General features: G+C 48.9%; 3 protein-coding genes across 6 annotated transcripts; 1 reads left to right on the top strand and 2 right to left on the bottom strand.

Moving 5' to 3' along the window:
* Window positions 1–29865: 29865 nt before the first annotated feature.
* RGS9BP (regulator of G protein signaling 9 binding protein) lies at window positions 29866–38610 on the bottom strand. Its single transcript, XM_073659747.1, has one exon. The coding sequence runs from the start codon at window positions 38240–38242 to the stop codon at window positions 37529–37531; it is 714 nt and encodes a 237-aa protein (XP_073515848.1). The 5' UTR covers window positions 38243–38610; the 3' UTR covers window positions 29866–37528.
* A 438-nt stretch (window positions 38611–39048) lies between these two features.
* On the top strand, window positions 39049–94953 carry ANKRD27 (ankyrin repeat domain 27). Of its 4 annotated transcripts, none has more exons than XM_073659745.1 (29): window positions 39049–39180; window positions 46683–46891; window positions 65657–65767; window positions 65893–66049; window positions 66141–66292; window positions 67882–67941; window positions 68042–68095; window positions 68175–68240; window positions 72779–72855; window positions 73028–73149; window positions 74325–74403; window positions 74488–74620; window positions 79388–79477; window positions 79656–79783; window positions 80046–80128; window positions 80371–80486; window positions 80863–80955; window positions 82444–82641; window positions 82828–82887; window positions 82976–83089; window positions 83306–83350; window positions 85110–85232; window positions 85353–85550; window positions 85628–85747; window positions 85825–85986; window positions 88296–88395; window positions 88550–88619; window positions 92038–92107; window positions 92445–94953. In XM_073659745.1, the coding sequence occupies exons 2-29, from the start codon at window positions 46790–46792 to the stop codon at window positions 92916–92918; spliced, it is 3357 nt and encodes a 1118-aa protein (XP_073515846.1). In that variant the 5' UTR covers window positions 39049–39180; window positions 46683–46789; the 3' UTR covers window positions 92919–94953. The 4 variants fall into 4 exon arrangements, with proteins under 4 accessions (XP_073515846.1, XP_073515844.1, XP_073515847.1 ...); XM_073659743.1 differs by having other exon boundaries at window positions 66138–66292; XM_073659744.1 differs by having other exon boundaries at window positions 39064–39217; window positions 66138–66292.
* An 8863-nt stretch (window positions 94954–103816) lies between these two features.
* On the bottom strand, window positions 103817–110131 carry PDCD5 (programmed cell death 5). Its single transcript, XM_073659742.1, has 6 exons — window positions 109979–110131; window positions 108055–108095; window positions 105668–105729; window positions 105335–105426; window positions 104930–105001; window positions 103817–104228 (listed from the first exon to the last, which is right to left on the bottom strand). The coding sequence occupies exons 1-6, from the start codon at window positions 110105–110107 to the stop codon at window positions 104178–104180; spliced, it is 447 nt and encodes a 148-aa protein (XP_073515843.1). The 5' UTR covers window positions 110108–110131; the 3' UTR covers window positions 103817–104177.
* Window positions 110132–144179: the final 34048 nt, after the last annotated feature.

Below are 144179 nucleotides of genomic sequence, written 5' to 3'. Positions count from 1 at the left end.
TATCTAATCCTGTCCTGTGTGATACTATCTGCTAAGCCGTGTATCTAATCCTGTCCTGTGTGATACTGTCTGCTGAGCTGTGTATCTAATCCTATCCCGTGTGATACTGTCTGCTGAGCTGTGTATCTAATCCTGCCCTGTGTGATACTGTCTGCTGAGCCATGTATCTAATCCTATCCTATGTGATACTGCCTGCCATGCCTCGGTATCTAAGCCTCTCATGTGTGATCCTGTCCTGTGTGATACTGTCTGCTGAGCTGTGTATCTAATCTTATCCTGTGTGATACTGTGTGCTGAGCTGTGTATCTAATCCTCTCCTGTGTGATACTGGCTGCTGAGCTGTGTATCTAATCCTATCCTGTGTGATACTGTCTGCTGAACTGTGTATCTAATCCTATCCTGTGTGATACTGTGCTGAGCCGTGTGTATCTAATCCTATCCTGTGTGATACTGGCTGCTGAGCTGTGTATCTAATTCTATCCTGTGTGATACTGGCTGCTGAGCTGTGTATCGAATCCTATCCTGTGTGATACTGTCTGCTGAGCCATGTATCTAATCCTATCCTGTGTGATACTGTCTGCTGAGCTGTGTATCTAATCCTATCCTGTGTGATACTGGCTGCTGAGCTGTGTATCTAATCCTATCCTGTGTGATACTGTCTGCTGATCTGGGTATCTAATCCTATCCTGTGTGATACTGTCTGCTGAGCCATGTATCTAATCCTATCCTGTGTGATACTGTCTGCTGAGCCATGTATCTAATCCTATCCTGTGTGATACTGTCTGCTGAGCTGTGTATCTAATCCTATCCTGTGTGATACTGTCTGCTGAGCCATGTATCTAATCCTATCCTGTGTGATACTGTCTGCTGAGCTGTGTATCTAATCCTATCCTGTGTGATACTGGCTGCTGAGCTGTGTATCTAATCCTATCCTGTGTGATACTGTCTGCTGATCTGGGTATCTAATCCTATCCTGTGTGATACTGTCTGCTGAGCCATGTATCTAATCCTATCCTATGTGATACTGTCTGCTGAGCTGTGTATCTAATCCTATCCTGTGTGATACTGTCTGCTGAGCCATGTATCTAATCTTATCCTATGTGATACTGCCTGCTGAGCCGTGTATCTAATCCTATCCTGTGTGATACTGTCTGCTGAGCTGTGTATCTAATCCTATCCTGTGTGATACTGTCTGCTGAGCTGTGTATCTAATCCTATCCTGTGTGATACTGTCTGCTGAGCTGTGTATCTAATCCTATCCTGTGTGATACTGTCTGCTGAGCTGTGTATCTAATCCTACCCTGTGTAATACTGTCTCCTGAGCTGGGTATCTAATCCTGCCCTGTGTGATACTGTCTGCTGAGCTGTGTATCTAATCCTATCCTGTGTGATACTGACTGCTGAGCCGTGTATCTAATCCTATCCTGTGTGATACTGACTGCTGAGCCGTGTATCTAATCCTATCCTGTGTGATACTGTCTGCTGAGCTGTGTATCTAATCCTATCCTGTGTGATACTGACTGCTGAGCCGTGTATCTAATCCTATCCTGTGTGATACTGACTGCTGAGCCGTGTATCTAATCCTCTCCTGTGTGATACTGGCTGCTGAGCTGTGTATCTAATTCTATCCTGTGTGATACTGTCTGCTGAGTTGTGTATCTAATCCTATCCTGTGTGATACTTAATGCTGAGCTGTGTATCTAATCCTATCCTGTGTGATACTGTCTGCTGAGCTGTGCATCTAATCCTACCCTGTGTAATACTGTCTCCTGAGCTGGGTATCTAATCCTGCCCTGTGTGATACTGTCTGCTGAGCTGTGTATCTAATCCTATCCTGTGTGATACTGACTGCTGAGCCGTGTATCTAATCCTATCCTGTGTGATACTGACTGCTGAGCCGTGTATCTAATCCTATCCTGTGTGATACTGTGTGCTGAGCTGTGTATCTAATCCTATCCTGTGTGATACTGGCTGCTGAGCTGTGTATCTAATCCTATCCTGTGTGATACTGGCTGCTGAGCTGTGTATCTAATCCTACCCTGTGTAATACTGTCTCCTGAGCTGGGTATCTAATCCTGCCCTGTGTGATACTGTCTGCTGAGTTGTGTATCTAATCCTATCCTGTGTGATACTGTCTGCTGATCCGTGTATCTAATCCTATCCTGTGTGATACTTAATGCTGAGCCGTGTATCTAATCCTACCCTGTGTGATACTGTCTGCTGAGCTGTGTATCTAATCCTATCCTGTGTGATTCTGGCTGCTGAGCTGTGTATCTAATCTTATCCTGTGTGATACTGGCTGCTGAGCTGTGTATCTAATCCTATCCTGTGTGATTCTGACTGCTGAGCTGTGTATCTAATGTTATCCTGTGTGATACTGGCTGCTGAGCTGTGTATCTAATCCTATCCTGTGTGATACTGTCTGCTGAGCCGTGTATCTAATCCTATCCTGTGTGATACTGGCTGCTGAGCTGTGTATCTAATCCTATCCTGTGTGATACTGTCTGCTGAGCTGTGTATCTAATCCTATCCTGTGTGATACTGTCTGGTGAGCCATGTATCTAATCCTATCCTATGTGATACTGCCTGCCATGCCTCGGTATCTAAGCCTCTCATGTGTGATCCTGTCCTGTGTGATACTGTCTGCTGAGCTGTGTATCTAATCCTCTCCTGTGTGATACTGTCTGCTGAGCCGTGTATCTAATCCTATCCTATGTGATACTGCCTGCTATGCCTCGGTATCTAAGCCTCTCATGTGTGATCCTATCCTGTGTGATACTGTCTGCTGAGCCGTGTATCTAATCCTATCCTGTGTGATACTGGCTGCTGAGCTGTGTATCTAATCCTATCCTGTGTGATACTGTCTGCTGAGCCGTGTATCTAATCCTATCCTGTATGATACTGGCTGCTGAGCCGTGTATCTAATCCTATCCTGTGTGATACTGTCTGCTGAGCCATGTATCTAATCCTATCCTATGTGATACTGCCTGCTATGCCTCGGTATCTAAGCCTCTCATGTGTGATCCTATCCTGTGTGATACTGTCTGCTGAGCCGTGTATCTAATCCTATCCTGTGTGATACTGGCTGCTGAGCTGTGTATCTAATCCTATCCTGTGTGATACTGTCTGCTGAGCCGTGTATCTAATCCTATCCTGTATGATACTGTCTGCTGAGCCGTGTATCTAATCCTATCCTGTGTGATACTGTCTGCTGAGCCGTGTATCTAATCCTATCCTATGTGATACTGTCTGCTGAGCCATGTATCTAATCTTATCCTATGTGATACTGCCTGCCATGCCTCGGTATCTAAGCCTCTCATGTGTGATCCTGTCCTGTGTGATACTGTGTGCTGAGCTGTGTATCTAATCCTATCCTGTGTGATACTGGCTGCTGAGCTGTGTATCTAATCCTATCCTGTGTGATACTGTCTGCTGAGCTGTGTATCTAATCTTATCCTGTGTGATACTGGCTGCTGAGCTGTGTATCTAATCTTATCCTGTGTGATACTGGCTGCTGAGCTGTGTATCTAATCCTATCCTGTGTGATACTGTCTCCTGAGCTGTGTATCTAATCCTATCCTGTGTGATACTGTCTGCTGAGCCGTGTATCTAATCCTATCCTGTGTGATACTGTCTGCTGAGCTGTGTATCTAATCCTATCCTGTGTGATACTGTCTGCTGAGCCGTGTATCTAATCCTATCCTGTGTGATACTGTCTGCTGAGCCGTGTATCTAATCCTATCCTGTGTGATACTGTCTGCTGAGCTGTGTATCTAATCTTATCCTGTGTGATACTGGCTGCTGAGCTGTGTATCTAATCCTATCCTGTGTGATACTGTCTCCTGAGCTGTGTATCTAATCCTGCCCTGTGTGATACTGTCTGCTGAGCTGTGTATCTAATCTTCTCCTGTGTGATACCGTCTGCTGAGCCGTGTATCTAATCCTCTCCTGTGTGATACTGTCTGCTGAGCCGTGTATCTAATCCTATCCTGTGTGATACTGTCTGCTGAGCCGTGTATCTAATCCTATCCTGTGTGATACTGTCTGCTGAGCTGTGTATCTAATCTTATCCTGTGTGATACTGGCTGCTGAGCTGTGTATCTAATCCTATCCTGTGTGATACTGTCTCCTGAGCTGTGTATCTAATCCTGCCCTGTGTGATACTGTCTGCTGAGCTGTGTATCTAATCTTCTCCTGTGTGATACCGTCTGCTGAGCCGTGTATCTAATCCTCTCCTGTGTGATACTGTCTGCTGAGCTGTGTATCTAATCCTATCCTGTGTGATACTGTCTGCTGAGCTGTGTATCTAATCCTATCCTGTGTGATACTGTCTGCTGAGCCGTGTATCTAATCCTATCCTGTGTGATACTGTCTGCTGAGCTGTGTATCTAATCCTATCCTGTGTGATACTGTTTACTGAGCTGTGTATCTAATCCTATCCTGTGTGATACTGTCTGCTGAGCCGTGTATCTAATCCTCTCCTGTGTGATACTGTCTGCTGAGCTGTGTATCTAATCCTATCCTGTGTGATACTGTCTGCTGAGCCATGTGTATCTAATCCTATCCTGTGTGATACTGTCTGCTGAGCCGTGTGTATCTAATCCTATCCTGTGTGATACTGGCTGCTGAGCTGTGTATCTAATTCTATCCTGTGTGATACTGGCTGCTGAGCTGTGTATCGAATCCTATCCTGTGTGATACTGGCTGCTGAGCTGTGTATCTAATTCTATCCTGTGTGATACTGGCTGCTGAGCTGTGTATCTAATTCTATCCTGTGTGATACTGGCTGCTGAGCTGTGTATCTAATCCTGTCCTGTGTGATACTGTCTGCTAAGCCGTGTATCTAATCCTGTCCTGTGTGATACTGTCTGCTAAGCCGTGTATCTAATCCTATCCCGTGTGATACTGTCTGCTGAGCTGTGTATCGAATCCTATCCTGTGTGATACTGTCTGCTGAGCCATGTATCTAATCCTATCCTATGTGATACTGCCTGCCATGCCTCGGTATCTAAGCCTCTCATGTGTGATCCTGTCCTGTGTGATACTGTCTGCTGAGCTGTGTATCTAATCTTATCCTGTGTGATACTGTGTGCTGAGCTGTGTATCTAATCCTCTCCTGTGTGATACTGGCTGCTGAGCTGTGTATCTAATCCTATCCTGTGTGATACTGTCTGCTGAACTGTGTATCTAATCCTATCCTGTGTGATACTGTGCTGAGCCGTGTGTATCTAATCCTATCCTGTGTGATACTGGCTGCTGAGCTGTGTATCTAATTCTATCCTGTGTGATACTGTCTGCTGAACTGTGTATCTAATCCTATCCTGTGTGATACTGTGCTGAGCCGTGTGTATCTAATCCTATCCTGTGTGATACTGGCTGCTGAGCTGTGTATCGAATCCTATCCTGTGTGATACTGTCTGCTGAGCCATGTATCTAATCCTATCCTGTGTGATACTGTCTGCTTAGCCATGTATCTAATCCTATCCTGTGTGATACTGTCTGCTGAGCCATGTATCTAATCCTATCCTGTGTGATACTGTCTGCTAAGCTGTGTATCTAATCCTATCCTGTGTGATACTGTCTGCTGAGCCTTGTATCTAATCCTATCCTGTGTGATACTGTCTGCTGAGCCATGTATCTAATCCTATCCTGTGTGATACTGTCTGCTGAGCTGTGTATCTAATCCTATCCTGTGTGATACTGGCTGCTGAGCTGTGTATCTAATCCTATCCTGTGTGATACTGTGTGCTGAGCCGTGTATCTAATCCTCTCCTGTGTGATACTATCTGCTGAGCTGTGTATCTAATCCTATCCTGTGTGATACTGTCTGCTGAGCCGTGTGTATCTAATCCTATCCTGTGTGATACTGGCTGCTGAGCTGTGTATCTAATTCTATCCTGTGTGATACTGGCTGCTGAGCTGTGTATCTAATCCTATCCCGTGTGATACGGTCTCCTGAGCTGTGTATCCAATTCTATCCTGTGTGATACTGGCTGCTGAGCTGTGTATCTAATCCTATCCTGTATGATACTGTCTGCTGAGCCGTGTATCTAATCCTATCCTGTGTGATACTGTCTGCTGAGCCGTGTATCTAATCCTATCCTATGTGATACTGTCTGCTGAGCCATGTATCTAATCTTATCCTATGTGATACTGTCTGCTGAGCCATGTATCTAATCTTATCCTATGTGATACTGCCTGCCATGCCTCGGTATCTAAGCCTCTCATGTGTGATCCTGTCCTGTGTGATACTGTGTGCTGAGCTGTGTATCTAATCCTATCCTGTGTGATACTGGCTGCTGAGCTGTGTATCTAATCCTATCCTGTGTGATACTGTCTGCTGAGCTGTGTATCTAATCCTATCCTGTGTGATACTGGCTGCTGAGCTGTGTATCTAATCTTATCCTGTGTGATACTGGCTGCTGAGCTGTGTATCTAATCCTATCCTGTGTGATACTGTCTCCTGAGCTGTGTATCTAATCCTGCCCTGTGTGATACTGTCTGCTGAGCTGTGTATCTAATCTTCTCCTGTGTGATACCGTCTGCTGAGCCGTGTATCTAATCCTCTCCTGTGTGATACTGTCTGCTGAGCTGTGTATCTAATCCTATCCTGTGTGATACTGTCTGCTGAGCTGTGTATCTAATCCTATCCTGTGTGATACTGTCTGCTGAGCCGTGTATCTAATCCTATCCTGTGTGATACTGTCTGCTGAGCTGTGTATCTAATCCTATCCTGTGTGATACTGTCTGCTGAGCCATGTGTATCTAATCCTATCCTGTGTGATACTGTCTGCTGAGCCATGTGTATCTAATCCTATCCTGTGTGATACTCTCTGCTGAGCTGTGTATCTAATCCTATCCTGTGTGATACTGGCTGCTGAGCTGTGTATCTAATTCTATCCTGTGTGATACTGGCTGCTGAGCCGTGTATCTAATCCTATCGTGTGTGATACTGTCTGCTGAGCTGTGTATCTAATCCTGTCCTGTGTGATACTATCTGCTAAGCCGTGTATCTAATCCTGTCCTGTGTGATACTGTCTGCTAAGCCGTGTATCTAATCCTATCCCGTGTGATACTGTCTGCTGAGCTGTGTATCTAATCCTGCCCTGTGTGATACTGTCTGCTGAGCCATGTATCTAATCCTATCCTATGTGATACTGCCTGCCATGCCTCGGTATCTAAGCCTCTCATGTGTGATCCTGTCCTGTGTGATACTGTCTGCTGAGCTGTGTATCTAATCTTATCCTGTGTGATACTGTGTGCTGAGCTGTGTATCTAATCCTATCCTGTGTGATACTGGCTGCTGAGCTGTGTATCTAATCCTATCCTGTGTGATACTGTCTGCTGAACTGTGTATCTAATCCTATCCTGTGTGATACTGTGCTGAGCCGTGTGTATCTAATCCTATCCTGTGTGATACTGGCTGCTGAGCTGTGTATCTAATTCTATCCTGTGTGATACTGGCTGCTGAGCTGTGTATCGAATCCTATCCTGTGTGATACTGTCTGCTGAGCCATGTATCTAATCCTATCCTGTGTGATACTGTCTGCTTAGCCATGTATCTAATCCTATCCTGTGTGATACTGTCTGCTGAGCCATGTATCTAATCCTATCCTGTGTGATACTGTCTGCTGAGCTGTGTATCTAATCCTATCCTGTGTGATACTGTCTGCTGAGCCATGTATCTAATCCTATCCTGTGTGATACTGTCTGCTGAGCTGTGTATCTAATCCTATCCTGTGTGATACTGGCTGCTGAGCTGTGTATCTAATCCTATCCTGTGTGATACTGTCTGCTGATCTGGGTATCTAATCCTATCCTGTGTGATACTGTCTGCTGAGCCATGTATCTAATCCTATCCTATGTGATACTGTCTGCTGAGCTGTGTATCTAATCCTATCCTGTGTGATACTGTCTGCTGAGCCATGTATCTAATCTTATCCTATGTGATACTGCCTGCTGAGCCGTGTATCTAATCCTATCCTGTGTGATACTGTCTGCTGAGCTGTGTATCTAATCCTATCCTGTGTGATACTGTCTGCTGAGCTGTGTATCTAATCCTATCCTGTGTGATACTGTCTGCTGAGCTGTGTATCTAATCCTATCCTGTGTGATACTGTCTGCTGAGCTGTGTATCTAATCCTACCCTGTGTAATACTGTCTCCTGAGCTGGGTATCTAATCCTGCCCTGTGTGATACTGTCTGCTGAGCTGTGTATCTAATCCTATCCTGTGTGATACTGACTGCTGAGCCGTGTATCTAATCCTATCCTGTGTGATACTGACTGCTGAGCCGTGTATCTAATCCTATCCTGTGTGATACTGTCTGCTGAGCTGTGTATCTAATCCTATCCTGTGTGATACTGACTGCTGAGCCGTGTATCTAATCCTATCCTGTGTGATACTGACTGCTGAGCCGTGTATCTAATCCTCTCCTGTGTGATACTGGCTGCTGAGCTGTGTATCTAATTCTATCCTGTGTGATACTGTCTGCTGAGTTGTGTATCTAATCCTATCCTGTGTGATACTTAATGCTGAGCTGTGTATCTAATCCTATCCTGTGTGATACTGTCTGCTGAGCTGTGCATCTAATCCTACCCTGTGTAATACTGTCTCCTGAGCTGGGTATCTAATCCTGCCCTGTGTGATACTGTCTGCTGAGCTGTGTATCTAATCCTATCCTGTGTGATAGTGACTGCTGAGCCGTGTATCTAATCCTATCCTGTGTGATACTGACTGCTGAGCCGTGTATCTAATCCTATCCTGTGTGATACTGTGTGCTGAGCTGTGTATCTAATCCTATCCTGTGTGATACTGGCTGCTGAGCTGTGTATCTAATTCTATCCTGTGTGATACTGTCTGCTGAGTTGTGTATCTAATCCTATCCTGTGTGATACTGTCTGCTGATCCGTGTATCTAATCCTATCCTGTGTGATACTTAATGCTGAGCCGTGTATCTAATCCTACCCTGTGTGATACTGTCTGCTGAGCTGTGTATCTAATCCTATCCTGTGTGATTCTGGCTGCTGAGCTGTGTATCTAATCTTATCCTGTGTGATACTGGCTGCAGAGCTGTGTATCTAATCCTATCCTGTGTGATTCTGACTGCTGAGCTGTGTATGTAATCTTATCCTGTGTGATACTGGCTGCTGAGCTGTGTATCTAATCCTATCCTGTGTGATACTGTCTGCTGAGCCGTGTATCTAATCCTATCCTGTGTGATACTGGCTGCTGAGCTGTGTATCTAATCCTATCCTGTGTGATACTGTCTGCTGAGCTGTGTATCTAATCCTATCCTGTGTGATACTGTCTGGTGAGCCATGTATCTAATCCTATCCTATGTGATACTGCCTGCCGTGCCTCGGTATCTAAGCCTCTCATGTGTGATCCTGTCCTGTGTGATACTGTCTGCTGAGCTGTGTATCTAATCCTCTCCTGTGTGATACTGTCTGCTGAGCCGTGTATCTAATCCTATCCTATGTGATACTGCCTGCTATGCCTCGGTATCTAAGCCTCTCATGTGTGATCCTATCCTGTGTGATACTGTCTGCTGAGCCGTGTATCTAATCCTATCCTGTGTGATACTGGCTGCTGAGCTGTGTATCTAATCCTATCCTGTGTGATACTGTCTGCTGAGCCGTGTATCTAATCCTATCCTGTATGATACTGGCTGCTGAGCCGTGTATCTAATCCTATCCTGTGTGATACTGTCTGCTGAGCCATGTATCTAATCCTATCCTATGTGATACTGCCTGCTATGCCTCGGTATCTAAGCCTCTCATGTGTGATCCTATCCTGTGTGATACTGTCTGCTGAGCCGTGTATCTAATCCTATCCTGTGTGATACTGGCTGCTGAGCTGTGTATCTAATCCTATCCTGTGTGATACTGTCTGCTGAGCCGTGTATCTAATCCTATCCTGTATGATACTGTCTGCTGAGCCGTGTATCTAATCCTATCCTGTGTGATACTGTCTGCTGAGCCGTGTATCTAATCCTATCCTATGTGATACTGTCTGCTGAGCCATGTATCTAATCTTATCCTATGTGATACTGCCTGCCATGCCTCGGTATCTAAGCCTCTCATGTGTTATCCTGTCCTGTGTGATACTGTGTGCTGAGCTGTGTATCTAATCCTATCCTGTGTGATACTGGCTGCTGAGCTGTGTATCTAATCCTATCCTGTGTGATACTGTCTGCTGAGCTGTGTATCTAATCTTATCCTGTGTGATACTGGCTGCTGAGCTGTGTATCTAATCTTATCCTGTGTGATACTGGCTGCTGAGCTGTGTATCTAATCCTATCCTGTGTGATACTGTCTCCTGAGCTGTGTATCTAATCCTATCCTGTGTGATACTGTCTGCTGAGCCGTGTATCTAATCCTATCCTGTGTGATACTGGCTGCTGAGCTGTGTATCTAATCTTATCCTGTGTGATACTGGCTGCTGAGCTGTGTATCTAATCCTATCCTGTGTGATACTGTCTCCTGAGCTGTGTATCTAATCCTGCCCTGTGTGATACTGTCTGCTGAGCTGTGTATCTAATCTTCTCCTGTGTGATACCGTCTGCTGAGCCGTGTATCTAATCCTCTCCTGTGTGATACTGTCTGCTGAGCTGTGTATCTAATCCTATCCTGTGTGATACTGTCTGCTGAGCTGTGTATCTAATCCTATCCTGTGTGATACTGTCTGCTGAGCCGTGTATCTAATCCTATCCTGTGTGATACTGTCTGCTGAGCTGTGTATCTAATCCTATCCTGTGTGATACTGTTTACTGAGCTGTGTATCTAATCCTATCCTGTGTGATACTGTCTGCTGAGCTGTGTATCTAATCCTATCCTGTGTGATACTGTTTACTGAGCTGTGTATCTAATCCTATCCTGTGTGATACTGTCTGCTGAGCCGTGTATCTAATCCTCTCCTGTGTGATACTGTCTGCTGAGCTGTGTATCTAATCCTATCCTGTGTGATACTGTCTGCTGAGCCATGTGTATCTAATCCTATCCTGTGTGATACTGTCTGCTGAGCCGTGTGTATCTAATCCTATCCTGTGTGATACTGGCTGCTGAGCTGTGTATCTAATTCTATCCTGTGTGATACTGGCTGCTGAGCTGTGTATCTAATCCTGTCCTGTGTGATACTGTCTGCTAAGCCGTGTATCTAATCCTGTCCTGTGTGATACTGTCTGCTAAGCCGTGTATCTAATCCTATCCCGTGTGATACTGTCTGCTGAGCTGTGTATCGAATCCTATCCTGTGTGATACTGTCTGCTGAGCCATGTATCTAATCCTATCCTATGTGATACTGCCTGCCATGCCTCGGTATCTAAGCCTCTCATGTGTGATCCTGTCCTGTGTGATACTGTCTGCTGAGCTGTGTATCTAATCTTATCCTGTGTGATACTGTGTGCTGAGCTGTGTATCTAATCCTCTCCTGTGTGATACTGGCTGCTGAGCTGTGTATCTAATCCTATCCTGTGTGATACTGTCTGCTGAACTGTGTATCTAATCCTATCCTGTGTGATACTGTGCTGAGCCGTGTGTATCTAATCCTATCCTGTGTGATACTGGCTGCTGAGCTGTGTATCTAATTCTATCCTGTGTGATACTGTCTGCTGAACTGTGTATCTAATCCTATCCTGTGTGATACTGTGCTGAGCCGTGTGTATCTAATCCTATCCTGTGTGATACTGGCTGCTGAGCTGTGTATCGAATCCTATCCTGTGTGATACTGTCTGCTGAGCCATGTATCTAATCCTATCCTGTGTGATACTGTCTGCTTAGCCATGTATCTAATCCTATCCTGTGTGATACTGTCTGCTGAGCCATGTATCTAATCCTATCCTGTGTGATACTGTCTGCTAAGCTGTGTATCTAATCCTATCCTGTGTGATACTGTCTGCTGAGCCTTGTATCTAATCCTATCCTGTGTGATACTGTCTGCTGAGCCATGTATCTAATCCTATCCTGTGTGATACTGTCTGCTGAGCTGTGTATCTAATCCTATCCTGTGTGATACTGGCTGCTGAGCTGTGTATCTAATCCTATCCTGTGTGATACTGTGTGCTGAGCCGTGTATCTAATCCTCTCCTGTGTGATACTATCTGCTGAGCTGTGTATCTAATCCTATCCTGTGTGATACTGTCTGCTGAGCCGTGTGTATCTAATCCTATCCTGTGTGATACTGGCTGCTGAGCTGTGTATCTAATTCTATCCTGTGTGATACTGGCTGCTGAGCTGTGTATCTAATCCTATCCCGTGTGATACGGTCTCCTGAGCTGTGTATCCAATTCTATCCTGTGTGATACTGGCTGCTGAGCTGTGTATCTAATCCTATCCTGTATGATACTGTCTGCTGAGCCGTGTATCTAATCCTATCCTGTGTGATACTGTCTGCTGAGCCGTGTATCTAATCCTATCTTATGTGATACTGTCTGCTGAGCCATGTATCTAATCTTATCCTATGTGATACTGCCTGCCATGCCTCGGTATCTAAGCCTCTCATGTGTGATCCTGTCCTGTGTGATACTGTGTGCTGAGCTGTGTATCTAATCCTATCCTGTGTGATACTGGCTGCTGAGCTGTGTATCTAATCCTATCCTGTGTGATACTGTCTGCTGAGCTGTGTATCTAATCCTATCCTGTGTGATACTGGCTGCTGAGCTGTGTATCTAATCTTATCCTGTGTGATACTGGCTGCTGAGCTGTGTATCTAATCCTATCCTGTGTGATACTGTCTCCTGAGCTGTGTATCTAATCCTGCCCTGTGTGATACTGTCTGCTGAGCTGTGTATCTAATCTTCTCCTGTGTGATACCGTCTGCTGAGCCGTGTATCTAATCCTCTCCTGTGTGATACTGTCTGCTGAGCTGTGTATCTAATCCTATCCTGTGTGATACTGTCTGCTGAGCTGTGTATCTAATCCTATCCTGTGTGATACTGTCTGCTGAGCCGTGTATCTAATCCTATCCTGTGTGATACTGTCTGCTGAGCTGTGTATCTAATCCTATCCTGTGTGATACTGTCTGCTGAGCCATGTGTATCTAATCCTATCCTGTGTGATACTGTCTGCTGAGCCATGTGTATCTAATCCTATCCTGTGTGATACTCTCTGCTGAGCTGTGTATCTAATCCTATCCTGTGTGATACTGGCTGCTGAGCTGTGTATCTAATTCTATCCTGTGTGATACTGGCTGCTGAGCCGTGTATCTAATCCTATCGTGTGTGATACTGTCTGCTGAGCTGTGTATCTAATCCTGTCCTGTGTGATACTATCTGCTAAGCCGTGTATCTAATCCTGTCCTGTGTGATACTGTCTGCTAAGCCGTGTATCTAATCCTATCCCGTGTGATACTGTCTGCTGAGCTGTGTATCTAATCCTGCCCTGTGTGATACTGTCTGCTGAGCCATGTATCTAATCCTATCCTATGTGATACTGCCTGCCATGCCTCGGTATCTAAGCCTCTCATGTGTGATCCTGTCCTGTGTGATACTGTCTGCTGAGCTGTGTATCTAATCTTATCCTGTGTGATACTGTGTGCTGAGCTGTGTATCTAATCCTCTCCTGTGTGATACTGGCTGCTGAGCTGTGTATCTAATCCTATCCTGTGTGATACTGTCTGCTGAACTGTGTATCTAATCCTATCCTGTGTGATACTGTGCTGAGCCGTGTGTATCTAATCCTATCCTGTGTGATACTGGCTGCTGAGCTGTGTATCTAATTCTATCCTGTGTGATACTGGCTGCTGAGCTGTGTATCGAATCCTATCCTGTGTGATACTGTCTGCTGAGCCATGTATCTAATCCTATCCTGTGTGATACTGTCTGCTTAGCCATGTATCTAATCCTATCCTGTGTGATACTGTCTGCTGAGCCATGTATCTAATCCTATCCTGTGTGATACTGTCTGCTGAGCTGTGTATCTAATCCTATCCTGTGTGATACTGTCTGCTGAGCCATGTATCTAATCCTATCCTGTGTGATACTGTCTGCTGAGCTGTGTATCTAATCCTATCCTGTGTGATACTGGCTGCTGAGCTGTGTATCTAATCCTATCCTGTGTGATACTGTCTGCTGATCTGGGTATCTAATCCTATCCTGTGTGATACTGTCTGCTGAGCCATGTATCTAATCCTATCCTATGTGATACTGTCTGCTGAGCTGTGTATCTAATCCTATCCTGTGTGATACTGTCTGCTGAGCCATGTATCTAATCTTATCCTATGTGATACTGCCTGCTGAGCCGTGTATCTAATCCTATCCTGTGTGATACTGTCTGCTGAGCTGTGTATCTAATCCTATCCTGTGTGATACTGTCTGCTGAGCTGTGTATCTAATCCTATCCTGTGTGATACTGTCTGCTGAGCTGTGTATCTAATCCTATCCTGTGTGATACTGTCTGCTGAGCTGTGTATCTAATCCTACCCTGTGTAATACTGTCTCCTGAGCTGGGTATCTAATCCTGCCCTGTGTGATACTGTCTGCTGAGCTGTGCATCTAATCCTATCCTGTGTGATACTGACTGCTGAGCCGTGTATCTAATCCTATCCTGTGTGATACTGACTGCTGAGCCGTGTATCTAATCCTATCCTGTGTGATACTGTCTGCTGAGCTGTGTATCTAATCCTATCCTGTGTGATACTGACTGCTGAGCCGTGTATCTAATCCTATCCTGTGTGATACTGACTGCTGAGCCGTGTATCTAATCCTCTCCTGTGTGATACTGGCTGCTGAGCTGTGTATCTAATTCTATCCTGTGTGATACTGTCTGCTGAGTTGTGTATCTAATCCTATCCTGTGTGATACTTAATGCTGAGCTGTGTATCTAATCCTATCCTGTGTGATACTGTCTGCTGAGCTGTGCATCTAATCCTACCCTGTGTAATACTGTCTCCTGAGCTGGGTATCTAATCCTGCCCTGTGTGATACTGTCTGCTGAGCTGTGTATCTAATCCTATCCTGTGTGATACTGACTGCTGAGCCGTGTATCTAATCCTATCCTGTGTGATACTGACTGCTGAGCCGTGTATCTAATCCTATCCTGTGTGATACTGTGTGCTGAGCTGTGTATCTAATCCTATCCTGTGTGATACTGGCTGCTGAGCTGTGTATCTAATTCTATCCTGTGTGATACTGTCTGCTGAGTTGTGTATCTAATCCTATCCTGTGTGATACTGTCTGCTGATCCGTGTATCTAATCCTATCCTGTGTGATACTTAATGCTGAGCCGTGTATCTAATCCTACCCTGTGTGATACTGTCTGCTGAGCTGTGTATCTAATCCTATCCTGTGTGATTCTGGCTGCTGAGCTGTGTATCTAATCTTATCCTGTGTGATACTGTCTGCTGAGCCGTGTATCTAATCCTATCCTGTGTGATACTGGCTGCTGAGCTGTGTATCTAATCCTATCCTGTGTGATACTGTCTGCTGAGCTGTGTATCTAATCCTATCCTGTGTGATACTGTCTGGTGAGCCATGTATCTAATCCTATCCTATGTGATACTGCCTGCCATGCCTCGGTATCTAAGCCTCTCATGTGTGATCCTGTCCTGTGTGATACTGTCTGCTGAGCTGTGTATCTAATCCTCTCCTGTGTGATACTGTCTGCTGAGCCGTGTATCTAATCCTATCCTATGTGATACTGCCTGCTATGCCTCGGTATCTAAGCCTCTCATGTGTGATCCTATCCTGTGTGATACTGTCTGCTGAGCCGTGTATCTAATCCTATCCTGTGTGATACTGGCTGCTGAGCTGTGTATCTAATCCTATCCTGTGTGATACTGTCTGCTGAGCCGTGTATCTAATCCTATCCTGTATGATACTGGCTGCTGAGCCGTGTATCTAATCCTATCCTGTGTGATACTGTCTGCTGAGCCATGTATCTAATCCTATCCTATGTGATACTGCCTGCTATGCCTCGGTATCTAAGCCTCTCATGTGTGATCCTATCCTGTGTGATACTGTCTGCTGAGCCGTGTATCTAATCCTATCCTGTGTGATACTGGCTGCTGAGCTGTGTATCTAATCCTATCCTGTGTGATACTGTCTGCTGAGCCGTGTATCTAATCCTATCCTGTATGATACTGTCTGCTGAGCCGTGTATCTAATCCTATCCTGTGTGATACTGTCTGCTGAGCCGTGTATCTAATCCTATCCTATGTGATACTGTCTGCTGAGCCATGTATCTAATCTTATCCTATGTGATACTGCCTGCCATGCCTCGGTATCTAAGCCTCTCATGTGTTATCCTGTCCTGTGTGATACTGTGTGCTGAGCTGTGTATCTAATCCTATCCTGTGTGATACTGGCTGCTGAGCTGTGTATCTAATCCTATCCTGTGTGATACTGTCTGCTGAGCTGTGTATCTAATCTTATCCTGTGTGATACTGGCTGCTGAGCTGTGTATCTAATCTTATCCTGTGTGATACTGGCTGCTGAGCTGTGTATCTAATCCTATCCTGTGTGATACTGTCTCCTGAGCTGTGTATCTAATCCTATCCTGTGTGATACTGTCTGCTGAGCCGTGTATCTAATCCTATCCTGTGTGATACTGGCTGCTGAGCTGTGTATCTAATCTTATCCTGTGTGATACTGGCTGCTGAGCTGTGTATCTAATCCTATCCTGTGTGATACTGTCTCCTGAGCTGTGTATCTAATCCTGCCCTGTGTGATACTGTCTGCTGAGCTGTGTATCTAATCTTCTCCTGTGTGATACCGTCTGCTGAGCCGTGTATCTAATCCTCTCCTGTGTGATACTGTCTGCTGAGCTGTGTATCTAATCCTATCCTGTGTGATACTGTCTGCTGAGCTGTGTATCTAATCCTATCCTGTGTGATACTGTCTGCTGAGCCGTGTATCTAATCCTATCCTGTGTGATACTGTCTGCTGAGCTGTGTATCTAATCCTATCCTGTGTGATACTGTCTGCTGAGCCGTGTATCTAATCCTATCCTGTGTGATACTGTCTGCTGAGCCGTGTGTATCTAATCCTATCCTGTGTGATACTGGCTGCTGAGCTGTGTATCTAATTCTATCCTGTGTGATACTGGCTGCTGAGCTGTGTATCGAATCCTATCCTGTGTGATACTGGCTGCTGAGCTGTGTATCTAATTCTATCCTGTGTGATACTGGCTGCTGAGCTGTGTATCTAATTCTATCCTGTGTGATACTGGCTGCTGAGCTGTGTATCTAATCCTGTCCTGTGTGATACTGTCTGCTAAGCCGTGTATCTAATCCTGTCCTGTGTGATACTGTCTGCTAAGCCGTGTATCTAATCCTATCCCGTGTGATACTGTCTGCTGAGCTGTGTATCGAATCCTATCCTGTGTGATACTGTCTGCTCAGCCATGTATCTAATCCTATCCTATGTGATACTGCCTGCCATGCCTCGGTATCTAAGCCTCTCATGTGTGATCCTGTCCTGTGTGATACTGTCTGCTGAGCTGTGTATCTAATCTTATCCTGTGTGATACTGTGTGCTGAGCTGTGTATCTAATCCTCTCCTGTGTGATACTGGCTGCTGAGCTGTGTATCTAATCCTATCCTGTGTGATACTGTCTGCTGAACTGTGTATATAATCCTATCCTGTGTGATACTGTGCTGAGCCGTGTGTATCTAATCCTATCCTGTGTGATACTGGCTGCTGAGCTGTGTATCTAATTCTATCCTGTGTGATACTGTCTGCTGAACTGTGTATCTAATCCTATCCTGTGTGATACTGTGCTGAGCCGTGTGTATCTAATCCTATCCTGTGTGATACTGGCTGCTGAGCTGTGTATCGAATCCTATCCTGTGTGATACTGTCTGCTGAGCCATGTATCTAATCCTATCCTGTGTGATACTGTCTGCTTAGCCATGTATCTAATCCTATCCTGTGTGATACTGTCTGCTGAGCCATGTATCTAATCCTATCCTGTGTGATACTGTCTGCTGAGCTGTGTATCTAATCCTATCCTGTGTGATACTGTCTGCTGAGCTGTGTATCTAATCCTATCCCTTGTGATACGGTCTCCTGAGCTGTGTATCCAATTCTATCCTGTGTGATACTGGCTGCTGAGCTGTGTATCTAATCCTATCCTGTATGATACTGTCTGCTGAGCCGTGTATCTAATCCTATCCTGTGTGATACTGTCTGCTGAGCCGTGTATCTAATCCTATCCTTTGTGATACTGTCTGCTGAGCCATGTATCTAATCTTATCCTATGTGATACTGCCTGCCATGCCTCGGTATCTAAGCCTCTCATGTGTGATCCTGTCCTGTGTGATACTGTGTGCTGAGCTGTGTATCTAATCCTATCCTGTGTGATACTGGCTGCTGAGCTGTGTATCTAATCCTATCCTGTGTGATACTGTCTGCTGAGCTGTGTATCTAATCCTATCCTGTGTGATACTGGCTGCTGAGCTGTGTATCTAATCCTATCCTGTGTGATACTGTCTCCTGCGCTGTGTATCTAATCCTGCCCTGTGTGATACTGTCTGCTGAGCTGTGTATCTAATCTTCTCCTGTGTGATACCGTCTGCTGAGCCGTGTATCTAATCCTCTCCTGTGTGATACTGTCTGCTGAGCTGTGTATCTAATCTTATCCTGTGTGATACTGTCTGCTGAGCCGTGTATCTAATCCTATCCTGTGTGATACTGTCTGCTGAGCTGTGTATCTAATCCTATCCTGTGTGATACTGTCTGCTGAGCCGTGTATCTAATCCTATCCTGTGTGATACTGTCTGCTGAGCTGTGTATCTAATCCTATCCTGTGTGATACTGTCTGCTGAGCCATGTGTATCTAATCCTATCCTGTGTGATACTGTCTGCTGAGCCATGTGTATCTAATCCTATCCTGTGTGATACTCTCTGCTGAGCTGTGTATCTAATCCTATCCTGTGTGATACTGGCTGCTGAGCTGTGTATCTAATTCTATCCTGTGTGATACTGTCTGCTGAGCTGTGTATCTAATCCTATCCTGTGTGATACTGGCTGCTGAGCCGTGTATCTAATCCTATCCTGTGTGATACTGGCTGCTGAGCTGTGTATCTAATTCTATCCTGTGTGATACTGGCTGCTGAGCTGTGTATCTAATTCTATCCTGTGTGATACTGGCTGCTGAGCTGTGTATCTAATTCTATCCTGTGTGATACTGGCTGCTGAGCTGTGTATCTAATCCTGTCCTGTGTGATACTGTCTGCTAAGCCGTGTATCTAATCCTGTCCTGTGTGATACTGTCTGCTAAGCCGTGTATCTAATCCTATCCCGTGTGATACTGTCTGCTGAGCTGTGTATCTAATCCTGCCCTGTGTGATACTGTCTGCTGAGCCATGTATCTAATCCTATCCTATGTGATACTGCCTGCCATGCCTCGGTATCTAAGCCTCTCATGTGTGATCCTGTCCTGTGTGATACTGTCTGCTGAGCTGTGTATCTAATCTTATCCTGTGTGATACTGTGTGCTGAGCTGTGTATCTAATCCTCTCCTGTGTGATACTGGCTGCTGAGCTGTGTATCTAATCCTATCCTGTGTGATACTGTCTGCTGAACTGTGTATCTAATCCTATCCTGTGTGATACTATGCTGAGCCGTGTGTATCTAATCCTATCCTGTGTGATACTGGCTGCTGAGCTGTGTATCTAATTCTATCCTGTGTGATACTGGCTGCTGAGCTGTGTATCGAATCCTATCCTGTGTGATACTGTCTGCTGAGCCATGTATCTAATCCTATCCTGTGTGATACTGTCTGCTTAGCCATGTATCTAATCCTATCCTGTGTGATACTGTCTGCTGAGCCATGTATCTAATCCTATCCTGTGTGATACTGTCTGCTGAGCTGTGTATCTAATCCTATCCTGTGTGATACTGTCTGCTGAGCTGTGTATCTAATCCTATCCTGTGTGATACTGGCTGCTGAGCTGTGTATCTAATCCTATCCTGTGTGATACTGTCTGCTGAGCTGTGTATCTAATCCTATCCTGTGTGATACTGGCTGCTGAGCTGTGTATCTAATCCTATCCTGTGTGATACTGTCTGCTGATCTGGGTATCTAATCCTATCCTGTGTGATACTGTCTGCTGAGCCATGTATCTAATCCTATCCTATGTGATACTGTCTGCTGAGCTGTGTATCTAATCCTATCCTGTGTGATACTGTCTGCTGAGCCATGTATCTAATCTTATCCTATGTGATACTGCCTGCTGAGCCGTGTATCGAATCCTATCCTGTGTGATACTGTCTGCTGAGCTGTGTATCTAATCCTATCCTGTGTGATACTGTCTGCTGAGCTGTGTATCTAATCCTATCCTGTGTGATACTGTCTGCTGAGCTGTGTATCTAATCCTATCCTGTGTGATACTGTCTGCTGAGCTGTGTATCTAATCCTACCCTGTGTAATACTGTCTCCTGAGCTGGGTATCTAATCCTGCCCTGTGTGATACTGTCTGCTGAGCTGTGTATCTAATCCTATCCTGTGTGATACTGACTGCTGAGCCGTGTATCTAATCCTATCCTGTGTGATACTGACTGCTGAGCCGTGTATCTAATCCTATCCTGTGTGATACTGTCTGCTGAGCTGTGTATCTAATCCTATCCTGTGTGATACTGACTGCTGAGCCGTGTATCTAATCCTCTCCTGTGTGATACTGGCTGCTGAGCTGTGTATCTAATTCTATCCTGTGTGATACTGTCTGCTGAGTTGTGTATCTAATCCTATCCTGTGTGATACTTAATGCTGAGCTGTGTATCTAATCCTATCCTGTGTGATACTGTCTGCTGAGCTGTGCATCTAATCCTACCCTGTGTAATACTGTCTCCTGAGCTGGGTATCTAATCCTGCCCTGTGTGATACTGTCTGCTGAGCTGTGTATCTAATCCTATCCTGTGTGATACTGACTGCTGAGCCGTGTATCTAATCCTATCCTGTGTGATACTGACTGCTGAGCCGTGTATCTAATCCTATCCTGTGTGATACTGACTGCTGAGCCGTGTATCTAATCCTATCCTGTGTGATACTGACTGCTGAGCCGTGTATCTAATCCTATCCTTTGTGATACTGGCTGCTGAGCTGTGTATCTAATTCTATCCTGTGTGATACTGTCTGCTGAGTTGTGTATCTAATCCTATCCTGTGTGATACTGTCTGCTGATCCGTGTATCTAATCCTATCCTGTGTGATACTTAATGCTGAGCCGTGTATCTAATCCTACCCTGTGTGATACTGTCTGCTGAGCTGTGTATCTAATCCTATCCTGTGTGATTCTGGCTGCTGAGCTGTGTATCTAATCTTATCCTGTGTGATACTGGCTGCTGAGCTGTGTATCTAATCCTATCCTGTGTGATTCTGACTGCTGAGCTGTGTATCTAATCTTATCCTGTGTGATACTGGCTGCTGAGCTGTGTATCTAATCCTATCCTGTGTGATACTGTCTGCTGAGCCGTGTATCTAATCCTATCCTGTGTGATACTGGCTGCTGAGCTGTGTATCTAATCCTATCCTGTGTGATACTGTCTGCTGAGCTGTGTATCTAATCCTATCCTGTGTGATACTGTCTGCTGAGCCATGTATCTAATCCTATCCTATGTGATACTGCCTGCCATGCCTCGGTATCTAAGCCTCTCATGTGTGATCCTGTCCTGTGTGATACTGTCTGCTGAGCTGTGTATCTAATCCTCTCCTGTGTGATACTGGCTGCTGAGCCGTGTATCTAATCCTATCCTGTGTGATACTGTCTGCTGAGCCATGTATCTAATCCTATCCTATGTGATACTGCCTGCTATGCCTCGGTATCTAAGCCTCTCATGTGTGATCCTATCCTGTGTGATACTGTCTGCTGAGCCGTGTATCTAATCCTATCCTGTGTGATACTGGCTGCTGAGCTGTGTATCTAATCCTATTCTGTGTGATACTGTCTGCTGAGCTGTGTATCTAATCCTATCCTGTGTGATACTGCCTGCCATGCCTCGGTATCTAAGCCTCTCATGTGTGATCCTGTCCTGTGTGATACTGTCTGCTGAGCTGTGTATCTAATCCTCTCCTGTGTGATACTGGCTGCTGAGCCGTGTATCTAATCCTATCCTGTGTGATACTGTCTGCTGAGCCATGTATCTAATCCTATCCTATGTGATACTGCCTGCTATGCCTCGGTATCTAAGCCTCTCATGTGTGATCCTATCCTGTGTGATACTGTCTGCTGAGCCGTGTATCTAATCCTATCCTGTGTGATACTGTCTGCTGAGCCGTGTATCTAATCCTATTCTGTGTGATACTGTCTGCTGAGCTGTGTATCTAATCCTATCCTGTGTGATACTGTCTGCTGAGCCATGTATCTAATCCTATCCTATGTGATACTGCCTGCCATGCCTCGGTATCTAAGCCTCTCATGTGTGATCCTGTCCTGTGTGATACTGTCTCCTGAGCTGTGTAACTAATCCTGCCCTGTGTGATACTGTCTGCTGAGCTGTGTATCTAATCTTCTCCTGTGTGATACCATCTGCTGAGCCGTGAATCTAATCCTATCCTGTGTGATACTGTCTGCTGAGCCATGTATCTAATCCTATCCTGTGTGATACTGTTTACTGAGCTGTGTATCTAATCCTATCCTGTGTGATACTGTCTGCTGAACTGTGTATCTAATCCTATCCTGTGTGATACTGTCTGCTGAGCCGTGTGTATCTAATCCTATCCTGTGTGATACTGTCTGCTGAGCCGTGTGTATCTAATCCTATCCTGTGTGATACTGGCTGCCGAGCTGTGTATCTAATCCTATCCTGTGTGATACTGTCTGCTGAGCTGTGTATCCAATCCTATCCTGTGTGATACTGGCTGCTGAGCTGTGTATCTAATTCTATCCTGTGTGATACTGTCTGCTGAGCTGTGTATCTAATCCTATCCTGTGTGATACTGTCTGCTGATCTGGGTATCTAATCCTATCCTGTGTGATACTGTCTGCTGAGCAGTGTATCTAATCCTATCCTGTGTGATACTGTCTGCTGAGCTGGGTATCTAATCCTATCCTGTGTGATACTGTCTGCTGAGCCATGTATCTAATCTTATCCTATGTGATACTGCCTGCCATGCCTCGGTATCTAAGCCTCTCATGTGTGATCCTGTCCTGTGTGATACTGTGTGCTGAGCTGTGTATCTAATCCTATCCTGTGTGATACCGTCTGCTGAGCCGTGTATCTAATCTTATCCTGTGTGATACTGTGTGCTGAGCTGTGTATCTAATCCTATCCTGTGTGATACTGTCTGCTGAGCTGTGTATCTAATCCTATCCTTTGTGATACTGGCTGCTGAGCTGTGTATCTAATTCTATCCTGTGTGATACTGTCTGCTGAGTTGTGTATCTAATCCTATCCTGTGTGATACTGTCTGCTGATCCGTGTATCTAATCCTATCCTGTGTGATACTTAATGCTGAGCCGTGTATCTAATCCTACCCTGTGTGATACTGTCTGCTGAGCTGTGTATCTAATCCTATCCTGTGTGATAATATCTGCTGAGCCGTGTATCTAATCCTATCCTGTGTGATTCTGGCTGCTGAGCTGTGTATCTAATCTTATCCTGTGTGATACTGGCTGCTGAGCTGTGTATCTAATCCTATCCTGTGTGATACTGTCTGCTGAGCCGTGTATCTAATCCTATCCTGTGTGATACTGGCTGCTGAGCTGTGTATCTAATCCTATCCTGTGTGATTCTGACTGCTGAGCTGTGTATCTAATCTTATCCTGTGTGATACTGGCTGCTGAGCTGTGTATCTAATCCTATCCTGTGTGATACTGTCTGCTGAGCCGTGTATCTAATCCTATCCTGTGTGATACTGGCTGCTGAGCTGTGTATCTAATCCTATCCTGTGTGATACTGTCTGCTGAGCTGTGTATCTAATCCTATCCTGTGTGATACTGTCTGCTGAGCCATGTATCTAATCCTATCCTATGTGATACTGCCTGCCATGCCTCGGTATCTAAGCCTCTCATGTGTGATCCTGTCCTGTGTGATACTGTCTGCTGAGCTGTGTATCTAATCTTATCCTGTGTGATACTGTCTGCTGAGCTGTGTATCTAATCCTATCCTGTGTGATACTGTCTCCTGAGCTGTGTATCTAATCTTCTCCTGTGTGATACCATCTGCTGAGCCGTGTATCTAATCCTATCCTGTGTGATACTGTCTGCTGAGCCATGTATCTAATCCTATCCTGTGTGATACTGTTTACTGAGCTGTGTATCTAATCCTATCCTGTGTGATACTGTCTGCTTAACTGTGTATCTAATCCTATCCTGTGTGATACTGTCTGCTGAGCCGTGTGTATCTAATCCTATCCTGTGTGATACTGTCTGCTGAGCCGTGTGTATCTAATACTATCCTGTGTGATACTGGCTGCCGAGCTGTGTATCTAATCCTATCCTGTGTGATACTGTCTGCTGAGCTGTGTATCCAATCCTATCCTGTGTGATACTGGCTGCTGAGCTGTGTATCTAATTCTATCCTGTGTGATACTGTCTGCTGAGCTGTGTATCTAATCCTATCCTGTGTGATACTGTCTGCTGATCTGGGTATCTAATCCTATCCTGTGTGATACTGTCTGCTGAGCAGTGTATCTAATCCTATCCTGTGTGATACTGTCTGCTGAGCTGGGTATCTAATCCTATCCTGTGTGATACTGTCTGCTGAGCCATGTATCTAATCTTATCCTATGTGATACTGCCTGCCATGCCTCGGTATCTAAGCCTCTCATGTGTGATCCTGTCCTGTGTGATACTGTCTGCTGAGCTGTGTATCTAATCCTATCCTGTGTGATACCGTCTGCTGAGCCGTGTATCTAATCTTATCCTGTGTGATACTGTGTGCTGAGCTGTGTATCTAATCCTATCCTGTGTGATACTGTCTGCTGAGCTGTGTATCTAATCCTATCCTGTGTGATACTGTCTGCTGAGCTGTGTATCTAATCCTATCCTGTGTGATACTGTCTGCTGAGCCATGTATCTAATCCTATCCTATGTAATACTGCCTGCCATGCCTCGGTATCTAAGCCTCTCATGTGTGATCCTATCCTGTGTGATAATGTCTCCTGAGCTGTGTATCTAATCCTATCCTGTGTGATACTGTCTCCTGAGCTGTGTATCTAATCCTGCCCTGTGTGTTACTGTCTGCTAAGCTGTGTATCTAATCCTGCCCTGTGTGTTACTGTCTGCTGAGCTGTGTATCTAATCCTATCCTGTGTGATACTGTCTGCTAAGCTGTGTATCTAATCCTGTCCTGTGTGATACTGTCTGCTAAGCCGTGTATCTAATCCTATCCCGTGTGATACTGTCTGCTGAGCCATGTATCTAATCCTATCCTATGTGAAACTGTCTGCCAAGCCTCTGTATCTAAGCCTCCTGAGTGTGATACTATCTGCCGAGTCTCGGTATCTAAACCTCTCATGTGTGATACTGCCTGCTGAGATGTGTATCTAATCCTATCCTGCGTGATACTGTCTGCTGAGCCCCCGTATCTAAGCCTCCTGAGTGTGATACAGCTCCGGCTGTGCTGGCGGATGACATGGAGGAATCTCACACAGCGCCGGGCATTAGGAGAGCAGTGTAATCGTATTAGGGCAGAATCATCTCAGGAGCTGTAATCCGCTGACGTTTTATGTAACCGCAATCTGTGAAGGTTACGGCGCAGACGAGGGCGAGATGTGAACGATCATCATAATGTGCAGCTTTCATCACCACCAGGGCGATCAGTGACCACAGGAGGCGCCGCTCCATTAACCCAAAATACTCAGTATTATTTTTTTTCCCCCTTTCACTGCGGATCCAGTTTTATCTCTTCGCTGACCACCGGTGGCGTTAAAAACTTTACCAAATAGCCTGTATTTAACATAAATACGCAAGTATTTAAAGGGGAAGTTCACCTTAAAGGGGTTGTCCAGTATTAGAAATACATTGCTGCATTCATTCAGAAACAGCGCCACCTCCTCTGACCGTGGCTTGTGTCTGGTATTGCAGCTTGTCTCCATTAAACTCAATGGAGCCAAGCTGCGATTTCATGTACAACCCTTCGAAAAAGAGAGCAGTCCTTTATTTCTAATCCTGGACAACCCCTTTAACAGTAACTTCTCATCTATCAGTTGTTACAAAGTAACAACCTCGGAACACAAATAGAATGTGTCAGATTCCGAAGAGTAAATAGATCTTAAAGGGAAAGTTATTCTTTTTGTTTAAAGTAAAAAAAAAGTTTTGCAACTTTCCCGCAAACTTTTGGAGCCAATTTTCTGTCTGCACAATAAAACGGCACCCGATAGTTGAGCCATAATCTGCATCTTTTTGCATTTTTTTCGCCACGCTCATTCACTTTTTGGAAAGGGGGCAAAGCGGTATGTGCCAAAAATTAAAATCTGAGGCATGAAAGAACACGCCGTCACTGCCAAGAGCGAGCTGGATATTAAAGGGGTTGTCCCAGACTGTGCTATTGATCATTAGTATAGATCAGTGGGGATCCGATATAAGGCACCCCCTACAGATCACTAAAATAGCGCCATGTAGTGGCCGTTTGCCGGTTCTGCAGCTCAGCTCCTATTGAAGTGAAAAGGAGTTGAGTTGCAGTACCTGAAATGGCCACTATGCAGTGTATCCTGACTATATACATCCAGCCGATGGAGTTGACCCCTACAGATCATATATTGATGACCTTTCCTAAAGAGAAATCCACAATATCACAGCCCCTTCAAGGCTGGTGTACGAAACCTTAATGTGGATGTCCCCCTTTAATTATTGGGCCATCTGATAGACTGGAACCGTTTTTTGCGCAGCCTTGGTGTGACCTCTCTATATATAGGGAGTATTGGGCAAGTGGCCACTTATCAGATAAATGTGAAAATCCATAATCTGGATGAATTTGGAAAGCAGCTGGAGGATGACCACAGATTGTCCTAGGGGTCACCCGGGCACCGGTGACATCAATCAGGCTCCCTGACATGCGGTCCTATAATCAGCGCAAAATCCCCTATACACAGCGGCAGTCAACAGATAGACGTGAGAAGATGACTCAGTTCTCCCGGACCACCCTATGCCCTATATATCGTGTCCAGACCCCTTTGGCATCACGCAGAGCTTCCTGATTTTGGAAATCTGACACCATATTCTGAGCATAGGACCCTTTATATCAATGACGTTTGGGATTTTCAGTAACAGAAATCTCTGCACAGTGTCAAAGGGGTGACGTCACTCTGTAGCCCCCTTTCATTCTTAGAATTAAAGACCACTCACCAATGTCACTTTCAATTAAATATCGGAAGGTAATTAGCATTGGATTTTTCCTTTAAATTTACGCTCCACCTAAAGGCGTTGTATGGGATTACAAGAACAAGTCAACGATATGGGTATAAAAGTAAATGAGCCGTAATTCCGCACATGACCTGCAGACTGGTGTGGCGCTGTTTATTGCAAAAAGCAGATGTTTTTTTCTAATCCTGTACAACCCCTTTAATAATGCTTTATAATTAGCAAATGTAAAATTCAGCACCTCCATGACTTTTCTTTGTTATTCTATTTTTTTTACTGTGCAAAAGTAAAAAAAAATACTCCTGCTATATGGCTTTTGTTAACTGATCAGTTATTTTTTAATGGTTTTCTGTCTTTACTGAGATTTGTAGAGTGAATCTGCTTCCAATTCCTCTTCAAAATCCAGTTCCAAAAATCTATTTTCCTCTATGGGAAATCCGCTTTGCTGTTCATATGTGCAGTTTTTTAGCCTTTTTCTTCCAAAAGAAATAAAAAATATATACAGTACAGACCAAAAGTTTGGATACACCGTCTCATTTAAAGATTTTTCTGTATTTTCATGACTATGAAAATTGTACATTCACACTGAAGGCATCAAAACTAGGTTTCTTCACAGTAGCCACCTTTTGCTTTGATGATTGCTTTGCACACTCTTGGCATTCTGTTGATGAGCTTCAAGAGGTAGTCACCGGAAATGGTCTTCCAACAATCTTGAAGGAGTTCCCAGAGATGCTTAGCACTTGTTGGCCCTTTTGCCTTCACTCTGCGGTCCAGCTCACCCCAAACCATCTCGATTGGGTTCAGGTCTGGTGACTGTGGAGGCCAGGTCATCTGGCGTAGCCCCCCATCATTCTCCTTCTTGGTCAAATAGCCCTTACACAGCCTGGAGGTGTGTTTGGGGTCATTGTCCTGTTGAAAAATAAATGATGGTCCAACTAAATGCAAACCGGATGGAATAGCATGCCGCTGCAAGATGCTGTGGTAGCCATGCTGGTTCAGTATGCCTTCAATTTTGAATAAATCCCCAACAGTGTCACCAGCAAAGCACCCCCACACCATCACACCTCCTCCTCCATGCTTCACGGTGGGAACCAGGCATGTAGAGTCCATCCGTTCACCTTTTCTACGTCGCACAAAGACACGGTGGTTGGAACCAAAGATCTCAAATTTGGACTCATCAGACCAAAGCACAGATTTCCACTGGTCTAATGTCCATTCCTTGTGCTCTTTAGCCCAAACAAGTCTCTTCTGCTTGTTGCCTGTCCTTAGCAGTGGTTTCCTAGCAGCTATTTTACCATGAAGGCCTGCTGCACAAAGTCTTCTCTTAACAGTTGTTGTAGAGATGTGTCTGCTGCAAGAACTCTGTGTGGCATTGACCTGGTCTCTAATCTGAGCTGCTGTTAACCTGCGATTTCTGAGGCTGGTGACTCGGATAAACTTATCCTCAGAAGCAGAGGTGACTCTTGGTCTTCCTTTCCTGGGGCGGTCCTCATGTGAGCCAGTTTCTTTGTAGCGCTTGATGGTTTTTGCAACTGCACTTGGGGACACTTTCAAAGTTTTCCCAATTTTTCGGACTGACTGACCTTCATTTCTTAAAGTAATGATGGCCACTCGTTTTTCTTTACTTAGCTGCTTTTTTTTTGCCATAATACAAATTCTAACAGTCTATTCAGTAGGACTATCAGCTGTGTATCCACCTGACTTCTGCACAACACAACTGCTGGTCCCAACCCCATTTATAAGGCAAGAAATCCCACTTATTAAACCTGACAGGGCACACCTGTGAAGTGAAGACCATTTCCGGTGACTACCTCTTGAAGCTCATCAAGAGAATGCCAAGAGTGTGCAAAGCAGTCATCAAAGCAAAAGGTGGCTACTTTGAAGAACCTAGAATATAAGACATATTTTCAGTTGTTTCACACTTTTTTGTTAAGTATATAATTCCACATGTGTTAATTCATAGTTTTGATGCCTTCAGTGTGAATGTACAATTTTCATAGTCATGAAAATACAGAAAAATCTTTAAATGAGAAGGTGTGTCCAAACTTTTGGTCTGTACTGTATATATCTGCTAGAAAAAAAAATCCGCACTTCACTTCTTGATGGAAGCTCTAAAAAGGCACTGTCCAATCAGAAAGCTGCAAAAAAAACTTTTCCAAAACTTTTCAGAAAAAAAGAAAAACTCTTTCAAAAAGTAGCGATTTCTGCTTGGAAAAACTCGGCGGATTTGATTGTAGCCTAAACGAATAGTCCAGATTTGGAAAATTGTCGCCAATCCATGAGAGTTTGCTGATCGCGGGGGGGGGTGGGTTCGACTGCTGGGACCCCCATCATTTTACAGAAAAAGGATCTAAAGTGCCCCTCTAGAATGGAGCATGCGCCAGCACATATACGCTACGGCTCTAATCATTGCCTACAGGACAGACTGCTCTCTCCGAAAATGGATGGAGCAGGTGTGCGGCAATTGCACCATTCTAAAAAGACACTGCAAAGCCCCCAATCTTGGGATCGGTTGGACCCCCAGCAATCAGTACTCCCCAGATTGGGACACCCCCTTAATGGCAACCAATGGGACTCCCATCAATTCTGCGAATCAAGGACGCGAAAAGAAATGAACACTCCGGTCGTGGTAGGAAAACTCGGTGTCAGTAACTTTATTATCACAGACAGGGCGGTTTTCATTAACCCACCCCCATAACCAAAACCGGGACCCCACACAGTGACTAGGTGTCAGGCACACATAATAGACATTAGTGAATTCCATGGAGACATATACAAATAATACATAAGGCAATGAAAGTGCCAGACGTGGTCACCCCTCAGATCGTACTGTCAGCTGTATACATATATACTCTGCAATCAATCCAGGGGCTATGTGATATTCATGGAAACCAGGCACGGATGTTGGGTTACCTTGGCCATGACACTTGCTGCTATGCTCTTCTGCAGTCACCTTCAAATTGGGGGTTGTGAACTGTTGCAGAACTACAACTCCCAGCATGCTGGGAGTTGTGGTTTTGCAAAGGCGACATAACCTCGACTTGGGGACCACTTATCTACTGTATAATTTAGGGTGAGCAGAGCAGCTCTGTGTCAGATCCAAGGTTAAAAACAAACTTTAATCTATTTTCTACAGAACTAATTCATTATTCAATTTCTCTAAACAGTAAAAAATATAAATTATATAATCAGTGAATAAATAAATTATATATAAAGAAAGTCGGGGGATCAATACTGAAATGTCAATTTTAGTTCTCAGCAGGAAAAAAAAAATATTAAGCAAGACAGGAGACGAAAATAAATAAAAATTTGATTTCTACTTGGGAGAAAAATTCTGAAATTGTTCAACCTAAAATAAGTATAATATGCAGTACCACAATATGACCTCTAGGTGGCAGACAATCAAATGTGAGATCATTACCATTGTGTCATCTAGCCCAATTAGTACAGACTGGATTGAGATGACAAGGTTGACTTTTGCTTGAAGGATATGAACACCTTAAGGGGGATTTTTTTTTCCGCTTAAATGTATGTATTTTGGGCTAAAAATAAAATAAAAATAATATTTGTAAATGGGTTTCATTTAAAATTTTGCACCATTTAGCTTTTACAGTCACTGTTTCCTGGCTGCAGAATGAGTTAACTGAGAATCCATCAGGGAGCTCATTCTCAATGAGAGTTTAACTCTTATCTGTCTCAGCTGTTTTATGATTGCATTGGAGTTCAGCTCAAACTTTGAAGTGGTCTGCGGGCATAAAATTAGAGGAGCTCTAAGAAAGACAGATAAAAGAGTTATAAACTCTCAGTCAGAACCAGCTCACTGATGGAATCTCAGTTAACTCACTTTGCAAATTGCAATAATGGAAACCCCAATTGCAATAATGATTTTTTTGTTTTATGACTGCATCAGAGTTCAGTACAACTTTGATGTGGTCTGTGGGCATAAAATCAGCACAAAGGAGTTCAAAGACAGATAAAAGAGGTATAAACTCTTAGAACCAGCTCACTGATGGAATCTCAGTTAACTCATTCTGCAAATTATAATAACGGAAACCCAATTGCAATAATGATTTTTTTTTGGCCAAAAAATGCATGCGATTCATGATGATGATGGGTTGGTCCTCCAAAGAGAAGAGACGCTTTGATGGTGGTCCCCCTTTTATTAACAGAAAATGACCTGACCAGGGTATTTTAAAATAGAATTTCAAACTCAAAAGACCCTTTACAACCCCCCACCATCATCACAAGCCCACCGTACATAAAATCCTAGCGTTGGGAATACACCTTTAAAGATCAAATAGATAATCCGGTTTCTAGACTTACAAATCTGTGGCAAAAAAAAAAGTTGGTGGAAATTGATTGGCCAACCATATTGGGCAATGTAAATTGGATGGATCAATTTGCTCATGTCACATTGCAATTACTCCATTATGTAGACGAGGAGTCTCCGTCATGGCAGGAAACCATGGGAGATGCATGAAGAATGGCGTTCCGGTCTCATCTACCACCGAGTATGATGAGAGGAGAAGAATGAGAGTTTTAATAATTAAGCAGGACGGTATAAATAATTCATCGCAAAACTTTTTTTTTTTTTATGCCGCAATCCATAAGACCCAACCTGCACAGGCGCTCGAATGCTTCCCTACCATTCTCGGCAGAACGATCACGTAATCGCATCATGCCTTTAAATTTGCGCATTTTTTTGTCTGGTTTTTGGTGTTGTCGTTTTTCGCCTTTTTTTATTTTCTTTTATTTTGTGCCTTTTTACATCTCTTTTATAGTTTTGCTTATTTTATTTTTTTGCTTCTGTTTTTCAGGTGCTTCTCCCTTATTCAACAATTGCGACTTTCTAAAAAGTCGCTAAAAAGTTTCTTCTATTTGTTTACACATATATATATATATATATATATATATATATATATAATTAGCTATCTTCTTCCTTATATTTTTGGCTGATTTATCAATTGAGACTTTAAAAAAAAAAGTTGCGAAACTTTGCACAAATATACTCCAGACGCCCAATTTATTTATGGCACATAAAATGTTACCTTGTATACCTATATTGCTATAAATATTTTTGAAACTATACGTATATTATATACAGCAACACATATGTAACAATCTGCATATGAATTTGCAAAATTTGTATTGACCTCGTTCACACGCACATTAAACATGCCTGCATTTTTTTTTTTTCCAGAAACAGCGCCAACCCTGTCCACAGGTTGTCTGTGGTATTGCAGCTCAATCCCATTTAATTCAATAAAGCCAAGCTGCAATGCCAGACAATATCCATGGAAAGATGTGGTGAAATTTTAGGATACATTAGTACCATATAAATGCGTAATCTATAGGGGTCTGACAGCAAAGATGCCATTAATCCTGAAAATGAGGATTTCGGGTGAAATACTGGCCAAGTGTGCATGCACTTTCCATTAAAGTCTATGGGAAACACATAGCTTGCGTGGAAAGAGGGCCAAGAGTGCATTTGGCACAGAAGAGGCATGTGAATGGAAGCAAGGGCCACTTTGCGGGATAAAGCAGAGTAACGTCCAATAGGAGTAATACGGGTATAAATATATGACAGTCCCTACCCAACAGAATACAGGTCATATACAGTATATGACATTGCCAGTAGTATGGTAATAGTGCAGTTTACACTTTTATCGTGCAGCGTGATCCGGTGCATTTGTGCTCAACCTTGTATCGTCTTGCTCTGTGCATGAAAATATTACGGTCACCTGACCTTAAAGGGAGTATGTTGGCATGTTCTTACTTATGGCAGTAGTGGTACGGCTGGGTAGGTGCTTGTTCCCCGATAAAAATGATACCTTTCTTGTAAAGTTCCGATGTGCCAGTCATGAGATATCGAGTGTAGAAGCCATATGCAAGTGCACTGGGGAGAGTCCTCGTGCATTGACACGCCCCCAGTGGACTTCCTTTAACATTTGCATATGGCTTCTACACTAGATTTCTCATGACTGGCACATCGTATCTCTATAAAAAAGGTGTCATTTTTATTTAGGAACAAGCACCTACACAGCCATATCAAAACTGCCATATGTAAAAATGTGCTGGCTGGTTCCTTTTAAGGGTTAAATATAAGTGCAATATATAGGTAACAGGACCTGCTCCAGTTCCAGACACCCCATTAGACTGTTGATTTAGCCAGACCTGGTGGACATTTTACACTTGTTTCTGTCTCATAGATGTAAGTTCAGTAGGGGAAGGGGACCTGCCTCCATGACATCTGTGTGCCCTTGTTGGATATAGGGACATGGATAGTTTAGATTCCCATCCCTTTAGGTGATTTTATGAAATTAATACTGAATAATTCAATACATATTTCTATTATTGCAGCTATTTCTATTCATTGATGAGGCCTTGCGCCGGTAGCAACCCAAGATGAGGCCTTGCTCCGGTAGCAACCAGAGATGAGGCCTTGCTCCGGTAGCAACCAGAGATGAGGCCTTGCTCCGGTAGCAACCAGAGATGAGGCCTTGCTCCGGTAGCAACCAGAGATGAGGCCTTGCTCCGGTAGCAACCAGAGATGAGGCCTTGCTCCGGTAGCAACCAGAGATGAGGCCTTGCTCCGGTAGCAACCAGAGATGAGGCCTTGCTCCGGTAGCAACCAGAGATGAGGCCTAGCTCCCGTAGCAACCAGAGATGAGGCCTAGCTCCCGTAGCAACCAGAGATGAGGCCTTGCTCCCGTAGCAACCAGAGATGAGGCCTTGCTCCCGTAGCAACCAGAGATGAGGCCTTGCTCCCGTAGCAACCAGAGATGAGGCCTTGCCCCCGTAGCAACCAGAGATGAGGCCTTGCTCCCGTAGCAACCAGAGATGAGGCCTTGCTCCCGTAGCACCCAGAGATGAGGCCTTGCTCCCGTAGCACCCAGAGATGAGGCCTTGCTCCCGTAGCACCCAGAGATGAGGCCATGCTCCCGTAGCACCCAGAGATGAGGCCTTGCTCCCGTAGCACCCAGAGATGAGGCCTTGCTCCCGTAGCAACCAGAGATGAGGCCTTGCTCCAGTAGCAACCAGAGATGAGGCCTTGCTCCAGTAGCAACCAGAGATGAGGCCTTGCTCCAGTAGCACCCAGAGATGAGGCCTTGCTCCAATAGCACCCAGAGATGAGGCCTTGCTCCCGTAGCAACCAGAGATGAGGCCTTGCTCCCGTAGCAACCAGAGATGAGGCCTTGCTCCCGTAGCAACCAGACATGAGGCCTTGCTCCCGTAGCAACCAGACATGAGGCCTTGCTCCATTAGCAACCAGACATGAGGCCTTGCTCCATTAGCAACCAGACATGAGGCCTTGCTCCATTAGCAACCAGACATGAGGCCTTGCTCCATTAGCAACCAGACATGAGGCCTTGCTCCATTAGCAACCAGACATGAGGCCTTGCTCCATTAGCAACCAGACATGAGGCCTTGCTCCAGTAGCACCCAGAGATGAGGCCTTGCTCCAGTAGCACCCAGAGATGAGGCCTTGCTCCCGTAGCAACCAGAGAGGAGGCCTTGCTCCCATAGCAACCAGAGATGAGGCCTTGCTCCCATAGCAACCAGAGATGAGGCCTTGCTCCCATAGCAACCAAAAGTTAGGCCTTGCACCCACGGCAACCAGAGATGTGGTCTTGTTCCCATAGCAACCAGTGATGAGCCTCCATATTTTTCCCTAGAATGAAGCAATTTGCCATTTCTAACAAGGCCATATTCTCTGAGATCGGTCACAAACAAAATGGCTACAGCCACTAGGATAAGATTATAAGGGCTTCTTAAGGATTTAGTAAATGTTGTTCAAATAACTGAGCAGACCTGTGAGACAGATAAAATGTTATCGGTAAATTTATCAACATGGTGCACGTGGAACGGTAAATTTGCTTCAAGCACTTTCTCACATCACCTCACGGCCAGTGTAATTCACATCAATATTTTGCAGCAAATAATGGCGCACAGCGATAGTATTTTTTGGCGCCTTTTGTGACTCCTTTTAGATACTCCTCTTACTGTGTATACAAAGACATGCCTGGGTGTGGGGGGAATGTCATTATTTATGGGAAATATAGTGCAGCATTATTTATAACGTCAAAATACCGCATCTCAATATAACCCAATAGTCCCCTTTGGGGTAAGCTAGGTGTCAATGGTGCCTATTGTGAAACCGATTTGGCATAACAAACGAAGGCTAGGTTCACATTTATACGGTGCATTCCACTGAAGGTTTACACCTGAACTGCAAAAAGTTTATCCAGACATATATGGCAGTGTATCCATTTACTAAGATAGGCAAGACACAGTAAAAAAAAATAAATAAAAATGTTCTTTTGACAAGGTTTTGTCAGGTTCCATAATATTGCATTGTTTGGGAACGTATAAAAAAGCGGCGTTGAATGCGCTCCGTGCCCCTGGAAAAAAAAAAGTATAGCAGACATATACTTTTTTTTCTTTCCATTATTCTCAAAGGGAGACATATTTAAACGTAAGGGCTCCTACAGTCATCCGTGAAACTCGGTCTGAGCACCGACCGCAATGTACCGACTATCCGTGGATCTCCCAACCCAAACTTAAAAGCAAACTGGCATACATGAAACTGTCGAGTCTAAGTCAGGAAACCCGCGGACAGTCCATGACAAAGTTTCATGGCTGTCTGTGGGAGCTCTAAAGAAGTAAGTTTCAATTTGTCTGACTTAAACGTTTTTAATAAATTTGAAAGGAAACAAAAGGTTTATTCACTTGGATACCCCCCCTGTACACCTCCCCAAAGAATTGGTGCCGAAACCCAGGAGGGGGAGGTCTATGTAAGCAATTGAAAACAGTTGTAAAAAAAAGGACACTTAATAAAGAAAGAAAAAGGTATATAGAGAGGGATGGATTACATATATTAAACGTACATGTTGAAATATAGGTGGATTGCATTTGCTTACGTTTTTAATGCATATGTCTGACACATACGCCATACGTCTGCAGATGAACGAATGTGAACCCAGCCTAAAAAGCAAGTGAGCCTCATGTTAACAGATAATAACTGCCCACAACCCTCTGAAATCATAGTTTTGGGGACCAAATTTTTAACACACAGTATATTAGAAAATGAAAAGACCAATTGTGCTCAGTTCATGAACCCCAGTTTCTAAATCTGAAGAACTTCCAACATTTACAATACAGCAGCGTACGGTAGATTTATTTACGGTCACAACAGACGACGAAACTTCTGTACATGGAAGCATCAGATATCAAATCACGTACTGAGAAATGTGTTCTACATAGTCACATCAGGCGGAGGTGGAAACGTCAACATTTAAAAGGTTATTCCACCCCCCCCCTATATAAATATATGTTGACATATGATAATAACCTTAGTGTTAAAAAAACAAATATAATTTTAGAAGAGGAATAGGAATACTTATTTTTTGTGGTTTGCTATATTATTACGGTATTTTCTATCTACTATTAAAGCACAGGTGTGGTGAGGATGCAGAAAACTCTGTTACTATCCATCAGGGCGGCAAATAATGGAATATTTTCCAAGTCGCTTAAAATGCCCTATGTAGAGTGGAGTATTGCAATTATTCAGCACTTGCACAATATCTCTGGGAAGCCATCTCATTCTTATATAACAAGCCCCGCAGGCTTCTCCTAGATCTGTGCCGTGCTTGTGTTAGATGGAAGACTGTTAGTTCCAAGGTTATTGTAAGGTCCCAATTCGTAAATCATGAGAATATAGTCATCTGCAGTAAATACCATGCACGGCTGGGAAGTAGATAATGCACAAACAACACGGCATGCATGCAGACGGGCTCAGACCCTTTAGCTGCCTGTTGGGGTCAGTATATGCCTTTGCAATGAAATGGTTAACACCGCGATTTTAAGGATTTTAGTGGTGCTAGTGCAAACGGAAAGATGGCATTTCATTTGGTAAGAAATCTACCGATCAAGCAATCTTCCAAACCTAAAATGTCATGCTAGAGCTAAACTTAAAAAAACAACAACAAAAAAATCATGTATGAAAGGGTTAACATTTGCCGAAAGAAGAAGAAATGGGAAAAGGAACTCGGATCCTCCCGTGGAGATGTGCAGTTGGCAGATGGGATGATAAATCTGGATTAAAAGGTCGGATCCATCAGCAGCAGGTTCCAGAATATGTCAATGTACAAAATGCAGTAATGTTACCCAATGACTGGTCCTTCTGCCAGGTGCCGGGGTCTGTGACCATTGTCAAGGTGAATCATAACATTTTTGGCTAAATGCAAAATAAATAAATAAATAAATAATCCATGGCGATATCATCTGGGCTCACGAAAGTTTGACCACACAGACGGCTAGTACGATGGCAAGAATTAGGACGGCACTAAAGACCACCCCAGCCAAAAGTTTACTCAAATCACAAATAGCCTTGTGCTCGTCTGCAGATATGGTGCCAGGAGACAATGCCCCGCCACTGGTTGCACACCTGAGTTCAGCTCCGGGGTTCTGCTTGGCTTCCACTGTCCACTGAGGAACCCCAACTTTCATTTCCATCTCGTGCATCATCTCATCCACCTGCAGGATCTCGTTCTCCAGGTCCTTGAGGTCCATCACGTCTATGTTGTGCTCCCCATCATATTTCATGTTCTGGACGCTAATAGCCCTGGCGGCCACCCCTGAGGTGCCACCACTCATTCCGGACTGAATGAGATGCTTTTTGGGGATGTTTAACGGGAACTCATGCCCGAGTTCCAGAGCTCTTCTCATGTCCGTCTCTAGGAGGTCCATGCATGTGGAGAAGATGACCCATAGTCTCTCAAACTCAGCCTTGTCCTCTTTGCTAAGACTGGTGTCTTTGAGGGTGCTGGTCAGACTGTTCCTATTGGCCACCGCCAACTCCTGGGCTTTCTGCCGAGTCTTCTTCAGCTCTTCACGTAGGTTCTGGGAGTCGGCGGTGCCACCGATGGTGAGGACCAGATGTCTGTAGCATGCCGTCACCTTATTCAGAGCATCCAGTAACGCCTTGCCCTCCTCTTTCAACATCTCAACCTTGCAATCCCAAGCGATACAGAATCTGGAGGAACCCTCAAACACGGCCGAGGGGATGGGACTCCGTCCGGAGGATATTTATGGAAACGTCCTGGAAGTTTTGCATCTTTTGGCAGTGGAAGGACGCAACGGTCTGTGTGCAAATCATGCAATATTCTTCTGCAAGTCAGTTCTATTTTTTGGTTCTAAAAAAATCTTCAAATGCAAACTTCCAAATCTCAATAATCTCCTTTTAAATAGAGTGTAAGTCTACGACTGCGTCCGGCATCCATCACACAGATCTTCATTCTTGCATCCTCCTGGAGCTGTCCATGCATCCTGCTCTCAGCTCTGCACAGCCTGGAATAGTCACCACCTGCAGGAGTCACGTGAGGACAACACTCACCAGGGAGGAGGGAGCTCTAACTCTGCAGCCGCCATCTTTGTTGTGGACAAAACGGTTCACTGTCAACTTTTCACTTGAATCATGATTACAAATACAGAACTTTTCTAACCCCCTGCCTTTTATTGATGAGTTAATCATTACTCTCCTGCTCTCATTTTGTGCACTTGACTACTTAAACAGTACACAGTTCGTATATTTGATTTTGAGCACTATATATACTCTTACCATTATAAATACAGGGGGAAATATTTCATTTTAATCTATTTTAATGCAAAATAAAAGATTTTCGTGTGCCAGGATCAAAGATGGCCGCCGGTACTTGCGTTTCAGTGACGTCACCGCATCAACGCCCTCAAGCGGCTCAGCATTTCATAGAACCGCCCCTGGCGCATTTGGATTGGTTAAGAGGAGTGTCAGTTAAGCTGAGACGGGTAGTGATTGGCTGTCGTCAGTGTTGTCCTCTCTGCTCTGTGCTGTGCTCCGGGGACCTGTGGTAGAGGAGAGCGGCTCCTACTGAGGAGCGGCCGGCGGGATGTGTCAGTGCTGAGTGAGTACAGGAACTGTCATTCTTCCTCTACACGAAGGTTGGTTTTTTTTTTGAGTCTGCTTGTGTCCCGGTTACTTTAAGGGTCATGTGACCAGGAGCAACAATTAAAGGGGCTCCCAAGGGTGAGGTCAAAAAATATGTGGCTTTTTAGCTGATGTGGCACTACAACTCTCAGCATGCATCGACATTTAGCTCTCTGCTCCTGCTGGGACTTGTAGTTGTGCAAGAGGCGGGTGGCCACTCCCACAGAAGTGAATGGAAAGAGCCGCACAAGTTTGGGTTGGAATACCCCTTTAATTTTTCTTAACCCCTTCACGGCAGCTAGCCCGGTTGCTTAACCCCTTGCATGCTGCTGAAAATGTGTGTGTGTGTGTATATATATATATATATATATATATATATATATATATATATATATATATATATATATATATATATATATATATATATATAATATAATATAATATATTTTCCGAATACATCACATGGTAAAACGAATGGTGTCGTTCAAAAGTACAACTCGTACGGAAAACAAAACAAAAAGTCCAGACGGGAAGGGGTTAAGGGTCCCTTAAATCAATTGATTGATCGAGAGCCCAAACCTTTACTAATCAACTGATCTAAAGGGGTCACAGCGCCCTCCATTGTATAGTGGTCATGAGTGGTACTGCAAGCTCTGTCCTATAGAAGTGAATGGGAGGGAGCCTGCAATACCCTCCTCATTACCCCGCGCTGTACAGTAGATGGCGCCGTACTGTGCCTCCTCATTACCCCGCGCTGTACAGTAGATGGCGCCGTACTGTGCCTCCTCATTACCCCGCGCTGTGCAGTAGATGGCGCCGTACTGTGCCTCCTCATTACCCCGCGCTGTGCAGTAGATGGCGCCGTACTGTGCCTCCTCATTACCCCGTGCTGTACAGTAGATGGCGCCGTACTGTGCCTCCTCATTACCCCGCGCTGTGCAGTAGATGGCGCCGTACTGTGCCTCCTCATTACGCCGCGCTGTGCAGTAGATGGCGCCGTACTGTGCCTCCTCATTACGCCGCGCTGTGCATTAGATGGCGCCGTACTGTGCCACCTCATTACCCCGCGCTGTGCATTAGATGGCGCCGTACTGTGCCTCCTCATTACCCCGCGCTGTGCAGTAGATGGCGCCGTACTGTGCCTCCTCATTACGCCGCGCTGTGCAGTAGATGGCGCCTTAGTGAGCCCTCCATTGTATAGTGGCCATGAGTGGTACTGCTAGATAATCTCTGGGGTCTAACTATATAAGGAGCCGCCATCGACTTCATCACTAATATATATATATATATATATATATATATATATATATATATATATATATATATATATATATATATATATATATATATATATATATATATATATATATATATATATATATATCACACATACACTGGTGCATCTCACTAAATTAGAATATCATCAAAAAATTAGTTTATTTCTGTTCTTCAATACAAAAAGTGAAACTCCTATATTATATAGAGACATTACACACAGAGTGATCTATTTCAAGTGTTTATTTCTGTTAATGTTGATGATTATGGCTTACAGCCAATGACAACACAAAAGTCATTATCTCAGTAAATTAGAATACTTTATAACAACAGCTTGAAAAATGTTTTTAAAATCCAAAATGTCCTACTGAAATGTATGTTCAGTAAATGCCCTCAATACTTGGTCGGGCTCCTTGTGCATCAATTACTGCATCAATGCAGCAATGTGGCATGGAGGCGATCAGCCTGTGGCCCTGCTGAGGGGTTATGGAAGCCCCGGTGGCTTTGATAGCAGCCTTCAGCTCGTCTGCATTGTTGGGTCTGGGGTCTCTCATCTTCCTCTTGACAATACCCCATAGATTCTCTATAATAGATTCTCTATGGGGTTAAGGTCAGGCGAGTTTGCTGCCAATCAAGCACAGTGATACTGTTGTGTGTAAACCAGGTATTGGTACTTTTGGCCGTGTGGGACAGGGGCCAAGTCCTGCTGGAGAATGACATTTCCATCTCCAAAAAGCTTGTCGGCAGAGGGAAGCATGAAGTGCTCTACAATGTCCGGGTAGACGGCTGCGCTGATTTTGGTCTTGATAAAACACAGTGGACCTCCACCAGCAGATGACATGGCCCCCAAACCATCACTGATTGTGGAGACTTCACACTAGACCTCCAGCAGCTTGGACTGTGGCCTCTCCACTCTTCCTCCAGACTCTGGGACCTTGTGGAGAGTGTCAATGACTGCCTTCTGGACATCTGTCAAGTCAGCAGTCTTTCCCATGATTATGGAGCCTACTGAAACAGACTAAGGGACCTTTTTAAATTCTTAGGAAGCCTTTTCAGGTGTTTTTTGTTAATTATTCTCATTTACTGAGATAATGATTATTGTGTTTTCATTGGCTGTAAGCCATAACCATCAACATTAACAGAAATAAACACTTGAAATAGATCCCTCTGTGTGTAATGACTCTAGATAATATAGGAGTTTCACTTTTTGTATTGAAGAAGTGAAATAAATTAACTTTTTGATGGTATACTAATTTAGTGCGATGCACCTGTATATATCTGTATACAAAGCAACTCCTTGTGTCTCATCGTCACTGTACAGTAGATGGCGCCGTACTGTGCCTCGTTATTATTGTGCAGTGTTATATACATAATGATGCAATGTAGCTCCCCTATATATGGTGCCTTGAAGTGCTTCATACGGTGCCTCATGGACGCTTCCAGTAATTTCCCATGTGTCGGTCTACACTGCAGTTCTGGAATTCTTTTCCTGAATTACGATGCTTGAGGGTAATATGAAATGTATTGGCAGCGGTCTGCGGCATACTGGCTCTTCCTCGTGACACGGTTTTGTCTTCTCCATATTTATTCTTTGCCCTCTTTTCACTGTTCTATTTTTGACCGGAGGCGTAAAATATTTAGGTACTTTGTGAAAGTCATTTTTTTTTTCTCTCTCGCTTTGTCAAATGGGTCAGTGCCGCCGAGGTGCAGGGGATTCTGGGAGTTTAGGGGAGTAAATAATTTATCCTTTATTCCTGCTGTGCCAAGGGAAGCGCTGCTGGAGTGCAGCCATGAATGGGCCACCGGTGCCCCCGTGGCTCCTGTCTGTGGTGCCCCCCGTGGCTCCTGTCTGTGGTGCCCCCCGTGGCTCCTGTCCGCGTCTCACATGTATCCTGACGCTGAGGCTTTTGTACATGTGGTCTCTGACTGCGGCCGGGGAGGGGGGGTCTGTGACTGCCTGTTGTCAAGTGTAATCCGCCACTAACAGCAAAGACCCCGAGACAGAGTACAGGAGGTGGGGGCCGGATTTCTCCCTATAGGAAGTTTTGAGTATGGCTTTGCTTCTACCAAAAGTTGGGGGTGGGGCCTTGGTCTGAACTATAAGGTTTGGGATATGAGGGGCTCTGTCTCTACCGGATATAGGTGTAGACTCAATCTCTACCGGAAGCTGGGGGGATCATGAGCTCTGTCTCTACTGGTATGAGGGGGAGCAGGGGCTCAGTTTCTATTGGAGGTTGAAGGGGGGGGGGGTCCAGTCTTTACCCGAAGTTGGCGGAGATGAGGGGCTCGGTCTCTACTGGAAGTTTGGAGGGCTCTGTCTCAACCGGAAGATTGGGGGGGGGGGGGGGAGGTGGGTTCTGGGGGTAGGTCTTTACCGGAAGGTGGGGGGGAATCAGGGGCTTGGTCTGTACTGGAATTTGGGGGGCTCGGTGTTTGTATTGGGGTGATGGGGGGCTCGATGCTTGTACCGGAGGATTGGAGGTGTGGGGGGAGTTCGGTGTCTCGGAAAGGGGTTTGGCGGATTGGTCTCTATCTACTGGAAGTTAAGGGGCCGGGGGCTCGGTCTTTCTGATCCTGCTTTCCAGTCTCTATACAGGCTGAACAGAGAGATGGGCTTTCATTTCAGGGCAGACATGCTATTGGACAATGGCCGAAGCAGCAATGCATGCTGGGAAGTGATAACAATTTTTAGAAAGTGATAAAAATTAAATGTAGCAAAAAGTTTTGCGTGACTCCCAAGGTGCAGAAAAAGTTTACAACTTTTAACACTTTTTTGTTTTGTGGCGGTCGGACACTTCTCACTGATTGTCGGCATTTGTTACATTTGTATTTAATTGACTCCGCACCAATACGTTGTAGCAAACTAGGAGGATCCTGGATACAGTGACAATCTGTGCATCTCCTGATGATACTACAACTCCCAGCATGTCTAGGTGATACAGAAAATGGATTTAACTCTAACTCGAAATTTTAATTTGAGAAGCAGAAAAAAAAAAAAAATCCTAATTGCCGTTCTCCTTCTTCTTAACCCTTTGATTTCTGGGATGGAATCAAGTCCCAGGTCATAGCAGCTAGAAATTGTCCCCGTTCTGTGCGACAGCTGCGCTCGTGCCGGCAGTAAGAGGCTTACAGCTAGTTATTTGCCATGTGTAATCTTCTATCCCCCCCCCAAAAAATACAAAAGGCCGATCAACCAAATAACCTACTTCCCTCCGGCCATCTGGACCGCGGCGGGCGTAAGGAAATGTTGTCACTCGGCATAATACATCATTATAAGAGATTTCCTTTGCAAATGTCATTCATGAGAATCGGATGCATTGGCTAAAGGTGACGTTTATCTTCTTGGCGCCCGTCCCTTTTAGACTAGACCCTTTAAGAGGGACCGGACTTTTGCACAAATTTTTGCTTGTCCTTCGCTTGGAGGGCTTGCAAAATGTTGGGAAATTCGAATCCTGCTGTGATCTTATAGCTCGTCCCATATTAAAGGGGTCGTCCTCTAAACAACGTTTTTCACCTGCACGCAGGATAAGTAGTAAATGTATGATCGGAGGAGGTCCAGCTGCCCAAAATGGGGGCCCCTTGTGTGCATGGAGGCATAATACGCATTGGCAACCACCACCGCTGCAGACAGTGACTAGAGCCGTGTCGCACACCTTCATCATCGCTCCATTCTTGGGACTTGTTCTCGTGATTTTTGGGGGCCCCAACAGTCACACATTCATCAACTAGGAATTTGTGAAATAGGATGTTTATTGACAAGCTACTTGTATGCTAAACTCTCTCTTCCTAAGCTTTCGCAGCAAGCACAGCTACAGTGTAAAGCATGGTGGAGGCTGCTTGAGCAAATAAAATATCCCCAAACTCTTGATCAACCTTAAATTCTAACTGCACAGACTGTTATTTTTAAATCGGACCAATCAGAATGCTTGAAATTGGCTTGTTCTAAATGACCCTCCCACTAGGAGCCAATTTAGCAGAATTCTACTTTTACCTGGGGTATCTAGATGGGGTTCAATTTTTTTTTTTTTTTTTTTGCACTTAAAGGCCACTTCTCGGGTGTAGTCGTGCCCAATAGAGAGCTTGCACAGATAAAGTTTCCTTTTAAGAGTGTAGCTCTGGGATATCACAATAGATCTTGTTGACCAAGAAGTTTAATGAATTTCTTTTACTCTTTGCAAACACGGCAAGAAAAAAAAAAAATCAATGTACAATCCAATACTTAAATCACTAACCATCGCTAAGTGCAAGAGAGGTCCCTGCAGTGCATGCTGGGAGGGATAGCAAACCAACTCTGGGCGGTGTTGGCAGCGAGCCGCTGTTTTGCAGAGTAAGCGCTCCATTAAAGAGTCATTATACAGCAGAAAAGACTGAATGGAGCAGAGGGACGGGCGCCACTTGTCTTAAAGGGAATCGGTCAGTAGGATAAACCCTCCTAAGCAGTCTATATGTCCACGCCGGTCATAGAAAGCCGAATAAAATTATACCTGGTTCTCGGCGATCCGATGTCTTATCTCACAGAAATTCACTTTTTTTCTTAATATGTAAATGAGCTGTTAAGATCTATGAGCTGGACATGGATCTCCCCGAGAATCTGCCTTCAGAGCTTATTGTAAATGAAAGATATGTAGCTCAGGAGAGCAGACTATCGGTCATTACATGTCTCACACTGGTGATAAGCTCTGGAGGCAGATTCTCAGGGAGATCTATGTCCTGCCCATAGATCTTAACAGCTCATTTACATATCAAAATATGTGGAATAAGAAATTGGATCGCATATCAAAGTCTTTTTATGAAACTTTTAGACTGCAATCAAAAAAACAAAACAAAAAAACAAACCCTTACCCAGACAGTCACATTAAATGGCAACATGTGGCATGGTTGTGTTAAGGAGTATGGGGGCAGTATGCAGCGTGATTGCACAGCTCGATACTCCCAATGCAGTCTTATTAAATGGTGTCGTGTGGCGCTGTATTCTTTAAGGGCTACATATAGCATGACTGCAGTGGGGGAGGAGGGCTTCCTGCGGCGCGGTTGCATTGGGGGAGGAGGGCTTCCTGCGGCGCGGTTGCATTGGGGGAGGAGGGCTGCCTGCGGCGCGGTTGCATTGGGGGGAGGGGGGCTGCCTGCGGCACGGTTGCATTGGGGGAGGGGGGCTGCCTGCGGCGCGGTTGCATTGGGGGAGGAGGGCTTCCTGCGGCGCGGTTGCATTGGGGGAGGAGGGCTGCCTGCGGCGCGGTTGCATTGGGGGGAGGGGGGCTGCCTGCGGCGCGGTTGCATTGGGGGGAGGGGGGCTGCCTGCGGCGCGGTTGCATTGGGGGAGGGGGGCTGCCTGCGGCGCGGTTGCATTGGGGGAGGAGGGCTTCCTGCGGCGCGGTTGCATTGGGGGAGGAGGGCTGCCTGCGGCGCGGTTGCATTGGGGGGAGGGGGGCTGCCTGCGGCGCGGTTGCATTGGGGGGAGGGGGGCTGCCTGCAGCGCGGTTGCATTGGGGGAGAGGGGCTGCCTGCGGCGCGGTTGCATTGATTTTTAAGGGTTTAACATAATGGCTCATTCATGCACGGTCCAGCATTCAATAAAATTTTAAAATTCTTTCCGCAATTTTAAAACTAATACCGTGCACATTTGAACCCCCTCATCAACGACCTTAGGAGCATAGTCCCCTCCAGCAAAGGGGCGCCAAGGAAGCGGAGGGGCTGTGCATCTTTAGGAGAGGGGCTGTGCATCTGAGCTCATTGAGATGTGCTCTGTGTTTCTTAAAAATTGTCTTTCCCTCCAATTTATAAGTTGTTGTGAATGCTGAACCGTGCGTGGATGAGCCACCATCTGTCTGATTACCGGGAGGTCGGCAGGTGTCCTCTGCGTTCTGGTGGATGGCTTGGAATCAATGTGGACTCCTCCTAGATGACTTCCACTAATTGCTCGGATGCAGAGTTCTTTGATTTTTTTTACCTTTTGTCTTGTTGCAGATGTTTCTAGAAAATGTGTAAAAAAATTTGGCAAAGTATCTAGGAGTAACGGTGACATCCGGGGATATTCTGGGCAGAGAGATCAATGGTTCTTGTTGTTTGCCTCCCGCTGATCACATCCACTCTCAGATTTGCTCGATTTGCTTGCGTCTCACGGCCGAGCGTCTCCTCCTTCTCTCGTATATTGGGGGCTGCTCTGCACTGACCATGCTCTTTATCTTTTTTTTCTTTTTCATGCAGATGACGTTCCCCCGAAGATTCACTTTCTGATCAAGAAGAAATGGGGGAGCAGACATGACTGAGATCAGATCCCTGCTACCTAGAAGCTGCAGGAACTGACAGCCCATATGGCTTTATATGATGAGGACATCCTGAACAACGCTTTCTACCTGGCGATCCAGAAGCAGAGGCCCGACCTGATCAATAAAGTGGCCGAAGTTCACGGCATTGTGAGTAATCCACGAGCGCCACGATATTAAGGCTACCGCGAAAATATATGTGCTGAAAACATCCTCAAAAGGAGTATCGTACTACTACGAGAGCAGTAGTATAGTAGTTATATTCTTGTACATAGGAGCAGTATTATAGTAGTTATATTCTTGTACATAGGAGCAGTATTATAGTAGTTATATTCTTGTACATAGGAGCAGTATTATAGTAGTTATATTCTTGTACATAGGAGCAGTATTATAGTAGTTATATTCTTGTACATAGGGGGCAGTATTATAGTAGTTATATTCTTGTACATAGGGGCAGTATTATAGTAGTTATATTCTTGTACATAGTGGCAGTATTATAGTAGTTATATTCTTGTGCATAGGGGGCAGTATTATAGTAGTTATATTCTTGTACATAGTGGCAGTATTATAGTAGTTATATTCTTGTGCATAGGGGGCAGTATTATAGTAGTTATATTCTTGTACATAGTGGCAGTATTATAGTAGTTATATTCTTGTGCATAGGGGGCAGTATTATAGTAGTTATATTCTTGTACATAGTGGCAGTATTATAGTAGTTATATTCTTGTGCATAGGGGGCAGTATTATAGTAGTTATATTCTTCTACATGGGGGGCAGTATTATAGTAGTTATATTCTTGTGCATAGGAGCAGTAGTATAGTAGTTATATTCTTGTACATAGGAGCAGTATTATAGTAGTTATATTCTTGTACATAGGGGGCAGTATTATAGTAGTTATATTCTTGTACATAGGGGCAGTATTATAGTAGTTATATTCTTGTACATAGGGGCAGTATTATAGTAGTTATATTCTTGTACATAGGAGCAGTATTATAGTAGTTATATTCTTGTACATAGGAGCAGTATTATAGTAGTTATATTCTTGTACATAGGGGCAGTAGTATAGTAGTTATATTCTTGTGCATAGGGGGCAGTATTATAGTAGTTATATTCTTGTACATAGTGGCAGTATTATAGTAGTTATATTCTTGTGCATAGGGGGCAGTATTATAGTAGTTATATTCTTGTACATAGTGGCAGTATTATAGTAGTTATATTCTTGTGCATAGGGGGCAGTATTATAGTAGTTATATTCTTGTACATAGTGGCAGTATTATAGTAGTTATATTCTTGTGCATAGGGGGCAGTATTATAGTAGTTATATTCTTCTACATAGGGGGCAGTATTATAGTAGTTATATTCTTGTGCATAGGAGCAGTAGTATAGTAGTTATATTCTTGTACATAGGGGCAGTATTATAGTAGTTATATTCTTGTACATAGGGGGCAGTATTATAGTAGTTATATTCTTGTACATAGTGGCAGTATTATAGTAGTTATATTCTTGTGCATAGGGGGCAGTATTATAGTAGTTATATTCTTCTACATAGGGGGCAGTATTATAGTAGTTATATTCTTGTGCATAGGAGCAGTATTATAGTAGTTATATTCTTGTACATAGGGGGCAGTATTATAGTAGTTATATTCTTGTACATAGGAGCAGTATTATAATTGTTATATTCTTGTACATAGGAGCAGTATTATAGTTGTTATATTCTTGTACATAGGGGCAGTATTATAGTAGTTATATTCTTGTACATAGTGGCAGTATTATAGTAGTTATATTCTTGTACATAGGAGCAGTATTATAGTAGTTATATTCTTGTACATAGGAGCAGTAGTATAGTAGTTATATTCTTGTACATAGGAGCAGTATTATAGTAGTTATATTCTTGTACATAGTGGCAGTATTATAGTAGTTATATTCTTGTGCATAGGGGGCAGTATTATAGTAGTTATATTCTTGTGCATAGGGGGCAGTATTATAGTAGTTATATTCTTGTGCATAGGGGGCAGTATTATAGTAGTTATATTCTTGTGCATAGGGGGCAGTATTATAGTAGTTATATTCTTGTGCATAGGGGGCAGTATTATAGTTGTTATATTCTTGTACATAGGGGCAGTATTATAGTAGTTATATTCTTGTACATAGGAGCAGTATTATAGTAGTTATATTCTTGTACATAGGGGGCAGTATTATAGTAGTTATATTCTTGTACATAGGGGGCAGTATTATAGTAGTTATATTCTTATACATAGGGGGCAGTATTATAGTAGTTATATTCTTGTACATAGGAGCAGTATTATAGTAGTTATATTCTTGTATATAGGAGCAGTATTATAGTAGTTATATTCTTGTACATAGGGAGCAGTATTATAGTAGTTATATTCTTGTACATAGGGGGCAGCATTATAGTAGTTATATTCTTGTATATAGGGTGCAGTATTATAGTAGTTATATTCTTGTACATAGGAGCAGTATTATAGTAGCTATGTTTGTTAGTATTTCCACCTTACCGTCATATTCCCTATTAGATTGATACTTGAGTTCAAAATGTAGCATAGATTTGCCATTGTCTGTGCGCCGCCTTCAATTTTTAAATAACACGTGGAAGTGAAATTCGTGCTCGAGTAGGTTTCCCCTCCGTCTTCCTCCAGCTGTGGCTGCAGTTTCGCCTCCTGCAGACTTGTCACCGCACCATTTACATACACATTATGATTTACGTACAGCATTGGGTGCAGTGAGTCGATGACTGACCTTTATAATTAGTTTTGGCTCTTTCGCCTGCTGCCCCTTTTTACCACCTATAATATTAATACCTTGCAGTGTGCTTCTGTTACAAGTGCCTTCCCCACACACACACACACACACACACACACACACACACACCTCATTTTGCCGCATAGCAAAATGAGCTGTAGGACACCGAGCAATTACATCCTGGTTGTAAAATAAATGAATATTTCTTCACTTAGAGCAAGAAATTTTAATGAAATAATTAGTCAGGAGTCTTCAAGGCTAGTGAAGATTTCTAAGATGAGGACAGTGACTGCACCAGCAGAATAGTGAGTGCAGCTCTGGAGTAAAATACAGGATGTAACCTAGGATCAGTAATGTAATGTATGTACACAGTGACTTCACCAGCAGAATAGTGAGTGCAGCTCTGGAGTATAATACAGGATGTAACTCAGGATCAGTAATGTAATGTATGTACACAGTGACTGCACCAGCAGAATAGTGAGTGCAGCTCTGGGGTATAATACAGGAGGTAACTCAGGATCAGTAATGTAATGTATGTACATAGTGACTGCACCAGCAGAATAGTGAGTGCAGCACTGGAGTATAATACAGGAGGTAATTCAGGATGATTAATGTAATGTATTGTAAGGCAGCGCTAGTCATCATGCTGGGGGACACTCGCCTCACCGGGTCAATTAAAGCACACCATCCACGTTTTTCCAGTATTTCACAAACCAGCAGTTTATTACACTTCACTACTGCTTATCACGAGTCCAACTCAGTGGCTCGCCGGCATATTACATATAATGTCCAGGAGCCTTTCAAGTGGCAGACAGGCCTACTTGGCTCCAGTTCCAGCCTCCAGCAAAGTCACTTATATCAACGTCCATATAATGCAGTGTTTTACGTTTGCCGGGTTTTAGCTGCTTCAGTCAGATTTGTTCTGCCACCACTGTGGCTTTTCGGCTTCCCAGATGGGGGTCTCCAGCACTCGTTCCTTCAAAGGCTACTGGTGTGTTGTCTCACCTAACATCCAGCCTCTGCCTTTCAGGACTCTTGCCTTCCAAGGCTACTGGGATCGCTTACACCTAAGGATCCAGACTCTGCCTTTCAGGCTTCACCAGGCCTCTCTAGGCTAACTGTGTCCCACACAGGAACAGGCCTGACTCCTTACACACCTGCCTCAAATCTACCAGGGTTTATATATCCTCTAGTGCACACACAGGACCTGTGCGATGTCATAGTCATGTGACCATTCACCTGGGGAGGTACATAGTCGGCCAAAACACAACCTGGACCATTACAGTAATGCCGCAAGCCGCTGCATTACATATCCCCCCCCCCCCCCCATCTGTTCAAACGTGTGGGGTTGAACACATACTATCACCTTATAACCCACAGTTCACACCGAGACCATGTACTTGACAATTGCGCTGCTCAGCCCCTGGAACATTAGTCATCAACATTAGCCCATTCCTTAGGGACCTACCATCCGTCATTATCACTGACTTCGTCAAGTCACATTTCCGGGTCGTAACCTTGTCAGACCTCCCCCACTCCCAGCGGTCTATACAGCAGTGTGACTTACATGCCCTGCTATCTAAGGTCCGGTTTGACTCCGTACGGTCCTTTACTCTATTGGGTTGCTTGTATGGGCCTCTCAAACCTGAGTTACTGGAGGTCTCACTACCTCTAAACCCACGCCCACTACTCTCAGGACATCCTGAAAGGTCTCTAACTTCAGCTGTAGCTGTTCTGTTATTTAGGGGGCCCTTTCTCTGTCTGGTCTCACAATTTCTAGATGGCTGCCATCTTCTGCTGCTCAGGCGATGCTGTCTTTCCATTTGCAGTCTGGTGAGATTCAACTGTTCTACCTCTCGCAGGTAGGTCACTCGGTACTCCATCAGCATGCTTATATATGCAAGATTCTCTTCCTTTCCTACAGCGGAGAATGACACCATGCCGTCTTCATCTGGTATCCAGTCCTGTCGATCACGTGGACTGCTTACTTTCACCACCCCAGACTTCTTTACCATCATCTGCATGGCTCGGCCATTTCTCCCAATGAGCTTTCTCACCAGAGCATGAGGCACCCGGATGACTTCTTCCCGCAGACTGTGAGCCTTCCTCATCAGCTCCAGTTGTCTAACGGCTTGTTCCGTCTTCAACCGGACAAACCGCTTCGTGCGAATACATCGCCAGTGCATGTCACTTAGGATCACCACCCTCTTCACCGTGACTTCGGTTGTGGACAGGACCAGCAGCTGTTTAGCTTCTGAGGTCGAGTACACCTTACAGGCTCCCACGGCCTTCTTAAACTCTTCATGCACGGACTCACTGGTGCATTCTTCCCTCAAATCCTCGGGTACATCTATGAGGCACTTGTACTGAGAGGTTTCTATCTCACCAGTGGTTTCCAAACGATCATCTAGCTCAGGTTTCAGGGGCAACTGACTTTCAGCTTCTTCACCCTGTATGCTTCCCCTGAGCTGACTCACAGCTATGAATTCAAGAATTTTTGTCTTGACCACTTCCATCTCATACTTATCTTCTGTTAACACTCTCTTAGCTCTCCTCAGGTCCACCTTATCATGGTATAAGGGAGTGAGTGCAACTTGTTTGCCCTTTTCCTTCTCCAAGGAGGCCTCGTTCACTGAGTGATACTTTGCTAGGAGACCTTTGAGCTCGAAAACTTCTTCCTCTAGCTCAGCTACTCGCCTCTCAGCAGCCCATCTCTGAAGCTCTTCCTGCTTCAGCTGCTCCTTTAACAGTAGAGTTCTCTCAGACCTCTCTGTCTCCAATGCTCCCACTCTGCTCTCAACAGCCAGTCTCTCAAGCTTCTCTTGCTTCAAATGGGCTTGTAGCAACTCCTTGAGCTCCTTGATCTCTGCTCCTACATCCACCAAATCATCCGAGCTTGCATTATTCGAGTAGGTATTTGTTTTATACCTCCCATCTCCAGTGGCCAACTCCTGGTCCTGGTCTGCGGCTTCTCCGATAGACTCCTCCATCTTTTTCCGCTCAGCTTCCATCTTGCTGATTCTTTCCTTAAGGCACGACTCTGCCCTCTGGAGATTATCACAGAACGTCTGCAGCTCCTTTACCTGCGCTTCCAGACCTAGGGTCTTTCTGCGGAGATCACCATTTTCATCACGGGTGTCCTGCAGAGTGGTCTCAACCACTTGGCGCATGTGCTCTGCATCCACCTTATCATCCTCTAGTATTTGTTTAACCCTTAGGAGATCCTCATAGTCTCTCTTAATTTGTTGCAGTTCCCCACTGCGCTCACCATATTCCTTCTTGGATTCACACCGCTCCCGGTTGAACTGTTTGCGCAGTCGTTCTAGGTTTTGTTCACGCCCAGAAACTTCATCCTGCAGCGCCTCCTTCTCAAGCTTCAACTGCAAAACCTCCTCCTTGGTTTTGCGGCGGTCCTCCTTAATTTCCTGGAGCATTTCCTTCCATTGGATAATTTCCTCGTTGCTTCCCTCCAGGTCTCGCTGTAAGTTCCTCACAACCTGGTATATTTCTGCCGTTCAGACTCCAGGCTCCGCTGGTCTGAGGACACGTTCTCCAGGTTTTCCCATAATTTCTGCACGTCACTCTGACACTGCTGCCTGATAGGCTCCAGCTCTTGGTCATTACTGGCCACCTCCTCTTTCAGGGCTGTCAGATCCTGATCCTTCTGTCTCAGTACTGTACCGGAGGTTGCTACTGGCAACGTCATCTCCTCTTCTGCCTCTAAAGGAGGATCCACACTTGAAACAAAGGCACACAGTACTACATTTTATTTATTTTCACTTGCAGCAAAGACTACAGGAGCAACCTTTTTGTGGCCCTTGTGCCGTCGAGGACGAGAGGGGGACTCTCTCCCCTCGTATAGCTCCTCCTGACTGACCTCTCTTTCTACTTTCGTAGTGTCACCGTCAGTTGTGGGGTCTGTGTCACTCCCCATGGTGTTGTGGACTAACAGGTCACCTCCCACTTTGACGTCAACCCCTTCTACTGGAGCTACCCCGTTATCAACGGTCAAATCGTCATTTTTAGGCAGTACCAACCCACAACCAGTAACAAATTTTGGTTTTCTATACTCCACGCTCTTGTGAAAATCCGCCCCCTTCTGAGACTCCGCCCCCTTTTGGACACCCACACTTGTAGGGGGATTTTTACAAAAAAAATCAGCAATAGTCTTAGGACTCAGTTCACAACATCTCTTACCACCTCCCCGGGCACTCTGGGACAATACTGGCGCCCCCGGAGAGTTCACAGAATGGTCCACTGCCGCCATTCTATACGGTGCCCACAGCTCCTGCCGTTCCTGCACCATGTCCTGTAGATGTTTCTCAAATACCTGCTGCGGTTTTAACCGGCACTTTAATCGCTCAATAGCTTCATTTTCTTTTGCTGCTCCGTTCACAGCCGTCGTGGTATACAAGTCACACTAGACACTTCACCGCTTTCCCCGGAAAAATTTTTCGTGGCCCCGCCGAGCCACAGCAAACCAGGTTTGAGTGCGAGGACAATTTTCGTAACCCCGCCAAGTTACAGCCAGATGCCTGTATCCACACTCGTCGTCCTGTGCAGTTGCCCCTAGCAACCGGGCTGCAGTTGCCCGCATTCTCCCCCACATGTAAGGCAGCGCTAGTCATCATGCTGAGGGACACTCGCTGCAGCGGGTCAATTAAAGCACACCAGCCACGTTTTCCAGTATTTCACAAACCAGCAGTTTATTATACTTCACTACTGCTTATCACGAGTCCAACTCAGTGGCTCGCCGACATACACATATAATGTCCAGGAGCCTCTCAAGTGGCAGACAGGCCCACTTGGCTCCAGTTACAGCCTCCAGCAAAGTCACTTATATCAACGTCCATATAATGCAGTGTTTTACGTTTGCCGGGTTTTAGCTGCTTCAGTCAGATTTGTTCTGCCACCATTGTGGCTTTACGGCTTCCCAGATGGGGGTCTCCAGCCCTCGTTCCTTCAAAGGCTACTGGTATGTTGTCTCACCTCACATCCAGCCTCTGCCTTTCTGGACTCTTGCCTTCCAAGCCTCTGGCCCTCCAAGGCTACTGGCATCTCTTACACATACGGATCCAGCCTCTGCCTTTCAGGCTTCACCAGGCCTCTCTAGGCTAACGGTGTCCCACACAGGAACAGGCCTGACGCCTTACACACCTGCCTCAAATCTACCAGGGTTTATATATCCTCTAGTGCACACACAGGACCTGTGCGATGTCATAGTCATGTGACCTGGGGAGGTACATGGTCGGCCAAAACACACCCTGGACCATTACAGTAATGCCGCAAGCCGCTGCATTACAGTATGTACACAGTGACTGCACCAGCAGAATAGTGAGTGCAGCTCTGGAGTATAATACAGGATGTAACTCAGGATCAGTAATGTAATGTATATACACAGTGACTGCACCAGCAGCATACTGGGTGCAGCTCTGATCAGCTGCTAGTCAGTGTGGTGATTGCGGGTGTGGTGGCTGCAGATCCTGCTGTGAGCTCCTGATCTCTGAGAAACCAACACCTCTCCACCTGGGGACCTGCTTTCTCTCTTTCCCAGGGAGGGAGCGGGTTTCTGGGATGAGTGATGGAGCCAAGTCCCAGGCTTCTGCTTCCCGAACCAGGCCGGCGGGGGGCAGAAGAAACCAGCAACCGGCCTGCACATCAGAGGACTCGGGGGTGAGACGCTGCACCAGGAGTCACAGCAATGTGGCTCCTACTCCCCCCGGGATTGTGGAGACCCCCAGAAGCCGCAAGGCTTCCAGCATGGAGGAAAAGCCTGACAGCGGCGTGCAAGATGGCGCTCCTTCCGAAGGAAAGCTGAGTGCTCACGGAGGTGAGGCCGACCTCCCTGAGAGGGAATGGGCGCTGCAGGGACCCCGGGAGTCTGTGTCCACCTATGCCTCCCGGGTCATGATCCGCCTCCGTGAGTATGAAGATGCCAGTAAGCTCATCAGGAGGCTCCGGGAGGAGCTGCGCTGCACAAGCGCCAAAGCTGCGGGGGCCTCCAAACCAAGGAAGGCAAAACTCCAAGCCGAGGTAAAAAGACTGAACAGTGAAATTCAACGCCTGGAACTTAGGAAAGCCACCATCAGGGAGCAGAGTGGTCCTTTCAAAGAAAAACTTATAAATGAAGACCGCTTTAGAGAAATGGCTGATACCAGAGAGCAAAGGCAGATAGGGCTGCAGCCTGAGAGCCAGGTGGATGATGATGAGAGTGATGATGACCAGCAGCAAGCCCCACCTGGCAGCCTGCAAAGTCACCCGCAGGCCACGTGCAGCGAGCTCCCTGCAGGACAGGCGACAGTGACATCCGGTCGCAGTTCTGCCGGCTCTGGGGAGGACAGTGACAGCAGCGGCCAGGGAGGGGCGCTAATGGCGGAGATTAAGCTCCTGGAGTCCCCAGTGTGCCTCCAAAACTTCCATCTTGGTGACGATCTACCAGAAGAGGCACCTGGGGGCCACAAAAAGGCAAAGAAGACCAAGCCAAAGCTGCAGGAAGCGGTAAGCTATGTATGTACCCCCTGAGTCGCGGGCAGGCTCAGCTCGCTGTATAAGCCCCTTTGCCCAGCCCAGCCCGGGTTCTGCTGTGGATTCGGTGCAAAGGCGCGGGGAGATTACAGAGCGCGGTAGTGAGGCGCAGAGCTCCGTCTCTGCTTGTAGTAGTGGGGACGCAGCAGGAGGTGCATCAGCCGAGAGGCTGGACAGTGAGGGAGGCCACGATGCTGTGGTGCGCTCCTCAGTGGGAGGGGGGAGCAGCCCGGTGTCGGGGGCAGCTCCGGTAGCCTCGGCGCCTCTGAATGCTGTTGCCGCTGATCACTTAGTTGAGAAGCGGCGGCAGTGTGAGGGGGCAGTTGGGGCTGAGCGTTCCGGTCCTCCCACGAAAGTGCTATTTTGTGTTGGCGTCGCTGGTCCGGAAGATCCTGATGGTAAAGATCAGCGGCGCCTAACTGCAGCTAGAGATCAGCGGCACATTATACCAAATGCCAAACAGCGGAAATTACCGACCGATGATGTGGAGGGCACACATAAGACCGGGGGTGAGGTCGCCTCCAGTTCTATGGAGGTGACTGAGCCCCTTGTGCCTGATGCGGAGGTCAAAAGGTCATCCACCATTGTTACTGGTCAAGCAGGAATGAATGTGGTGGTGGAGGTGAATGAGGATAATTCATTGTCTAGTGGTGTGGTTGCTGGTTTGGTGGAGGGTGAGATGGAGGTGGGTAATGGTGATACTGTTGGGGCTGATGTGGTCACTGGTCCGGTTGCCCCCCCGGGGGTGGCAACACCTGTCCAGAGTTATGCCAGTGTCACCTCCGGGGCAAATAGGGCATCCTCCTCGTCTCCGGGCTTTGGGGACCGCATGTTGCAACGGCGCCTTCTGGATGCTCTAAAGAAGGGGGAGAGATCACTAATGGTAGAGGGTCGAGAGGTTGATCTATCCTTCTGGATAGAGAGGCATGGCCTCGGGGCCTTCCGAGAGCAAAAAGGGGGGGATACAGTGTGGTCCCTCCCAACAGCCGGGCCAGGCAGTGTGCGTAGGAATGTGGTCCGTCTTCGGTGGAGGGGCAGTGATGCATGTCCTCCAAGGTCTAAAGTTGTGGAGCTCCTGCTGAGGATGGGCTTCAAGTCGATTGACATCTACGCCTTGATACATCCCTATTCCACGCCTGAGTTTGATATCAGCTTGGTTCGGCAGGAGGGGCTTGAGCTCTTCTGGGCGAATTATGAGCTGGCAAAAAATGAGCCCAGCTGGCGAGACTTTGCCGTTCAGGCAGTGTCTCGCCAAAACTAAATCAAGAAAGTGACCGTGATGACTCGTAACGAGTCGCTTTCTTGCTATGACATCATGACGTGGCTTGGTCGGTATGGAGAGGTGGTGGAGATGCCAAAGAAAAACCGCAACGAGTTTGGTATCTGGTCAGGGGCCTGGACGTTTATGGTAAAACTTAAGCGTTCAGGTGGTACGGTTGCCCACATTCCATCGTCTGCCTTCCTGGGTAGGGATCGTATCCTGGTCTTCTACCAGGGGCAACCGAAGCTCTGTCACAGGTGCGGCGACCCCACACACTTCAGTGCAAACTGCACCGTGCAGAAATGCGCGTTGTGTGGGGGTGTCGGCCATCTTGCCGCCTCTTGTGTGGAGATTAGGTGCCACCTGTGTGGTGAGTTAGGCCACCCATTCAGCCGTTGTCCTCGCTCCTTTGCTAATGCAGTCGAGACCCCGGTGGGAGTAAGCCGTGAGGCCGATTCTGCTGGAGAGGGGACTAGCAGGGGTGGGGGAGCTGAGGGGCCAGGGAAGAAAAGCAATAAAAAGATGTCTGCCCAGCTGAGGCGTCTAGACAAGCGCAGACAGGAGAGGGAGCGGGGCGAGCCCCAGACTACCGGGGCAGCCCCTGTCCTGGATGCCAGTGTTGCTGCTGAGGCCCCGAGGGATGATGAGTTGGATGAGGAGGTCAGGAGGATCCACAGGGAGGAAACTGCCTCTGCTTCAGAATCCTCCCATTATGAAAGTATGGATGAGGATAATAAGCGGTGGCTAGAGCACAAGCTTAAGCTCGGCACCAAAAAGAAGAGAAAGAAGGGCGATAAAACATCTTCTCCCGCTCTGACCAAGGTACCTAAGGAAGGTAAAACCGACTCCCCTCTAGTTGGTCTTTCTAACCGGTTCCAAGCCCTTGATAACATCTCTTCCTCTGAGGAGGAGGCGGAGGGTGAGGTTCCGGCTTCAGCGGAGCTTACAGGGGGCGCCGAGTCTCCTTCTCCTGGGGATGCAAGGTCCTTGGGGGGAGGGACTGGCCCAGAGTCCGGAGACGAGGACGAAAAAAGAAGGAAAAATGTGGGAATGGACACCTCTGTGTCATTAAAGAGGGGGAAGGATTCCTCCTCTGAGGCAGAGGATAAGAGGAGTGGGAAGAAGAAAGCCATCTAACTCAATCACCAATGATGGCGGTACCCACTCCGTTGACGCTGGCGTCCATTAATGTCGCCAGCATTAAGTCAAACATGGCTAGATTTGCGGCCTTTGATTTTCTCAGCCGGGTTGAAGCTGACATTTTCTTTTTGCAAGAGACCAGGCTGCCAAATATGGCAGAGGTGTTTATAGCTAAGAGGGAGTGGAGACTCGGGCCCTCCTATTGGTCTCTTGCGGCCGAGCTTTATAGCGGAGTGACGGTCCTTTTTACCGCACCGGTAGAATGCCGACGGGTTATTGAGTTAGAAATGGGGAGGTGCCTGATATTAGATGTCCTCATGAAGGGACAAGAGCTTCGGCTCATTAACATCTATGGTCCCCAATCTAAATGGGACCGGAAGTGTCTCTTTATGAGGATCAAGCCCTCCCTTTTTACGAGTCGGCAGGTCGTCTTTGGAGGGGACTTCAACACTGTCACGAGGCCCCGGGATAGAGGAGGTTCCAGAGACAAGCTGACTTATGATAGCGTCGCCCTTAATAGTATAGCTAGTGAGGCTCGCCTGGTGGATGTCCACATCCGGCACACCGCAGGCCACGAGGGGTTCACCTATCATAGAGGTAACTGTAGGTCCAGGATAGACAGGTTTTGTTTAAAGGAGGAAGCCGTCTCTTCAGCAGTATCTGTTGTTGAGGTGGCGTTCTCCGATCACTGTTTGATTTTGTTTTCCCTGAATGTTACAGAGCCCCCCCCCCCCACGGATGGGAAGAGGCTTTTGGAGGCTCAATTCGTCTCTCTTGGAAGAAGCGGAGATAAGACAGTCCTTTGAGGATTTTCTTCAGAGCCAGGTACCCTTACTGGATCTTTGTAGTAGTAAGTCAGAGTGGTGGGAGATGTTCAAGAAAAGGGTGGCGAGATTCTTCCGCCAGCTCTCGAGCCTCAGGAGCCTGGACAGGTACCGCCTGTATCAGGGCCTGAGGAGGAAGCTCAAGCATCTTGTCTCAACTGGAGGTAGCCGCGAGGAGATCTCCAGAGTGAAATCTTTGCTAATGAGGTGTCAGTATGATAGACACGCATCTTTGGTTTTTGAGAGGGATTACGGGAAGTACCGCTCGCCCGACCCTTATAGAAACTGCAAGATGTCAGGGAATAGTAAAGTTGTTACAGGACTGGTTGACACTGCGGGGTCCCTGAAAAGATCCAGATCGGGGATCCTGGAGGTCGTCAGATCCTTCTACTCGCACCTCTTGGGGAAGAGGGATCTGGATTGGGATGAGATGTCGGCTTTTCTGGCTGAAGCCGTCCCCGAACCAGGGGTAGACCCCTCTCTTGGTGTTTTGACAGAGATGATCAGGGAAGAGGAAGTTAAGTTGGCGATTGAAGGGCTTGCCCTGAAGAAATCTCCCGGTCCGGATGGCTTAACATCTGAATTCTATAAGACCTTTTAAGGACGCCTTGGTTCCCCTCTTGACTGAGGTATTCAATGAGTGTCTTTCCTCGGGCACTCTGCCAAAGTCAATGAGGAGGTCTGCGCTGATCATCTTGTCAAAGGGTAAGGACCCATCTTGCATTGAGAATTGGCGTCCCATAGCGCTTCTCAATGCAGACAGGAAGGTTTTGGCAAAGGTGCTGTTTAATCGGCTGGTGAAATTTGCACCCCAGCTCCTTTCGGGGGCCCAGCATTGCTCTGTTCCGGGCCGCAGTACAATTAGTGCTGTACTCTGTGTCCGAGAGGCGGTGGAGCAGGGTAGGGCTGGCCACTGGAAGGGGTACATGCTGTCATTGGACCAGGCAAAAGCGTTTGATCGGGTTAATCATGAGTACCTCTGGTCTGTCCTTCTGAGGTATGGCCTGCCGGGGGGGTTTGTTGATTGGCTTAAGACCTTGTACTCTGGGGCAGAGAGTTTCCCGCTTGTGAACGGTTGGATTGGCAGCTCTTTTGAGGTTGGGTGTGGTGTTCGCCAGGGTTGTCCCTTGAGCCCGCTACTGTACGTGTTTGCGATTGACCCACTTCTTAGGAGGGTGGACTGTTGGCTGGGATCGGGATGGACCGGGCAGCACCGGAAGCCACTCTGAGAGTGGTGGCGTATGCCGATGACGTCACCGTTTTTGTTTCCTCTGATGGGGAGGCAGAATGGCTGATGTCAGAGGTAAATCGCTACTGGGAGGCATCCGGGTCTAAGATCAACCGGGATAAGTGTGAGAGTCTCTGGCTGGGAGGAGGAGATCCTGGTTTTAATCTCCCGGACACCCTTCCAGAACCCAAAGTCTCTGCAAAAGTTCTTGGCATCGAATTTGGCCAGGGGGATTACCCCAAACAAAATTGGGACAGCAGGCTAGAGATCGCCACTCAGAAGGTGAACCAATGGAAGGGTTGGTCTTTGACCCTAAGGGAAAGGGTAAACCTGATCAAAACTTACCTGCTCCCTTTGCTGATCTATCTGGGCAGTGTGTGCATCTTGCCAGAGCCTCTCTGGACTCGGGTCTACAGTTTGTTCTTTCAACTGTTATGGGGGAATAGACTGAACCTGGTCAAGAGGGAGGTTACTTACCGTACGAGGAGACTAGGAGGGTTGGGTATGGTCAACCCTGTGGTATTACTTGTGAATACCTTCATTAAGATCAATATTGCAAACCTCTGGAAAGAGAGGGCTCCTCCGTGGGTATTCTCCTGTAAGGGATGGTTTCAGCCTTTCTTCCAGGAATGGGAGACAGGAGGGCAAGTGAAGGATCTCCGCACACCGCATGGACATCTCCCGGCTTACGCTACCGTGGTTCTGAAGGTAATTCGCCGGTGGGGTCTGGGAATGTGGGAGGTCAGGACTCTGCCAAGGAAGCTCCTTGACAAAAGGGTTCTGTTGACCCATTTTCAGAGGCCTCTGGCGCTCAGGGATTGCCCAAGTCGGGATCTTGGGGTGGGTCTGCATCTTTTGAATTCTATCAGGATCCCCTCGAAGGTTTGGGACTTGGCTTGGCGCTGCTTCCATGGGAAACTGTATGTGAGGGACAATCTGAAGTGTAGGAGCTCTGAGGACAGGAACTGTCCTCGGGAGCATTGTGGTACCATGCTTGAAAGCATGGACCACTTCCTGCTTCGTTGTCCCTTTAACACAGAGGTGTACAACAGGGTGGGTGCCTCCATTGGCTGGCCCCGGCTGGCCGGTCTCTCTTATGCGGAATGGGCCTATGGAGCATTCGGGGACCTGGGTGGTCGGGACCGCTGCACCTTATTTCTAGTTAGCGCAGTGGTTAGGTATCACACGTGGAACGCACGGTGCTTAGTATCGACGCAGCGGAAAATCCTCCCAGTGGACGATGTGTTTAGGACCATACTCGGTGACCTGGTGAAGGTGCGTTCTCTGGAGTATGAGAGACTGGGTACACGGAGGGCCGCTCTCCTCTGGAGGGGCTTTTCTTTTAGTGTGCCCTAGTCTGGTCATCTCCTCTCCTGGTGGTGGGCTGCTGCTGACACCATAGATTTTTGTTTTTGATCAGTAGACAGTGATGTAGGGCTGCAGGCGCCGAACTTGGGCTTTGTCAGTTGTGGTTATTGTATTGTTTGTTTCTGTATATATTGTATATATGGGTTTGGGTGTAGGTGTTAGGTTAGGTGGAGGGAAAAGGGGGGAGGTGGGTTCATCTTGTGGGACACTGGTTATTTGGGTGAAAAACTGGCACTGCCTGATCTGGCCTATGGACGTTGGACATGGACTGAGGCATGAGGTGCAGGACCAGCTCTCAGGTCAGTGCCGGGGAGGGACTGGTGGGCTCGAGTGTGGGGTGTTTTGTTTTGTCTTGTATATATTTGTATAGTTAGTATTTATTTTATTTATTTAAAAAAAAAAAAAAAAAAAAAAAAAATGTATATATTAGTTTGTATATAATTTGTCGGTTATTGTTTATTATATTGTTATTATTTGTTTGGTAACCGGACCAGATGTCATGGTGTAGGTAGTTATTATTGTGTATATATGTATAATATGTGTGTGAGGAGAGAGGGAGCGGCTGGACCAGTTTCATTACATTGTTTATTTTCTGGTTATTAATTTTGTTAGGTTTCTGTTATTATTATTATTATTATTATTGTTATGTTTTTCATTTTTATAATAAAAGATCTACAGGATGTAACTCAGGATCAGTAATGTAATGTATGTACACAGTGACTGCACCAGCAGAATAGTGAGTGCAGCTCTGGAGTATAATACAGGATGTAACTCAGGATCAGTAATGTAATGTATGTACACAGTGACTGCACCAGCAGAATAGTGAGTGCAGCTCTGGAGTATAATACAGGATGTAACTCAGGATCAGTAATGTAATGTATGTACACAGTGACTGCACCAGCAGAATAGTGAGTGCAGCTCTGGAGTATAATACAGGATGTAACTCAGGATCAGTAATGTAATGTATGTACACAGTGACTGCACCAGCAGAATAGAGAGTACAGCTCTGGAGTATAATGCAGGATGTAACTCGGGATCAGTAATGTATGTACACAGTGACTGTACCAGCAGAATAGTGAGTGCAGCTCTGGAGTATAATACAGGATGTAACTCAGGATCAGTAATATAATGTGTTACAGGGATTTTATGACTTTATTTGACTAGTGATTTGTGTATCATTGTTCTTGTGATATTTGTTCTCCTAGTGAATCCCCTTTTATACTGCTGTGACTTTCCCATAGCGGTCTTCTCCTTCCCTCTCTTGCCCCCGGCGGTGCGGTGATGGGTGGGCAGTGCTCGCCGGGTCTCGTGGTTCATCCTGTGACCATTGTAGGGTGCAGATGACGTCCCGGCACTGAGGCTTCCTCTGTTCTCCTTGCAGACAGTCATCGTGTCTTCTCTCCGGACTCTTCGCCCTCCTGATGACCGTGGAGAATTCCTAAATCCAGCGTCTAATTCTCCGTAGCGTCAGGTTTTACTGCTGTTTGTGTAGCAGCTCGAACCTTCGCCATCTCCATCTTGTGTATAATTCAGCCGGGAGGTCTTGTAACCGCCGTCTCCAGTCATTTACTACTGCGGAAGATTTCCGTGTTTCCATCTGCGTCTGATGAGCGTGAAATGATGGTGATACTGGTGGTATTATCCCGAGGGGGCGGCAGACGTGTGAGATCGGCTCCATTCTGGGATCAGTACAGGATGAGTGTCGCTTCCTCCTGCCTCCTGTGTACCTGGGTTATACCGGCGCACCTCGCCTCCTGTATATCTACAGTTGTGCTCAAAAGTTTACATACCCCGGCAGGATTTTTCCTTTCTTGGCCTTGTTTCAAAGAATATGAATGATAACAAAAAAACTTTTTCTCCACTCATGGTTATTGGTTGGGTGAAACCATTTATTGTCAAACTACTGTGTTTTCTACTTTTAAATCTTAATGACAACCAAAAACATCCAAATGACCCTGATCAAAAGTTCATATACCCCAGTTCTTAATACTGTGTATTGCCCCCTGTAACATCAATGACAGCTTGAAGTCTGTTGTCGTAGTTGTGGATGAGGTTCTGTATTTCCTCAGATGGTAAAGCTGCCCATTCTTGGCAAAAAGCCTCCAGTTCCTGTAAATTCCTGGGCTGTCTAGCATGAACTGCACGCTTGAGATCTCCCCATAGTGGCTCAATGATATTGAGGTCAGGAGACTGAGATAGCCACTCCAGAACCTTCACTTTGTTCTGTTGTCGCCAATGGCAGGTCGACTTGGCCTTGTGTTTTGGATCGTTGTCATGTTGGAACGTCCAAGTACGTCCCATGCGCAGCTTCCAGGCTGATGAGTGCCAATTTGCCTCCAGTATTTGCTGATAACGTGCTGCATTAATCTTTCCTTTAACTTTTACCAAGTTTCCTGTGCTTTTGTAGCTCACACATACCCAAATCGTCAGCGATCCACCTTCATGCTTTACTGTAGGAATGGTGTTCCTTTTGTCATAGGTCTTGTTGACCTCTCTCCAAATGTAACATTTATGGTTGTGGCCAAAAAGTTACATTTTGGTCTCATCACTCCAAATTACCTTGTACCAGAAGTTTTGAGTCTTGTCTCGGTGCTGTTTGGCGTATTGTAGGCGAGATACTTTGTGGCATTTGCGGAGTAATGGCTTTCTTCTGGCGACTTGACCATGCAGCCCATTTTTCTTCAAATGCCTCCTTATTGTGCATCTTGAATTAGCCACACCGCTAGTTTTCAGAGAGTCCTGAATTTCAGCTGATGTTATTTGTGGGTTTTTCTTTGCATCCCGAACAATTTTCCTGGCAGTTGTGGCCGAAATTTTTGTTGTTCTATCTGACCGTGGTTTGGTTTTTACAGAGCCCCTGATTTTCAATTTGTTAATCAGTTTGAACGCTGCTGACTGACATTATCAATTTCTTGGATATTTTTTTTGTATCCCTTTCCTGTGTTATACAGTTCAACTACATTTTCCCGTAGATCCGTTGACAATTCTTTTGCTTTCCCCATGACTCACAATCCAGAAACGTCAGTGGCTGGATGAAAGATGCAAGAGTCTGTCTGCATCCCAGAAACTCACTCAGCTTTCATGCACAAACACTGATTACAAGCAAACAGGTCACAGGTGAGGATGTTACTTTTAGTAGCTATTCAAACCCATTTGTGTCAAATTCTGTGCATGTTATCAAGCCAAAATCACCAGGGTATGTGAAATTTTGATCAGGGTCATTTGGATGTTTTTGTCTGTCATTAAGATTTATAAAGAGAAAACACAGTAGTTTGACAATAAATGGCTTCACCCAACCAATAACCATGAGTGGAGAAAAAGTTTTTTTGTTATCATTCATATTCTCTGAAACAAGGCCAAGAAAGGAAACATTCTGCCGGGGTATGTAAACTTTTGAGCACAACTGTATATTATACCGGCGCTCCTCTCCTCCGCTTCTTCCTTGTTGCTGATCACCTGGGGTCCCAGCATGACACCCTATGATTAGCGGTTGTTTCCAATCCGGACCGCCACTTTAAACCCAGAATGACCCTTTTGCGCAAGTCTTAAAGGGGTAATTACATTTTTGTAATGTGATGATCTATCACTAGGATATCTGTGAGGGTCCAACCTCTGAGACCCCCAGCAATCCAGAGATTGAGGAGCCCTCCATGCTTGTGTAAGACTGCAGCTTGTGCACTATTGCTCTCCTGCGCAGCGGCAGCGCCCCCTCCTGTGCAAGGTCCTGCAGTACGAGGGAGTATCGATTCCTGAACCTCTTCTTCTTCTTCTTCTTCTTCTTCTTCTTCTTTTAACTTGTTCTTTTAAAGGTTCTGGTCCCATGTAAAGGAAGTCTGACGAGCAGCTTGTTCTCCTCCTGTCCCCTGGAGTCCTATGTCCTCAAACCCAATGACGGGGGCTTTCTGACTGAAAATGGACGGGTGAGAATGTGTTACGTATAAAGCTAATCGTATAATGCCATTTATTGCACCTTGGCTGTGAAGAAGTAGAGCTGCAGTGTAAAGCATGATGGAAGGTAACACCTCTGCTTCTTTATCTGTTTCAGGAGGTTTTCATTCATGGAAATCTGGTTAAGCTCGGAGCCGGTTTCGGATATTCGCTCTCTGTGTCCGTTCTGTTCGAGGAGACGTTCTACAACGAGAAAGAAGAAAGTTTCAGCATCTTGTGCATCTCCCGACCTATCGAAAAGGATGAGAACCCAGGTACGAGGCTGGCACCCCCCCCCCCTTTCACACCCCACCCCCAATCCCTGCGTATCCCCCTCTATAATATCTCACTCGCGTCTTTTAGAAGAAGTTTCCGCCCCGTCCGCCACTTGCACTTTAAAGAACATTGACGACGTGAAGGAATTCCTGGGGAAGCACGTGGAGAAGTTCGACAAGAGCGTCGCCTCCTTCCGCAGCGCCTTCAAAGTGCACGAGAGGAAGAACCTGCGACATTACATAGTGAGTCTGCTCGCCCTCTACGTCTGCTCAAATCTCCCCATGATTCCGCTCGGAATCTTCAGCAAAAAGTTACAAAAACAAGAAACTTCTTAAAAGTCTCAAATCTAAAAAACGCACGAATTTCTGCTGATTTTTCTCAAGAACATATTGTGTTTTATTTTTCCCCACCTCCAAAAAATCTGTGTGTACCTACCCTGGGGTTATTTGAGGTTTTTTTTATGTGGCTTTTGGAACAGATTTTGCTTCAAATACTCTTGAATCTTTGTATCGGTGGGAAACACCTCTGCTGTTTTTTCCTCCATACAGAGTTTTCAGTAACTTGTTAATTTTTGAGAAGTTTCTGCTCGAAAATCTGTTCACAAATTTCACCACTTAAAACTTTTTGCTGAAGTGTGTGTGTGTGTGTGTGTGTGTTTTTTATTTTTTATTATTATTATTTTTTTTTAATAACATTCATTTTTCAGCCTGAGTTCTACTCCATGTGAACACATCCGAAGTTGTTTTTATAGTTTTGGATAAGTTACTTTTAGGCTTAAGTGCCCACGATGCGGAAATGCTCCGGCTTTTTCCTGAGCGTTTCTGCATCTCCCTGGCAGAAAAAAACGCATGCGGATTGTACATGCGGATTGTATATGCGGATTGTACATGCGGATGTGAAGCGTTTTTCCCGCCAGGTAGAAGCGTTTGTCAAGCGTTCTTCACATGTATTTCTGCATGCAGGTTATCAAGCGCTTTTCCAAGCGATTTTAGCATCACTTGGAAAGTGCTTGGAAACTTGGTCACACTATATAAATCCATGCAACCGGCATATATAGTGTGACCAAGTTAGTTTAAAAAAAAGAATAAAAATGGTAAAAAAAAACCAAACCTTATACTCACCTTCCGATGGCCCCCGGTCTCCTTATCCGATGTGTCCGGTCTTCCCGGTGTCTCGCGGTTGTGTAAAAGGACCTTCCATGACGTCATTTAGTCATGTGACAGGTCACGCGACTGCCGACGTCGGGTGACCTGTCACATGACTAAATGACTTCATGGAAGGTCCTTTTAGACCATCGCAAGCTGCCGAGAAGCCAGGACGCATCGTACAGGAGACCGAGGGACATCAGAAGGTGAGTATAAGGTTTTATTTTTTATTTTATTCTTTTTTTACAGGTACTGTGGTACCCAGGTCTGGATGAGAGTCTTCTCTTCTCCAGACCCGGGTACCATCCGCACATTGAATCGCTTAATATCCGCATGTGTAGATGCAGTGATGCGGATATTATGCGATTCAGTGCAAGTCAATGGCGCCACGATTACACAAAATAATTGGTAGTGCTACTTTTTTCTCCGCAATGATAATCCGCAGCGGAAATGTGCACAGCACATGCGGATTATCATTGGGGAACATGGCAGGCCTTCTACCAAGCGTTTTTTAAGCGATTCTGCAGCAGAATTGCCGCTGTGGGCACACAGCCTTAGCATAGAATGACTGACTGATCAAACCAAGCACAGGCTCATGTTGGTCTCTTAGGGCGAACCTTTCTGATACAGCTTCTTCCGCACATATATCTGTATATTACTTTTTTTTTCTCCCTTTCCTCCCGCAGGACTCGGTGAACACTCTATATACAAAATGTCTGCAGCATTTACTGCGAGATTCACATTTGGTAAGAATGTAGCGGATACACTGCGGCTTTTAATAATGCACTGGTCGATGTCGCCGCACGTCCTGTATACCGCACGTCATCACTGTCACTTGTGTTACAGAGAACCATCGCAAAGCAAGAAACGCAGATGAATCTGATGAAGCAAGCAGTGGAGGTAACAGGATTATTCCTCACCCCTGATCATCATAGATAACGTTCTCCTCCATCATCACCGACTTTCTCTTTCTGTACAGATGTACGTCCACCACGGCATTTACGATCTGATCTTCAAGCAAGTGGGGACCCTGGAAGCAAGTGAGGTGGGTGATGAGATACAAGGCCCTGTGAATCTGTGGTCTGTGCCCTTGTGTAATATCAGCTCCCCCTAGTGGTGACTGCAGACTGAATCTTATGTATCTCTGTATACAGGGAGCTCCCCCTAGTGGTGGCTGCAGACACATGATAAGATTCTATCGTGTCTGTAAGATTCTGTCTGCAGTCACCACTAGGGGGAGCTTCCTGTATACAGAGATGCATAAGATTCTATCTCTGTATATAGGGAGCTCCCCCTTGTGGTGGCTGCAGACAGGATGTTATCATGTATCTCTGTATACAGGGAGCTCCCCCTTGTGATGGCTGCAGACAGGATCTTATCATGTATCTCTGCATACAGGAAGCTCCCCCTAGTGGTGGCTGCAGACAGGATCTTATTATTTATTTATTATTATTATAGCGCCATTTATTCCATGGCACTTTACATGTGATAGGGATATACATGGCAAAAACATTTACATAATCTTAACAAAACAAGTCGGCGACTGGTACAGGAGGAGCGAGGACCCTGCCCGCGAGGGCTCACAATCTACAGGGGATGGGTGAGGATACAGTAGGTGAGGGTAGAGGAGGTCATGCAGTAATGTGGTGGAGCGGTGGTTACTTCAGGTTGTAGGCTTGTCGGAAGAGGTGGGTCTTCAGGTTTCTTTTGAAGGCTTCCATGGTAGGCGAGAGTCTGATGTGTTGGGCTAGAGAGTTCCAGAGTAGGGGGGATACATGGGAGAAATCTTGTATGCGATTGTGGGAAGAGGAGCTAAGAGGGGAGTAGAGCAGGAGATCTTGTGAGGAAGTACCGGGAGACTAGGTCACAGATGTATGGAGGAGACAGGTTGTGGATGGCTCTGTATGCCGTGTTTAGGGTTTTGAACTGGAGTTTCTGAGCAATGGGGAGCCAGTGAAGGGATTGACAGAGGGGGGAAGCTGGGGAATAGCGGGGGGACAGGTGGATTAGTCGGGCAGCAGAGTTTAGGATAGATTGGAGGGGTGCGAGAGTGTTGGAAGGGAGGCCACAGAGCAGGAGGTTGCAGTAGTCAAGGCGGGAGATGATGAGGGCATGCACTAGTGTTTTTGCAGAGTCTTTGCTGAGGAATGTGTGGATCCGGGAGATATTTTTGAGTCGGCAGGAAGTGGAAAGGGCTTGGATATGTGGTTTGAAGGAGAGATCAGAGTCCAGGGTTACCCCAAGGCAGCGAGCTTGTGGGCCTGGGGAGAGTGAACAGCCATTGACGTTGATGGATAGGTCAGATGGGGGATATGAATGAGAGGGTGGAAAGATGATGAACTCTGTTTTATCCATGTTGAATTTTAGAAATCTGGCAGAGAAGAAGGATGAGATGGCGGATAGACATTGTGGGATTCTGGTTAGTAGGGAGGAGATATCAGGTCCAGAGAGGTAGATCTGTGTGTCATCAGAGGTGATACTGAAAGCCGTGAGACTCTGAGCTGTCCCAGACCTAAGGTGTAGATGGAGAAGAGCAAGGGTCCTAGAACTGAGCCTTGGGGGACACAGACATATAGGGGGTGAGATGAGGAGGTGGTGTGTGAGTGGGAGACACTGAATGTCCGGTCTGTTAGGTATGAGGAGATCCAGGATAGGGCCAAGTCCGTGATGCCAAGAGATGAGAGAATTTGTAGTAAGAGGGAATGGTCCACTGTGTCGAAGGCAGATGACAGATCCAGAAGAAGGAGGACGGAGTAGTGTCGCTTGGATTTGGCGTTTAGTAGGTCGTTGGTGACTTTGGTCAGGGCAGTTTCAGTCAAGTGATGCAGTCGGAAGCCAGATTGCAGGCGGTCGAAGAGGGAACAGGAGGAGAGGTGGGAGGACAGGGCTTTTTGAGGATGGGTGTGATTGGGGCATGTTTGAAACATGAGGGGAAGACACCGCTTGTTAGTGACAGGTTGAAGAGGTGGGTTAGGGTTGGGATGAAGACTGTGGTAAGGTTAGGGATGAGGTGGGATGGGATTGGGTCAAGTTCGCAGGTGGTGAGGTGTGATTTGGAGAGTAAAGAGGAGACTTGACCTTCTCTAATGATGGAGAAGTGGGGTTTGGAGGAGGAAGGTTGAGTAGATATGAGGAGGGGTTGTGCGGTCTTTAGGCAAAAGCTTTGTCTGATGGTGTCAATCTTCTGCTTGAAGAATGAGGCAAAGTCTTCGGCTGAGATGAGAGGAGAGGGAGGAGGTGCTGGGGGACGAAGGAGAGAATTGAAAGTGTTAAATAGCTGTTTAGGGTTGTGAGACAGGGAGGATATGAGAGATGAGAAGTAGGTTTGTTTTGCTGTAGTGAGCGCAGACTTGAAAATAGTGAGGGATTGTTTGAATGCGATGAAGTGCTCGATGGAGTGAGACCTTTTCCATCTCCTCTCCGCAACCCTGGAGGCCCGTCGCAGTTCTTTAGTAAGTTTGGTGTGCCAGGGTTGCCTGTTGAATGTGCGAGATGTGGTGTGTGTGAGAGGGGCGATCGAGTCGAGAGCTGCAGCTATTGTGGTGGTATATGAAGCAGCAGCAACATCTGCATTGTGTAAGGAATTTATGTCTGTAAGAGGGAGAAGGGATTCAGAGAGTGAGTGTAGGTCAAGGTGTTTGAGGTTTCTGCGAGTGTGTGTGTAAGTTTATGGAGTGGGGATTGTGCGCTTGGAGAGGAGAGGGTAGAGAATGTGAGGAGGTTATGGTCAGAGAGAGGGAGGGGTGAGTTAGAGAGGTTAGATAGGGAACAGAGGCGGGTGAAGATGAGGTCCAGTGTGTGGCCATCTTTATGAGTAGCTGCCGAAGACCACTGAGCAAGGCCGAAGGAGGAAGTGAGGGATAGGAGCTTAGAGACAGACGAGTGGGAAGTGTCAATGGGGATGTTGAAGTCGCCCATTATGATAGTGGGGATGTCGGTGGAAAGGAAGTGAAGCAGCCAGGTGGTGAAGTGGTCTAAAAGTGGTGGCTAGCCCTGGGGGTCAGTAAATGACGGCCAGTTGGAGGTCAGAGGGGGAATAGATGCGCACACAGTGCACCTCAAAAGAGGGGAGTGTAACAGAGGGTGGCAGTGATATTTGGGTGAAAGCACAGGTATCTGACAGGAGAAATCCTACGCCTCCGCCATGTTTGCCGTTGGGGCGGGGTGTGTGGGAAAGGTAGAATCCGCCATATGAAAGTGCAGCTGGGGAGGCTGTGTCAGAGGGGGTGAGCCAGGTTTCGGTAATGGCGAGGAAGGAAAGTTTGTTAGTAATGAAAAGGTCGTGGATGTAGGAAAGTTTGTTGCAGACGGAGCGAGCGTTCCATTGAGCTCCTGCTAGAGCAACTAAGTAAGTGGGGATTAGTTGGATGGGTATGAGGTTAGAAGGGTAGGGACAGTTTGTGGAAGGTCGTGGATAGGAGGTAGAAGTAACTGGGGATATGGTGTGGAGGACCAGGATTTGGTGAGATCTCCAGCAGTGAGGAGGAGCAGAGAAAGTGTTAACAGGTGGGAGCAAGAGAGAGCATGAGGTGGCTGTCTGTGTTTGGAGATCCAGGATTGAATGTTGAGGAATAATTCGGAGGAGGAGGTGAGATGAATGGGGAGGATGGAGGGAGAGATGAAGAGTTTCTTACTAGGTGTAGGGATTTGAGGGGTTATTAGAAAGTGGAGGACTATAGAGGAAAAAGTGAGAGCTAACAGAAACATAGTTAATAGAGAGTAAGTGGTCAAAGTGTTGGTTACCTGACTCCTGCCCTGACTAACTGCCTCTGAAATATCTGCCACTTATCTCCGAAGCCACTTTGCACAAGAAGACGCGTGCACAACCCAGCATGCGTGCACCCCTTAAAGAGCTTCTAAATATATAGGGAACACTAAACCATCAGGTGAGGGGCATTGTGGGAGCTGCTTGTGGCTAAATTGGCAGCTAGTCATCTCACCAGGAGATGGCTGGGTGATCAAAGACAGGGCTAGGACTCTGCAGGCTCTGCAGTTTAGCACCTCGAAACATCAGATAAAGTCTACTGTGGGGAAAGGACAGACCTATGTGAGTATTGAGTGGAAAGGGACAGATAGAGCAGAGAATTCTACCAGTGAGTTGAATCAGGAGAGCAGAGCATTAGATGGCGGCATATACAGCAAGCAGAGGAATTAGGCAGGAGAAGAGCATGTACCTGTGTGAAAAGAAGAAGACGGATGTTAGTCCATGGCCTCTGAAATAACTGCCACTTATCTCCGAAGCCATCTTATCTTGTATCTCTGTATACAGGGAGCTCCCCCTAGTGGTGGCTACAGACAGGATCTTATCATGTATCTCTGTATACAGGGAGCTCCCCCTAGTGGTGGCTGCAGACGCAATCTTATCATGTATCTCTGTATACAGGGAGCTCCCCATAGTGGTCGCTACAGACAGAATCTTAACATGTGTCTCGGTATACAAAGCTTCGGCTCTGCTACATCTGTACTTGTAATACAGGCAGCGGTCTCCGTAATCTGTATTATGTGCGGTGCTTTTCCGTCTGACCTCTGTGAACGCCGCCCGCTTTATCTCTCGCTAATTGTTAGTCTGGATCTAATTGCCAGGATGCCGCTTTTAACAAGATTACGAGAAGTCTTCAGGACCTGCAACAGAAGGATATCGGCGTTAAGACCGAGTTCAGGTAAGGAAGAGCTGTCATGGGGCCATCCAAGGTGACCTGCCATGTGGATCAGATGAGATCAAGTGGTTGCAAAAGTGTGCACGCCCCATGCGTTAGAGATCTCATCTCTCCAGTGTTGGTGAATGGATCATTAGTGCCGTGGAGTCATGTTAATGTTCGGTGTCTCCTGCAGTATTAACATTCCTCGTGCTAAGAGGGTCCTCGGTCACCTGAACCGCTGCACGTCCCCCCAGCAAAAGCTGCTCTGCCTGAAGAAAGTGGTGCAGACCATCATGCATTCTCCTAGCCAGAGAGGTACGTGGGGTCCACGCCTATAGAGCTAGCGATCAGACAAATGCAGGGTCCGAAAGAACAAAGACAAGGTTTAAATCGCCCTCATAATGCAAAATAGGAGGCAAAAGAAAGTACATTTTGTATCGCTGCATCTGTGAAAGGGGGAAGAGGGAATGAATTGCTGTTTTATCATTCACTGCACCTACCCCAAAAAGATCAAGGAATCAAAATGTTATAAATACCCCCAAAAATAATAAAAATAAAAAAAATACCCCAAAATAATAATAATGAATAATAAAAATATCCTATAATAATAAAATGCTCAATAATAATAATACCCCCAAATAATAATAAAAAATACCCCAAAATAATACTGCTACTACTAATAAAAAATAATAATAAAATGCTCCAAAATAATTATAATATCTAAAAATAATACTGCTACTAATAAAAATATAAATACCCCAAAATAATAATAAAAATATCCCATAATAATAAAATGGCCAATAATAATACTAAAATACCCAATAATAAAAAAAATACCCCCAAAATAATACTGCTACTACTAATAAAAATACCCCAAAATAATATATAAAAATAATACTGCTACTAATAATAATAGTATTATTTGTGTTTTTTTTCTATTATTATTATTATTAGTAGCAGTATTATTTTTATATATTATAATTATTTTGGGGTATTTCTATTAATACTATTAATACTAATGATAATAGAAATACCCCCAAAATAATAAGTACATAATAATAAGTACATAATAATAATAATAATAATAATAGAAGTACTCCAAAAAAAAAATAAAAAAATTATAATAATAATAAATACCCCAAAATAATAGTAATATAAAAAAATAATACCCCAAAATGGTCACAAATAAAAATGACACCTCCACACACAACGAACAAGCACCCCACACGGGTCCGCCCAGGGGAAAATGAAATCTTACTGGGTCTAAGAAAATGGCAACTACAAACCAATTTTTTATAATGCATATATATTTGTATTGGTTTGTAGTTGCCATTTTCTTAGACCCAGTAAGATTTCATACGCTTGGAAAAAGGAAAGCAAAATACAAAAGCTTAAAAATGATTAAAAAAAAATAATAAATAAATGTTGGCTTAGTCCTGGAAAGCTTACACATTGGCGTTTTTATCTATTTATTTTTCTCTGTGTTTCAGTGAACATGGAGACGATGTGCGCCGACGACCTTCTGTCCGTGCTGCTCTACCTGCTTGTAAAAACAGAGATTCCAAACTGGTAGGTCGTCACGGGCTGGACTCGACAACCCCTTTAAATACCAAAAGAGCTAAATAGTTTTTTGTTTTTGTTTTGCTTTTTCAGGATGGCAAACCTGAGTTACATCAAGAATTTCCGATTCTGCAGCACGGCCAAAGATGAGCTGGGTTACTGCCTGACGTCCGTGGAGGCGGCCATTGAATATATCCGGCAGGGGAACCTGACCCAATCCGCTGCTGTGAGTACGATGGAGATTGGTCAGGTCTTTACTTTTTCCAGTTTTAAAGGGATTAAAGTAGGTAGTAGGACTCGCAACGATCACATTATGGGGGCGTTTGTGGGCCCCCAGTCCTGGTCTTCTCACTGTCAGAAGGTTCAACCATAAACATGTCCTGTGCATTTATGACCTTGGTGAACAGGAAAAAAGAAGGATACAGGTCACGTCATATACAGTGTTTTGCAAAATTATTCACCCCTTTAACATTTTACCTGTTTTGTTACATTACAACCTGTGTGTAAATATTTTTGTAATCCGGTTTGTGTGTGATACATCAGCACTAAATGGTCTAAGTTGGTAAAGTGAGAAAAACATAGGCATAAATTAAAATGATGGGAACAAATAACTAAAAATTGTCATGTGCATATGTATTTACCCCTTTTGCTATGAAGCCCCTAAAAATTTGTGGTGCATAAAATTCCCTTCATAAGTCCCATACATAGTGATAGGAAGTCCTCCTGTGTGCAATCTAATGTCACATGTCTGTCAGTATATACACTTCACCTTTTCTGAAAGGCCACAGAGGCGGCAACACCATTAACAAGAGGCACCACTAACCAAGCAACACCGTGAAGGTCAAGGAGATCCACAAGCAACACCGTGAAGGTCAAGGAGATCCCCAAGCAACACCGTGAAGGCCAAGGAGATCCCCAAGCAACACCGTGAAGGCCAAGGAGATCCCCAAGCAACACCGTGAAGGCCAAGGAGATCTCCAAACAAGTTGGGGACAAAGGGTCAGGGTTGGGTTATAAAAAATAAATAAATTAAAAAATCTCCCAATCTCTGATCCCCCAGAGCACCATCAAATCCATTATTAAATGGAAAGAACATGGTACCACAACAAACCTGTAAAGAGAGGGCGCCCACCAAAACTCTCAGCCCAGGCAAGGAGGACCTAAATCCGAGAGGCAGCACAGAGACCAAAGGTAACCCTGAAGGAGCTGCAGAGTTCCCAAGCATAGTCTGGAGTATCTGTCCATACAACCGCAATAAGCTGTACACTCCATAGAGGTGGCCTTTATGGAAGAGTGGGCAGAAGAAAGCCTTTACTTACACAAATTGTAAGGCTCTTTTTGAGTGTGCCAAAAGACATATGGGAGACTCCCCAAATGTATGGAGGAAGATGCTGTGTGGAGGAAAATTGTACTGTTTGGCCTTCAAGGTAAACACTATGTCTGCCACCAAACCAACACAGCTCGTCATCCCAAGAACACCATCCCCACAGTGAAACATGGTGGTGGTGGCAGCATCATGCTGTGGGGAGGTTTTTCGGCAGCAGGGACAGGGAAAATGGTCTGAGTAGAGGGGACGATAGTTTGTGCGAAATTCAGGGATATTCTTGAGCAAATCCTTTCAGTCTGTCAGTGAGTGATTTGAGACTGGGACGGAGATTCATCTTCCAACAAAACAATGACCCAAAGCATACTGTTAAACGAACACTCGAGTGATTTTTAGGGGAAACATGTAAAGGTTCTGGAGTGGCAGAGTCACAGCCCAGAATTTATTCCAATGGAGAATCTGTGGTCAGACCTGAAGAAACCATCTAACCTGGAGGAGCTGGAGCAGTTTTGCTTTGAGGAATGGGTAAAAATCCCAGTGGCAAAATGTGGAAAGCTCATAGACTTATCCAAAGTGACTTACAGCTGTAATTGCCGCAAAAGGAGGCTCTACAAAGTACTGACTTTGGGGGGGGGGGGGGTGAATAGTTATGCATACTGACGTTTTAAGTTATTTTGTCCCATTTGCTGTTTGCTTTACAATGAAAAGAAAATTAAATGTTCACAGTTGTCGGCATGTTCTACACATGAACTGATGATGCAAACCCTAAAAAAGAAAACCGTGAAATTCCAGGTCGTGAGACAGCAAAGCACGAAAAAAAGACAAGGGGTTGAATGAATACTTTCGCAAGCCATTGTGTAACTCTGGTGCTATTGAGCTTTTCAAAGGCGTTTAATGCTCCGATCTATGCGGACATTACCTCTTTAATTTCCATTGCACGACTCAACGGCGGAAATGATCGATGTGAGTTAAAAAGCCGCATCTAAGAAAAATGAATATTTAAACAGCGCAAAACCTCATCCGATTCACCGGTCCGTAAGATTTATTGATGCGCGGAGAATACAGAATGCATCGAGGGAGGTGCCAGTATTAATGGGAAACTGAGGAGGGGGTTAGTACATAATCTTGTATACCTGCCTGTATTCTGGTGGTTAGAGGGGGGGTCCCAATCCGACTGCAATGTCCTCCATCTACTCTATGGGTTTGTCCGGTCACTCTCTGGCGCTCTGACACAGCTGTAGTCACCGGGCTATACGGTGGAGGGGCCGGGTGTCTGACCGCCAACCAGCTCACTACATTAATAGGGATGTCCAGTCGCAACATATTGATGACCCAACCATAGGATAGGTCATCAGTACATTGCGACTGGACATCCCTATTAATGTAGTGTCAGTGCCTGGTATTATAACCACCATGACTTACTTAAAAGGGGTTTTCCAGAACTGATCAACTGTAGCCGAACTCCAGTATCATCAAAAACCAAAGCCCTGTAACGTTAATGGAGCTGAAGTTTACAGGCCATTGGTTACATCACGTCCCCGGGGGGGGGGGGGGGGGCAGATCCTCTAAACTTATGGGAGAAGCTAAAACTTTCGGGAGGTGTTAAGTTGGCGCCGAGAGGTGGGCGCTTAGGTCAGCTGGCGAGGGGGTGTGCGGCATGGTTCATCCGCAGGCAAAGATGCCAGTGCAGGAGCTATAGACTATGCCATAAAGCGCGCCAGCGATTCCCAAACAGCTGAAAAAGTTAATTAGGGGCTTCACTAATGCAATAAGTTAGAAAACTTTTAAGCATTTGCTTCTGCAAGCAGCTAGGCTCATTGTGCATCCCTTTTTTAAATTTTCATTATTCTTTTATTTTTATTTTTGTATTATTGTTTTAATATAATATATATATATTTTTTTGTACTATTATTCTTTATTTCGGAAAGTATTCAGACCTCTTTACATTTTTCACTCTTTGTTTCATTGCTGCCATTTGGTAAATTCTAAAAAGTTCATTTTTTTCTCATTAAAGTACACTCTGCACCCCATCTTAACTGAAAAAAAACAGAAATGTAGAAATTTTTGCAAATTTATTAAAAAAGAAAAACTGAAATATCACATGGTCATAAGTATTCAGACCCTTTGCTCAGTATTGAGTAGAAGCCCCCTTTTGAGCTAGTACAGCCATGAGTCTTCTTGGGAATGATGAACAAGTCTTTCACCCCTGGATTTGGGGATCCTCTGCCATTCTTCCTTGCAGATCCTCTCCAGTCCCGTCAGGTTGGATGGTGAACGTTGGTGGACAGCCATTTTCAGGTCTCTCCAGAGATGCTCAATTGGGTTTAGGTCAGGGCTCTGGCTGGGCCAGTGAAGAATGGTCACAGAGTTGTTCTGAAGCCACTCCTTTGTTATTTTAGCTGTGTGCTTAGGGTCATGGTCTTGTTGGAAGTTGAACCTTCGGCCAAGTCTGAGGTCCAGAGCACTCTGGAAGAGGTTTTCATCCAGGATATCTCTGTACTTGGCCGCATTCATGTTTCCTTCAATTGCAACCAGTCGTCCTGTCCCTGCAGCTGAAAAACACCCCCATAGCATGATGCTACCACCACCATGCTTCACTGTTGGGATTGTATTGGGCAGGTGATGAGCAGTGCCTGGTTTTCTCCACACACCGCTTAGAACTTTTTGGTGATAATTCTATCTTAGTCTCATCAGACCAGAGAATCTTATTTCTCATAGTCTGGGAGTCCTTCATGTGTTTTTGAGCAAACTCTATGCGGGCTTTCATATGTCTTGCACTGAGGAGAGGCTTCTGTCGGGTCACTCTGCCATAAAGGCCCAACTGGTGGAGGGCTGCAGTGATAGTTGACTTTGTGGAACTTTCTCCTATCTCCTTACTGCATCTCTGGAGCTCAGCCAAAGTGATCTTGGGGTTCTTCTTTACCTCTCTCACCAAGGCTCTTCTCCCGCGATTGCTCAGTCTGGCTGGACGGCCCGGTCTAGGAAGACTTCTGGTGGTCCCAAACTTCTTCCATTTAAGGATTATGGAGGCCACTGTGCTCTTAGGAACCTTGAGTAATGCAGAAATTCTTTTGTAACCTTGGCCAGATCTGTGCCTTGCCACAATTCTGTCTCTGAGCTCCTTGGGCAGTTCCTTTGAGCTCATGGTTCTCCTTTGGTCTGACATGCACTGTGAGCTGTGAGGTCTTATATAGACAGGTGTGTGCCTTTCCAAATCAAGTCCCATCAGTTTAATTAAACACAGCTGGACTCCAATGAAGGAGTAGAACCATCTCAAGAAGGATCACAAGGAGATGGACAGCATGTGACTTAAATATAAGTGTCTGAGCAAAGGGTCTGAATACTTATGACCATGTGATATTTTAGTTTTTCTTTTTTAATAAATTTTGCAAAAATTTTTACATTTCTTTTTTTTTTTTCAGTCAAGATGGGGTGCAGAGTGTACTTTAATGAGAAAAAAATGAACTTTTTAGAATTTACCAAATGACTGCAATGAAACAGAGTGAAAAATTGAAAGGGGTCTGAATACTTTCTGTACCCACTGTGTGTGTGTGTGTGTGTGTATATATTCTTTATTTTATATATATTTTTTTATTTTTATATTTATTATTCTTATGAAGTTGATTTAATTTTGACTTTTTTTTTTCCCGGATGAATTTCTCTAATTAGGATCCCGATGGCAGCGATAAATCCCCGTTGTGGCAGCGACTGAACCTGCTGTCCAGGACCTCCTCTGCCCCCATCGACTGTCTATTCCAGGTGAGTGGCATCGATTTTTAAGGAAAGCCGAGCGGCCTTAAAGGGGTTTACCAATACCTGCGCATATGAGAGCGCCCCCTTGCTTTACTCCTTGCTCGGCGCTGTCACCTGTGCAGTCCTGGCATTGCTGTGTCCTGTCGTACCTCTGCTTGCTATTACTTCACTTTCTACGATGCAGCACATCGCCTCCGGGAACAAAGAAGAAGTGGAGAAGATGCTGAACCAAGGAGACACTGATGAGGAAGTCGTGCAAAAGATGTGTCACCCCCTCTGCTCCTGCGACGGCTGTGACAAGTTGGCTTCTGGGTAAAGGGGAAGTTTCTGTCGATCAATATCCTATTTATGATCTAGTCCATGAATGGGACCGTTGCCCTTTACCTGCATCCGGTGCAGAGATCTCACATTTAGTGATAGCATGGCGCCACCTGGTGTTCACAGTGTAGATCAATGCGCTCGCCCACCTGATGGGCCGAGTAGTCGCACACGCTCAGTCACTCATCCCTCGATCTCTTGGGAGGCGAATGATTGAACTTTTACGGCTTTAATTCCTTTTTTCTTTCTTTCTTAGGAAGTTAAATGACACTTCAATCGTGACTCCGCTTTCTCGAGATGATCGAGGTTACACCCCCCTGCACATCGCAGCGATTTGCGGTAAGCCCCCTTGTCGCTTGCCCTATTCACATTGCTGTCCTCTCCGGTGGAAGCTGCGCCCGGCTCTTGGCCTCATTCTGACTGCGCATTAATTACTGCAGGCGTTTAGGCCTCTCGCTGCGGCAGGATGGCGGACAGAGATGTGTGACCCTGTACCCATCACGTACCCCCTGTATGCACCATACTGGGCGCAGAGAGGTAACACCGCTGTTCACACCTTCACGTCGTCCTTCTTTTTCCAGGCCAGTCTCAGTTTATCGATCTCCTGATCAGTAAAGGTGCAGCGGTGAACTCCACCGATTACCACGGCTCCACACCGCTTCACCTCGCCTGCCAGAAGGGCCACCAGAAGATGGCGGTAAGTCAGCGGGGGCCGTGCGCATGCACAGTGTGGAAGGGTACTGCTCCCCCTGATCCTGAAATACTCTGCGCTGCTAAAAGACCCCCGATTACTGAAACTGCCCCATTACATGCAGCCCCTATGTCACTGCCTATATAAAATCCGCACCCTCCTCTCCTGAAATCCTCTGTGCTGGTGGGGAGCCCTCCTTGTATTGTAAGCAGACACTACGGTTCACCCTTCTCGAACACCACCAGGTCATCGTCCATTGCAGCTTCAGACTTGGTGAATTGAGCGCAGTTTATCGTTATCTGTCTGGTCCTCCTGCAGCCGAGGATTTTTTATTTTTTTTTAATTTATTTTCTGTTTCTTTTTTTTTTTTTTTCATTTCCAGCTGCTCTTGTTACACTATAAGGCGAGCAAAGATATCCAGGATAATAATGGGAACAGCCCCCTGCACCTGGCTTGCACGCACGGACACGAAGATGTGAGTACGAGCAAAGATGGCGCACAGCTTCGGGGACTTGCTGGCGCCGGCTTTTGGCTCGCCAACGCCGTCTGGGTGCTGGGGGCGCGCCGTCTCAGGCTTGGGGCTTGCCGTTTTGGGGATGTGGCGCCTTTTCGGGGCTGGTGTCTCGCTTGCGCCGTCTCAGGGCTGGGGGCTCGCCGGTGTCATCTAGGGCTCGGGGCGGGAGGCTCGCCAGCTTGTTGTCTCGGGGCTCACTGTTTTGGGGCTGGGGGCTCGCCGGCGCCGTCTCGGGGCTGGGGTCTGGCCTGCGCCGTCTCGGGGCTGGGGTCTGGCCTGCGCCGTCTCGGGGCTGGGGTCTGGCCTGCGCCGTCTCGGGGCTGGGGTCTGGCCTGCGCCGTCTCGGGGCTGGGGTCTGGCCTGCGCCGTCTCGGGGCTGGAGCTGGGGTCTGGCCTGCGCCGTCTCGGGGCTGGAGCTGGGGTCTGGCCTGCGCCGTCTCGGGGCTGGAGCTGGGGTCTGGCCTGCGCCGTCTCGGGGCTGGAGCTGGGGTCTGGCCTGCGCCGTCTCGGGGCTGGAGCTGGGGTCTGGCCTGCGCCGTCTCGGGGCTGGAGCTGGGGTCTGGCCTGCGCCGTCTCGGGGCTGGAGCTGGGGTCTGGCCTGCGCCGTCTCGGGGCTGGAGCTGGGGTCTGGCCTGCGCCGTCTCGGGGCTGGAGCTGGGGTCTGGCCTGCGCCGTCTCGGGGCTGGAGCTGGGGTCTGGCCTGCGCCGTCTCGGGGCTGGAGCTGGGGTCTGGCCTGCGCCGTCTCGGGGCTGGAGCTGGGGTCTGGCCTGCGCCGTCTCGGGGCTGGAGCTGGGGTCTGGCCTGCGCCGTCTCGGGGCTGGGGCTGGGGTCTGGCCTGCGCCGTCTCGGGGCTGGAGCTGGGGGCTGGCCTGCGCCGTCCCGGGGCTGGGGCTGGGGGCTGGCCTGCGCCGTCTCGGGGCTGGGGCTGGGGGCTGGCCTGCGCCGTCTCGGAGCTGGGGGCTCGCCTGCGCCGGTGCCGTCTCGGGTCTGTCTGGCGCTTCCTCGTGGGCTGGCCTGGGCTGGGTGTTGCGGACAATATTAGAAATACATGGCTGCCTTCTTCCAAAGCACAGCGCCACATTGATCCATGGGTTGAGTCTAGTACTGCGGCAAGTATACAGGTCTGAGCTGCAGTACCACACACAACCTGTAGACAGGCGTGGTGCTGTTTGAAATAAAGTTGGCATGTTTTTCTAATCCTGGACCCCCTTATAATATGGCTGTTTGTCAGTTGTGCCCAATTGCGATGGCTCCGTCACTACAGCTAGCACTCAGCTTTCCGAGGATCCTGAATGGTCAGTATACAGAAAGGCTGCGTCCTAGAATCCCGGGGCAGATGGAGAGCGGTACTGGCGGCCATTGGGATATTGGGGGGGTGGGATGTCGGCTCTGCCGGTGCGGTTCTGGACGCGGTGCCAGCCCCCGTCACCTGTCCCCTCTTCTTCCAGTGTGTGAAGGCTTTAGTCTATTACGATGTAAACTCTTGTAGACTGGATGGAGGGAATGAGAAGGGCGACACCGCGCTGCACATCGCCGCCCGCTGGGGCTACCAGCCTATTATTGAGGTGCTGCTGCAGAACGGGGCCGACACCAAGAAAGCGAACAAGCGGAAGGAGACGCCGCTGCACTGCGCGCTCAACTCCAAGGTAACGTCCTGCCAAGAGCTGAGGGTTTGTCACAATTGCATCCCGGCAAATCCTCTATGGGCAGCCTGGGAAATATATATTCCCTGCACTGACACATTGTAGCGAACGATCGCTGCTGATCTGTATGGTGCACATGTGACCTGCTAATCAGAAGTACTGGTCTTGGGTTGATCCTTTTTCTCCTAGATTCTGTCCATCATGGAGTCAGCCCACGTGGAGGACACCAGGAGGCCGAGTAATTCAGAGGTAACACGTGGGGGCAGAGCCGTGGACTGGATGTGGTATCTGTCTGCGTATTCATGCCGCCCCCCTCTTGTCTCTCGTTTCGGTGCAGTCTCTCAGTCAGTCCCCTCCTCGGTCTGCGGACACCATCAGCCGAGACTCCTCCGACTCCAGCCTCTCCTCGCCGTCCACCAGGCCAGACGATGTCAGAAGCAAGTACAAGGAGGTGTGTAGGAGAAGGAGAGAGAAGCGGCCAAAAAAACGCCCCGGCGCCGCTCTTCCAATGATATAGGATGATAATCATCCAACCTGGGTCTTCCCCAATGGCAGCAGATGATGGGGGTTGTCTTCCTGCCCCATAGATTATGGGGTGGCCCATTATATCTGCAGTCCTTCCATTCATGATTAATATATATATTTCTTTTTTTTTTTTTTTTTTTAGGTGGAGAAACTATTACGAGCCGTCTCCGATGGGGATCTGGAAATGGTACGGCACTTTGGGAAAATGATGCAGGTGTATGGGGCGCTCTCCGGAGCTGCGTCATTCAGCCAGCAGCTGCTGTTTAACCACTGATATGCCGCTGTTAACGGGTGAAATAAGTATTGAACACGTCACCAATTTTCTAAGAATCTTATTTCTAAAGGTGCTATTGACATTAAATTCTCACCAGATGTCTGTAACAACCCATCCAATTAACACAGGCAAAGAAATCAAACCTTACATAATGCTCATAAATTATGTGTAATTATGAGAAATGACACAGGGAAAAAGTATTGAACATATGAGGACAGAAAGGTGCAAAAAGCCCATGAAAGTTATGACTCCGGCTTAAATCTATCAGTAATTAGAAAGTAATCCTGCCACTTAGTGAAAAATATCAGCTGGTTCAACTGATGGCTTATAAAAAGGTGTCTCATTACCAAGATGTCACACAAGAATCCTCTCATGATGGGTAAATCCAGTGAACTGTCTCAAGACCTTCACAACCTTATTGTTGCAAAACATACTGATGGCATTAGTTAGATTAAACTACTGAAGGTTCCTGTGAGAGCAGCTGGGGCCATAATCCACAAGTAGAAAGATAATGTCACCATAAACCGGCCATGACCAAGTGCTTCCCGCAACATTTCAGACTGAGGAGTCAAATGAATTATCAGAAGAGTTGTCCAAGAGCCAAGGACCACCTGTGGGGAGCTACAGAATGAGCTGGAATCAGCAAGTACAATTGTTTCAAATAAAATGCACGCAAGACTCCATGGCGTGTACGCACGCTCGCCACGCAAGACTCCATGGCGTGTACGCACGCTCGCCACGCAAGACTCCATTGCTGAACATAAAGCATATTCAAGTGCGTTTATAGTTGGCACAACATTTAGACAAACCTGTGAAACACTGGGAGAATATAGTCTGGTCAAATAAGGCCAAAATTGATGGATGTCTTTAATACACACCACTGCATATCAGCTCAAAAACACCATACCAACAGTGAAGTTTGGCGGTGGGAGCATCATAGTGTGGGGCTGTTTTTGTCAGCATATGACACTGGCAAACTTCATCTAATTCAAGAAAAGATGAATGGACAAATGTATCGAGACAGTCTTGATAAAAATCTGCTGCCATCTACCAGGATGATTAAGATGAAACAAGAGTGGATATTTCAGCAAGACAATGATCCCAAACACGCAGCCATGGAAACTCTTAACTGGTTTCAGATAAAGAGAAAATAAAGCAGCTAGAATGGCTGAGTCGATCACCGGACCTGAATCCAAGAGAAAATGTATGGAAGAAACTAAAGCTCAGAGTTCATAGAAGGACTTTCAGAATGTGAAGAAGAATGGGCCAAAATCATAGCTGAGCAATACCTGCGACTAGTTTCTCCATACAGAAGTCTTGAAGCTTCATCGCCAACAAAGGTTTTAGTATGAAAATTTCAGTAAGCGTGTTCAATACTTTTTCCCTGTGTCATTTCTCATTATTACACATAATTTCTGGACATCTATGTTGATTTCTTTGCCTGTGTGGATCGGATGGGTTGTAACCAATATCTGAGGAGAATTTGAACACGTCACCACTACTTGTCTCCTCTTGACAAGTGAGAGTGACATTATTTTAGAAAAACCTTGCTTTAGGTCTTTGCTATTATTCTGGACACCAGCTTCAGGGTCCACCACTCCTATCATTGCAGGGCTGCATACAATCGGTGTGTAGTACTATCCATCCCATAGTCTGTTTTCTATCTCCGCAGGTCCGTTACCTCCTGGAATGGGTGGATGATGACTACGATGATGAACCAGAGGACTGTTTGGTTGGGAACAAGGAGTTCTGTCACCCCCTGTGCCAGTGCTGCACGTGTGGCCCTGTTCAGAAGGTCAGTCCTTTTATGGGAGCCACCCCTTTAAATTTCGAGGGACTCTCTAATGGGGTACCCTACGATGCCCCAATCATTACTGTGGGGGCCGCGTTGGTCATGTGCCGCTTGGTTTTGCAGAAGCTGAGCAGGATTCCCAGCAGCGGTCTTGGGGTCAATGTGAGCAGCCGGGACGGGTTCACTCCTCTGCACATCGCAGCCCTGCACGGTCACGCCGTCCTCGTCAATCTGCTCCTGAAACACGGGGCTCACGTGGACGCCAAGAACGGGAACCGGGCGCTGCCCCTGCACTTGGCGTGCCACAAGGGGCATCTGGAGGTGAGCGATCCGCTGCGTCTGTGAGGGAAAAACAGAGGAAAAACAAAAATTGGGCGTAAGGTTCATGTATTTTCCAGGTGGTAAAGCTCCTGATGGAGATCAGCGCAGGAAAAAACAAAAAGGACGCGAACGGGAACACGCCGCTAATATACGCCTGTATGGCCGGCCACCTGGAGATGGCGACACGATTACTGGAGGTACAAAAAGTCACCGATCGCGGAGGAGCTCCGGTCTGTAATCCTCTACGAACAACTCCTTTGTTTCCCGTCTCCAGCACGGAGCCTCTGTAAATCTCGGCAATGTAAAAGGGAACACCGCTCTCCACGAGTCCGTCCGCAGGAATCACGAGGGTTTAGTCAAGCTGCTTTTATTGTACGGGGCCCCGGCAGACGTGAGGAACAAACGACAGTACTCCCCAGTGGACTTTGCAAAGGAGGTGTGTATGCAGGGGAGCCGAGAAGTGTTTGTAATATTTACTTCTCACCACTAGGGGGAGCTGGCTGAATATGAGCTAACCAGTGTACTCCATTATAAACCCCTTATACAGAGAGCTCCCTCTGGTGGCGGATACACAATTTGTATTATTAATATTTTATTATTATTTAACAAATTATTTATTTTTATTTCTTATTATTAATAATTGTATTAGTAACCAATAATAATAAAAAGTATTTTTGCTTTTATTGCTTCTTCTTTTTCTTCACAATTATAAAAATAAATATTTTTGTTATTTTTTTTTTATTTATTAATATTTACATAATATATAGAGAAATGGGTGAGAATTTTTTTTTATATATATATATATTACAGTACAGACCAAAAGTTTGGACACACCTACTCATGTAAAGATTTTTCTTTATTTTCATGACTATGAAAATTGTACATTCACACTGAAGGCATCAAAACTATGAATTAACACATGTGGAATTATATACTTAACAAAAAAGTGTGAAACAACTGAAAATATGTCTTATATTCTAGGTTCTTCAAAGTAGCCACCTTTTGCTTTGATGACTGCTTTGCACACTCTTGGCATTCTCTTGATGAGCTTCAAGAGGTAGTCACCGGAAATGGTCTTCCAACAATCCTGAAGGAGTTCCCAGAGATGCTTAGCACTTGTTGGCCCTTTTGCCTTCACTCTGCGGTCCAGCTCACCCCAAACCATCTCGATTGGGTTCAGGTCTGGTGACTGTGGAGGCCAGGTCATCTGGCGTAGCACCCCATCACTCTCCTTCTTGGTCAAATAGCCCTTACACAGCCTGGAGGTGTGTTTGGGGTCATTGTCCTGTTGAAAAATAAATGATGGTCCAACTAAACGCAAACCGGATGGAATAGCATGCCGCTGCAAGATGCTGTGGTAGCCATGCTGGTTCAGTATGCCTTCAATTTTGAATAAATCCCCAACAGTGTCACCAGCAAAGCCCCCCACACCATCACACCTCCTCCTCCATGCTTCACGGTGGGAACCAGGCATGTAGAGTCCATCCGTTCACCTTTTCTGCATCGCACAAAGACACGGTGGTTGGAACCAAAGATCTCATATTTGGACTCATCAGACCAAAGCACAGATTTCCACTGGTCTAATGTCCATTCCTTGTGTTCTTTAGCCCAAACAAGTCTCTTCTGCTTGTTGGCTGTCCTTAGCAGTGGTTTCCTAGCAGCTATTTTACCATGAAGGCCTGCTGCACAAAGTCTCCTCTTAACAGTTGTTGAAGAGATGTGTCTGCTGCTAGAACTCTGTGTGGCATTGACCTGGTCTCTAATCTGAGCTTCTGTTAACCTGCGATTTCTGAGGCTGGTGACTCGGATAAACTTATCCTCAGAAGCAGAGGTGACTCTTGGTCTTCCTTTCCTGGGGCGGTCCTCATGTGAGCCAGTTTCTTTGTAGCACTTGATGGTTTTTGCAACTGCACTTGGGGACACATTCAAAGTTTTCCCAAGTTTTCGGACTGACTGACCTTCATTTCTTAAAGTAATGATGGCCACTCGTTTTTCTTTACTTAGCTGCTTTTTTCTTGCCATAATACAAATTCTAACAGTCTATTCAGTAGGACTATCAGCTGTGTATCCACCAGACTTCTGCACAACATAACTGATGGTCCCAACCCCATTTATAAGGCAAGAAATCCCACTTATTAAACCTGACAGGGCACACCTGTGAAGTGAAAACCATTTCCGGTGACTACCTCTTGAAGCTCATCAAGAGAATGCCAAGAGTGTGCAAAGCAGTCATCAAAGCAAAAGGTGGCTACTTTGAAGAACCTAGAATATAAGACATATTTTCAGCTGTTTCACACTTTTTTGTTAAGTATATAATTCCACATGTGTTAATTCATAGTTTTGATGCCTTCAGTGTGAATGTACAATTTTCATAGTCATGAAAATACAGAAAAATCTTTAAATGAGAAGGTGTGTCCAAACTTTCGGTCTGTACTGTATAATTTTTATTTTTGAAGTCCATGCTGGAAATATGAAGCTCTTAAAAAAAAAAATAGCAATTTGATTGCTTGGGGGAAAGAAAATAACTAAATAGAAGAAGTGGGGAGCCGGCATTGTGTTCCCCGCTGTCCTGACACGCGGCTGTTCAGAACTAATATATATGTATTATACTAATGTGCACCTCCATCAATTTCTAAGGGGGCTTTGAACCCCTTCACACATAGTAAGAGATGAGAGCAGTAGAGCGAAATTCTGTTAGAGGCCAAAAACGTATAAACCTATGTTTTATTGATTGTGTGATTACAGAACGTCAGAATCCGGCACCTCCTGTCTGCGTCCAACCAAACGATGACGGACAGCGGGGCCGCCGAGACCGAGGAGCAGCCGGGCCGCATCCGGAAAAAGTGTGAGCAGAAGCTTCATACCATATAATCCTCTGCGCTATATTTCTGTATCGCTGTGACTGTAACGTTCTTCTAATGTCTGTTTCCCCATTATCTGCACTAATGTAATAATAAGAGTCAGCTAACGTGCTCTTACCTTAATCCTGTCCCTTTCAGCATCGACCTCTAATCCGACCGGCTCAGGAGCTGCTGTCACTACCGGAAAAGCAGATGTTACTCCATCCAAGTAAGTTGTTTATAAAATACTTAGGAGTTACCTCCAGTATTATGCTCCAGAGCTGCACTCACTATTCTGCTGGTGCAATCACTGTGTACATACATTACATTACTGATCCTGAGTTACATCCTGTATTATACTCCAGAGCTGCACTCACTATTCTGCTGGTGGAGTCACTGTGTACATACATTACATTACTGATCCTGAGTTACCTCCTGTATTATACTCCAGAGCTGCGCTCACTATTCTGCTGGTGCAGTCACTGTGTACATACATTACATTACTGATCCTGAATTACATCCTGTATTATACTCCAGAGCTGCACTCACTATTCTGCTGGTGCAGTCACTGTGTACATACATTACATTACTGATCCTGAATTACATCCTGTATTATACCCCAGAGCTGCACTCACTATTCTGCTGGTGCAGTCACTGTGTACATACATTACATTACTGATCCTGTACTGATGCTGAGTAGCCTCCTGTATTATACCCCAGAGCTGCACTCACTATTCTGCTTGTGCAGTCACTGTGTACATACATTACATTACTGATCCTGAGTTATATCCTGTATTATACTCCAGAGCTGCACTCACTATTCTGCTGGTGCAGTCACTGTGTACATACATTACATTACTGATCCTGAATTACATCCTGTATTATACCCCAGAGCTGCACTCACTATTCTGCTGGTGCAGTCACTGTGTACATACATTACATTACTGATCCTGTACTGATGCTGAGTAGCCTCCTGTATTATACCCCAGAGCTGCACTCACTATTCTGCTGGTGCAGTCACTGTGTACATACATTACATTACTGATCCTGAATTACATCCTGTGTTATACCCCAGAGCTGCACTCACTATTCTGCTGGTGCAGTCACTGTGTACATACATCACTGATCCTGAGTTACATCCTGTATTATACTCCAGAGCTGCACTCACTATTCTGCTGGTGCAGTCACTGTGTACATACATTACATTACTGATCCTGAATTACATCCTGTATTATACCCCAGAGCTGCACTCACTATTCTGCTAGTGCAGTCACTGTGTACATACATTACATTACTGATCCTGTACTGATGCTGAGTAGCCTCCTGTATTATACCCCAGAGCTGCACTCACTATTCTGCTGGTGCAGTCACTGTGTACATACATCACTGATCCTGAGTTACATCCTGTATTATACTCCAGAGCTGCACTCACTATTCTGCTGGTGCAGTCACTGTGTACATACATTACATTACTGATCCTGAATTACATCCTGTATTATACCCCAGAGCTGCACTCACTATTCTGCTGGTGCAGTCACTGTGTACATACATTACATTACTGATCCTGTACTGATGCTGAGTAGCCTCCTGTATTATACCCCAGAGCTGCACTCACTATTCTGCTGGTGCAGTCACTGTGTACATACATTACATTACTGATCCTGAATTACATCCTGTGTTATACCCCAGAGCTGCACTCACTATTCTGCTGGTGCAGTCACTGTGTACATACATCACTGATCCTGAGTTACATCCTGTATTATACTCCAGAGCTGCACTCACTATTCTGCTGGTGCAGTCACTGTGTACATACATTACATTACTGATCCTGTACTGATCCTGAGTTACATCCTGTATTATACTCCAGAGCTGCACTCACTATTCTGCTGGTGCAGTCACTGTGTACATACATTACATTACTGATCCTGAGTTACATCCTGTGTTATACTCCAGAGCTGCACTCACTATTCTGCTGGAGCAGTCACTGTGTACATACATTACATTACTGATCCTGAGTTACATCCTGTATTATACTCCAGAGCTGCCCTCACTATTCTGCTGGTGCAGTCACTGTGTACATACATTACAGTACTGATCCTGAATTACATCCTGTATTATACCCCAGAGCTGCACTCACTATTCTGCTGGTGCAGTCACTGTGTACATACATTACATTACTGATCCTGAATTACATCCTGTATTATACCCCAGAGCTGCACTCACTATTCTGCTGGTGCAGTCACTGTGTACATACATCACTGATCCTGAGTTACATCCTGTATTATACTCCAGAGCTGCACTCACTATTCTGCTGGTGCAGTCACTGTGTACACACATTACATTACTGATCCTGAGTTACATCCTGTATTATACTCCAGAGCTGCACTCACTATTCTGCTGGTGCAGCCCCTGTGTACATACATTACATTACTGATCCTGAGTTACATCCTGTATTATACTCCAGAGCTGCGCTCTCACTATTCTGCTGGTGCAGGCACTGTGTACACACATTACATTACTGATCCTGAGTTACATCCTGTATTATACTCCAGAGCTGCACTCACTATTCTGCTGGTGCAGTCACTGTGTACATACATTACAGTACTGATCCTGAATTACATCCTGTATTATACCCCAGAGCTGCACTCACTATTCTGCTGGTGCAGTCACTGTGTACATACATTACATTACTGATCCTGAATTACATCCTGTATTATACCCCAGAGCTGCACTCACTATTCTGCTGGTGCAGTCACTGTGTACATACATCACTGATCCTGAGTTACATCCTGTATTATACTCCAGAGCTGCACTCACTATTCTGCTGGTGCAGTCACTGTGTACACACATTACATTACTGATCCTGAGTTACATCCTGTATTATACTCCAGAGCTGCACTCACTATTCTGCTGGTGCAGCCCCTGTGTACATACATTACATTACTGATCCTGAGTTACATCCTGTATTATACTCCAGAGCTGCGCTCTCACTATTCTGCTGGTGCAGGCACTGTGTACACACATTACATTACTGATCCTGAGTTACATCCTGTATTATACTCCAGAGCTGCACTCACTATTCTGCTGGTGCAGGCACTGTGTACATACATTACATTACTGATCCTGAGTTACATCCTGTATTATACTCCAGAGCTGCACTCACTATTCTGCAGATTACTTCTTTCTCTTCTTCCTTTTCCCTCTTGGCCTTGGTCCCGGCTTTGTCCCCGTCCCCCCCTATCCTCGGTCCCCTCTTTGTCCTGATAGAAGTTCGCACACAGGAGATTTGCTGCAGTCTCAGGATTTGTGCATTATCCTTAATAATAGTAGTGGCTTCCCGCTCTGGCAGATGGCCGCCGCCGCCTCCGCGAGGAATAAAGCAGATTTGTGATTTCTTACTTTTTTTTTTGCATTTACTACAATTAAAGGGAAATCACCGGATTTAGTTGTTATACAAGAAGTAATAAGTGGATGGTGACGCTGCGGTCCGTGCGAGCCCCCCGGGCATCTTAAGAAGCTGTATACAGCCCCCTCCTCAGCGCAGGGGACCCTCCTCCACTAACTCAATAGACATAATTAGACAATTCCTTTAAAGTGGACCGTCCCTTTAAGCTTCTCCCATCTTTCATTTTTTTTTTTCCTTTCAGATCCACAAATGAGAAGAAAATGCAGAGAGATAAGAGCATGCCTAACTTCGATGACGATTTAATCCATCAGGTGTGTTTTTCCTTTAAGAAGCCTTAAAGAGGTTGTCCAACACTGGGGACAAAAAATAGAAAATGGAGGCAAACTTGCGTATTTTAGATGATGAAGTGCATTGTGGGCGTGTCGATGAACTCTGCATACTTTTACACGCCCCCAATGCACTTTTATTAGAAAGGTTTGTTCCTCTCCACCCCTTAGAAACAGCGCCACCCTTTGTCTATAGGCTGTGTCTGGTATTGCAGTTTGGTTCTAGTTATATTGATGAGATGTAATGACCGTTACAGCCCATGCAGTGGCGCTGTTTCTCACAGCAGCAGCAGTGTTAGACCAACTTTCTCTGCTCTCGCAGCTTTCCATCCATAGACTGGAGGACGGGAACCCGAATCCCGACGTCGCCCGGAGCTGCGCTGAATTCTTAGGAGGTGGAAAAGAAGAGACGGGCTCCGCTCTAAGGGCCGTCTACACCGCCAGAAGGCACAGCCTGCACGTAGCGTGCGGAACGGACACTGACGAGAGCGTGAGCGACATCAGCGAAACGCCCAACAGAACAGATATCGGCTCTCCACTCTCCGACCAGGAGCTGGAAAGAGAGGAGGAGCTGTCCGAAATCCGCTGCCGGACAGGTGCAGCCACAGCGGACCCCCAGAAGCTGGAGACCCTGGACTGCTCCGGGGGCCCCGATTGCTCTTGTGTAGCTTGCACATTGGCCCTGGAGTCCTCATGGTCTGTGATTGACTCCTGCAGCCCGGTCCGCTGTGACCCTTCTGGACAGGAGGACGCCATTGGTCCTAGCGGTGTCTGTACGGACCCAGGGCTGGGCTGATACCTGTACTGGTCAGGCTTAGCTGGTATCATTGCTGCTGTGCGTTGTGGGGTCCGAGGACCCCTCCGGTGTATGTAACGTCGTCCGTTTTACTTGTGGACTCGTCCAATGAATGTGTCACTATGCCAAACACTGTTCACTGAGTGGTCACTTTACACGCACCCCCCCAAAGAAAGCGAAAGATCAAAAATGTGAGAGCTACTGATTTCTCGCCACGTCACTTTGAAGGATGTTTTATTTTATTGTTTTTCCCCACTATCTCCAATCCCTCCAAAATAATCTATAAATTCATTATCCATCTCAGCATGTCTGTAAAGGACCTTGTGACACGTACGCTGAAACTCCAATTTTCCGACTCCATCATTACCCCGTCGATCACATCAGTTTTCTATCACTGATGTCTCTCGTAGGCGCAATCACACTTAGAATTAAGGAAGTTCCTTATTATAGGCCGGCCATAGTGATGGGATCCCTTTAACAGGTTACCAGGCATTTAATACAATTTCACTTCTTACCTTGAACCTTTAAAGACATTGGAGAGGCTGCTGTGTTCATCCATTGTGGTATCTTTACTAGAAAGAGCAGCAACTTTCTAATGTAGGAATTACTTCTTTTACTACTGATGCGTTGCTGGTTGTGCTCCAAACAGTGCACAGTCACGGTGGAGCCGTACCGTCGCTGTCCGTGCAATGCACAGTCACGGTGGAGCCGTACCGTCGCTGTCCGTGCAATGCACAGTCACGGTGGAGCCGTACCGTCGCTGTCCGTGCAATGCACAGTCACGGTGGAGCCGTACCGTCGCTGTCCGTGCAATGCACAGTCACGGTGGAGCCGTACCGTCGCTGTCCGTGCAATGCACAGTCACGGTGGAGCCGTACCGTCGCTGTCCGTGCAATGCACAGTCACGGTGGAGCCGTACCGTTGCTGGCCGTGCAATGGACAGCCACGGACAGTAATGGTGGAGCCGTACCGTCGCTGTCCGTGCCACACGTAATGGACAGTAATGGTGGAGCCGTACCGTCGTTGGTCGCGCTGCATGAAATAGACAGTGGAGCCGTACCGTCGTTGCCCGTGCCGCACGCAATGGACAGTAATGGTGGAGCCGTACCGTCGCTGGTCGTGCTGCATGAAATAGACAGTGGAGCCGTACCGTCGCAGGCCATGCTGCATTTCCTGGAAAGGGACTGTGGAGCCGTACTGTCGCCGGCTGTTCTGCACGCACTGTACAGTGACGCCGTTGCATCGCCAGCTATGCTGCATTCACAGGACAGGGAGGGTGTCCATCGTTGGCCATGGTGCATGCAATAGACAGTGGAGCCGTACCATCGCCGGCTATGTTGCACACAGTGGAGCCATATGACCGTTGACCATGCTGCTCGCACTTGACAAGGACACCTGTATCATCGCCGGACATGCAATGGACTGTGACGGTGGAGCTGTGCCATCGCCGGCCAAGCTGCACTTAGTATGGCTCCACCGTCATTGACCATTATCGCTGACTTGTACGTGCGTATTGTCAATAGATTTAGATCGATCACAACAGATGTTACGAATTGTACAGAAGTGATGGAAATACTTTTCTTGCAGATCACTCCCATCATTTCTGTGCTCTGTGCCAGCTACTACTTTACTCCATCGATTGGTGCAGATTTCGTCCTGCAGTGCTTCTCATCTCGTAATGTAAATTTCAGCCTTTTTCGTGGCCTATAAATAAGGGATTCTTAATAATTGCACTGGTGCAACTTGTCACATTAAAGTTGCCCATGATTTATAGTAATGCTGCCATCTTTACCGACTCTGAGCCGGTGAACTGTTGTATGACATGAAATGATTAACCACTTATCCCCCCTTCATTTCCTCTGGGCACAGGATCTGTGATTACCTCGGTTTCTGACTGTTCCTTATCTGGTCCCGATCACTAGTAGATGGCAAACGTCTATTTTTCTACATAATTTATGAATGCAGAGTTTTTCTGATGTGCCTTTCACCTGTGCCAAATACTAAAAAGTTCGATACAATAAAATACTCTACAATATACCGCTCTGCTGCATCATTACTGGGGATGGTGGGGGTTGTATTCCAAGAGTTAAAAGTTCTAGGGACTTGGGCCCCCCGGTGATGGCTGATTGGGTGCAGCAAGTTATTTTTTCTAGCCTCTAAATTTCTATTAGTCTCAAAAGATTTAAGAAGTGAGAGTGAAAAGTTGCTTTAAGTAAAAGTTTTATAGTTAGGTCTGTGTGAGAGAGCTGTATACACCAATGTGTCTCTATTGTTATTATAGTGCCATTTATTCCATGGCGCTTTACATGTGAAAAAGGGGGTATACGTACAATAATCTTAACAAAACGAGTCAGCGACTGGTACAGGAGGAGCGAGGACCCTGCCCGCGAGGGCTCACAATCTACGAGGGATGGGTGAGGATATAGTAGGTGAGGGTAGAGCTGGTCGTGCAGCGGTATGGTGGAGCGGTGGTTACTGCAGGTTGTAGGCTTGTCGGAAGAGGTGGGTCTTCATATTCCTTTTGAAGGTTTCCACAGTAGGAGAGAGCCTGATATGTTGGGGTAGAGAGTTCCAGAGTAGGGGGGATGCACTGGAGAAATCTTGTATGTGATTGTGGGAAAAGGAGATAAGAGGGGAGTAGAGCAGGAGATCTTGTGAGGAAGTACCGGGAGACTAGGTCACAGATGTATGGAGGAGACAGGTTGTGAATGGCTTTGTATGCCGTGGTTAGGGTCTTGAACTGGAGTCTCTGAGCAATGGGGAGCCAGTGACGGTATTGACAGAGAGGAGAGGCCGGGGAATAGCGGGGGGACAGGTGGATTAGTCGGGCAGCAGAGTTTAGGATAGATTGGAGGGGTGCGAGAGTGTTAGAGGGGAGGCCACAGAGCTGGAGGTTGCAGTAGTCAAGGCGGGAGATGATGAGGGCATGCACTAGTGTTTTTCCAGATTTTTGGTTGGGGAATGTGCGGATCCGGGAGATGTTTTTTGAGTTGGAGTTTGCAGGAAGTGGAAAGGGCTTGAATATGTGGTTTGAAGGAGAGATTAGTGTCCAGGGTTACCCCGAGGCAGCGAGATTGCAGGACTGGGGAGAGTGAGCTGCCATTGACTATAATGGATAGGTCAGATTGGTGGGGGTTGAGTGAGATGATGGAAAGATGATGAACTCTGTTTTATCCATGTTAAGTTTTAGGGATCCAACAGAAGAAGGATGAGATAGCGGACATTGTGGGATTTTGGTTAGTATGGAGGTAATATCAGGTCCAGAGAGGTAGATCTGTGTGTCATCAGCATAGAGGCAATACTGAAGCCATGAGACTGAGCTGTACCAGGCCTAAGGTGTAGATGGAGAAGAGCAAGCGTCCTAGAACTGAACCTTGGGGGACACCGACAGATAGGGGGTGAGATGAGGAGGTGGTGTGTGAGTGGGAGACGCTGAATGTCCGGTCTGTTAGATAGGAGATCCAAGATAGGGCCAAGTCTGTGATGCCGAGAGATGAGTCTGTAGTAAGAGAGAATAGTCCACTGTGTTGAAGGCAGATGACAGGTCCAGGAGGAGGAGGACAGAGTAGTGTTGCTTGGATTTGGTGGTCAGGTCGCTGGTGACTTTAGTCAGTGCAGTTTCAGTAGAATGGTGCTGTCAGAAGCCAGATTGGAGGAGGTCAAAGAGGGAGCAGGAGGAGAGGTGAAAGACTGCAAACGCCATGTAGTCTGATCCCATCCCTGTAATATTCCTTTGCTTAACAAAGCTATCAAGAAGGTGAGAAGCTCAGACTACACAGAGCTTGTTTGTCTGTTACCATAGTGATTAGTGTTGAGCGGGCACTAAAATGCTCGGGTGCTCGAAGCTCGGGCCGAGCTCACCGTGATACTTGGGTGCTCGACCCGAGCAACGAGCCCAATGTTAGTCTATGGGAGACCCGAGCATTTTTGCGGCGGCACCCCCGGCAGTCTGTAGAAAGCCTAAAAAGTGCCCAAAACGATAGGGACAGTGCTCAAATGACATGGGGACAGCATGGGGGATCGCCCCAGGAAGCATTTCTGACCCCCAGGTCACTGCGGTCCATAACGTGGTCAGAGGTATTAAGCCACTGTTAAGGGCTCACAATAAAACGTTCAAAAACGAAACAAAGTGTTTTCCTGTGAAATATGTTAAGGAAGTTCCTTTCCAGGGTAAAGACTAGTGTATAAGGTAAAATAAATAACCAAAAACAAAAATACTCCTCCACACCTTGGGCTATGTTCACAAGTAGCATTTTTTATGCGTTTTTGCACTTTTGTATTGCTTTCAACCGTGACAAATGCATTCACCGGGAAATGTCATTTTAACATTTTACAACCTTATCTGGCCATGTGCTGTGTGACACATGCATAAAGTGCTGAAAAGACATGTGAACAGCATGGGGAAGACCCCTGGAAGCATCTATGACACCCAGGTCACTGCCTAAAAGTGTGCCCATCAGAAGTGATCCTTGCCGCATCAGAAGATGCAGACTTGCAACTATCTCCGTGCAAGTCCTTGTCCCAGGGCAGTGTTCAATTGTACCTCCCCCATTCCTTGCAATGCAAACGCAAGTATGCAGCCTGCCACCCACCCACCCCCAGGCTGCAATACCATACTGCTAGCTTGCTTGCACTTGAAATTGGGCCTTTTAGGCATGTGGAGGCAGAATCTGGCCACCACGTCATGGCTGCGTCGGCGGCCTGGTATCCATACTCAGACCCAAGCCGCCTGGCGGCCGAGTGTCCACGCTTGGTCCCCAGCCGCCAGGGGGCGGCCGGGTGTCCATACTCGGTCCCCAGCCACCCCGCGGCCTGGTATCCACACACGGTCCCCAGCCGCCCCTATTTGTTCCGGTGCGCCTTATACATAAGCGCGCATACCAAAACATTACCTGTGCCCTCCCCAGTGCATTTAGTGTGAAGGACAGCCTATTCCGCTGTAGTGTGTGCACGCCAACCCCCTGTTCATGGCACATGCGAAGATGCCTCCCGCCCTGCACCTGTCATTGCAGACTTGCAACTATCCCAGTTCAAGTCCTTGTCCCAGGGCAGTGTTCATTTGTACCTCCCCGATTCCTTGCAATGTAAGCGCAAGTATGCAGCCGACAGGGGGTGGCCGGGTGTCCATACTTGGTCCCCAGCCGCCCCACGGCCGGGTGTCCACACACTGTCCCCAGCTGCCTGGGGGCGCCCGGGTGTCCATAAACGGTCCCCAGCCGCCCCTATTTCTCCTGTGACCTTCCCCCACACTTTTCTTAGCCTAGCCTGCTTTAGGGCAGCATTGGACGAGCCCACCAGAGAACCAGACTCCTCCGGTGGGCCCTGGCTTCTCCATCAGGGAAGTTGAGAGTGCCAAGGTGAGGAGCATGATGATGATGATAGAAGTTAACATCTGCTTTGTTTTCTTGGAATGCAAGCGCATGTATGTAGTAGGGGCTATGCCTGAGGTGGGCAGCGTTTTGGCGCATATCCTACCTCCTCTGAGGATTGCTGGATGTTTTCCTGCTACTATCCCAGTTCTATGACTCCCGTTAAAACAAAGCTTCAGGTGATGAATGATGGATGAGGTGGTGGCAAAGGAGAAAGAGCAGGAGGAACAGGGACCATTCACATCAATATCAGGCCAGTCCACCACATATGTCTTGTAGGATATGTTTCTGTAACAAAAGGAGCGGTTTGGCTACACAGTTATAGGGCATACAGTGAGTGCAATGCCTACCAAAAATTTCGAGGCACTCCAATGCCCCTTGGAATTGACCTGGAGGTCAGAGGGCCTTAACTAAACCAGTTTTTCCATTAATAGCAACTGGGTCTCCTGTGCACTGTTAGCCTAAGCAGGGAATGGAAGGCTTTCCAAAAATTATGAGGAACTGCAATGCCCCTTGAAACAGACGTGGATTACAGCATACTAAAAACCTTCTACCCATTATTGAGGAGTGGGTCTCCCTTAGTGTTTGCCTATGCATTGAAAAGCAAAAGCTGACTAAAATTAGGAGGAAATGCAATGCCCCTTGGAAGAGCTGTGGAGTTCAGAGTGGTTTAACAAGACGCTTTTAATGCCCCTTGGAAGAGACGTGGAGGTCACAGTAGCTTAACAAGATGGTTTTAATGACCCTTACAAGAGCCATACAGTACAGCATCTTAAAAACATTATTCCCATTATTGGAGAGTGGGTCTCCCATAGTCTTTGCTTATGCCTTCCAAGCAAAAGCTGCCAAAAATAAGGACGGAGGAACTTGCAATGCTGGCAACACGGACCACGGTCACTCTGGTGGTATAGTGGTGGTGGAGGCTGAGGATAAGGAGAAGAGCATAAAACAGCCGAAATGAGGAAGCGTATACCCATGTGTGGGTGTGAAGCGGTGCATGTGAATACACGTCCCGAATTTGACTTTGTTACTCTGCTGTCATTTGGTGGTGATGAGAAGTCTGGCCCAATCCAGCCCTTGTTCATTTTGATAAGGGTCCGCTTGTCCGCATTGTCAGTTGACAGGCGAGTGCACTTATCAGTCATAATTCCACCAGTGGCACTAAAAACACGCTCCGATAACACGCTAGCGGCAGGGCAGGCCAGGAACTCCAAGGCGTACAGAGCAAGTTCATTCCAAGTGTCCAGCTTGGATACCCAATAATTAAAAGGCACAGAGGAATCACAGAGGACGCTGGTACGGTCGGCAAGGTACTCCCTCACCATCTTTTGAAACTTTCCACTACTTGTGAGAGTACTCAGGGCCTGTCCGAAGGGAGGGTCTGAGAAAACTCTCCCAGAATGTTGACAGTGTTCCCCTGCCTCTGCTGGATTGGAGTTGCGTCTCTCTCGCCTGTACGCCTTGGTTGGGCAACGAACTGTGACCTCTGCCGCTAGTGTGTTCAAATGGGAATATTTTTAGCAGTTCTGCAGCAAGGGCCTTCTGGTACTGCCCCATTTTTGTAGACCTCTCCACCTCAGGAATAAGAGAGTGAAAGTTCTCCTTGTAGCAGGGATCCAAAAGTGTCACCAACCAGTAATGACTATCACCCAACATTTTGACAACGCGAGGGTCACGGTTAAGGCAGAGTAACATAAAGTCAGCCATGCGTGCCAGACTGGTAACGGGCAAGACTTCCGTGTCTTCACCAAGATGACGACTGACCATGCTCTCCTCCTCCTCCTCCCCCCTGTCCTCAGGCCACCCACGCTGAACCGACGGTATGACAGTTGTACAGGTACTACCGTCTACAGCGCATGATACCAGCTCCTGTTCTTCCTCCTCCTCCTCCTCTCCCTCATTGTCCCCCAATGCACGTGGGGATGTGATGAGGCTGGGCTGTGTGTAATTGCAGGCTATGGCTTCTTGATCCATCTCATCATACTCTGGCTGCAATGCCTCCTCTTTAATTCTCTGCAGAGAGCGCTGCAAAAGACAGACAAGTGGAATGCTGACGCTAATGATGGCGTCATCGCCACTCACCATCTTGGTGGACTCCTCAAAGTTTGTCAAGATGGTACATATGTCAGACATCCAGGTCCACTCCTGAGGTCTTATGTGTGGAGTCTGACCTGAATATCGACGGCCTTGTTGCAGCTGGTACTCCACAACTGCTCTCTTCTGCTCACAAATCCTTTGCAACATGTGGAGGGTAGAGTTCCAACGTGTGGGGACATCACACACCAGTCGGTGTGCCGGAAGCTGCAAACGCTGCTGCAACACAGCAAGGGCAGCGGAAGCTGTAGCCGACTTGCGAAAATGAGCTGATAGGCGGCGTACTTTGACGAGCAGATCTGGCAACTCAGGGTACGATTTAAGAAACCGCTGAACCACGAGGTTAAGCACATGAGCCAGGCATGGTACGTGTGTGATCTCGCCTCGCCTCAGAGCCGCCACCAGGTTACGGCCATTGTCACACACGACCATGCTTGGATGTAGCTTCAGCGGTGTCAGCCACAGATCTGCCTGCTCTTTCACAGCTGTCCACAACTCACAAGCAGTGTGAGGTTTATCACCTAAGCTTATGACTTTCAGCACAGCCGGTTGCCGCTTGGCAGAGGCAGTACTGCAGTGCTTCCAGCTTGTAACTGATGTGGTGATATCGGAGATGGAGGCTGAACAGGAGGAGGAGGATGATGCGCAGGAGCTGTACACTGTGGGGGCAACTCTGACTGACATAGGGCCCACAATCCTCGGTGTGGGGAGGATGTGTTCCGTCCCAAGGTCCGACTGGGTCCCGGCTTCCACTATGTTTATCCAGTGTGCCGTCAGGGAGATGTACCGTCCCTGGCCACAAGCACTTGTCCACGTGTCCGTTGTCAGGTGGACTCTCCCAGTAACTGCGTTGTTGAGGGCACGGCAGATGTTTTGGGACACATGCTTGTGTAGTGCGGGGATGGCACACCGGGCAAAATAGTGTCGGCTGGGGACCGAGTACCGAGGGATGGCCACCGCCATAAGGTTGCGGAAGGATTCCGTCTCCACCAGCCTAAAAGGCAGCATTTCCAATGCAAGCAGTCGTGAAATGTGCGAATTTAGGACTGTGGCCTGTGGGGCGTTAGCTGCGAATTTCCGCTTTCGTTCAAAGCTCTGGGATATGGACAATTGAACGCAGCGGTGGGAAGTGGACGTTGATGCTGTTTCTTGAGAAACTGCCATAACAAGTGAAGACTGAGAGGAGGGGGCATCTTTGCATGCAGTATGGACAGGGGATTGCCTTGCACACACAACAGGGGGTTCTATTGCACGCACAACAGCGGAAGAAGCAGTGGTGACATCCGCTGACACTGGTCGTGGACCCTGGGGTTCGCCCCACAAAGTCGGGTGCTTTGCTGCCATGTGCCTGATCATGCTGGTGGTCGTCAGGCTGGTAGTTTTGTCACCCCTGCTGATGCTGGCATGGCAGGTTGTACAAATGGCCTTTTTGGGGTTATCAGCAGAGTCTTTAAAAAAATTCCAGACTCTGGAAGACCTACAGGTTGTACTGGCAACGTCCCTCGTGTTGGTGTTACGGGGAACGGTTGCCCGCCTTCTGTGTGCAGCCACCACACTGCTTCTTCCTGCCTATTGGGGTACTCTGCCTCCCTCACCCTGTGTGCTGCTGGCCTCGCTCTGCATATCCTCCTGCCACGTTGGGTCAGTTATTAGATCATCCACCATCTCCTCCTCTTCCAGTTGCGCACCACGATCCTCCTCCTCACTTCCTGGCAATTGTGTCTCGTCATCATCCACCTCTTGTGACAGATTGCCAGCGTCGACTTCCTGTGGCCGTGGCTGTTCAAATATTTGGGCATCGCTACATGGGATCTCCACTTCCACCACTTCAAGCAGAGCAGGCGAGGGGCACAAATCTGGAAATGGACCAGTGAACAGCTCTTCAGAGTGTCCAAGTGTGGGATCAGTTGCTGTCTGACGACACTCGGCATGGTGGGAGGAAGGAGCATCAGAGTGAGGAGGAGTATGCGGTCGAGACTCACGGCTACTAAGATTTGATCGTGCGGAAGACAGACCGGAGGTGGTGGTGCCCAGGTAACTGGAAGCATTATCTGCTATCCAATTAATAACCTGTTCACACTGATCAGTTCGCAATACTGGTGTTGTTCTGTGCGTCCCTAGTAATTCGGTCAAGAAGTGGGAGCGAGAAGATGTGGCTGTTGGTTGTGGCACATTTTCACCTTGGCCACGGCCCCGTCCTCTGCACGCACCATCACCAGAACGTCCAGTTCCACGTCCCTTGCCACGCGCCTTGCCCATTGTAAATTAAGTAAAATAGCTTACACTCGCACTATCAATGGAAAAAGGGTAATAAAAAGGAGATTAGAACCGTGTAAGAGGAAAACCACAGTTCTATTTCTCTGGCCTACACCCGACTCTTTTAAACAATCTGAACAATCAGGGAGAAACTATTACTGTTTTTATTTACGGAAAAAATACCAAAAGCTGAATAATAAAGATTTTTTACCGTGGAACTGCAAAACCACAGTTATAATTTACTGGTGTATACCAGATAATTTTAAATAGATATATTTGCGGCTGAACAGTGAGCGACACACTCAAACTGTTTTTTTTTTTTTAAGGTAAAAATGGCCCAAAATGGATAATACAGAGATTTGACCCGTGGAACTGCAAAACCACAGTTCTATTTCTCTGGCCTACACCAGACTATTTTAAACAGATATATTTGTGTCTGAACTGTCACAGACACACTTTTTTTTTTTTTTTTGGGGGGGGGGGGGGGGGAGACACCGAAAGGTTAATAAGATGGGTATTTGTACAGCGTGAAGGAGGAGGGGGGAGGGGGGGGCAAAAAAAAAAAACTAAAGAGGATTTAGATGAAAAAAAAAAAAAAAAAAAAGGATTTTTCCTGGCCCCTGAGACCTGGTGCTAAGTCCAGCAATTTCAGCAGCAGGAGCACACAGGACTGTAATGCAGTGTTCGTTGGTATAACCACTGCGTCTCCTATACAGCCAGCCTGCCGGATATCTGGAATGGATATTAGTCCTGAGAAGGACTGTTTGTTTGATCTGGCAGCCTTTACAGACCCTACACTATTTTGCAGGATAAATCTCTCCCTAGCTCAGCAGCACTGACCCTACACTGGCTGATCCCGGGCGACTGTGTCCAAGATGGCAGCGCCCGGTTTTAAATACTCGAGGTGACGCTGTGCGGTCAGCCAATCACTGTAATGCCCACAAACAACATGGCTGCGGCATTACAGTGACTGGCTGGCAATCCCTGCATGTTCATTGGCTCTGTAAAGAGCGGCAAACATGCAGGGCGGAGACCCGAGCTCCCGCCCGAGTAACGAGCAGTGTCGAGCATGCTCGCTCAACACTAATAGTGATGCATTGTTCTGCAGATGAGCTGTACACACAAATTTTGAACTGAGGTTTTTAGTGAAATTATTAACGTAGCACTCCACCCGACACGTACAGCACAAGAGAATTTTAATTTGTGTTTCAGGAGAAAAACAATAACACGCTGGTTACATAGTGTTGTTAACACATCCATCCCCTACGGTACAAAAAGTTTAATTTTAGAGTCCAAATAATTTACAAATTTAAAAAGGGGAGGGGGTAATTGAGTAACGGCAGGGGTGTAACATCAGATACTGCCGTCATCAGAGCGTGATCCGTCCTTACAGCAACTGGGTATGAACACTGGATACGGCTGCTCAATTATTAGACCAAAAAAAAAGTAACCAAAAACACAGGACTGGAGACCCTCTGTGAGTATCGTTCAGTGCCTCAGTGTAAAGCAAGTGCTCCGGGTGCAGGGTCCATACCAAGCTTCAGTCATCATCATCATCCTCGTCCGAGTCCATCACTTTCCTCCTGTTAAACTGCAAGAAAAAAAAACTAAATTTCAGAAAAGGCGCCAACATTTCCACAACCCGATCACAGGACACGTTGGAAGGACAACTCGTGCCGATTGATCCATTGGCCGGTGGACAAGAGCTCCGAGAACCAACCTTCCAACCATCATCATTGTGACGCCAAACGAAGAGCCGCAGTTTCCAGGAGGTAAGAAATTGATACACCCCGGTCCAGCGAAGCCATTCGCACAAACTTGGGAGTTTGGGAGGTCATTTGCCTCTCCAAAAGTGCAAAATGTTCCTTATATCTCACCAAGAAATACTAATTGCTGTAGAGTAAAGAAATGGGGGGGGAGGGTCTTCACTTATCTTTAGGCAACTACTACTTTTTTGCAATGTGAACATGATGCAGCAGCGCCCCTTGTGGCCAAGTATAAGGCCGTTCTCACATCTGAAAAATTGACTACTTCCATGGGAAGACCATGTTTATGACCACCATGCTTTATACTGCATGTTAAATACTACTACTAACCTACGTCTAAGAGAAAAAAAAAAGTTTTCAGACTGACTGTTTCCCCTTAAATTTGGGAGGAAAATGGGGGGTGCGTCTTATAGTCCGAAAGTCGCTTACGGGGGGTTGGGAAAGCCGCTGTAGGAGTGGGATGATGCTCTAAGTTTGGGGTGCATCTTATAGACCAAAAAATAGGCAGAGCACGGACATCTCTCACCTTCACCGTCATCTTCTTTTCCGTCTGCTGACTGACTTTCTCCAAAATCTCTATTAGTCCTTGTTCAGAAAGCTGAGGAGGGGGAAGGAGAATGAGTTACCTGGCGGCTGTCACCTCGAATGTAAAACCCCCCCACAACTAAAGCAACTCGGCCACCTGGAAACCATCAACAAGCTGCTGATGACAGAAGGCATCTTATAGTGTGTGCTCTCTGCATTAAGCAGAGCCATTGGCATAATTCAATGGCAGCTAACGTGCTTGTTGATGGTTTCCGTATGATCAAAAACAGTAAAAGTGACGTGTTCTGGAGCTGCCGGACTGACTTGCACTTGCTGACTACAAACCCATGATGTAGCGGGGGGGGGGGGGGGGTTGCGGTACCGTATATTATCAGAAGACACTCGCCTTGCCACCTAGTTGCCCAAATCTTGCCATCTGTATAAGGTAATTTTCCACAGCTTTGGCTTTTTCGGGCTTCACTAGTGCCAAGTTATTCACTGTTAAAATCAAAAAAATATTTTAATTAATCTAATTATAATTAATTGTGCAAACAAAAACTTAAAGAGCTAGAAGGGAACATAGACACATAGGTCAGCATTAGAGCTGTGGACACAAAACGAGGCCACCTGCAAAGATGCATGGTTGCCACTTGGCCTTCAATGGGTTCTGATTTGCTGGGGGTCTGATTACTGGGACCACCACGGCCGCTATTCACCCATGATGTTGGGGGGTACTCACGTCTCGCCCGGGCAGCCTGACTCAGGACCTGGGATAAGATGCTATTCCTCATTTCATCCTCCCTGTAATGAGAGCAGCAAGTAAAAGGGACGTAGACTGTAAACACTCTCCCGGCACGGTGCAGCTCACTGATCGTCCTCCAGTCTGACCACTGCGACATCTAATGGATGGGGCCAGCACCGCCTGCTGCAGTCAGGGTGCAGGTACCTCTGGGACCCTTTACTAAATGCTTCAACAATGTTGCGTCCACTCCAGCCCCCGCGCCATCACTACCCTCACTGGCCGCTGTCAAGCTCATCTTTCAGGTGACTTATCCCAGAACATAGGACGGGGCCGGCTGCCATTGGACATGTTACACGGTCGGCAACATCGAAATCAATGAGCTCAATACGCGTTCATCCAACGTAAAAGGGAAAAGAACGTCACCGATCGTACCCGGCATCTGATGGGAGTTGTAGTACCCAGGGCTGTGGAGTCGGTATAAAATGGACCAACTCCGACTCCTAAAATATATAATAAATTGGGTACAGTAATTCAATGCAATATGGGGAATATTTTTTTTTTTTTTTTTCATAAGAATTTGGGAAAGTTATTAAATGTCCTATAAGGCTATGTGCCCATGATGCAGAAATGAAGCAGAAAATTTCTGCAGCATTTCTGCATCTCCCTGGCAGAAAAAAACGCATGCAGATTGTGCATGCGTTTTTCCTGCAGAATACATGCGGATTCACATGCGTTAACGCATGTGTTTCCGCATGCGGACTGACAAGCACTTTCCAGGCTATAGCATCACTTGGAAAGTGCTTGACAACTAGGTCACACTGTATAAATCCATGCAACCGGCATGGATTTATACAGTGTGACCGTAAAAATAAAAAAATAAAGCTATACTTATCTCCGATGCTGTCGCGTTCATCCTGGCTTCTTCCGGGTTGCCGGCACATCGCGAGACGGCCTGTGGTCACATGACCGCGACGTCATCTCAGGTCCTGGAAGGAGAAGCGCTGCAGGGGCCGCCGGACAGGTGAATATAAACTTTATTATTTTATTCTTTTTTTTTTTTTACAGGTACAATGGTACCCAGGTCTGGATGAGAGTCTTCTCTCCTCCAGACCTGGGTACCATCCGCACATTGAACCGCATATAATCCGCTTGTACAAATGTACAGACGCGGATTCTATGCGTCTCAAAGCAAGTAAATGGCAGCGCTTCCGCAAAATTAATGAACATGCTGCGGATTTATGAGCGCTGCAGAAACGCTGCGGAAAAATCCGCAGCATGTGCATTGACATTGCGGAATGCCACTGGGGACCATGGGGTGCGGATTACCAAGCGTTTTTGATGCGTTTCCGCTGTGGAAATTCCGCAGAGGAAACGCATGAAAAACGCATCGTGGGCACGCAGCCTAAATGTCTGTCCTATTCCTTATCTAAGGCTATGTGCCCACTTAGTAGATTTGATACAGAGCATTTTTGCCTCTCTGGCAGAAAAAAAAAAAAAAACGCATGCAGATTTACATGCGTTTTTTCTGCCAGAGAGAAGCGTTTTTTCATGAGTTTTTTTCAAGCAGTTTTCCAAGCGATTTTACCATCACTTGGAAAAGTGCTTGACAAGTTGGTCACACTATATAAATCCATGCAACCGGCATGGATTTATATAGTGTGACCGAGTAATAGTTTAAAGAATAAGAATGGTTAAAAAAAAACAGCTTATACTCACCTTCCGATGTCATCCCGGTGTTTTGTCCACGCATGACGTCACATGACTCTGACGACATGGCAGGTCCTTCACAACAGCGCGAGCAGTGCAAGAGACCGGACGGCGCGGACAAAACACCGGGACGACATCGGAAAGTGAGTATAAGCTTTAATTTTTATTTTAATTTTTTTTTTTTTTTTTTTTTTACAGATTCTATGGTACCCGGGTCTGGATGAGACTCTCCTCTCCTCTACACCCGGGTACCATCCGCACATTAGAACGCGCCAATTACGCAAGTACAGATGCAGTCTTGCGGAACTGGCGCCTTCTAATGCAAGTCAATGGCGGCGATTACGCTGCGTGTCCGCAAAATTAATGGACATGCTGCGGATTTTTGAGCGCAGCATAAACGCTGCGGAAAAATACGCAGCATGGGCGTGGAAAGTGCGCAATTGCACTGGAGACCATGGGGGAAGGTTTACCAAGCGTTTACGCTGCCGAAATTCCGCAGCATAAACGCTTGAAAAACGCATCGTGGGCACACAGCCTAAGAGTCTAGACTTTTAGCTGAGATGAATCTGCGCTACAGTAAATTTATCACTTAAAAATGAGCCGTGTATGAGGAGTCGGAGGTTTGACTTATCGACTCCACAGCCCTGGTAGCATCTCCAGGTCTCATGTGATATTACCTTTGTTTGGCCTCCTGCTGCGCCTGCTCACTCCCCCCATCCTGAGGAGAGAAACAGAAGGGTCAGCTACAGAGGAACTGGGGTGCGGACACCCTGGGGAGGAGGTGCGGACACACAGGGAGGGGAGGATTGCGCGTACGCCCCTGTAGAGGGAGGGGGGGGGGGATTTTGCGGACACCCCCGCAGACGTTGAGACAATTGTGTGGACAGCCCCGGAGGAGGACGGGGTGGAGAATTGTGCGGACACCCCCGGAGGAGGAGGGGGTGGAGAATTGTGGGTGGGAATTGTGCGGACACCCCCGGAGGAGAATTGTGCGGACACCCCCGGAGGAGGAGGGGGGGGGTGGGTGGAGAATTGTGCGGACACCCCCGGAGGAGGAGGGGGGGGGGGTGGGTGGAGAATTGTGCGGACACCCCCGGAGGAGGAGGGGGGGGGGGTGGGTGGAGAATTGTGCGGACACCCCCGGAGGAGGAGGGGGGGGGGGTGGGTGGAGAATTGTGCGGACACCCCCGGAGGAGGAGGGGGGGGGGTGGGTGGAGAATTGTGCGGACACCCCCGGAGGAGGAGGGGGGGGGGTGGGTGGAGAATTGTGCGGACACCCCCGGAGGAGGAGGGTGGGGGGGTGGGTGGAGAATTGTGCGGACACCCCCGGAGGAGGAGGGGGGGGGGGTGGAGAATTGTGCGGACACCCCCGGAGGAGGAGGGGGGGGGGGTGGAGAATTGTGCGGACACCCCCGGAGGAGGAGGGGGGGGGTGGAGAATTGTGCGGACACCCCCGGAGGAGGAGGGGGGGGGGTGGGTGGAGAATTGTGCGGACACCCCCGGAGGAGGAGGGGGGGGGTGGGTGGAGAATTGTGCGGACACCCCCGGAGGAGGAGGGGGGGGGGTGGGTGGAGAATTGTGCGGACACCCCCGGAGGAGGAGGGGGGGGGGTGGGTGGAGAATTGTGCGGACACCCCCGGAGGAGGAGGAGGGGGGTGGGGGGGGGGTGGAGAATTGTGCGGACACCCCCGGAGGAGGAGGGGGGGTGGGTGGAGAATTGTGCGGACACCCCCGGAGGAGGAGGGGGGGGGGTGGAGAATTGTGCGGACACCCCCGGAGGAGGAGGGGGGGGGGTGGAGAATTGTGCGGACACCCCCGGAGGAGGAGGGGGGGGGTGGGTGGAGAATTGTGCGGACACCCCCGGAGGAGGAGGGGGTGGAGAATTGTGCGGACACCCCCGGAGGAGGAGGGGGGGGGGTGGAGAATTGTGCGGACACCCCCGGAGGAGGAGGGGGGGGGTGGAGAATTGTGCGGACACCCCCGGAGGAGGAGGGGGGGGGGGGTGGGTGGAGAATTGTGCGGACACCCCCGGAGGAGGAGGGGGGGGGGTGGGTGGAGAATTGTGCGGACACCCCCGGAGGAGGAGGGGGGGGGGGTGGGTGGAGAATTGTGCGGACACCCCCGGAGGAGGAGGGGGGGGGGTGGGTGGAGAATTGTGCGGACACCCCCGGAGGAGGAGGGGGGTGGGGGTGGAGAATTGTGCGGACACCCCCGGAGGAGGAGGGGGGGGTGGGTGGAGAATTGTGCGGACACCCCCGGAGGAGGAGGGGGGGGGTGGAGAATTGTGCGGACACCCCCGGAGGAGGAGGGGGGGGGGTGGGTGGAGAATTGTGCGGACACCCCCGGAGGAGGAGGGGGGGGGGGGGTGGGTGGAGAATTGTGCGGACACCCCCGGAGGAGGAGGGGGGGGGGGGGGTGGAGAATTGTGCGGACACCCCAGAGGGGATGTTAGACACACATGGGAGTTGGAGGCCATGCACAGATTTGGGGACGCACAGTCACATTGGAGCTGCACACTGACGACCTCGCTGCTCCCCGCCCCTTCTATAACTGTACGCAGCCCCACATGCTGAGTGATGCCGGCCACCTCCGACTTCTCACCCCTTGCCGGCCCTGCAGCTCCGCCAGCCGCTGCTTCCTGATAGCCTCCAGCTCGGGGTCCGCCATAGTCGCCCCGTTACCGTCTGCGTGTGACGTCACCGCGCATGCGCTCATGTACCCCGCAGACATCACTAGCAGATCACGGAGGCTCCAGGGATCTAGCATCAGGGATCTATTCATGAGGCTGTTACCATAGAAGCCTGCGGCTGATAAAACAATGAGACGATCAGAATGTAATAAAGTCATCAATGCTCATGTTATACCAGCACGTGACGTCACAGAGGCCAATAATCACACAACACTGTTATGGGGGATCTGTGGATGATGCAGTGTTATGGGGGATCTGTGGATGACACTGTTATGGGGGATCTGTGGATGACGCACTGTTATGGAGGATCTGTGGCTGACGCGCTGTTATGGGGGATCTGTGGATGATGCTGTTATGGGGGATCTGTGGATGACGCGCTGTTATGGGGATCTGTGGATGACACGCTGTTATGGGGGATCTGTGGATGACACGCTGTTATGGGGGATCTGTGGATGACACGCTGTTATGGGGGATTTGTGGGGGATGCACTGTTATGGGGGATCTGTGGATGATGCTGTTATGGGGGATCTGTGGATGACGCGCTGTTATGGGGGATCTGTGGATGACGCGCTGTTATGGGGATCTGTGGATGACGCGCTGTTATGGGGGATCTGTGGATGACGCGCTGTTATGGGGGATTTGTGGGGGACGCACTGTTATGGGGGATCTGTGGATGACGCGCTGTTATGGGGGATCTGTGGATGACGCGCTGTTATGGGGATCTGTGGATGACGCACTGTTATGGGGGATCTGTGGAGGACACGCTGTTATGGGGATCTGTGGATGACGCATTGATATGGGGGATCTGTGGATGACGCACTGTTATGGGGGATCTGTGGGTGGCGCACTGTTATGGGGGATCTGTGGGTGGCGCACTGTTATGGGGGATCTGTGGATGACGCGCTGTTATGGGGGATCTGTGGATGACGCGCTGTTATGGGGGATCTGTGGATGACGCGCTGTTATGGGGGATCTGTGGATGACACGCTGTTATGGGGGATTTGTGGGGGACGCGCTGTTATGGGGATCTGTGGATGACGCACTGTTATGGGGGATTTGTGGGGGACGCGCTGTTATGGGGATCTGTGGATGACGCACTGTTATGGGGGATCTGTGGAGGACGCGCTGTTATGGGGATCTGTGGATGACGCATTGATATGGGGGATCTGTGGATGACGCACTGTTATGGGGGATCTGTGGATGACGCACTGTTATGGGGGATCTGTGGGTGGCGCACTTGGATTAAGAGTAGCAAGGGCCCCGGGCAGTTTAGAAGGCGCGGGTCCCCCCCCCCTGCCACACACACACACACACCTGATGTATCGCATGTAACATGATCCCATGTGATAGTTCACGCGAAATTAATTTGGCACAATATTAATATATTAATTGTAATAATTTTTTTTAGGCTGTGTGCCCACTATGCGTTTTTTAAGCGTTTCCGCAGTGGCAATTCCGCTGCAGAAACGCTTAAAAAACGCTTGGTAGAAGGTCTGCCATGTTTCCCAATGATAATCCGCATGTGCTGTGCACATGCTGCGGAAATTTTCGCTGCGGATTATTATTGCGGAAAAATCCGCAGCACTACCAATTATTTTGCGGAAGCTCGGCGTTTTCGCCCCCATTGACTTGCATTGCAACGCATGGAATCCGCATCCCTGCATCTGTACATGCGGATTCCATGCGTTTCAATGTGCGGATGGTACCCGGGTTTGGAGAAGAGGAGACTCTCCTCCGGACCCGGGTACCATAGAACCTGTAAAAAAAGAATAAAATAAAAAATAAATATATACTTACCTTCTGATGGCCCCCGGTGTCTTTATCCGATGAGTCCTGGCTTGCCGGCAGGCCATCAAAAGGTAAGTATATATTTATTTTTTATTTTTTACCATTCTTTTACAGTCACACTATATAAATCCATGCTGGTTGCATGGATTTATATAGTGTGACCAAGTTGACAAGCACTTTCCAAGTGATGCTAAATTGGCTTGGAAAGCGCTTGATAACCCACATGCGGAAATGCATGTGAAGAACGCTTCACATCCGCATGTCCCTGGCAGGAAAAACGCATGTATAATCCGCATGCGTTTTTTCTGCCAGGGAGAGCAGAAACGCTCAAAAAAAATCCGGAGCATTTCTGCATCGTGGGCACTTAGCCTTACATTAATTGTATGGCTTAATATTGAGCACACGTAGCCATCTATACACGACGGGAGGCCGCACGTAGCCATCTATACACGGCGGGAGGCCGCACGTAGCCATCTATACACGGCGGGAGGCCGAACGCAGCCATCTATACACGGCAGGAGGCCGCACGTAGCCATCTATACACAGCGGGAGGCTGCACGTAGCCATCTATACACAGCAGGAGGCCACACGTAGCAATCTATACACAGCAGGAGGCCGCACTGTGCCATCGATACACAGCAGGAGGCCGCACTGTGCCATCTATACACAGCAGAAGGCTGCACGTAGCCATCTATACACAGCGGGAGGCCGCACGTAGCCATCTATACACAACGGGAGGCCCCACGTAGCCATCTATACACAGCAGGAGGCCACACTGTGCCATCTATACACAGCAGGAGGCCGCACTGCGCCATCTATACACAGCAGAAGGCTGCACGTAGCCATCTATACACAGCGGGAGGCCGCACATAGCCATCTATACACAGCGGGAGGCCGCACGTAGCCATCTATACACAGTGGGAGGCCGCACGTAGCCATCTATACACAGCAGGGGGCAGCACTGCGCCATCTATACACAGCAGGAGGCCGCACTGCGCCATCTATACACAGCAGGAGGAAGCACTGCGCCATCTATACACAGCAGGAGGCCGCACTGCGCCATCTATACACAGCAGGAGGCCGCACTGCGCCATCTATACAGCAGGAAGCCGCATTGCGCCATCTATACACAGCAGAAGGCCGCACGTAGCCATTTATACACAACAGGGGGCCGCAGTGCGCCATCTATACACAGCAGGAGGCCGCACTGCGCCATCTATACACAGCAGGAGGCCGCACTGCGCCATCAATACACAGGAGGAGGCCGCACTGCGCCATCTATACACAGCGGGAGGCCGCACTGCACCATCTATACACGGCAGGGGGCCGCACTGCGCCATCTATACACAGCGGGAGGCCTCACGTAGCTATCTATACACAGCGGGAGGCCGCATGTAGCCATCTATACACAGCAGGAGGCAGCACGTAGCCATCTATACACAGCGGGAGGCCACACGGCGCCATCTATACACAACAGGAGGCCCCACGTAGCCATCTATACACAGCAGGAGGTCACACTGTGCCATCTATACACAGCAGGAGGCCACACTGCGCTATCTATACACAGCAGGAGGCCGCACGTAGCCATCTATACACAGCAGGAGGCTGCACATAGCCATCTATACACAGCAGGAGGCCGCACTGCGCCATCTATACACAGCAGGAGGCCGCAAGTAGCCATGTATACACAGCAGGAGGACGCACTGCGCCATCTATACACAGCAGGAGGCCACACTGCGCCATCTATACACAGCAGGAGGCCACACTGCGCCATCTATACACAGCAGGAGGCCGCACGTAGCCAACTATACACAGCAGGAGGTCGCACGGCGCCATCTATACACAGCAGTAGGCCGCACGTAGCCATCTATACACAGCAGGAGGCCACACTGCGCCATCTATACACAGCAGGAGGCCGCACGTAGCCATCTATACACAGCAGGAGGCCGCACGGCGCCATCTATACACAGCAGTAGGCCGCACGTAGCCATCTATACGCAGCAGGAGGCCGCACTGCACCATCTATACGCAGCGGGAGGCCGCACTGCGCCATCTGTACACAGCGGGAGGCCGCACTGCGCCATCTATACACAGCAGGAGGCCGCACGTAGCCATCTATACACAGCAGGAGGCGGTACGTAGCCATCTATACACAGCAGGAGGCCGCACGTAGCCATCAATACACAGCGGGAGGCCGCACTGCGCTATCTATACACAGCGGGAGGCCACACGTAGACATCTATACACAGCAGGAGGCTGCACGTAGCCATCTATACACAGCAGGAGGCTGAACGTAGCCATCTATACACAGCGGGAGACCGCACGTAGCAATCTATACACAGCAGGAGGCCGCACGTAGCAATCTATACACAGCAGGAGGCCGCACGTAGCCATCTATACACAGCAGAAGGCCGCACATAGCCATCTATACACAGCGGGAGGCCGAACGTAGCCATCTATACACAGCGGGATGCCGCACGTAGCCATCTATACACAGCGGGAGACCGCACTGCGCCATCTATACAAAGCGGGAGTCCGCACGTAGCCATCTATACGCAGCAGGAGGCCGCACTGCGCCATCTATAAACAGCGGGAGGCTGCACGTAGCCATCTATACACAGCAGGAGGCCGCACGTAGCCATCTATACACAGCAGGAGGCGGTACGTAGCCATCTATACACAGCAGGAGGCCGCAACGTAGCCATCAATACACAGCGGGAGGCCGCACTGCGCTATCTATACACAGCGGGAGGCCGCACGTAGCCATCTATACACAGCAGGAGGCTGCACATAGCCATCTATACACAGCAGGAGGCCGCACGTAGCCATCAATACACAGCGGGAGGCCGCACTGCGCTATCTATACACAGCGGGAGGCCACACGTAGACATCTATACACAGCAGGAGGCTGCACGTAGCCATCTATACACAGCAGGAGGCTGAACGTAGCCATCTATACACAGCGGGAGACCGCACGTAGCAATCTATACACAGCAGGAGGCCGCACGTAGCAATCTATACACAGCAGGAGGCCGCACGTAGCCATCTATACACAGCAGAAGGCCGCACATAGCCATCTATACACAGCGGGAGGCCGAACGTAGCCATCTATACACAGCGGGATGCCGCACGTAGCCATCTATACACAGCGGGAGACCGCACTGCGCCATCTATACAAAGCGGGAGTCCGCACGTAGCCATCTATACGCAGCAGGAGGCCGCACTGCGCCATCTATAAACAGCGGGAGGCTGCACGTAGCCATCTATACACAGCAGGAGGCCGCACGTAGCCATCTATACACAGCAGGAGGCGGTACGTAGCCATCTATACACAGCAGGAGGCCGCAACGTAGCCATCAATACACAGCGGGAGGCCGCACTGCGCTATCTATACACAGCGGGAGGCCGCACGTAGCCATCTATACACAGCAGGAGGCTGCACATAGCCATCTATACACAGCAGGAGGCCGCACGTAGCCATCTATACACAGCGGGAGACCGCACGTAGCAATCTATACACAGCAGGAGGCCGCATGTAGCCATCTATACACAGCAGAAGGCCGCACGTAGCCATCTATACACAGTGGGAGGCTGCACTGTGCCATCTATACACAGCGGGTGGCCGCACTGCACCATCTATACACAGTGGGAGGCCGCACGTAGCCATCTATACACAGCAGGAGGCCACACGTAGCCATCTATACACAGCAGGGGGCAGCACGGCGCCATCTATACACAGCAAGAGGCCGCACGTAGCTATCTATACACACCAAGAGGCCGCATGGCGCCATCTATACACAGCAGGGGGGCGCACGGTGCCATCTATACACAGCAGGGGGCCGCATGGCGCCATCTATACACAGCAGGAAGCCGCACGTGGCCATCTATACACAGCAGGAGGCCGCACGGCGCCATCTATACACTGCAGGAGGCCGCACGGCGCCATCTATACACAGGAGGAGGCCACACGGTGCCATGTGTACACAACAGGAGGCTGCACGGCGCCATCTATACACAGTAGGAGGCCGCACGTAGCCATCTATACACAGCAGGGGGCCGCACGGAGCCATCTATACACAGCAGGAGGCCGCACGTAGCCATCTATACACAGCAGGAGGCGGCACGGCGCCATCTGTACACAGTAGGAGGCCGCACGTTGCCATCTATACACAATAGGAGGCCGCACGTAACCATCAATACACAGCAGGAGGCCACACGTAGCCATCTGTACATAGCGGGTGGCCGCACGGCACCATCTATACACAGCAGGAGGCCGCACGGCGCCATCTATACACAGCAGGAGGCCACAAATAGCCATCTTTACACAGCAGGAGGCCTTACGGTGCCATCTATACACAGTAGGAGGCCGCACGTAGCCATCTATACCCAGCAGGAGGCCGCACGTAGCCATCTATACACAGCAGGAGGCCTCACGTAGCCATCTATACACAGCAGGAGGCCGCACATAGCCATCTATACACTGCGGGAGGCTGCACTTAGTCATCTTTACACAGCGGGAGGCCGCACGAACCCATCTATACACAGTGGGAGGCCACACGTAGCCATCTATACACAGTGGGAGGCCGGACGTAGCCATCTATACACAGCGGGAGGCCACACGGCACCATCTATACACAGCAGAAGGCCGCACGGTGCCATCTATACAAAGCAGGCCGCACGGCGCCATCTATACACAGCAGGAGGCCGCACGGCTCCATCTATAAACAGCAGGGGGCAGCACGTAGCCATCTTTACACAGCAGGGGGCCGCACGTAGCCATCTATACACAGATGGAGGCTGCACGTAGCCATGTATACACAGCAGGAGGCCGCACGGCGCCATCTATACACAGCAGGAGGCCGCACTGTGCCATCGATACACAGCAGGAGGCCGCACTGTGCCATCTATACACAGCAGAAGGCTGCACGTAGCCATCTATACACAGCGGGAGGCCGCACGTAGCCATCTATACACAACGGGAGGCCCCACGTAGCCATCTATACACAGCAGGAGGCCACACTGTGCCATCTATACACAGCAGGAGGCCGCACTGCGCCATCTATACACAGCAGAAGGCTGCACGTAGCCATCTATACACAGCGGGAGGCCGCACATAGCCATCTATACACAGCAGGAGGCCGCACGTAGCCATCTATACACAGCAGGAGGCCGCACGTAGCCATCTATACACAGCAGGGGGCAGCACTGCGCCATCTATACACAGCAGGAGGCCGCACTGCGCCATCTATACACAGCAGGAGGAAGCACTGCGCCATCTATACACAGCAGGAGGCTGCGCTGCGCCATCTATACACAGCAGGAGGCCGCACTGCACCATCTAAACACAGCAGGAGGCTGCACATAGCCATCTATACACAGCAGGAGGCCGCACTGCGCCATCTAAACACAGCAGGAGGCCGCACGGCGCCATCTATACACAGCAGAAGGCCGCACATAGCCATCTATACACAGCAGGAGGCCGCACTGCGCCATCTATACACAGCAGGAGGCCGCACTGCGCCATCTATACAGCAGGAAGCCGCATTGCGCCATCTATACACAGCAGAAGGCCGCACGTAGCCATTTATACACAACAGGGGGCCGCAGTGCGCCATCTATACACAGCAGGAGGCCGCACTGCGCCATCTATACACAGCAGGAGGCCGCACTGCGCCATCAATACACAGGAGGAGGCCGCACTACGCCATCTATACACAGCGGGAGGCCGCACTGCATCATCTATACACGGCAGGGGCCGCACTGCGCCATCTATACACAGCGGGAGGCCTCACGTAGCTATCTATACACAGCGGGAGGCCGCATGTAGCCATCTATACACAGCAGGAGGCAGCACGTAGCCATCTATACACAGCGGGAGGCCACACGGCGCCATCTATACACAACAGGAGGCCCCACGTAGCCATCTATACACAGCAGGAGGTCACACTGTGCCATCTATACACAGCAGGAGGCCACACTGCGCCATCTATACACAGCAGGAGGCCGCAGGTAGCCATCTATACACAGCAGGAGGCCGCACATAGCCATCTATACACAGCAGGAGGCCGCACTGCGCCATCTATACACAGCAGGAGGCCGCAAGTAGCCATGTATACAAAGCAGGAGGACGCACTGCGCCATCTATACACAGCAGGAGGCCACACTGCGCCATCTATACACAGCAGGAGGCCGCACGTAGCCAAGTATACACAGCAGGAGGCCGCACGGCGCCATCTATACACAGCAGTAGGCCGCACGTAGCCATCTATACACAGCAGGAGGCCACACTGCGCCATCTATACACAGCAGGAGGCCGCACGTAGCCATCTATACACAGCTGGAGGCCGCACGGCGCCATCTATACACAGCAGTAGGCCGCAAGTAGCCATGTATACAAAGCAGGAGGACGCACTGCGCCATCTATACACAGCAGGAGGCCACACTGCGCCATCTATACACAGCAGGAGGCCGCACGTAGCCAAGTATACACAGCAGGAGGCCGCACGGCGCCATCTATACACAGCAGTAGGCCGCACTGCGCCATCTGTACGCAGCGGGAGGCCGCACTGCGCCATCTATAAACAGCGGGAGGCCGCACTGCGCCATCTATACACAGCGGGAGGCCGCACGTAGCCATCTATACACAGCAGGAGGCGGTACGTAGCCATCTATACACAGCAGGAGGCCGCACGTAGCCATCTATACACAGCAGGAGGCCGCACGTAGCCATCTATACACAGCGGGAGACCGCACGTAGCAATCTATACACAGCAGGAGGCCGCACGTAGCCATCTATACACAGCGGGAGGCCGAACGTAGCCATCTATACACAGCGGGATGCCGCACGTAGCCATCCTTACACAGCAGGAGGCTGCACTGTGCCATCTATACACAGCGGGAGACCGCACTGCGCCATCTATACACAGCGGGAGTCCGCACGTAGCCATCTATACACAGCGGGAGGCTGCACTGCGCTATCTATAAACAGCGGGAGGCTGCACGTAGCCATCTATACACAGCAGGAGGCCGCACGTAGCCATCTATACACAGCAGGAGGCCGCACGTAGCCATCAATACACAGCGGGAGGCCGCACTGCGCTATCTATACACAGCGGGAGGCCGCACGTAGCCATCTATACACAGCGTGAGGCTGCACGTAGCCATCTATACACAGCAGGAGGCCGCACGTAGCCATCTATACACAGCGGGAGACCGCACGTAGCAATCTATACACAGCAGGAGGCCGCATGTAGCCATCTATACACAGCAGAAGGCCGCACGTAGCCATCTATACACAGCGGGAGGCTGCACTGTGCCATCTATACACAGCGGGTGGCCGCACTGCACCATCTATACACAGTGGGAGGCCGCACGTAGCCATCTATACACAGCAGGAGGCCACACGTAGTCATCTATACACAGCAGGGGGCAGCACGGCGCCATCTATACACAGCAAGAGGCCGCACGTAGCTATCTATACACACCAAGAGGCCGCATGGCGCCATCTATACACAGCAGGGGGGCGCACGGTGCCATCTATACACAGCAGGGGGCCGCATGGCGCCATCTATACACAGCAGGAGGCCGCACGTGGCCATCTATACACAGCAGGAGGCCGCACGGCGCCATCTATACACTGCAGGAGGCCGCACGGCGCCATCTATACACAGGAGGAGGCCACACGGTGCCATGTGTACATAACAGGAGGCTGCACGGCGCCATCTATACACAGTAGGAGGCCGCACGTAGCCATCTATACACAGCAGGGGGCCGCACGGAGCCATCTATACACAGCAGGAGGCCGCACGTAGCCATCTATACACAGCAGGAGGCGGCACGGCGCCATCTGTACACAGTAGGAGGCCGCACGTTGCCATCTATACACAATAGGAGGCCGCACGTAACCATCAATACACAGCAGGAGGCCACACGTAGCCATCTGTACATAGCGGGTGGCCGCACGGCACCATCTATACACAGCAGGAGGCCGCACGGCGCCATCTATACACAGCAGGAGGCCACAAATAGCCATCTTTACACAGCAGGAGGCCTTACGGTGCCATCTATACACAGTAGGAGGCCGCACGTAGCCATCTATACCCAGCAGGAGGCCGCACGTAGCCATCTATACACAGCAGGAGGCCGCACGTAGCCATCTATACACAGCAGGAGGCCGCACATAGCCATCTATACACTTCGGGAGGCTGCACTTAGTCATCTTTACACAGCGGGAGGCCGCACGAAGCCATCTATACACAGTGGGAGGCCACACGTAGCCATCTATACACAGTGGGAGGCCGGACGTAGCCATCTACACACAGCGGGAGGCCACACGGCACCATCTATACACAGCAGAAGGCTGCACGGTGCCATCTATACACAGCAGGCCACACGGCGCCATCTATACACAGCAGGAGGCCGCACGGCTCCATCTATACACAGCAGGGGGCCGCACGTAGCCATCTTTACACAGCAGGGGGCCGCACGTAGCCATCTATACACAGAAGGAGGCTGCACGTAGCCATGTATACACAGCAGGAGGCCGCACGGCGCCATCTGTACACAGCAGGAGGCCGCACGGTGCCATCTATACACAACAGGAGGCCGCACGTAACCATCAATACATAGCAGGAGGCCACACGTAGCCAACGATACACAGCAGGAGGCCGCACGGCGCCATCTATACGCAGCTGGAGGCCGCACGTAGCCATCTATACACAGCAGGGGGCCGCACGTAGCCATCTATACACAGCAGGAGGCCACACGGCGCCATCTATATACAGCAGGAGGCCACAAGGTGCCATCTGTACACAGCAGGAGGCCGCACGGCGCATCTATACACAGCAGGAGGCCGCACGGCGCCATCTATGCAGAGCAGGAGGCAGCACGAAGCCATCTATACACAGCAGGAGGCCGCACGGCGCCATCTATACACAGTAGGAGGCCGCACGTCGCCATGTATACACAGCAGGGGGCCACACGTAGCCATCTCTACACAGCATGGGGACGCACGGAGCCATCTATACACAGCAGGAGGCCGCACGTAGCCATCTATACACAGCAGGAGGCCGCACGGCGCCATCTGTACACAGCAGGAGGCTGCACGGCGCCATCTGTACACAGCATAAGGCCGCACGGTGCCATCTATACACAACAGGAGGCCGCACGGTGCCATATATACACAGCAGGAGGCCGCACGTAGCCATCTATACACAGCAGGAGGCCGCACTGCGCCATCTATACACAGCAGTAGGCCGCACGGCGCCATCAATACAGAGCAGGAGGCCACACGTAGCCATCTATACACAGCAGCAGGCCGCACGTAGCCATCTATACACAGCAGGAGGCCACACGGCGCCATCTATACACAGTGGGAGGCCGCACGCAGTCACGCACACACACAAACATATACAGACATATACATACACGCATAAACACATTTAAAACACAAAAATACATATAAACAGACATCACACAATGATATCTGCCTGCACACACACACACACACACACACACACACACACACACACACACACACACACACACACACACACACACACACACACACACTCACACACTCACTCAATCAAACACACACACACTCACTATCCCCCGGGTCGGCTCCAGTACTCCAGCTCCTCTCCGATGCAGCAGTGCAGGCCGGGCGCGCACTGCGTGACGTCACACTAGTAGACACGGCCCGCACCGGGAAGTTAACAGGTGCAGTGCTGGCCCGGCTGAAGAAGAAGCAGCGGCAATGCGCCGCTGCTGGGGGAGCGGTCCGGGGGCCTCCCCCGCCTCTGACTACCGGTATGTGCCGCGGCGCTGCACATATTATAATGAGGGCAATCTGGCCATGGAAAGCCGGGCCCCCTGGAGCCACGGGCGGTAGCCCAGATTGCCCTCATTATAATCCGCCTATCGACGCGCTGTTATGGGAATCTGTGGATAACACACTTATGGGGGATCTGTGGATGACGCACTGTTATGGGGGATCTGTGGATGACACACTTATGGGGGATCTGTGGATGACGCACTGTTATGGGGAATCTGTGGATGACGCACTGTTATGGGGGATCTGTGGATGACGCGCTGTTATGGGGGATCTGTGAATGACGCGCTGTTATGTGGGGATCTGTTGATGTTGAGCTGTTATGGGGGATCTGTGGATGATGCTGTTATGGGGATCTGTGGATGACGCACTGTTATGGGGGAATTGTGGATGACGCGCTCTTATGGAGGATTTGTGGGTGACGTATTGTTTTGGGGGATCTGAGGGTGACGCAATGTTATGGGGGATCTGTGCATGACACACTTATGGGGGATATGTGGATGACGCATTGTTATGGGGGATCTGTGGATGACACACTCATGGGGGATCTGTGGATGATGTACAGTTATGGGGGATCTGTGGAGGACGCGCTGTTATGGGGTATCTGTGGATGACGCACTGTTATGGGGGATCTGTGGATGATGCTGTTATGGGGGATCTGTGGATGACGCTGTTATGGGGATCTGTGGATGACGCACTGTTATGGGGGATCTGTGGATGACGCACTGTTATGGGCGATCTGTGGATGATGCTGTTATGGGGGAACTGTGGATGACGCTGTTATGGGGATCTGTGGATGACGCACTGTTATGGGGGATCTGTGGATGACGCACTGTTATGGGCGATCTGTGGATGAAGTGCTGTTATGGGGGATCTGTGGATGACGCGCTGTTATGGGGGATCTGTGGATGACGCTGTTATGGGGGATCTGTGGATGATGCTGTTATGGAGGATCTGTGGATGACGCTGTTATGGAGGATCTGTGGATGATGCCTTGTTATGGGGGATCTGTGGATGACGCGCTGTTATGGGGGATTTCTGGGTGACGCGCTGTTATGGGGGATCTGTGGGTGACGCAATGTTATGGAGGATATGTGCATGACACACTTATGGGGGATCTGTGGATGACGCACTGTTATGGGGGATCTGTGGATGACACACTTATGGGGATCTGTGGATGACGCGCTGTTATGGGGGATCTGTGGATGACGCGCTGTTATGGGGGATCTCTGGAGGACGCGCTGTTATGGGGGATCTGTGGAGTACGCGCTGTTATGGGGGATCTGTGGTTGACGCGCTATTATGGAGGATCTGTGGATGAGGCGCAGTTATGGAGGATCTGTGGATGAGGCTCTGTTATGGGGGATCTGTGGATGATGCACTGTTATGGGGGATCTATGGATAATGCGCTATTATGGGGGAACTGTGGATGACGCACTGTTATGGGGATCTGTGAATGACGCGCTGTTATGGGGGATCTGTGGATGATGCGCTGTTATGGGGGATCTGTGGGTGACGCGCTGTTATGGGGGATTTGTGGATGACGCACGGTTATGGGGAATCTGTGGATGACGCACTGTTATGGGGGATCTGTGGTGACGCGCTGTTATGGGGCTTCTGTGGGTGACGCGCTGTTATGGGGTATCTGTGGCTGACCCGCTGTTATGGGGGTTCTGTGGATGACGCTGTTATGGGGGATCTGTGGATGATGCCCTGTTATGGGGGATCTGTGGATGACGCTGTTATGGGGATCTGTGGATGAAGCACTGTTATGGGGGATCTGTAGATGACACACTGTTATGGGGGATCTGTGGATGACGCACTGTTATGGAGGATCTGTGGATGACGCGCTGTTATGGGGAATCTGTGGGTGATGCGCTGTTATGCAGGATCTGTGGATGACGCTGTCATGGGGGATCTGTAGATGATCCCTGTTATGGGGGATCTGTGGATGACGCTCTGTTATGGGGGATCTGTGGATGACGCACTGTTATGGGGGATCTGTGGAGGATGCGCTGCTATGTGGGGTCTGTGGAGGACGCGCTTTTATGGGGGATGTGTGGATAATGCGCTGTTATGGGGATCTGTGTATGATGTTATGATGTGCTGTTATGGGGGATCTGTGGATGATGCACTGTTATGGGGGATCTGTGGATGACGCTGTTATGGGGGGATCTGTGGATGACGCACTGTTATGGGGGATCTGTGGATGATGAGCTGTTATGGGGGTTCTGTGGATGATGCACTGTTATGGGGGATCTGTGGATGACGCACTGTTATGGGGGTCAGTGGATCGTGCACTCTTATGGGGGATCTGTGGATGATGTACTGTTATGCGGAACGGTGGATGATGTGCTGTTATGGGGGATTTGTGGGTGACGCGCTGTTATGCGGGATCTGTGGGTGACGCAATGTTATGGGGGATCTGTGCATGACACACTTATGGGGGATCTCTGGATGACGCACTGTTATGAGGGATCTGTGGATGACACACTTATGGGGGATCTGTGGATGATGTACAGTTATGGGGGATCTGTGGAGGACGCGCTGTTATGGAGGATCTGTGAATGAGGCGCTGTAATGGAGGATCTGTGGAGGACGCGCTGTTATGGGGTATCTGTGGATGACGCACTGTTGTGGTGGATCTGTGGATGATGCTGTTATGGGGGATCTGTGGATGACGCTGTTATGGGGATCTGTGGATGATGCACTGTTATGGGGGATCTGTGGATGACGCACTGTTATGGGGATCTGTGGATGACGCACTGTTATGGGGGATCTGTGGATGACGCACTGTTATGGGGGATCTGTGGATGACGCGCTGTTATGGGGGATCTGTGGATGATGTGCTGTTATGGGGGATCTGTGGATGACGCACTGCTATGCGGGATCTGTGGATGACGCAATGTTATGGAGGATATGTGCATGATACACTTATGGGGGATCTGTGGATGACGCACTGTTATGGGGGATCTGTGGATGACACACTTATGGGGATCCGTGGTTGACGGGCTGTTATGGGGGATCTGTGGAGGACGCGCTGTTATGGGGGATCTGTGGATGACGCGCTATTATGGAGGATCTGTGGATGAAGCGCTGTTATGGAGGATCTGTGGATGAGGCTCTGTTATGGGGGATCTGTGGATGATGCGCTGTTATGGGGGATCTGTGGATGACGCGCTATTATGGGGGATCTGTGAATGACACGCTGTTATGGGGATCTGTGGATGATGCGCTGTTATGGGGGATCTGTGGGTGACGTACTGTTATGGGGATCTGTGGATGACGCACTGTTATGGGGAATCTGTGGATTACGCGCTGTTATGGGAGATCTGTGGGTGACGCGCTGTTATGGGGTATCTGTGGATGACGCGCTGTTATGGGGGATCTGTGGATGATGCCGTTATGGGGGGTCTGTGGATGACTCTGTTATGGGGATCTGTGGATGACGCACTGTTATGGGGGATCTGTGGATGACGCACTGTTATGGGGGATCTGTGGATGACGCACTGTTATGGGGGATCTGCGGATGATGCGGTGTTATGGGGGATCTGTGGGTGACGCGCTGTTATGGAGGATCTGTGGATGAAGCGCTGTTGTGGAGGATCTGTGGATGAGGCTCTGTTATGGGGGATCTGTGGATGATGCGCTGTTATGGGGGATCTGTGGATGACGCGCTATTATGGGGGATCTGTGAATGACGCGCTGTTATGGGGGATCTGTGGATGATGCGCTGTTATGGGGGATCTGTGGGTGACGCACTGTTATGGGGAATCTGTGGATTACGCGCTGTTATGGGAGATCTGTGGGTGACGCGCTGTTATGGGGGATCTGTGGATGATGCCCTGTTATGGGGGATCTGTGGATGACTCTGTGATGGGGATCTGTGGATGACGCACTGTTATGGGGGATCTGTGGATGACGCACTGTTATGGGGGATCTGTGGGTGACGCACTGTTATGGGGAATCTGTGGATTACGCGCTGTTATGGGGATCTGTGGATGACGTGCTGTTATGGGGGATCTGTGGATGATGCCCTGTTATGGGGGATCTGTGGATGACTCTGTGATGGGGATCTGTGGATGACGCACTGTTATGGGGGATCTGTGGATGAAAAAACTGTTATGGGGGATCTGTGGATGACGCACTGTTATGGGGGATCTGCGGATGATGCGCTGTTATGGGGGATCTGTGGGTGACGCGCTGTTATGCGGGATCTGTGGATGACACACTGTTATGGGGGATCTGTGGAGGACGCGCTGTTATGGGGGATCTGTGGAGGACGCGCTGTTATGGGGGATCTGTGGAGGACGCGCTGTTATGGGGGATCTGTGGAGGACGTGCTGTTATGGGGGATTTGTGGATAATGCCGTTATGGGGGATCTGTGGATGACGCGCTGTTATGGAGGATCTGTGGATGACGAGCTGCTATCGAGGATCTGTGGATGACGCGCTGTTATGGGGGATCTGTGGATGACGTGCTGTTATGGCGGATCTGTGGATGACGTTGTTATGGGGGATCTGTGGATGATGTTGCTATGGGGGATCTGTGAAGTACGCGCTGTTATGGGGGATCTGTGGAGGATGCGCTGTTATGGGGGATCTGTGGAGGAAGCACTGTTATGGGGGATCTGTGGAGGAAGCACTGTTATTGGGGATCCGTGGATGATGTGCTGTTATGGGGGATCTGTGGATGATGCGCTGTTTTGGCGGGGATCTGTGGATGACGCTGTTATGGGGGGATTTGTGGATGAAACACTGTTAAGGGGGATCTGTGGAGGACACGCTGTTAGGGGGGATCTGTGGAGGACGCGCTGTTAGGGGGGATCTGTGGATGATGCGCTGTTATGGGTGATCTGTGGATGATGTGCTCTTATGGAGGATCTGTGGATGATGCGCTGTTATGGGGGATCTGTGGATGACGCAGTTATTGGTGATCTGTGGATGACGCGCTGTTATGGAAGATCTGCGGATGATGCGCTGTTATGGCGGATCTCTGCAGGACGCGCTGTTATGGGGGAACTGTGGAGGACATGCTGTTATGGGGGATCTGTGGATGACGTGCTGTTATGGCGGATCTCTGGAGGACGCGCTGTTATGGGGGAACTGTAGAGGACGCGCTGTTATGGGGGATCAGTGGAGGACGCGTTGTTATGGGGGGATCTGTGGAGGACGCGCTGTTATGGGGGATCTGTGGAGGACGCGCTGTTATGGGGGATCTGTGGATGAGGCGCTGTTATGGAGGATCTGCCGAAGATGCGCTGTTATGGGGGATCTGTGGATGACGTGCTCTTATGGCGGATCTGTGGATGACGCTGTTATGGGGGATCTGTGGATGATGCTGCTATGGGGGATCTGTGGAGTATGCGCTGTTATGGGGGATCTGTGGATGATGCACTGTTATGGGGGATCTGTGGATGACGCACAGTTATAGGGGATCTGTGGATGACGCGCTGTTATGGGGATCTGTGGAGGACGCGCTGTTATAGGGGATCTGTGGAGGACGCGCTGTTATAGGGGATCTGTGGAGGACGCGCTGTTATGGGGGATCTGTGGAGGACGCGCTGTTATGGGGGATCTGTGGATGACGCGCTGTTATGGAGGATCTGTGGATGAGGCACTGTTATTGAGGATCCGTGGATGAGGCGCTGTTATGGGGGTCTGTGGATGTTTCACTGTTATGGGGATCTGTGGATGACGCTGTTATGGGGGGATCTGTGGAAGACGCGCTGTTATGGGGGATCTGTGGATGACGCGCTGTTATGGGGGATCTGTGAATGACGCGCTGTTTTGTGGGGATCTGTGGATGATGCGCTGTTATGGGGGATCTATGGATGATGCGCTGTTATGGGGGATCTGTGGATGATGCGCTGTTATGGGGGATCTATGGATGATGCGCTGTTATGGGGGATCTGTGGATGACGTGCTGTTATGGGGGATCTGTGGATGATGTTGTTATGGAGGATCTGTGGATGACGCTGTTATGGGGGATCTGTGGATGATGAAGTTATGGGGGATCTGTGGAGGACGCGCTGTTATGGGGGATCTGTGGATGATACACTTATGGGGGATCTATGGATGACACACTGTTATGGGGATCTGTGGATGACACTTATGGGGGATCTATGGATGACACGCTGTTATGGGGGATCTGTGGAGGACGCGCTGTTATGGGGGATCTGTGGATGATACACTGTTATGGGGGATCTGTGGATGACGCACTGTTATGGGGATCTGTGGATGACACTTATGGGGGATCTATGGATGACACGCTGTTATGGGGGATCAGTGGAGGATGCTCTGTTATGGGGGATATGTGGAGGACGCGCTGTTATGGGGGATCTGTGAATGACGCGCTGTTATGGTGGATCTGTGAATGACGCGCTGTTATGGGGATCTGTGGATGACGCGCTGTTAGGGGTATCTGTGGATGACGCGCTTTTATGGGGATCTGTGGATGACGCAGTGTTATGGGGGATCTGTGGATGACGCATTCTTATGGGGGTTCTCTGGATGACGCGCTGTTATGGGGGATCTGTGGATGACGCGCTGTTATGGGGGATCTGTGGGTGACGCGCTGTTATGGGGTATCTGTGGATGACGCGCTTTTATGGGGGATCTGTGGATGACGCTGTTATGGGGAATCTGTGGATGACGCTGTTATGTGGATCTGTGAATGACGCACTGTTATGGGGGATCTGTGGATGACGCACTATTATGGGGGATCTGTGGATGACGCACTGTTATGGGGGATCTGTGGATGACGCACTGTTATGGGGAATCTGTGGATGACGCACTGTTATGGGGGATCTGTGGGTGACGCGCTGTTATGGGGGATCTGTGGATGATGCCCTGTTATGGGGGATGTGTGGATGATGCTGTTATGGGGATCTGTGGATGACGCACTGTTATGGGGATCTTTGGATGACGCACGGTTATGGGGGATCTGTGGATGACGCACGGTTATGGGGGATCTGTGGATGACGCGCTGTTATGGGGGATCTGTGGGTGATGTGCTGTTATCAGGGATCTTTGGATGACGCTGTTATGGGGGATCTGTGGATGATGCCCTTTTATGCGGGATATGTGGATGATGCTGTTATGGGGATCTGTAGATGATGTGCTGTTATGGGGGATCTGTGGATGACGCACTTTTATGGGGAATCTGTGGATGACGCACTGTTATGGGGGATCTGTGGATGACGCGCTGTTATGGGGGATCTGTGAGTGACGCGCAATTTTGTGGGGATCTGTGGATGATGCGCTGTTATGGGGGATCTATGGATGATGCGCTGTTATGGGGGATCTGTGGATGATGCCCTGTTATGGGGGATCTGTGGATGACGTTCTGTTATGGGGGATCTGTGGATGATGTTTTTATGGAGGATCTGTGGATGACGCTGTTATGGGGGATCTGTGGATGATGAAGTTATGGGGGATCTGTGGATGACGCTGTTACGCGGGATCTGTGGGTGACGCAATGTTATGGGGGATCTGTGGATGACACACTTATGGGGGATCTATGGATGACACGCTGTTATGGGGGATCTGTGGATGACGCACTGTTATGGGGATCTGTGGATGACACTTATGAGGGATCTATGGATGACACGCTGTTATGGGGGATCTGTGGAGGACGCACTGTTATGGGGGATATGTGGAGGACGCGCTGTTATGGGGGATCTGTGGATGACGCGCTGTTATGGAGGATCTGTGGATGAGGCTCTGTTTTGGGGGATCTGTGGATGATGCACTGTTATGGGGGATCTGTGGATGACGCGCTGTTAGGGGGATCTGTGGGTGACGCGCTGTTATGGGGATCTGTGGATGACGCAGTGTTATGGGGGATCTGTGGATGACGCACTGTTATGGGGGTTCTGTGGATGACGCGCTGTTATGGGGGATCTGTGGATGACGCGCTGTTATGGGGGATCTGTGGGTGACGCGCTGTTATGGGGTATCTGTGGATGACGCGCTTTTATGGGGGATCTGTGGATGACGCTGTTATGGGGAATCTGTGGATGACGCACTGTTATGGGGGATCTGTGGATGACGCACTGTTATGGGGGATCTGTGGATGACGCACTGTTATGGGGGATCTGTGGATGACGCACTGTTATGGGGAATCTGTGGATGACGCACTGTTATGGGGGATCTGTGGGTGACGCGCTGTTATGGGGGATCTGTGGATGATGCCGTTATGGGGGGATCTGTGGATGACGCTGTTATGGCGATCTGTGGATGACGCACTGTTATGGGGGATCTTTGGATGACGCACGGTTATGGGGGATCTGTGGATGACGCGCTGTTATGGGGGATCTGTGGGTGATGCGCTGTTATCAGGGATCTTTGGATGACGCTGTTATGGGGGATCTGTGGGTGACGCGCTGTTATGCGGGATCTGTGGATGATGCTGTTATGGGGATCTGTAGATGATGTGCTGTTATGGGGGATCTGTGGATGACGCACTGTTATGGGGGATCTGTGGATGACGCACTGTTATGGGGGATCTGTGGATGACGCGCTGTTATGGGGGATCTGTGGGTGACGCGCTGTTATGGGGTATCTGTGGATGACGCGCTTTTATGGGGGATCTGTGGATGACGCTGTTATGGGGAATCTGTGGATGACGCACTGTTATGGGGGATCTGTGGATGACGCACTGTTATGGGGGATCTGTGGATGACGCACTGTTATGGGGGATCTGTGGATGACGCACTGTTATGGGGAATCTGTGGATGACGCACTGTTATGGGGGATCTGTGGGTGACGCGCTGTTATGGGGGATCTGTGGATGATGCCGTTATGGGGGGATCTGTGGATGACGCTGTTATGGGGATCTGTGGATGACGCACTGTTATGGGGGATCTTTGGATGACGCACGGTTATGGGGGATCTGTGGATGACGCGCTGTTATGGGGGATCTGTGGGTGATGCGCTGTTATCAGGGATCTTTGGATGACGCTGTTATGGGGGATCTGTGGGTGACGCGCTGTTATGCGGGATCTGTGGATGATGCTGTTATGGGGATCTGTAGATGATGTGCTGTTATGGGGGATCTGTGGATGACGCACTGTTATGGGGGATCTGTGGATGACGCACTTTTATGGGGAATCTGTGGATGACGCACTGTTATGGGGGATCTGTGGATGACGCGCTGTTATGGGGGATCTGTGGGTGACGCGCTGTTATGCGGGATCTGTGGATGATCCCTGTTATGGGGGGGATCTGTGGATGATGCGCTGTTATGGGGGATCTGTGGAGGACGCGCTGTTATGGGGGATCTGTGGAGGACGCAATGTTATGGGGGATCTGTGGAGGACGCGCTGTTATGGGGGATCTGAGGATGATGTGCTGTTATGGGGGATCTGTGGATGATGCGCTGTTATGGTGGGGATCTGTGGATGACGCTGTTATGGGGGGATCTGTGGAGGACGCGCTGTTTTGGGGTATCTGTGGATGACGCGCTTTTATGGGGGATCTGTGGATGACGCTGTTATGGGGAATCTGTGGATAACGCACTGTTATGGGGGATCTGTGGATGACGCTGTTATGTGGATCTGTGAATGACGCACTGTTATGGGGGATCTGTGGATGACGCACTGTTATGGGGGATCTGTGGATGACGCACTGTTATGGGGGATCTGTGGATGACGCACTGTTATGGGGAATCTGTGGATGACGCACTGTTATGGGGGATCTGTGGGTGACGCGCTGTTATGGGGGATCTGTGGATGATGCCCTGTTATGGGGGATCTGTGGATGACGCTGTTATGGGGATCTGTGGATGACGCACTGTTATGGGGGATCTTTGGATGACGCACGGTTATGGGGGATCTGTGGATGACGAGCTGTTATGGGGGATCTGTGGGTGATGCGCTGTTATCAGGGATCTTTGGATGACGCTGTTATGGGGGATCTGTGGATGATGCCCTTCTATGCGGGATATGTGGATGATGCTGTTATGGGGATCTGTAGATGATGTGCTGTTATGGGGGATCTGTGGATGACGCACTGTTATGGGGGATCTGTGGATGACGCACTTTTATGGGGAATCTGTGGATGACGCACTGTTATGGGGGATCTGTGGATGACGCGCTGTTATGGGGGATCTGTGGATGATCCCTGTTATGGGGGGAATCTGTGGATGATGCGCTGTTATGGGGGATCTGTGGAGGACGCAATGTTATGGGGGATCTGTGGAGGACGCGCTGTTATGGGGGATCTGAGGATGATGTGCTGTTATGGGGGATCTGTGGATGATGCGCTGTTATGGTGGGGATCTGTGGATGACGCTGTTATGGGGGGATCTGTGGATGACGCACTGTTATGTAGGATCTGTGGAGGACGCGCTGTTATGGGGGATCTGTGGATGATGTGCTGTTAAGGAGGATCTGTGGATGATGCGCTGTTATGGGGGGATCTGTGGTTGACGCACTGTTATTGGGGATCTGTGGATGATGCTGTTATAGGGGATCTGTGGATGACGCTGTTATGGGGGGATCTGTGGCTGACGCACTGTTATTGGGGATCTGTGGATGATGCTGTTATGGAGGATCTGTGGATGACGCACTGTTATGGGGGATCCGTGGATGACGCACTGTTATGGGGGATCTGTGGATGACGCACTGTTATGGGGGATCTGTGGATGACGCGCTGTTATGGAAGATCTGCGGATGATGCGCTGTTATGGCGGATCTCTGGAGGACGCGCTGTTATGGGGGAACTGTGGAGGTCGCGCTGTTATGGGGGATCTGTGGATGACGTGCTGTTATGGCGGATCTCTGGAGGACGCGCTGTTATGGGGGATCTGTGAATGACGCGCTGTTATGGTGGATCTGTGAATGACGCGCTGTTAGGGGTATCTGTGGATGACGCGCTTTTATGGGGATCTGTGGATGACGCAGTGTTATGGGGGATCTGTGGATGACGCATTGTTATGGGGGTTCTCTGGATGACGCGCTGTTATGGGGGATCTGTGGATGACGCGCTGTTATGGGGGATCTGTGGGTGACCCGCTGTTATGGGGTATCTGTGGATGACGCGCTTTTATGGGGGATCTGTGGATGACGCTGTTATGGGGAATCTGTGGATGACGCTGTTATGTGGATCTGTGAATGACGCACTGTTATGGGGGATCTGTGGATGACGCACTATTATGGGGGATCTGTGGATGACGCACTGTTATGGGGGATCTGTGGATGACGCACTGTTATGGGGAATCTGTGGATGACGCACTGTTATGGGGGATCTGTGGGTGACGCGCTGTTATGGGGGATCTGTGGATGATGCCCTGTTATGGGGGATGTGTGGATGATGCTGTTATGGGGATCTGTGGATGACGCACTGTTATGGGGATCTTTGGATGACGCACGGTTATGGGGGATCTGTGGATGACGCACGGTTATGGGGGATCTGTGGATGACGCGCTGTTATGGGGGATCTGTGGGTGATGCGCTGTTATCAGGGATCTTTGGATGACGCTGTTATGGGGGATCTGTGGATGATGCCCTTTTATGCGGGATATGTGGATGATGCTGTTATGGGGATCTGTAGATGACATGCTGTTATGGGGGATCTGTGGATGACGCACTTTTATGGGGAATCTGTGGATGACGCACTTATGGGGGATCTGTGGATGACGCGCTGTTATGGGGGATCTGTGAGTGACGCGCAATTTTGTGGGGATCTGTGGATGATGCGCTGTTATGGGGGATCTATGGATGATGCGCTGTTATGGGGGATCTGTGGATGATGCCCTGTTATGGGGGATCTGTGGATGACGTTCTGTTATGGGGGATCTGTGGATGATGTTTTTATGGAGGATCTGTGGATGACGCTGTTATGGGGGATCTGTGGATGATGAAGTTATGGGGGATCTGTGGATGACGCTGTTACGCGGGATCTGTGGGTGACGCAATGTTATGGGGGATCTGTGGATGACACACTTATGGGGGATCTATGGATGACACGCTGTTATGGGGGATCTGTGGATGACGCACTGTTATGGGGATCTGTGGATGACACTTATGGGGGATCTATGGATGACACGCTGTTATGGGGGATCTGTGGAGGACGCACTGTTATGGGGGATATGTGGAGGACGCGCTGTTATGGGGGATCTGTGGATGACGCGCTGTTATGGAGGATCTGTGGATGAGGCTCTGTTTTGGGGGATCTGTGGATGATGCACTGTTATGGGGGATCTGTGGATGACGCGCTGTTAGGGGGATCTGTGGGTGACGCGCTGTTATGGGGATCTGTGGATGACGCAGTGTTATGGGGGATCTGTGGATGACGCACTGTTATGGGGGTTCTGTGGATGACGCGCTGTTATGGGGGATCTGTGGATGACGCGCTGTTATGGGGGATCTGTGGGTGACGCGCTGTTATGGGGTATCTGTGGATGACGCGCTTTTATGGGGGATCTGTGGATGACGCTGTTATGGGGAATCTGTGGATGACGCACTGTTATGGGGGATCTGTGGATGACGCACTGTTATGGGGGATCTGTGGATGACGCACTGTTATGGGGGATCTGTGGATGACGCACTGTTATGGGGAATCAGTGGATGACGCACTGTTATGGGGGATCTGTGGGTGACGCGCTGTTATGGGGGATCTGTGGATGATGCCGTTATGGGGGGATCTGTGGATGACGCTGTTATGGCGATCTGTGGATGACGCACTGTTATGGGGGATCTTTGGATGACGCACGGTTATGGGGGATCTGTGGATGACGCGCTGTTATGGGGGATCTGTGGGTGATGCGCTGTTATCAGGGATCTTTGGATGACGCTGTTATGGGGGATCTGTGGGTGACGCGCTGTTATGCGGGATCTGTGGATGATGCTGTTATGGGGATCTGTAGATGATGTGCTGTTATGGGGGATCTGTGGATGACGCACTGTTATGGGGGATCTGTGGATGACGCACTTTTATGGGGAATCTGTGGATGACGCACTGTTATGGGGGATCTGTGGATGACGCGCTGTTATGGGGGATCTGTGGGTGACGCTGTTATGCGGGATCTGTGGATGATCCCTGTTATGGGGGGGATCTGTGGATGATGCGCTGTTATGGGGGATCTGTGGAGGACGCGCTGTTATGGGGGATCTGTGGAGGACGCAATGTTATGGGGGATCTGTGGAGGACGCGCTGTTATGGGGGATCTGAGGATGATGTGCTGTTATGGGGGATCTGTGGATGATGCGCTGTTATGGTGGGGATCTGTGGATGACGCTGTTATGGGGGGATCTGTGGATGACGCACTTATGTGGGATCTGTGGAGGACGCGCTGTTTTGGGGTATCTGTGGATGACGCGCTTTTATGGGGGATCTGTGGATGACGCTGTTATGGGGAATCTGTGGATGACGCACTGTTATGGGGGATCTGTGGATGACGCTGTTATGTGGATCTGTGAATGACGCACTGTTATGGGGGATCTGTGGATGACGCACTGTTATGGGGGATCTGTGGATGACGCACTGTTATGGGGGATCTGTGGATGACGCACTGTTATGGGGAATCTGTGGATGACGCACTGTTATGGGGGATCTGTGGGTGACGCGCTGTTATGGGGGATCTGTGGATGATGCCCTGTTATGGGGGATCTGTGGATGACGCTGTTATGGGGATCTGTGGATGACGCACTGTTATGGGGGATCTTTGGATGACGCACGGTTATGGGGGATCTGTGGATGACGAGCTGTTATGGGGGATCTGTGGGTGATGCGCTGTTATCAGGGATCTTTGGATGACGCTGTTATGGGGGATCTGTGGATGATGCCCTTCTATGCGGGATATGTGGATGATGCTGTTATGGGGATCTGTAGATGATGTGCTGTTATGGGGGATCTGTGGATGACGCACTGTTATGGGGGATCTGTGGATGACGCACTTTTATGGGGAATCTGTGGATGACGCACTGTTATGGGGGATCTGTGGATGACGCGCTGTTATGGGGGATCTGTGGATGATCCCTGTTATGGGGGGAATCTGTGGATGATGCGCTGTTATGGGGGATCTGTGGAGGACGCAATGTTATGGGGGATCTGTGGAGGACGCGCTGTTATGGGGGATCTGAGGATGATGTGCTGTTATGGGGGATCTGTGGATGATGCGCTGTTATGGTGGGGATCTGTGGATGACGCTGTTATGGGGGGATCTGTGGATGACGCACTGTTATGTAGGATCTGTGGAGGACGCGCTGTTATGGGGGATCTGTGGATGATGTGCTGTTAAGGAGGATCTGTGGATGATGCGCTGTTATGGGGGGATCTGTGGTTGACGCACTGTTATTGGGGATCTGTGGATGATGCTGTTATAGGGGATCTGTGGATGACGCTGTTATGGGGGGATCTGTGGCTGACGCACTGTTATTGGGGATCTGTGGATGATGCTGTTATGGAGGATCTGTGGATGACGCACTGTTATGGGGGATCCGTGGATGACGCACTGTTATGGGGGATCTGTGGATGACGCACTGTTATGGGGGATCTGTGGATGACGCGCTGTTATGGAAGATCTGCGGATGATGCGCTGTTATGGCGGATCTCTGGAGGACGCGCTGTTATGGGGGAACTGTGGAGGTCGCGCTGTTATGGGGGATCTGTGGATGACGTGCTGTTATGGCGGATCTCTGGAGGATGCGCTGTTATGAGGGAACTGTGGAGGACACGCTGTTATGGGGGATCAGTGGAGGACGCGTTGTTATGGGGGGATCTGTGGAGGACGCGCTGTTATGGGGGATCTGTGGAGGACGCGCTGTTATGGGGGATCTGTGGATGATGCCCTGTTATGGGGGATCTGTGGATGACGTGCTGTTATGGGGGATCTGTGGATGAAGTTTTTATGGAGGATCTGTTGATGACGCTGTTATGGGGGATCTGTGGATGATGAAGTTATGGGGGATCTGTGGATGACGCGCTGTTATGTGGATCTGTGGATGACGCTCTGTTATGGGGGATTTGTGGGTGACGCGCTGTTACGCGGGATCTGTGGGTGACGCAATGTTATGGGGGATCTGTGGATGACACACTTATGGGGGATCTATGGATGACACACTGTTATGGGGATCTGTGGATGACACTTATGGGGGATCTATGGATGACACGCTGTTATGGGGGATCTGTAGAGGACGCGCTGTTATGGGGGATCTGTGGATGATACACTGTTATGGGGGATCTGTGGATGACGCACTGTTATGGGGATCTGTGGATGACACTTATGGGGGATCTATGGATGACACGCTGTTATGGGGGATCTGTGGAGGACGCGCTGTTATGGGGGATATGTGGAGGACGCGCTGTTATGGAGGATCTGTGGATGACGCGCTGTTATGGGGATCTGTGGATGACGCGCTGTTATGGGGATCTGTGGATGACGCAGTGTTATGGGGGATCTGTGGATGACGCACTGTTATGGGGGTTCTGTGGATGACGCGCTGTTATGGGGGATCTGTGGATGACGCGCTGTTATGGGGGATCTGTGGGTGACGCGCTGTTATGGGGGATCTGTGGATGACGCGCTTTTATGGGGGATCTGTGGATGACGCTGTTATGGGGAATCTGTGGATGACGCACTGTTATGGGGGATCTGTGGATGACGCTGTTATGTGGATCTGTGAATGACGCACTGTTATGGGGGATCTGTGGATGACGCACTGTTATGGGGGATCTGTGGATGACGCACTGTTATGGGGGATCTGTGGATGACGCACTGTTATGGGGAATCTGTGGATGACGCACTGTTATGGGGGATCTGTGGGTGACGCGCTGTTATGGGGGATCTGTGGATGATGCCCTGTTATGGGGGATCTGTGGATGATGCTGTTATGGGGATCTGTGGATGACGCACTGTTATGGGGGATCTTTGGATGACGCACGGTTATGGGGGATCTGTGGATGACGCGCTGTTATGGGGATCTGTGGGTGATGCGCTGTTATCAGGGATCTTTGGATGACGCTGTTATGGGGGATCTGTGGATGATGCCCTTTTATGCGGGATATGTGGATGATGCTGTTATGGGGATCTGTAGATGATGTGCTGTTATGGGGGATCTGTGGATGACGCACTGTTATGGGGGATCTTTGGATGACGCACTTTTATGGGGAATCTGTGGATGACGCACTGTTATGGGGGATCTGTGGATGACGCGCTGTTATGGGGGATCTGTGGATGACGCTGTTATGGGGAATCTGTGGATGACGCACTGTTATGGGGGATCTGTGGATGACGCTGTTATGTGGATCTGTGAATGACGCACTGTTATGGGGGATCTGTGGATGACGCACTGTTATGGGGGATCTGTGGATGACGCACTGTTATGGGGGATCTGTGGATGATGCACTGTTATGGGGAATCTGTGGATGACGCACTGTTATGGGGGATCTGTGGGTGACGCGCTGTTATGGGGGATCTGTGGATGATGCCCTGTTATGGGGGATCTGTGGATGACGCTGTTATGGGGATCTGTGGATGACGCACTGTTATGGGGGATCTTTGGATGACGCACGGTTATGGGGGATCTGTGGATGACGCGCTGTTATGGGGGATCTGTGGGTTATGCGCTGTTATCAGGGATCTTTGGATGACGCTGTTATGGGGGATCTGTGGATGATGCCCTTTTATGCGGGATATGTGGATGATGCTGTTATGGGGATCTGTAGATGATGTGCTGTTATGGGGGATCTGTGGATGACGCACTGTTATGGGGGATCTGTGGATGACGCTCTGTTATGGGGGATCTGTGGATGACGCACTTTTATGGGGAATCTGTGGATGACGCACTGTTATGGGGGATCTGTGGATGATGCGCTGTTATGGGGGATCTGTAGGTGACGCACTGTTATGGGGGATCTGTGGATGACGCACTTTTATGGGGAATCTGTGGATGACGCACTGTTATGGGGTATCTGTGGATGATGCCCTGTTATGGGGGATGTGTGGATGATGCTGTTATGGGGATCTGTGGATGACGCACTGTTATGGGGATCTTTGGATGACGCACGGTTATGGGGGATCTGTGGATGACGCACGGTTATGGGGGATCTGTGGATGACGCGCTGTTATGGGGGATCTGTGGGTGACGCGCTGTTATGCGGGATCTGTGGATGATCCCTGTTATGGGGGGGATCTGTGGATGATGCGCTGTTATGGGGGATCTGTGGAGGACGCGCTGTTATGGGGGATCTGTGGAGGACGCAATGTTATGGGGGATCTGTGGAGGACGCGCTGTTATGGGGGATCTGAGGATGATGTGCTGTTATGGGGGATCTGTGGATGATGCGTTGTTATGGTGGGGATCTGTGGATGACGCTGTTATGGGGGGATCTGTGGAGGACGCGCTGTTATGGGGGATCTGTGGAGGATGCGCTGTTATGGAGGATCTGTCGATGATGTGCTGTTAAGGAGGATCTGTGGATGATGCGCTGTTATGGGGGGATCTGTGGCTGACGCACTGTTATTGGGGATCTGTGGATGATGCTGTTATGGAGGATCTGTGGATGACGCACTGTTATGGGGGATCCGTGGATGACGCACTGTTATGGGGGATCTGTGGATGACACACTGTTATGGGGGATCTGTGGATGACGCACTGTTATGGAAGATCTGCGGATGATGCGCTGTTATGGGGGAACTGTGGAGGACGCGCTGTTATGGGGGATCTGTGGATGACGTGCTGTTATGGCGGATCTCTGGAGGACGCGCTGTTATGGGGGAACTGTGGAGGACGCGCGGTTATGGGGGATCAGTGGAGGACGCGTTGTTTTGGGGGGATCTGTGGAGGACGCGCTGTTATGGGGGATCTGTGGAGGACGCGCTGTTATGGGGGATCTGTGGAGGACGCGCTGTTATGGGGGATCTGTGGATGAGGCGCTGTTATGGAGGATCTGCCGAAGATGCGCTGTTATGGGGGATCTGTGGATGACGTGCTCTTATGGCGGATCTGTTGATGACGCTGTTATGGGGGATCTGTGGATGATGCTGCTATGGGGGATCTGTGGAGTATGCGCTGTTATGGGGGATCTGTGGATGATGCACTGTTATGGGGGATCTGTGGATGACGCACAGTTATGGGGGATCTGTGGATGACGCGCTGTTATGGGGATCTGTGGAGGACGCGCTGTTATGGGGGATCTGTGGAGGACGCGCTGTTATGGGGGATCTGTGGATGACGCGCTGTTATGGATGATCTGTGGATGAGGCACTGTTATTGAGGATCCGTGGATGAGGCGCTGTTATGGGGGTCTGTGGATGATTCACTGTTATGGGGGATCTGTGGATGACGCGGTTATGGGGGATCTGTGGATGACGCTCTGTTATGGGGGATCTGTGAATGACGCGCTGTTTTGTGGGGATCTGTGGATGATGCGCTGTTATGGGGGATCTATGGATGATGCGCTGTTATGGGGGATCTATGGATGATGCGCTGTTATGGGGGATCTGTGGATGATGTTGTTATGGAGGATCTGTGGATGACGCTGTTATGGGGGATCTGTGGATGATGAAGTTATGGGGGATCTGTGGATGACGCGCTGTTATGTGGATCTGTGGATGACGCTCTGTTATGGGGGATTTGTGGGTGACGCGCTGTTATGGGGGATCTGTGGATGACACACTTATGGGGGATCTATGGATGACACGCTGTTATGGGGGATCTGTGGATGACGCACTGTTATGGGGATCTGTGGATGACACTTATGGGGGATCTATGGATGACACGCTGCTATGGGGGATCTGTGGAGGACGCGCTGTTATGGGGGATATGTGGAGGACGCGCTGTTATGAGGGATCTGTGGATGACGCGCTGTTATGGAGGATCTGTGGATGAGGCTCTGTTATGGGGGATCTGTGGATGATGCGCTGTTAGGGGGATCTGTGGGTGACGCGCTGTTATGGGGATCTGTGGATGACGCACTGTTATGGGGGTTCTGTGGATGACGAGCTGTTATGGGGGATCTGTGGATGACGCGCTGTTATGGGGGATCTGTGGGTGACGCGCTGTTATGGGGGATCTGTGGGTGACGCGCTGTTATGGGGGATCTGTGGATGACGCGCTTTTATGGGGGATCTGTGGATGACGCTGTTATGGGGAATCTGTGGATGACGCACTGTTATGGGGGATCTGTGAATGACGCTGTTATGTGGATCTGTGAATGACGCACTGTTATGGGGGATCTGTGGATGACGCACTGTTATGGGGGATCTGTGGATGACGCACTGTTATGGGGGATCTGTGGATGATCCCTGTTATGGGGGGGATCTGTGGATGACGTGCTGTTATGGAGGATCTGTGGATGACGTGCTGTTATGGGGGATCTGTGGATGACGCGCTGTTATGGGGGGGATCTGTGGATGACGCGCTGTTATGGGGGATCTGTGGAGGACACGCCGTTATCGGGGATCTGTGACTGTGTGTATACATTATTTCCTAGCTCCGCCCTGCAGTGGGTCTTGTCTCTGGAGGGAGTCCCTGTCCCCGGTGGTCCTGGCTCCGAGTTCCCTGTCTCTGGGGGTCCTGTCTGTGGAGGTCCCCGGTGGTCGCTGGTCTCTGGGGGTCCCTGTGTGACGGGGTCCCCTGTCTCTGGGGGTCCTGTCTTTGGGGGTCCCTGTTCCCGGTGGTCGCCGGTCTCTGGAGGTCCCCTGTCTCCGGGGGTCCTGTCTCTGGTGGTCGCTGGAGGTCTCTGGTTTCTGGAGGTCCCTGTCCCCCGGTGGTCGCCGGTCTCTGGAGGTCCCTGTCCCCAGTGGTCGCCAGTCTCTGGAGGTCCCTGTCCCCAGTGGTCGCCAGTCTTTGGAGGTCCCTGTCCACGGTCTCTGGAGGTCCCTGTCCCCGGTGGTCGTCGGTCTCGGTCTGTGTAGACGTCACTGCAGGGAATATTCTGAGCCGCAGATAAGATGTAGGCGGTGCTTCGGTGACGTAATCGCATCACGTGTTGTGGTGACGTCGCGTTCGTCGTTTCCGGCCTGTTTCTGCCCTCGTTCCCGGGGTCTCTCGCCTCAGTCCCCGCCGCTCCGCTCTCAGTCTCCGGCCATGTCTAACGTCGCCGACACCAAACTGTACGACCTGCTCGGGGTGCAGCCCGGCGCCAGCGAGAACGAGCTGAAGAAGGTGAGAGAGAGGTCGGCGGCGCCGGGGCCTCCATGCCGGCCTGGGGAGAGGGCAGCGGGCAGAGGCCGAGAGGAGCCGCCGGGGGTGTGAGGTGCGGGCCCGGGAGGACGGAGGCTCCGGGGTCAGTGCAGGCCGCGGCTCCTCCTCCCCGGGGATTAGTCAGCGGCTTGTGGCCTGTACCGGGGAGACGGCGGCGCATAGGCCGGGAGACAGCGGCCCCGGACTGCGGCCCCCGACCTCTGACTGTGCCCCTGGACTTGGACTGCGCCCCCCCCCGCCTGCCAAATTCCCAGCCGACCTCGAACTGTGGCCCCCCCCCCACCGAAACCCCTGAACCTGGACTGTGCCCCCCCCCCCCCCTGAACCTGGACTGTGGCCCCCCCCCCCTGAACCTGGACTGTGGCCCCCCCCCCCCTGAACCTGGACTGTGGCCCCCCCCCCCCCCTGAACCTGGACTGTGGCCCCCCCCCCCCCCGAACCTGGACTGTGGCCCCCCCCCCCTGAACCTGGACTGTGGCCCCCCCCCTGAACCTGGACTGTGGCCCCCCCCCCCTGAACCTGGACTGTGGCCCCCCCCCCCTGAACCTGGACTGTGGCCCCCCCCCCCTGAACCTGGACTGTGGCCCCCCCCCCCTGAACCTGGACTGTGGCCCCCCCCCCCCTGAACCTGGACTGTGGCCCCCCCCCCCTGAACCTGGACTGTGGCCCCCCCCCCCTGAACCTGGACTGTGGCCCCCCCCCCCTGAACCTGGACTGTGGCCCCCCCCCCTGAACCTGGACTGTGGCCCCCCCCCCCTGAACCTGGACTGTGGCCCCCCCCCCCTGAACCTGGACTGTGGCCCCCCCCCCCTGAACCTGGACTGTGGCCCCCCCCCCCTGAACCTGGACTGTGGCCCCCCCCCCCTGAACCTGGACTGTGGCCCCCCCCCCCTGAACCTGGACTGTGGCCCCCCCCCCCTGAACCTGGACTGTGGCCCCCCCCCCTGAACCTGGACTGTGGCCCCCCCCCCCTGAACCTGGACTGTGGCCCCCCCCCCCTGAACCTGGACTGTGGCCCCCCCCCCCTGAACCTGGACTGTGGCCCCCCCCCCCTGAACCTGGACTGTGGCCCCCCCCCCCTGAACCTGGACTGTGGCCCCCCCCCCCTGAACCTGGACTGTGGCCCCCCCCCCCTGAACCTGGACTGTGGCCCCCCCCCCCTGAACCTGGACTGTGGCCCCCCCCCCCCTGAACCTGGACTGTGGCCCCCCCCCCCCTGAACCTGGACTGTGGCCCCCCCCCCCTGAACCTGGACTGTGGCCCCCCCCCCCTGAACCTGGACTGTGCCCCCCCCCCCCTGAACCTGGACTGTGCCCCCCCCCCCCTGAACCTGGACTGTGCCCCCCCCCCCTGAACCTGGACTGTGGCCCCCCCCTCTGAACCTGGACTGTGGCCCCCCCCCCTCTGAACCTGGACTGTGGCCCCCCCCCCTCTGAACCTGGACTGTGGCCCCCCCCCCCTCTGAACCTGGACTGTGGCCCCCCCCCCTCTGAACCTGGACTGTGGCCCCCCCCCCTCTGAACCTGGACTGTGGCCCCCCCCCCCCCCTGAACCTGGACTGTGGCCCCCCCCCCCCTGAACCTGGACTGTGGCCCCCCCCCCCCCTGAACCTGGACTGTGGCCCCCCCCCCCCTGAACCTGGACTGTGGCCCCCCCCCCCCTGAACCTGGACTGTGGCCCCCCCCCCCCTGAACCTGGACTGTGGCCCCCCCCCCCCCTGAACCTGGACTGTGGCCCCCCCCCCCCTGAACCTGGACTGTGGCCCCCCCCCCCCTGAACCTGGACTGTGGCCCCCCCCCCCCCTGAACCTGGACTGTGGCCCCCCCCCCCTGAACCTGGACTGTGGCCCCCCCCCCCCCCTGAACCTGGACTGTGGCCCCCCCCCTGAACCTGGACTGTGGCCCCCCCCCCCTGAACCTGGACTGTGGCCCCCCCCCCCCTGAACCTGGACTGTGGCCCCCCCCCCCCCTGAACCTGGACTGTGGCCCCCCCCCCCCCTGAACCTGGACTGTGGCCCCCCCCCCCCCCTGAACCTGGACTGTGGCCCCCCCCCCCCGAACCTGGACTGTGGCCCCCCCCCCCCGAACCTGGACTGTGGCCCCCCCCCCCCGAACCTGGACTGTGGCCCCCCCCCCCCGAACCTGGACTGTGGCCCCCCCCCCCCCGAACCTGGACTGTGGCCCCCCCCCCCCCGAACCTGGACTGTGGCCCCCCCCCCCCGAACCTGGACTGTGGCCCCCCCCCCCGAACCTGGACTGTGGCCCCCCCCCCCCCGAACCTGGACTGTGGGCCCCCCCCCCCCCCGAACCTGGACTGTGGGCCCCCCCCCCTGAACCTGGA

The sequence above is a fragment of the Phyllobates terribilis genome, unplaced genomic scaffold, assembly GCF_046119375.1.
Source record: "Phyllobates terribilis strain yellow unplaced genomic scaffold, ASM4611937v1 Scaffold_14__1_contigs__length_39327217, whole genome shotgun sequence".
Lineage (NCBI taxonomy): Eukaryota > Metazoa > Chordata > Amphibia > Anura > Dendrobatidae > Phyllobates > Phyllobates terribilis.
The sequence above is the reverse complement of the archived record's forward strand: the minus strand, read 5'-3'. Positions and strand labels throughout refer to the sequence as shown.

What these genes read in the sequence shown, in the direction of transcription:
- RGS9BP (XM_073659747.1), bottom strand. Translation starts at nt 38,242, where the DNA reads ATGTTGAAAGAGGAGGGCAAGGCGTTACTGGATGCTCTGAATAAGGTG.
- ANKRD27 (XM_073659743.1), top strand. Translation starts at nt 46,790, where the DNA reads ATGGCTTTATATGATGAGGACATCCTGAACAACGCTTTCTACCTGGCG. An exon ending in AAAACAGAGATTCCAAACTG is followed by an intron (nt 74,404 to 74,487) that starts GTAGGTCGTCAC and finishes TTGCTTTTTCAG; the next exon opens with GATGGCAAACCTGAGTTACA. An exon ending in TGGCGACACGATTACTGGAG is followed by an intron (nt 85,748 to 85,824) that starts GTACAAAAAGTC and finishes TCCCGTCTCCAG; the next exon opens with CACGGAGCCTCTGTAAATCT.
- PDCD5 (XM_073659742.1), bottom strand. Translation starts at nt 110,107, where the DNA reads ATGTCTGCGGGGTACATGAGCGCATGCGCGGTGACGTCACACGCAGAC. An exon ending in AGCTGCAGGGCCGGCAAGGG is followed by an intron (nt 108,096 to 109,978) that starts GTGAGAAGTCGG and finishes TTCTCTCCTCAG; the next exon opens with GATGGGGGGAGTGAGCAGGC. An exon ending in TTGGGCAACTAGGTGGCAAG is followed by an intron (nt 105,002 to 105,334) that starts GCGAGTGTCTTC and finishes CCCCCTCCTCAG; the next exon opens with CTTTCTGAACAAGGACTAAT.